The sequence below is a fragment of the Solea solea genome, chromosome 20 (genome assembly GCF_958295425.1).
Source record: "Solea solea chromosome 20, fSolSol10.1, whole genome shotgun sequence".
In the NCBI taxonomy this organism is placed as follows: Eukaryota; Metazoa; Chordata; class Actinopteri; order Pleuronectiformes; family Soleidae; genus Solea; species Solea solea.
The window spans coordinates 21,362,423-21,506,601 of NC_081153.1; the positions used below are offsets into that span (position 1 = coordinate 21,362,423).

The 144,179-nt window shown below is 40.1% G+C and overlaps 2 protein-coding genes and 1 long non-coding RNA gene across 4 annotated transcripts; all 3 read left to right on the forward strand.

The window, feature by feature from the left end:
• The first annotated feature begins 1,532 nt into the window (after positions 1-1,532).
• On the forward strand, positions 1,533-119,795 carry samd12 (sterile alpha motif domain containing 12). Of its 2 annotated transcripts, XM_058618946.1 has the most exons (6): positions 1,533-1,567; positions 11,110-11,313; positions 29,245-29,453; positions 40,681-40,810; positions 56,074-56,214; positions 118,282-119,795. In XM_058618946.1, the coding sequence occupies exons 2-6, from the start codon at positions 11,301-11,303 to the stop codon at positions 118,311-118,313; spliced, it is 525 nt and encodes a 174-aa protein (XP_058474929.1). In that variant the 5' UTR covers positions 1,533-1,567; positions 11,110-11,300; the 3' UTR covers positions 118,314-119,795. The 2 variants fall into 2 exon arrangements, with proteins under 2 accessions (XP_058474929.1, XP_058474928.1); XM_058618945.1 differs by lacking the exons at positions 1,533-1,567; positions 11,110-11,313 and adding an exon at positions 11,625-12,024.
• Positions 6,421-10,137, forward strand: abrab (actin binding Rho activating protein b). The gene is made up of 2 exons (XM_058618944.1): positions 6,421-7,357; positions 8,746-10,137. Exons 1-2 carry the CDS (start codon positions 6,597-6,599, stop codon positions 9,227-9,229), a joined length of 1,245 nt encoding a protein of 414 aa, XP_058474927.1. The 5' UTR covers positions 6,421-6,596; the 3' UTR covers positions 9,230-10,137.
• A 3,389-nt stretch (positions 119,796-123,184) lies between the features above and the next one.
• Positions 123,185-132,199, forward strand: LOC131447661 (uncharacterized). The gene is made up of 3 exons (XR_009234067.1): positions 123,185-123,488; positions 130,166-130,374; positions 131,092-132,199. It is a non-coding gene; the product is annotated as an uncharacterized LOC131447661 (long non-coding RNA).
• The last annotated feature ends 11,980 nt before the right edge of the window (positions 132,200-144,179 follow it).

The following is a 144,179-nucleotide window of genomic DNA, read 5'->3' on the forward strand; positions in this document are numbered from 1 at the left end:
AGTTACAGTTTAAACTAAAAGAAAGACTATTTGGAGCAGCTGAACTGAGGCAATATCCATGTTAAGTTAATGTATTTTGGAAATGGACAGATCTGATATTTGATTTCTCAAGATTATCAATGGCCAACTTTTATCTATTATCTTGGCTTTTGCAATGGCTGCCATTGATTATCAACTCCACAGATGTTTTGGTCAGTCTTGTTATTTGATATCCAACTATGGAAAGGAATACCCAAAGATGATTTAATTTGCAATTATAAAGCAATTTTAGTTTGCACAATGTCAATTTTGAGTATAACATCCTGTGTTCCAGCAAAATAAATGGAGTAGAATAAGAATGTAAACTCAAGTTGAGGTGAGGGACTCCCTCGTCTGCAAAAAGTCAGAAAGAGCTGGATATGATGGATGGTCTGAGGGAGTTGGAATGACATGAGTTGTACACAGAGGGTGTGAACCTAAGAACGGCTCGAGACCCCATTCAAATTGATGATAAAGTGATGGATTTTGGGTACATGGATTACTTCAACATATCATTTCAATTTCTTGAGTCTGACATGGATGTCTGGGACTATAAATCACTTTACGGCATACTAATAAGTGAAAGACAGTTTTGAAGTATGAAATGTTGGATTGACAAACAGTGGGAGAATGAAGTTCACAGCTCTCCTCTGGGCTTTTCATTTCAAAGCTCAACGTCCTTGGCATTAAAAAAGACGATGTTACAAGTGAGAAGTGTGCGGCCAATATTTGCTCCAGGGGCTTCTGTGGTCAGAACTAATGAAGTGTGATTGCTGACTGATGCGATGCAGGCCAAAAGCAACATCATTTATGAGATCTCTGGTAGCAAGACCATGTCTCAAAACAAACAACCAATGCGCTCGACTGTTCTCTCGTATCTCGAAATTACTGAGCCATCATCACCATTATTTATTCATTAAACTCATCTCGACTTGCTCTTTTTATCGTCGTGTGTAGTCATTTCACACGACCTTGGCTACAAACATAAAATGAAATCTTCCAGTCAAATATTTTCTTGCTTACACCTTAAAAGTTGTTGATATCCTTTGAGCTTAGCAAAATGGAGCTATTTACTCTAATGGCAATTGACCATGTGCACAGTTACTTCTTGGTTTTTGTGAGGACAATACGTTCAGATGGTTATAAAAAAGGGACACCCTTATATTTATGTTATTTCATATTTCATGTTATTAATATTTGTGTTATTTCATATTTCATGTTGTTAATATTTGTGTTATTTCATATTTCATGGTATTAATATTTTGTTGTTTCATATTTCATGTTATTAATATTTGTGTTATTTCATATTTCATGTTGTTAATATTTGTGTTACTTCATATTTCATGTTATTAATATTTTTGTTATTTCATGTTATTAATATGTTCTGTTATTTTATCTAAAAGAATCACTGCATGGGTGTAGTGGCGCCTTTACGCCACAAGAGGGAGTATCCCCTCAAATGAGCAACTGTCAAGGGTAAACACAGCCGTTGCGCACAGTGTGTAATCTGCTTCCGGCTGGACAGCAGCGTCACCATGCGTATTTTCAGGTAAGCGGAAGGGAAACTGGTGAAATAGACATATAAAAGAGTAACATCACAGAGTTATAGAGGTGGAGAGGACGTTGGCGGAATATTCCTGGTATTTTATACTATGTTTTGTTGTCATTTATCCCTGTAACTCTGAAGCTGACGCTAATGCTAAAGCTAAGCTAACTGTACACGACGATGAGTCACGTTAGCCGCCGGCCAAGTCACTATGAGAACTTATGGTGTGTTAGGTGTTTGTATGTTTACACCAAGCCGAGGCACACAGTGTATAACCTGTCCAGTAATGGAAGTAACACTCCGTCTTTATTGACGTGTGCACAATTCTACTAAAAACAAGTCTTTTCAAAATGACTAACTGCTGTTGAAGTTGTGTAATGTGTCCCCAGCAACAGCCGTAATTGTACTTGTAAAGCATTTATTAGCTAAATATTAATTTATTTATTTAATAGTAAATAAATTGGGTATGTGTTAACATGGTTTTAGCATGTTCATGTTAGCATTTAGCTAAGAGAACGAGTGCATCGCTTCACAGCGCTGCTAGCATGGCTGTGTAGCCTCTGAATGGTGTATAAAAGCCATTAGCGGTTATCAGTGACAGACGAGAAACATCTCCAACACTAAACAGTGCTGCTTCAAGCCTCCGCAACTGTAAACAGTTGCCACTTGGAAGAGTTCCCGTGTTATCTTCTGTCCTATTCTTGCCTCTTCTGCTTCCATCTTCTTCTTCATGTAAAACACTGAAAACCTTTCACATAAATCCAAAGCAGGGACCTGAGATCCTCCTCCAGCCTTAGATGACTTGTCTGGCTCCAGTGGTTCTCTCTATCATCCTGTCTTTCCCACTGCAGAGGGACCAGGTTTCCTTCTCAGCTTCCTGGCCTTCACTGACCCTTGTGTTGGGCTAGAGCTTTAATTTACTCCCCTTTCCATCTTTATTTATCTCGACCAAGTGGCAAAGCCAAGCAATTACAGATTCTTCAAAAGGAAGTATTAGTAGATTACACAGTGGTTTAGTTTTCCTGGGCCAGAACTGATCTACAGGCTTTGGCTTCAGTATCGAGGTCATTATCAGCAAAAAAAGGACAACCCATGTGCAGATTTATCAAAACTGAAGGGCAGTGAAGTAATTTCAGATGATATGTATGAGAATTACAGACGTTTTTTGGGAAAAGAATAAACGAGACAAAAACACTCTTGCTCAATTTTTACTAAAGTGATGACGTTTCAATCTTCATAGCTTCTGCTAAATGAGAACCATTGTGACTTTGGCGCAATGATGACAAAGTCACAAAAAAAACACTTAAACACAGGTCATTGTCAATGTAAAACCTTGTATAGGCTACATATTATTGTCAGCGTACATGAGAGAATCACTTCCTGTGCACAGATCTGTTAAAACAAACAGCAACGGCAGAAAACACTTTACTAACTGTGGATTCAGACCACCACTGAAAAAAAGGTCTTGCTTTCTGTCAGTTCTGTAGATTAAATCAAATTTGTCAGTGATCATCAAAACTGATGATTCTGATAACAACATGAATGAAATGAATAAAACTGCTCTTAATGCAGAAGAAAATCAATGTCTGATCTTCTAAAAGATACACACCTAAAAAAACAACTGTCAAACTAAAACATAATACTCATCAATGTGATGTTCAACACAGGGATGTATGAACAAGCCCTAATGGTTTTCAAAAGGGACACAAATCAGAGAGATTGTATTTACCTGCCGCTCACTCAACACCATCTCAAGAGACTTAAACACCTGTGAAAACAGCTGCTGTGCTTGTTGATGCCAATGTACTTACCATTGTAACAGCTTCAAACATCCTCATACAGGCAAAGAAATTCCTATAAAGATAAAAAGACGATCACGTGTCTGACTATATCAACTTAAGTCATGTTGGGGAAAATAAGAAGAGCATTAAACAGGAATTGCAGAACACGGAAGCACAATTTGATGCAAAGATATGAACCGTTCAGTAGCAGCACACATTATTGAACTTAACCATCCGGTTTTCTTATAGGTAGATAATCTGAAAACAGTTATTGAAACCTCATATGGATTTATTTGTTACAAAAACAAGCTTGATATTTACAACTGAACAGCGATGTGTGCAATAACCGAATCCAGTCATTTCTCATGGTATTAAATGACCATTGAACCAAAGACCATCTCTGAACACACAACAGATGGAGCATTGACGCAACATGGGACCTCACCAGGACATTTCTTTACAAAGAAAAATTAAATTAAGCATAATCTTTTCCTTTTGACCTGAAACAATATTTATAATAATCCAATAATGACAATAGTCTGAATAAGACACTGCCATGCAAAAAGCATTTTCTGATCACCTTAATCTGAGTGACAATCTACTGAGAACTAAACACGTCCAACCTGCTTTTACTGTATGTTTCTAATCGTGGACTCATAGCGACCTCTTCTGGTAGACTGGTTTATTGTAACTACACAGGATCAGGGCCTTCATGCTTTGAATGGCTTTTTATTTTTAAATGTTTTAATCTGAAAGCAAAGGGACATTTATTTATTCACATTTTCAGAAACGACACATCTGTGACTTTATAATGCAAAATATGGATGAATGATGTTTGTGTTTGGACAGATTTTGAGCCTCAGCTGCTGTGTTTTGGGTCCCAGAGAGATATGCTGTCACATAAAACTACAAGTCACCACAGAGGTGATGTTTGCTTATGTATGAGAAAAAGCAAATTCAGGGAATACTCCAGTTGGTGCTTAAGAGAAAGAAAACAGTGTTTGATTGTTGTCTTTGATGGGACAGATGGACTCTACCCCCTTGACGTCACTTTGTTTTTATCTTTCTGTTGTCTTCCTCCAAAGCCTCCATTCCCCGCTGTGTTTTGTGCTTATATTTTATTAGTTTAAATTTTTCACGGACGTTGTAACGTGACTGTGTAAATGTTAAAAAGCTGCGGTGCTGGAGCTGGACGACACTGTGAGAAAACAAAAAGCATCTGATGTTACGTAACGAGAAGGGACTGTGCAGAGGGGGAAAACATTTATTCAATCCTCCATTTGCAAATAAAAAGTTCATTTTATAAGGAATAAAACTCACCCTGACTTGAATCAGTACACTCAGATACAGCCTTATTATTGTCTGGTAGGAACAGCTTCTGGTGACCAATGTCAGCAAGCAGTAAATAATGTAATGTAAGGAAATTCTGAGGCATATAATGCATTTAATATTTATATCTACTGTGTTGGCTGGGGTTATCAATAATGTCAATAATCACTAAACCTAAGACTGTAATAAGCCAGTTTGTCCATGTGGGGGAGCACTAACCTTCCTCTCAGATGGGAATTTGACATGTGATGCTGCAGAAAGGATTTCAACCACTAGTTGACTTAGTTTGAGCTGATGAGTCACTTTCACTCCTCATGACGGGCTCCCGACAGCTGCCACCTCACGTCTGTGTGCAAGTGTTTTGAGCCAAGTTCTATTTATAGCACACACCCACCCACCACCTCCAACCCATGCAAACATGGATATCAAAAATCTACACACATAAAATTACATTCTGAACATTCATATAAAACACAGAAAAGCACTAATGTCCAAGCGGAATTCTGCAAAGCGTGAAGTTCGTAGATCTAAAGGCGGAATGCTACTTTTCACACTCCTTAGCAAAGCGTGATCTCACAACCATATGCACTGCAACACTAACCAATTCACAGGTAAGAGGAGATGTCCCTCGACTCCTCCAGGTTTCAGATTCTCTCCTGGTCAGAAGTTCATGGTTTCTTTTGTCACCTTGGATTAAGTGTCTCCTCGCTCCTCCCCTTCTATCTCAGCTGTGGCTCATGCAAGACTCATGTGTTTTTGAGATCACTGGCCAAATTTTAAAGGTGCACAAATTAGCAGATTCTGTTCAGATTCTATTTTTGGATTTGGATTTTAACATTTTCTTATATGTTATTTAGAAATATAAGACCTATAAGGATAATTAAGGTTATATTATCAAGACAATAACAGTTGCATGGAGACAGGTGCACACTCCCACGCCTGCTTCACCTTAAGCTTTAGTTGGAAACATACTGTTGTCGTGGATCGTCTGCTCATCCGTCTGCTGATCATTTTCCTCTACAGAGGCAGGAAAACACACTTGGCATCACAACAGTAATCTACCAAGGTGCAAACACACCTGGCTTTTAAAGGGAATAAAAGATGGCACTCACTGGGGTGGTTGTGATGTTGCTGTGCCAGATGGCACCTGACCTTTGCTGTTGAAGTGGATTTCAAAGTTTGGGACCAACAAAGTCCATCAATTTGTCTTCGAACTGTATTTTGTTCATTGCATGTGCACCAAATATGTTGACCCATCAGCCTGGCCAACTTTTTTTTTCACAAACATTAATATTTGCCCCAAATCAACTTTTTTATGAACTTCAATGATTGTTTCATGTCAGTAAACTGACTCTTTCAACATCCATCTAGCAACAAAGTCTCCTGACAAAGGCTGATTTTGGGAATGTACCAATTGAAATTGGAGCTATGTATTAGTTGTCCTAGTCATCCCCACGAGGAATGGAAACTATGTCAACACAAGATTATTTTTTATTGTCCCAGAGTAAAAGATTTTTTTTTAAATTATAAATGATCAAACTTTACTTGATATAAGTATATAGGACATTTTGATTATATATATATATATATATATATATATATATATATATATATATATATATATCAAACAGTCTTTGTTGGTATGTTGCACATATCAACTTTAGCACTACTGCCCTGTTCACCTCTAGTTACAAGCTCCACAGTCTGTGTCAGGGAAAGACGATCATGTCCTTGGCCTGGCATGACTCGCATACTTTCCATCGCGTTAGGGTTTGCCCTCCCCGTTTGAGAGTTGTTGTTGCAAGCCTGAGGTTAGACAGCAGCAGCAGCAGTGGAGTGGAGATGAATCTAAAGTAGCAAAATCTGACAGCTCATTTTGAAGCAATAATTGTGCCTGGATTGACACATTAACGCAGTTAAATATGTCTGACAAACAGAGCAGCCAAGCATCCCAGAGGAAAACAAACACCAGCAGGAACATCAAGAAGCTCCGGACAGTTACCATGGTGTGCAGCCTGACAAGCAGCTGGCAGCAGTGGGTGTCGGAGAATCAGGAAAAGCAGGCCAACGAGCCTAGTGGTTGGGCTCCAGCCTCACTGGGAGGACCAACAGAGGAACACAGAAAGACATGGGTCCCCAAGAAACCTCCTCCCACTCAAGTCCAACCAAAGACAGTGGTGCAAACTAACGTGGCTGCCTCTGGAGAAGCCGAAGAGACATCAGCTCCTCACAAGAAGATCCAGGAGGTTGCGACCCCCACTGAGCCACCGGTTGCTTCTCTTATCAAAACGAAGCAAGTGGTGAAAACGGTGACGAGTGGAGTTCAGGAGAAAGGCATGGGCGTCGGACTCCTGGCCGAGAAGATCAAGAAAGACACTCTGCCATCAAATGAGGAGATCGACAGGCTGCTGACTAAGAGGAGTTCGCCCACACGCCGCAGAAAGTGCTCCAACATGGTGTCATCGCTGACCAAGAGCTGGAGACAAGTGGAGACTGAGCATATGCTCGGAAAAGAGGGCACACGGCCAGGAAAGTCACACACCGGTGATTTGGATAAAGAGGACAGTGGACACATAGGGGACACTGAAACACACAATGACAACATTTTAAAAGAAGCGGGGCAAAAAGACAATGAAGGAGATGCTGAGTCAGCCGTGAGGATTAAACGACCTCCAGTCCCAACGTGAGTATGCGCGTGCATCAAATGAGTTGTTAAATGCGTTTTCTGCTGCCATCTGGTAAATTCTTAAAGGCCTATTATATGACTGCCCACTTCCTTCACATGATAATAAGAAACAGGACATTTAGATAAGACATCAGTCAGTGAAAAGAAAAAGTGAAAACCAATGTCAAAGGTAGCTTCATTTGACTGGATTGATTCATTTGATTACAAGAGTTGCTGCTGCAAGTTATGGTAATGTCATGATGCCATACATCATGAATGAATACATCCCACAGTGGAGTAATCCGTAATCCTAACCATAGCACTGTGCATGTGGCTTCTCTCCCTAATCCAAAAACATGCAGAGGTCAATTGGACACTCGAAACTAACCGTAGGTGTGAATGGTGAATTTGAATGGTAGTTGGTATTGGCCTGTCCAGGCTGTACCCCGCCTTTTCCCCACTTTGCTCACATTGGCTGCATCACAAGTATAGAAATGTTCAACTTTCCAAGAACGTCGTCCAGTCGAAATAAGTCATTCAAATATATCGACAGGTTCGAGTGAATTAAATCGTGTTTTGAGTTGAGCTCAAATACTACAGACGGAGCTCCCGGACAAGGTTGTTTTTCTTGTTCCAAACAAGTTGCACCCAACAGTGATGAACACATCACTTTAACAATGGTAGCAACACTTGCTGCGTTGTCAGCCCCTCCTCTGCTAACCTCCTATAGGCACCTCTAGCACCAAGCTTCAGACCATTGAGCACGATATAATGCAGTCTATTTACTGTAGCAGATGCTGTGATCATTGTTAAGATAGCGAACACTTGCGAAAAGCAATGCGCTCTTATACAGTATATTAAAAAAATTATAAATATGTGTCCAAAATATTATTGGTCATTATAGTGTTAAATTAAACATCACCAAAGGGAAGCATGGGTTAAAAGCACAGTAGAATCCCTTTCCTTGCCATCACATCGCATTTGCACATATGAATGTTATGGCTCTTACCTTCAAAATTCACATTTACTATTCATGTTGAGTTGCATAAACTTTAATCTGTAATTGTTGTTTTTACTACTGTTTTTTGTTACTCTTGATTGTTGTTGTTTTTAACTCCTTTTTGATTACTTCTGTAGCACAGGATTCTTTAGAATATAAAGTGCGTTTCAAATCAAATTTATTATTATTATTATTATTATTATTAATAATAATAATAATAATAATAATAATAACAATAATAACAATACATGTAACAAACCACGCTATTTATCATGTACAAAAGCCATGCCGGCTGCATTATACATGAAGCTTCCCATGTGTCATGTACAGTAGGTTCAAAACTGGCAATGAGTACATTGTAAACTGGATTTAGTTATGTTGTAATGCACTCCAACATCTTTTCCAGGTACAAAAAAGAAGCTGAGGACGCCAACAAGATCAATGCACTTGCCAAGAAATACAGCCCGGTGGGAAACCTTAAGAGCCGGTGGCAGAACTGGGCCTCAGAGCACACGGTTAACCAGAGATTAAACCCCTTCAGCGAAAACTTTGACTACGACTATTCAATGTCGCTTCGCCTTCAAAGGGGCGAGGAGGGCTACGGACGCCCCAAGGAGGGCACCAAAACAGCAGAGAGAGCCAAGCGTGCCGAGAAACACATCCACCGTGAGATAGCGGACATGTGCTACGTGATCAGGACTATGGCTGATCCGGACCCGGATGGAAAGACCCGCATCTCATTTGGAGAGCTGTTTGACAGATATGTGAGGATCTCTGACAAGGTGGTCGGGATTCTGATGAGAGCCAGGAAACATGGGAAGGTGGCGTTCGAAGGGGAGATGCTGTGGCAAGGGCAGGATGATGGCGTGATCATTACTCTGCTGGGGTGATATCAACAACTCGGGTCAAAGTTGAACTGGAAATCCTCTTACGGCTAATTTGTATCCTTGGTCATTATCACACAGGGCTGAGAGGAGGATTTAAAATATCATCTGGCCTTGGGTCTGTTCGGTGTACACATGCCGAACAATGTCACAGGGATACAGACATGACAGAGCCCGTGGATGAGCCCTTGTGGATTATTTAAAAAATAATAATAATTTTTGCTGCTATTTTTAGAGTTACTTGAAGACTGGATGTGTGAGTTTGAGTTGTCACACACATGAAGTTTGAATTCTCGTGCTGTGGAGGGATACATATCTGGTTTCCATTCAGTCTCTTTTGCATTTTGGCTTTTGTTTCATAGATAGTGAAGTCTGTTGATACACGAAGTACCAGCAGCTTTGCAGGATGCCGTGGTGCATTAATTTAAGCATGGACTGGGTTTCATTACCTGAATTCCTGCGGCTCAGCATTCATTACACTGTACCGAGCACAATGCAGGGGAACAGAGCACACCACAGCACTTTTAAATCTCCTGGCCTGTTAGACTGAGCCTGTTATAATTAATGTAAAGAATGACGATGACTTTATTTCACTGTCGACCTTGGATTTTAGAATAATTCATGGAGTTATTGAAACCCTAAATAATGTTGGGGGTTCATGTCAATTAGTGAACCAGTCCTCCACCAAGGCGTTTAACATTTTTTACCATGGGAAAGTATTTGACACACCAGTGAACATACTTTAAAGCGTCTTGAGCCGGGCTATAAGTCCCACTGTTTTCAGGTTCTATGATAATGAGCATATTTCTACAAGAAGTCAAACTATTCCTTTAACGTATACTTCAATGTTGAGCTTGTGTTTTTGTGTACATGTCAAAAGGACTGTACTGGAAATTAAAAACTATTTAAAACAAGATTTGGTCTTTAATCTGATTAACAAAGGTGACAGTATCATCTTCTGATGTGGGTTTTAAGGAGCAGCATGAACTGAGATCACAGAGTTGCTTGTCTGTGATTGCTATTTATTTATTTAGTTCATACTTGTCTACAGTTTTCCTTGCGTTGTCATTAATTATACACCTGTCATCCCTATAGGGTTCCACATTGTTGTGCTAAATAATATCATTGCTTGCAGATATGTGGGTGTGTTCTCCTGCCTTCCTCGACTTTAAATTGCACACTAGGCTTCACAAAAAGGGCTTTTGTTGCAGTGTCTTTTGGATTCTGTTCATTGTTTTGTATTTCACCACCACACAAGCGCTGAAACTCATGATTCACACTGTTTTCTTCAGTATGACAAACAAGAACACGTGTATATTGTTGCTGTAAAACCCCTCCGGCAGGCTTAACTATTCTTAGGAAGAAGAAAAAAAACAGTAAGAAAACAGACAACCGCACCTGTGTGACCTGACATGTGTTACCACACAAGAATGTACTGTAAAACTTTACTCACTTCCTCATACTGTCATAAACAATCATGTCTTCATCTAAGATATCAACAGTGACACTGTGGCACACTCTGGAATAGAAGGGCATAGATAGTATGTGTATGGTCCAGGGTTGCTGTGTGTAATAGGTAGAAGGGATTTATTGGCTACAATTGAATATATTACCAACATGTTTATTAAGTGTATAATCACTTTGTTTGGTTTAGCGTTGGATTCATATGTTTATCTCATTCCTGTGTGCAATGCCAATCCCCAACATCTTACAAAGACGAATAGGACACTAAATATAAAACATTTTAAGCTTACTGGCAGTTAACTATAGGTCATTTTTACAGCAGTCATTTTGACACGTTTTACCAAGAAAAGGTGTTACTGATAACACTAAACCACTTTCTTTCTTTGTTTTATTTATTTATTTCACTTATCCTCCCCTCTAAGCTCGGGGCGCTCTGTGCCTACATTTCCCAGAATCCACCGCGGCGCAGCAGTAGCAGCTGTGATCTCTGGCTTGCCCGCAGGAAAGTGATGATCTTAAACGCCGAACAACGTGCAGCGAGAACGCGTTGACTGTTTACATTTCGCCCGCGCTTCCTTTTTGCCAGTGATGCCAACATCTGTGGAGCAGCAACATGGCTGTTGAAGGTAAGACGCTTCTTCACGCGTTGACGCTTCACATGTGACTGGAAATGATATGATTGCATTGACTTGAGCTGCTGTGCTGGGTCGTGCTGAGCCGTGCTGAGCTGGGTCAGCCGTGAGAGCTTGTGACTGGGTGATGCTCTGTCACCACTGTCCTGATCGTCTTCTCTATGTTTCCCCATTGACACGAGAAAGAACTGCTTGTTCACAATGATCTCACACCATAAAGACTCGTGATAACGCGCAGCCTCTTTTTCTGTCTCCACACTGTAACTGTGTGTGTGTGCAGTCGTGTAACAGGTCTGCGTCCGCGGAGCGTTCGGTCCGCTTCTTTTGCATAAACCTTGTCCCGGCGCATAGGGAACTGTGTGTTCCCAGGAGGACGCAGCAGCAGCAGCAGGGCTGGCACCTTCGATCTGTCTGATTGCCTTTATTGTCTTTTGGAGAACGTTCACCTGCGGGCTGTGCCATGTTGTGATGCAACACAGTGACGCGTGCGTGTCCCTGTGCTGTGCTCATCTTTTTCTCCACCACCAAACATCTGTTTGGCAGAGGTTGGCTCATCTGGCTGCAGGTGATGTCACATGTGGACAGGTAAAGAGGTCACACGCTAAGCAATAGAGTGATTGAAGCTGAAGGGGACAGTCAGTGGGATGCTCGGCCAGTCTCCTCATCTAATTGGGGGCATCTTGTGGATCCAGAATCCAATGAGAGGTAATGCGTGTTTGGCTTTGTTTCGACTGTTAGAAAGAAATCAGAGTCATTTATTTTTAAATTCACATTGTATTTGGATCTCTGGACAGCAAAAAAGAAAAAAGGCTCACATTTGAAGTTGGTTTGAAATATTATTTGTACTTAATTGAAGTGTCTTGCATCTGACACATTGTTACATTTAATGTGTGTGTGTATGTCATGAAATGTCATATTTGTGTGTCCGTGATTGGACTAAATACTGATAAATTCATATAGCTAACTTTAATGAAAGGTTTCACACTAGTTGTGTTTACATGGACACAAGTAATCAGAATAAAAACATGTCACGTAAACATGTAAACCTGAAAACTCTGATCTGATACAGCCCATTCGGAAACAAATGTAATTGTGATGGAGAGTCCTGGTTTATGCCGATCGTTAATCAGACCCGTGTTCACATGTTGGATCCGATCATAATTTCCTGGTTTGGTGTGGCGTGTCTGATCCACGTCAACGTGACATATTTCCTTTTTACTGTTGCTATATTTTCATTCCAAAACAAAGAATAATGATCAGACAGTCACAGAAGAGTGAGGACAGTGAGAGGACGAGCAGACACGTGTAGTGTTTGTTAGAAATGGAAGCTATCCTGGGAAAATCACAAATGCAGTTGGGTTTTCGGTGTGATGTAAAAAAACATCAGATCTGTGCGACATCAGTTGTGTCTTTTGTTTCCAGAGCGGGATTGTCTAAATCTTTCCCACGTCTGTGTGTTAAAGCCGTGCTACAAACATCTGATGTGCCTGCTGTCTGAACATAGCCTAGATGTAGTGGGACTCCGTGTCTCCTTCTTTTCTAAGTCTTGATATGTGTTTTCTGTACAGGTGTGGTTGGTATGAACGAGCGAGCGAGTGGAACTCCTACATTCCTGTAGCCCCATAGATCAGGTTATTCATCTCCGACGGCCATTGCAGCTCATTTCATGCACAATAACGTCCACACAACACGCCGCACTGCTGTGTGACCTGAACCTGTCGCTCCTCGTTCCACACTGTGAGATTCATGAAAAAGTGTGGATTGAGTGTGGATTTTCACTTAGTCAGTCTAATATTTACATGCACTGATAAGATTAACCAGCATGAAGCTTCACATACAGAGTATCGTTGTTGTTGTTCTGCAACATGCTTCCCATATTTCCCCATGTCAAGTATCCAAAATAGATGTTTTGTGTGAAGCCTCAGATTCTGTTTTGGTGAAAGGTTTCACCTGGAAATCCCCTCCACAGATTTAAGTTGTTGATGTGTTAGGGGTTTGATTTTCTTTATCAGAACAACGGAACCTGGGGAGAAAACCAAGCACCCAAGGTCGGATCGGATTAAACGAGAGCAGCCAAAACATCCTGTTTAGTGTGACTGCAATGTAATACTTTGAAATCCTCTCTCTCCTTGAGGACAGTGGTGATAGTGTTCTGCTTTTTTGGAAGGAAATACGTTCAGTGAGTATTAACCCAAGTGTCTGTGAAGGTTCTCAGTCATTTAGGTCATAGTCATCTTCAAGAGTCGGCTGTAGGCGCCTGGACTTGCTTGAGTTATGTTTGAAGACATTTCACCTGTCATCCAGGAGGCTTCTTCAGCCTGAACTGAACCCTTGTGAGGTACAAAGTCTTCAATCTCAAGTCAAGCACACACACAGTTGCCTACAGCCAGATAGTCATGTAGCCTGGAGGTGCCTTTTTTATCTGATGGCTAAAGCTGCTGGTTGCTTTCCCAATTTTGACATCCAATCATATTTTGAACCCATACAATACACAACATTGCATCACCTAGTTTTTGCAAGCTCAGTCTTTGCCTCTTGTCACATTTGAGAGCTGTGTTAGCTGTTTGAACAAAAACATATCTACCATCTAATGTAATGTAATAATTTACTTAATTAAGCATTTGTTCCGTACTTTTAATACTTAACATAGACTATTGTGAAGCTTTGTTTCAGAAAAGCTTTAAAGGGCTTTTTCAATTAATTAAATTTTTTCTGGGTTTTTCAATTTAATTGTACATGTTATCCAAACTATTTTATTTGGCCATTCCAATAAGGATGGCGCAAACTGATCTCCCGTCCATGGAAGGGACAGAGTTTGCTGCAGTATCATGTCTTTTTTTATTTAAGATGTGATGTGTGAGAGATCCCAACTCTGCCCTGTCTCTGGTTTCTGTTCCACTGCTCCAGCAACCCCTCTAACACAGCAAATATAGGTCAGTGATTGAATAATTTATAACACATGAGCAGACAACTAGCTCATTGAGAATCTTAGAGATTGTCTCTCCTCTTTACTTTGGAAGACGCTTGCTTCTCAAATTCTTTGTCTCTCAGTAAGAAACTGCACAGATTTCTGGAGCTTTTCGAAGCTCTGCTCAGATGGTACTTAAAGCTGGCAAATGGTTTGATTTACACCGCAGAGCGAGGTTTAATCGTGGTAATAAATGGTGTGAAAATTTACAAGCACTGATTTTAGCTCAAATTCTACAAAATAAACCATTCAAAGAGAATGACTCCCCTGTTGATGCATCACTTTTGTGTTTATTGAATGCCTCCTGCATGCTGGGCTGGAAATGAAATGCTTGGCTGAGATGAATGATGTGTTGAGGTGCCAGAGATTGTGTGGCTCTTTCCTGACAAATTATTTGAGCTGCAGTCGTTAGAGCCTGCAGGATAGTTACACTGTGTGCATAGTGGACCTGTGTTTGTCAGGATGTGTGGTTTACATTGATTTCACAAGTACAAATACGTTACATCCATACTGCTTTTTTGAAAATGACTGATCTGCGACAAACAACCACTCAACCACCTATGGTTAATTTAGAGTGTCCAATTGACCTAATCCCCATATTGCATGTTTTTGGACTGTAGGAGGAAGAAAAACCCACACACACACGGGGAGGACATGCTAACACCATGCAGAAAGGCCCTTGTTCCAACGTGTGGCCCTTTTTATATAATGTACTAAACATTTTAAATAATAATGATGAAAAGGAAGTACAGGGATTTTTTTTATCAGACAGATGTGATGGAACCAAAACTGAAAGAAAGTCAGGGTTCCCATGGTCATAAAACATTTTGAAATTAGAAAAATTGTTTTCCAGGCCTGGAAAGGGTTAAGAATTAAGTGACTGTTTTGGAAATTTTGAATTAGGGATGGCCTGGATCTGATATTAAATATATCAGATATAAGATGATACATGTGTAACGTGATAGATGTAGTACACATCATGTTTGCTCAGTAACAGGATGCTAATCTGCAGAAATGCCAGGAACATGTGTCTTTGTGCCCTATAGTCACTATAGGAGCATTTGTTAAACTACTGTCGTTTTAGTCAGGCTTCCTTCTTCTTATGAACAATAGGTGATGAGTTGATGGTGTAGAAAGAAACCCCTCTGACCCATGGAAGTTTGGTGCAAATGTTTGGAAACAAAAGATTTCATTGGGAAGTGTAATAAAATATTGATTGTGCTGGCAAAAAAAAGTTCAATTCGATGTGGACTAGGAGAAGCATGGGTCCAAGCAAAGAGAAGAGATAGGTCATGGTTCCCTGGAGTCCACATGCTGCTGGTTGTATAATAGAGCCTGAACACCAATGATTGAAATCTCTGTGAAAATCCTTGAGGTCAAGGTAAAGGTGAGGAAAATCTTTTCTCCAAGACAGGGGTATGACATGCCATTAAAGTCCCTGGTGGACACAAACGAGTAATGCTATAGCCAGTGTCCCTCAACCACTTAGCAACCAGCAGGTCATATTATTCTCCATCTGAAAGCAGCCGAACATTTTAATGAAAGCTTATGTCATTTTTACGTTGCTGTAGGAAGGCTATAAAAAAAAGTCTGTGACCTCAAGGCAGCACGGAGCAAATATGGCTTCCTATAGGCACAAACAAACACGTGACAGGAGCACACATTTTATCTTTTAGATAAGAGCCTGTCCATCCACGTGGCTGTGGTCGTGCATTTCACTCCTCCCTTCTTGTGCGTCAAGCCTCCTTGATGTGTCGTGTCCGACTCTGCTCTGCTCTGCCTGTGCACTCATTCAGCAAACTGATTTCACAATCATCTACAATAGATTCAGCAGAATAAACAGTTCTCAAGTCGGTTAAGAGGGGACTACATCTGTGTCAAGTTAATCAGGAGGTGCCTCGGGGATGAAGGAGCATCTCCGCTGCCTTATTTAGCAGGATTAAGGTGACAGGAGACGTAGAGAAGTGTTGTGTAATCATTCCTTGGGTGGAACTTTGATAGATCATGAAATGTAGTGACTAAGTGCTACAAAGAAAGTCAAAAATTGATAAAAGCAGTAGTGGGCACAGACTTGTTCTCCAGCGGTGCCGACATTAATCGATGAGGCAATTTTCTCATCAACAGACTTGCAGAGACTCTCTTGCACGACTGATGCGTCGTAAACTGCAATCTGTCCGACAAACGTCGGGGGATTAATCATTACAATTTTATTGGAGCTATCGAGTGCTTTCAGCTGGCTCAGCTGCAGCAGCGGGTCTTGAATGACGGCGTGAGAGAAAAGCTAAACCAGCTGATACACCAGGCAGAACCTGTCATTTAAGCCTGTTTCACTGGCTTAAAGCAGACTGTGGGAGTGGGAGTGTGGGAAAGTGTAGGAGTTGACACCGAGACAATGAACCCTGTCAACATCTTTTTCAGCCACAAAATAATGACTGAAGACCGATGAGTCAAATCAGCTGGGAAATCTCTGGAAAATATCAATTGTTATTGTCGATGAGATACGACTCGTGACTCTTGAAATAATTCTATCTCATGTATTCTGACCCATAATTCGTTCCCCCTTGCACTGTGCCAACAACAAACTGCACATTTAATCATTTTAAATTTTAATGTTGGAGTATTCATAGCATACATCACTCAGTAGAGAAGGATGGAATAAAATCACTGATGATCGTCAAAGGAAACAGCCCAACTTCTGTCACCTGATCAGGATCAAGTGTGGCAATTTTTTTACAGAGGGTATTAGGTCAGGGGTTATCAGCGAGGATTCTGTGCCTCTCCACCAAAGCAAGGGGAGGTATATGTAGAGACTGAACTGTAGGATTATATCTCCAAGATGCCATCGATGCTGCGACTGACACTGTCATATTATAGTAGAAAATCTTACATGCGCCCTCTGCTGGATAATAATGGATACTAGCAGTTCGAACTTCTAAATAATGTCAACGTTTTGAATAAAAAGTGCAGCCATAGACTAAATTTAGTGGGAAACATTGCTCAATTATTTTGGGGCTGAAACAAAACTCTGTCATGATTGAAGCACTTCTATGACTTAGGTTCTCGACAGTTATTGCATGCAGCGGCCAGGTAGCTTACTCTTGAACCTGTATGGGATGTTACTGTACCAGCAGTTGTAAGGCTTTCAAGCCATTGGATTTCTTTTTTGTAGGAGACACCTAACTGCTAAGGAGACCAGGATAATATGTAAATGTGTGTGTAAAGGCAGTGAGGCTGCAAGAGTGTCGCTAACACCTCTGTCGCAAGTTAAATCTGACAGAGATGATCAGTTAAACAAAATGTTCTGTGAATTATAATGTGTCCAAAACAAACAGCAGCACATTTGCATTTGTTTCTGTCTGAAGTGATCTGTATTCAAGGTCACAGTGTTCCTAAAATGAATCTTTAACGACAACAATGCTGGTTAGTTGATTGTGTTACATCTGCACATAGCCAAGCTACGCTAAGTCACAGCTATTTGGCCGCTGACTGTAGTTCCACATGAAACATAAGTGCTGCATGGAACCTCTTGTCTAACTCTGCCTGAATATGAAGTACTGCCCATAGAAAAAGCTCAGTGACTTCATCATGCCACACCTGCTCTAAGTCAAGGTGCTGGAAGGTCACCTGCAGCCTCGGCTTTGCTTCATTCTGCCTCAATCAAATTGAATTCCACGACTTTTCCAGCCACTTTTGCACCCGTCACACTCAGCATTCACACGTACTCACACACATGATGAAAGTGTCTGTATTTGGTCTGAATATTGTATAGTGTGGTTATTTTATTTCATTTAAATTCACAGCAGCGTCGACCCTATACCTAGGACCATTAAAAAAAAAAAAGGCTCTGCAACATTAACCCTGCTGACATCCCTGGTCCTTGTCTGTTGTAACAAATGGGGCAGAAAAAAATCTCCAGGCCACAATATCTTTGTCGACCTTCGCGAGGTATGATCATCAGGCAAATGGAACCCAGGGGAAGAGATTCTATATTAATTGCTGCTTGTTCCAACAATTCATGCCTATTTTCACCAGTAGCAGTTTAAATGTCGACCTTTGTGCTTTTTCGTGAATACTCCTGTAACATCCTGGGCCCTGTTATGTGTAGTGTGCTGTAACTTGGCAGTGCCTCAGCTGCAGTCCCTGATGACCATGAAATTCGGATTGAAGCTGCAGATCTGAGAGGGTTTGTGTTTCACTGATGTTGCAGTGGGCACAGATGGAGGCAGTCAGTGTCAGGGGAAGATGGTCATCATGTCGATTCAGCATCTTTAAAAAGGTGGAATTGGACTGAGATTAGTTTGATTAAAAACATACGCTGTTTCACGGGTGTGCAGCCATGAAGCCGTTCAAGTGAAAAGTGTTGTAGCAGTTGTTCAACTTCACTAGGTTGAGTCAGGATTCAACGATCTGATTTAACGAGTAAGCGGAGGATGAGACACTTGCAGCCCCACTGCACACACACTGTCTGGAATCGATTGAAAGTGAAGACAGTAAAACTGTTGATTGCTATTTTCATAATGCAAGCATTCTGCGAGGGTGGAGGCGGAGTTAATTACAGCTGCGCTAATTTGAAGGAAAACAGTGTGACGAGGTGCAAACATTAAGGATGGGTTTGCTTTGTTTTTCTGGTGAAATGGTGATAAAATTCCCCCCAAATTTAAGACATTAAGTGTTAAAAGTAGAAGGCAGGTGCAGACATAGATGTCGTGTCTGTCTAATCCCTCAGTAAAACAAACACAGTGACATAGCAAGATTTGCTGTTTCATTGACCATTTCAATGTGTGATAGTGTATAATGCACCCTGGAAATATATATGTATATATATATATATGTATATATATATATATATATGTATATGTATATATATATATGTATATATGTATATGTATATATGTATATATATATGTATATGTATATATATATATATATGTATATGTATATATATATGTATATATGTATATGTATATATATATATGTATATGTATATATACATATGTTTATATAAAAAAAAGGTTATATAGCTATTTCCAAATGCAAATTCATCTGACAATGTCATGTCTGACTGAGGCTGCATTACATCACACTGTATGTCAGGGCATTCAGTGTGTGTGTGTGTGTGTGTGTGGAAAAAATGGGTGTGGTTTGATGAGATAAGATAAGTTAAAGAAGTAAAGGTTCAAGGAACAAATACAACTTGCTCAGTATAATAAAAATGAATTAGACATTGTTTGGGGACGGACTGAAACAACAGCATTACCAAATCACAAAGACGGGAAATGATTTGTTCTGTTTTGTATGATGTTGATGTTTAATATTTTGAATATTGTGATCATTACATGTGGTAATGCTTACATACACACTGTAATACATCTGATTACAGAAGCTTGTTGTGTGAACATAAGACAGGTCTGTAGTTTGTATTTGTTAAAGCTGTTTCAACCTTAGTGACGATACAGAGTAAAAACCCCAAACCTTTCCTCGTTTGCGACACATCCTGTTGTCGTAGCCTGGCTAACGAAAGAAATGCAGTCTGGGAAGAGTGTAGTCACCTGATATACATGCTTCGGTACACAATTGGACAGATCAACAACCAATCAGATCAATGATCCAGATGCTGTATGCAGATCGATGAATCACGTGTCAACAAACGTGCTTGTAGTTTTCCAGAAGTGATGGCGTCCATGAGACCTCTGTGAAGCAAGTCGAACCGGAAAGACTCTGCGATGGCCACCATGATGCATATCTTCTCTATCATCATCATCACGTTAAGCCCGCCTCTTTTAGAGATTCTGTAGTTGGCCACGTCTTGTCAGATGTGTCTCCAGAGCTAAACCTAATCGTTGGCAGACCAAGTAGAAGAATTTTGTCTCTCTTATCAAATATTAATAGACATTTCTGTGAACGTAGAGTCTATTTTCAGTCGTTCCTTTGAAGCATACTCAGATGCTTTACAGGGAGCTAAAGTGAACTGCAGTTATATTTATCTCCAGTGTGTTTGAAGTGGGTCATTTTCATCCTCTTCTTTCCAGCTTTGTCACACTGACTCATTTTTTTTTTCTTTCTTCCTTAGTCTCACTCTGTCTCTTTCTAAAACGTCTCCTTTTCACCCCTCTCAGCCTTTTCTCTCAGCTTTTCTCTCTCTTTTTTTTTTTTACCCTCCTTTTAGCTCTTTGCAGCTGAAAAATGTTCAAAGTTGAGCACATCTGCGTCAGCTTGACACAGACCCAACCAATCATAAATAATCGACCCCCAGGCTTGTGGAGGGCGTTCTGTGAAGTTTGAGCACAGTTAACTTTTGATAGGATGTCAGGGTGAATTAAGAGCCAAGCATAGAAGCTAGCTCACTGACCAGCTTGTTACATAGCTTCCCATGCAGTCAAATCCCAACACCTCACCGGCATATGAATATATGGGCTAATTTAATCAGTGTATGCCAAATAATCAATAAATGATCAATTATATTATATGCTCTCACTATGTTACAATATACTTACCTACTACTGTCTGATGAACTTTCTCTCATTCTACTGCAGAGAACACATGCACGTTGCAATAAAAGCATGTAAAAAAAAACCAAGATATTTAAGTAAATTAGTGTTGGAGTCTTAAACAACAGCTTCCCAGTGGGCAGCTAAGGGGAAATGTAAGGGAAACTTAACCTACAATGATCATGGTTTTATGTTTTATGTCATATTGTAAAAACATTAACGGTAACACTTTAGATTAGGGAACACATATTCACTTTTAACTAGGTGCTCACTAACATGCATAAATAGCACACTAGCCCTTTATTAGTCATTAGTAAGCATTAGTATCAACACCTTATTCTACATAAGCTTATTCTACCTCTATTACGACATTAATTAAGATTTTTCCTGATTAAAGTGTTAATACGTGCTTAATAATTACTGATAAAGTTCTGGTGTGCTACTTATATGCATGTTAGTTAGTGGTGAATATGTGTTACCACATTAACTCTTAACTGCATCAACATTGTGATTGAGGACAGTACTTGATGTGAAATTATCACTGCAGCAGAATTCAGTGTCTGTGGTTCCCATCACTCTGTCTTCTACACTCACTTTGAGTGTGTTTTTATAGCAGTGATCCACCTCTGGCCTCCTGAGGATCTTTGGTGATCCAGTAAAATGTTCTCCCATTTGTGTGTTCCCCACTGTTTCATCATCCTGGCTCACAACATCCATCCACCATCTTCTCTTTTTATGCCTGATAAAGGCAGGTACGTATATATATATATATGTATATATATATATATATATATATATATATTATACTGTTTATGCATGATGCAAACATACTTTAAAATATAACTATAGTACAACTTAAGATACTTTTGTGTTCATAATTTTGCAAAACAAAAAGGAATTGCTCTAAGAAGGTACTTGAAAGAGTGCATCCTTCCTATGCAAAGGTTGCTGTTGTTCTCTGTTGTGTTTGGGTGAGCAGAACACTCCTCTGTTTGTTGTACTATGTAATATTTGTCATTTTCTGCCCATTAAGAAACTTTGAACCATAACCAAGCAATTCCAAATTCTTATCCGTCCACATTTTTCATCAAAATCAAGTGATTCTAACTGTTTGTAATCAATCAACCCTTGTACTAATGAATGCACCTGAGCCTAAGACTAAGAGGAAGAATTCCTCCAGATGTCAGGTCTTGTTATCAGTGGGTGACTTTATTACCAGTCTGAGCTTATGCTTGTTTTCTCTTTATATTTTGGCACCAGGGAGGCCTAACCCCAGGAAGAGCAGCCAACGCTAATAAACAATAAACAACAAAATGCATCAGGCGGGAACATAACTCTTGTTGCAGTAACCTGCCAAGCGTTGCGTTCCAGAGGCTGTGGAGCAAAATTACACACATTAAATTGACAGAAAGTCGGCCAAAGCACAAATAATCTGCCCACAGCAGTTTGAAATCAGGCCGCTAATGAAGCGTGTAGAGCCAACAGATTCATTCATATTCTTTTTTTTTTCTAATCCTGTGACAACAACAGGGTTTTAGTCGGTTAATGTTGACTGAGGTCACCCAAGCCACTTAAATCTAATAACAGAATTACATGAGTTTTTACGCCGCACAAGAGGCTTTAAACGGCACGTCTAATAATGACTCACGGATCCATCAGGTAAACAGACAAAACCAATGCCCTACTTATTCACTATTTGAAACAGGAACACCTACATGTGTGGTATGAAGAGGAAAACCTCGACTTATGTAATCTTCTTCTCTCTTTCCTCTGGCAGTGGCAACACCCATTGTCTGACATTTAAAATTAAGAAAGAAACACTATAGTCCTAACACAAACAAACAAACAAGAATGGAAATAAACTTCCTCTCTGAGCAGCATGTTTGTTTCTGCAGCGACATCTAAACTCAAGGACCGCAGCCGTTTGCTGAGGTGCACCAATTCACTTTTCATCACTCCAGTGGCGCCGTTAATTGGCCAATAAAGTTGTAAATGTCAGTGTTATGTGTTAATAATAGGATCCACTTTTAAAGCTTACAAACGCCTGCATCTGCTCAGCAAATCCTTCTTCTTTCAATTTGTGACACATAAAGATTTGGCTTGTGTCAGCTCCTCTCAGTCATTACACTGCTGCAATACCTGAGTTTTATTTCCCATGTGATATTAATAAATATCTGCTTTGAGAAAGACTAATATGGAGTTTGAAGGTAGCTTGGAAGTGCATGAGAGCTGTATACATAAAAAGAAGATACACCAATTTTTTATAACAACATGTATATTTTCAGTACTTTACACTAAACTGTGAACATTTGTACTAGATACTATTTACACCTGGAAAAAGAGGTTTGAAAATCGCAGGAGGCTATATTTAATATTTGTTAAAGCCAAAATGTGAGTCAAAATATACATCCATCCAACCACTTCCTACTACTTTATCCTCCACAGCAGGAACAATAATGTGAAAATGACCTTTCCCTTTGATATCACGAAACATATAATCAAAATAATCCCAATTAGATATTTATGCAAAATCACTCAGCTCTACACCACATTTAACATTTTTTTTGGGGGAAAGAACTCATTCATACATGCACATCTCCTCTGTCTCGAATGTAAATTTATAATCTCTCTGAGCAGCAAGCTCTTTCTAGCGGCTCCTGGACTCGAGGCAATGTAGTCCTTTCATGGTCTCTGTCTGCTCTTCAGATATATTCTAATTAGTACTTGAGTTAGTGTATAAGCATCTGACTGCGTCTCCTAGATATGTCATAGAAAAAGTGCTGCAAATAGAGGTGGCTCACAGACATAATGTTTGGATATTATTACGAGACATATGTGGATACAGAGCTTCTCTGGACTCATCTACTATTAAATATCTGTATTACATGACCTTAAAATACACTTCTAGCCATTTCAGATAATACCTGGCTTATTTAATTAATGTTAAGTGAAGGATGTGAAGTGTTAGAAACAATAAAGTGGACTATAAATATTGTCAAATTATGCTTTAACACAAATAATTACGTGTTATTGATTCCTTTCATTTTTTAATTCAATTTATGAATTTATAATATTTAGTCTAGTGACATATAAAATATGATAATTTTTAATGCAACATCCTTTAAAACACTATATGATGATATCCAAAATCTAAGACTATGTCATGTATCATGTCACCATCTAGATATAATATCAATATATTGTCCAGTCCTACATCAAGAGTAGACAGGTTCTGTATAAATCGTCTTCTGTTGTCTCCTGGCCATACATCCCAGCAGACCTTCCCTTTCACTTTTGCTGCTTTCCCTCTGTCACACATCAGCCCTGACACTCTCGTTGACGCCAGGTATCCGTTTGGCTCCCTCTGCTCCGTGCTTCCTCACTCTACCACCCGTCTCATTGTCATTTACACACAGTGAAAAGTCCTATATAAATACAGACCATTTACTGGTTCGTGATTCACTGATCACATGTGAAACATAGTAACAGCTGCAGGCCTGACATGTCATTATGCTGAGATGCTGCCAGAACTCCTCTTCAGATTCCCTAAAGTGTCTGTTGGCACAGTTACTTTGATTCAGGAATAAATGCACCCACATCACATCCACATGCTCGCTGCGCTGCGCTTGTGACTATTAACAGATGGTGACTCACCTCTGCCTCTGATGCTAAAACGTCGTGGAAGATGTCGAACAGCCTCACAGATGTAGTGCAACATTTCTATGTATATATGCTCCTCAGTCATCATGCCTGACTTACCCTGCTCCGTGTCGACAGGCTTTGTTTCTGGGTCATGTAGTCGATTGTACTCACAAACAATTCACTCTATACCACTTTGAGAGAAGGAGATCACGCTGAGCCTGCGTGCACACACAGTGCAAACTTCACTTCTGATTATGGACCAATTAAAGGTTTCATTTTGTGTTCTCAGACTCTGGAGTTAATATCGAATAAAAGCTTTTTCCTATTTTGCTTTTATTTCAATGGAGATCCTCTTAGGGCTGGGTATCAATACAAATGTTTCGATACCTGTACTAATACAGGTGTCTTCACTTCGATACCGGTTCCTGTATGATGCGTTTTTTCAATACCAGTTTTACAATATCAGGTCTAAAAAAAGGTCAGAGGCTACTGTGAGGATAAGATAAACATAATAGTAGAGATGGGATTTATGGCTCTTTAAGGGAGCCGGATCTTGACCTTTCAAAGAGCCGTTTTGTATAAAGATCTAGTCTATACCTAAAGAAACCTTGAGAATAAAGAAGTGCTCAAGGTACAGCAGTCGTCAGGATGGCCACGTGGTCTAAGGCGACTCAAGTTAATAACCCCCATTCTGAGACATCAGGTCTCAGAGAGGAGGTGTGGGTTCAAATCCCACTTGTGTCAATGATTTTGTCCAAGCGAAAAGGAATTGGGCTTGTAACTGGTATGGGTCAAAGGCTGGGGTGCTCCTGAGCAAGGCACATAAGTGCTGCTCACTGCTCCTGCACCCACCTTTCGTATGTGTTCACTGCTCGTGTGTAATAAGAGGTTAAATGCGGAGATCCTTGGTATGTGTGCAAATAATTATAATAATTATAATGCAGACATACAGTACATAATGTGCCTGTCATGCTGTATTTTTCTTATATTGGATTGGCTGGTAATGGTTTCATGTTTAAAATCATGTAGAATAATGTTGTGTAATATTCATTTATTTGTCCTCATCTATCTGTGGAAGGATGGCACAGTTGTTTTACCCCCTCCATTCATGTTCTCCCTCCATTTTAACCGTCTCTCATTGGTAAAAAACCTCCCTCTTCCCTCGTCATGCTTGTGTGGCGAATGTCGGCGAGGATAGAGGGAAAAATGTAATGGTGCTATTTATAGCAACTGTTGCTGTTTAAAAAAAAAATAAAAATATTCCCCCCAACCCCAGCTCACTCTAAAGCCCCTCATCATATATCCCTCAATCCCTCTAATCTGCTTGTGCTGTTGTTCTCTGCTCTTAGCAAAATATGTATAAATATGTCATTTCTTCCTCAGAAAGTGTTGTGCATCAGTAATGAACAGTGTCATGGCGAGGAGGAGAGGGAAGGAGAGAGGGTGACCTGGGAGGAGAAGGGAGAGGGAATAAAGAGGCAGTCGGAGGGAGCAATGCTTCGTGCCACGCATCTCAAGTCGGCTTTGTTTGAAACAAGGAGCCCTCGTGTATGTTCTGTCTGGGGTTTGAACGGGGGCTTATCAGGACCTTGGTTTCTTATCGGGGGGATTAAGACAATAGGTCTGCAGCATGGCTGTCATTAGTCTACAATTAAACCTTGTTAGTCACTGTTCAGAGTCTCTCAGGGTTTGATGATTCCATTGATTCACAAGCTTTCCCTCTCTTCAAGAACAGAAAATAAAAAACAATCTGAATCTGTTTGTTGTTGCAAAAAAACTATTTGGGATGAACAGACGATTGTACACATATTCCCAAAGTGTCCCCTAGTGGGCCATGACAGTACTGCAGGTGGGCCATGAAATGTCATTCAATATTAATAAATATGTATTTAATTCTCAGTTTTGTAATTAAGTTTTAAATTGCTGTGAAATATGTTTGATGGATTTTAAGATATACTAATAAGAATTAATCCAAACCATTATGTTTTAACTTTCTTTGATCTGACCTAGTATAAACACATGTGGCTAGCACTGTTGCCTCACACCAAGAAGGTTGCTGGTTTGTGTCCCGGTCCGGTGCATGGGTTTTCTCCGGGTACTTCATGTTCAAATACATGCAAAGTTTAATTGAAAACTCTATAAGGGTGACTGAAGAGTTTGTGGCCCTGTGATGGACTGGCGACCCTCATGTTGAGGATATTGTTGCATGTTATATAGTATATGTAGTATGTAGTATAGACACTGTAGTAAGTGTAGTAAGTATTCCAGTATCAACCGCGAGTATTTAGGCCTAACATTTCAGTATTTGCACATATTTGCAATTTTAATTTGTAAATTGTTATTTATGTTGATGGATAACTACGCACTGTGAGAGTTCAGGAATAAAGTGAAGTGGACTGTACTGTGCTGAAGTTTTGTATTTCCGCGTTCACATAAAGGCAATTATTGATCCTAGTCACGTGTGTTGATCACAGTCATGATTTAAGCTTTGGTTGGACCTCAGAGGATTTTCAGATTTAAAAGTGGGCACTCTTAAGTTTGGGTAACGGCTGCCATAAAACCTTTACTCTATGATGGATGTTCTCAGCCACTGTTTTCCAACTTAAGATAAGAATCTCTGCATTTGCTTTAAACTGCCTTTAAAGTGGAGCCTGAAACATTTTCAGCACAAGAAGATGTATTTTCCGATGAGGATTTTTTTCTTTAACAAAAATGCATTTCTTCACACAATCAAACTGATTTCCCCCATTTCTGTGTGTGTGTGTGTGTGTGTGTGTGTGAGAGAGAGAGAGAGAGGACAGGATTCTCTGATATGGACCGACAGCACAGATGTTGCTCCTGTTGTTGTTGTTGTTGTCTTGTCTCATTTTGCTGTGAACTGCGTCAGTGTGCTTGTAATTGCTTGGTGATGGTATGGCCTGAAATCTGTCAGTAATTGGCAGCTATCCTGGGTGAGCTCGCTGTTTGGCCAAATTTATGACTGCTATTTTTTCAGAAGCCTTGCCAACGTCAATTTGTCCACAGGGGACATTCAAATATGTGTTTACTGTGGACATTTTTTATTTTTTTTGGATTTGCTGCCCACAAAAATCATCCAAGTGTTTTGTTAAACAGAGCGTTACACATTGGTTTTTATCTCTTTTGCATATTCAGGTTCAGATGTAAACATTTTAAACCAAAACAGCCCCCAGGTCTGATAACATTCCACACAAATTAGCCAACTGTCTTTTCTTTCTAAAAAAAGTGAGCAGATTGCGTGATGCACAATGACAAATGGCCTATTTCGGTGACACCTCGCTACTCACAGCTCACTGTGAAAAACAAGCCTAAAAATAATCCCTCAGTGGAGGAAACGTCTCTGTATTATATTAGTTTCTAACTACAAGTATAAGCTTTCTGCAGATTTCTGTAGGTGAAGTATAGAGACTTAACTTCTACTTCTACTACTTCTAATGTACTTTTTCAGATTATTCGATATTGGTTTCACAATATAAATCAAATCAAGATTTCTGTAAGGCTGGGCAAAATGGCTTATGGATAATATCTGGATGTTTTGCTTATATCCTGATACACAAGATACAGTATATGTGGATATACAGACAGGTTGTTTCTCAGGACTCATGAAATCCACTCTATAATCAAACATCTACTGTTTATGATCTGTATTAAATGCTTAAAATTACCTTTCATTTCAGATAATACCTGGCATTTCTTTTCTGCCTTTAGGATATTTACGTGTGTTAGAAAACAATGAAATTAAATTCTGCAGTTTATATAGTTGATCTAAATGATGATTATCAATGTAACAGACTTTAAAACCAGGAATATCATCACAGATACATTATCATAATATAAGGTGCAGCATGAATGGATGAAGTGCATTTAAACCTTTCACCATTATTTGCCAATTTAACTTTAACAGTGTTTTATGTGCTTTTCCATTTGTAAAAATGTTGCTTGAGTTTTCGTATTTGGAGTTTTTTTTATTTTTTAAACCAAGCAGGTTATGTTTTTACAGGGTTTGTAAAGGACGTTTTTTGAGTCTATTGACACTGGGAAACTGAAATTGTCCAAGATTCCAAACAAACCCACAAAATGCTGCATTTAATGTGATATACTGTCATATATGTGATACAGGCCTACACTTTATCCCAATTCTGCACATTAAATCAGATTTTGGACTAAATTATGTGTAGAAAACAAAACAACAACTCAGATGATTGCATGTAATGCTTCACTTTCAGTTTGTGTTTGAGCGTTAGGAGGAGACACTATTGTTCCAGTTAAATGCAGAGCAGAACATTGGCACAGATGGAGAGAGCGAATTACATAAGATAAAGTGAAAGCAGCAAAGTAAAGAGTTGTTCTTATGGTTTGTTTTTGGTTTTTTTTGTTGCTGGTGACATTTGAAGGAATTAGCAGAATTGGAAAAAGGAATTAAGTATTAAACTGTTCTCTGTATTACACACTCTATGGTGTTTGGTCTCACAGCGACACAGCCGCACAGCTATGAAAGCAACATATCATTCATGTAGCATTATTTGCTGCCATCTAGTGGTCTTTTACTAGTATAGCATACATTGTGAAGAACTTGATGCCTGAACATGATGGAAAAATTACTTTAACACCCAATGTCAGGAAAATAGAAGATGAAAATATTATAATTAACACAACATTACTCAATATCATACAGTGATATGCATTTTTACAGGAAATCATAATCTAATTAGTTTGAAAATAATATTTGACTAATTACCAATGTATTTAGTCATATTTTTCATGTTCTTTTCTCAGGTTATTTATGTTTGCCGACTTTCCTTTTCACAGCTGTTCACTGCAACCTAAGCCAGAATGGCCTCGACCACCAGATGTGCCCAAAGAACATGACGTCACAGCTGGATGAAGAGGAGGAGTCTGTGGACACTGGGGCTGTGCTGTTGGACGACAACAGCCCGAGCTACCGGGACATCAGTCCTCCGATGTACCAGCGCCGCTCCCCGCCGCAGCGCTCGGTCTCCGAGTCTGAGCTGACACGGGTAAGAGGCGAGATTGAAAGTGAAGTTCACCCATCCATCGCCTACTTCTTTATCCTCCACGTGAGGGTCACGGGGGTCACTGGTAACAATCCCAGCTGACATCACAGGGCCACATAGAGACACACATACACCCACTCTCACGGTTCATTTAGACCGATTTAAAGTTTTTGAATCACCAACATGGCTGAGTCCCATGGCATCCGGAGCTCTGTACTCAACAAAATAAACAAGATATATGTATGTATGTGTGTGTATATACATATATATATATATATATATTTTTTTTTTATATATATATATATATATATATATTTATATATATATATTTTTATATATATTTTTATATATATATACTAGTGGATTGAGAATGCATAATATCATTTTTTGTCTTTGAGTATCTGTGGAAATGAGCTGTCAGTCAAAGCAAGTGAAAGAACAGACCCAGTCCTCTGTGTAAACCCTGGATCCTGAGGCTTTTAAGTATCAGACAAGCAGGCAGGCCCGAGTTCAAATCAGTGCACAAGCACATCCACACATGCACTTAAAGACAGTGGAGATGCTCTTTTTCTTTCTGGATTTGGTTATACTATGTCTGACGCGACAAGAAAACAAGAGTATCTGTAACATGTGATCTGTGCTGTGTGGTTTACACAAGCATCATCGTGTAATTTCATATCTCAGCTTTACTCAGCTGGAAGCAGAAGTCCAGTCTGAATTGCATTAGAGACCTGGAAGGAAGCAGTGTATTAGCTGAAATCATTTAACTGCTGGAGCCAGACTCTGTGTTGTGCGTCTGCATTGCTCTTAAGAGTTTTTTTCTCTTTGAGAGAAATTCAATAGATCAAGGGTATGACGACTATGTAATTCTATCAAGTGGTAATCTACTCTATTATATAATCCATCTGTGGGCCGGGTAGCATTTATTTAATAATGCTATTAGTATCTGAGCCTAATTAAGTGCTGAATGAGAGGTTTGCTGCTTAAGAAGTATTAACGTTTAAAGGTCTTAAGCTTAGTTAAGGTGACATTATGTCTGAGAGAGAAGAAAGGTGCAAGAAAGTAAAATAAAGTGCTCAGAATTAATGGAATTTCAGGACCAAGGAGAGCGAAAAAACATGAAAACATGTATTCATAGTGTTTCACATGGCCCAGTGCACAGGGAACTTTGCCTATAATAGGGGTGGGTGGGGGGCTTGTCAGTTCAAATCCCCATTACCCCCCATTGATTGTGTTTATTGGACACTCTCAATTATCCCACATTCAGTGTCACTCCTAGTGCTGGTCCTAAGGCTGGATCACTGAGCAGGTGCTGTGGTGAAGCCTCGAGAGGGAGAAGCTGAAAGGGAAAAAGCAAGTTGATGGTTCAACATACAGTTAGATCAGTTTCACGTCTAATAGTCCGCTAGACTCAACTGGGGACTCGGTTCAATTGGGCCGGTCTGAGTTTACTTTCACACTTCAGTGAAATCAACCAAACCTAACTGTAAGCTTTATTAGAGAGGAAAGTTTTAAGTTTAAGTTTAAATGTAGGGAGAGAGTGTCTGCCTCCTGGACCCAAAGTATGCCTCCCATTCTACTCTTAGAGAGACCCTGGGAATCACGTCTTTGAGATATGATGGTGCTTTATATGTGAAGAGAAGGAGGATTTTCAGTTATATTCAGAGTAGTCACACAATTTAGAGGAGGAAAATATTTATGGATGGTTTTCCACTGAAATCAGCAGTATAGTAATGCAAAGATTGCCTCTGCTGTATTTCAGGAGAACAGCACATACAGGCCTAATAAATACAAACATTTCATGTGTGTATTTAATTTTTTTACAGCAATGTAAATTGGGCGGTAACATTAAGTGTGTCAGTGGAGGAGCAGGAAGGAATAACATAACATATTATCTTCCAGGCTGAAGAAAATTGTACCACGAGCCGAGTTTGACGTGTGTTTCTAAGGATTGATGACATCTCTGTTAACAAGATTTAGTTTTCACGGAATACGCATCGCCATGATGTCTTAATTAGCTCCTAATAATAAACTATAATAAGTTCAAGCCTCAGCGCCACCCTGTGGGAAGTAACTGCAGGCAGTTTCAGTTCATTACATCAGCAGTTAGTTGTTTGTTTTGTTTTTGTATAATATGGGATTAAAGCTGACTCCTGTGCCTGGATTTGTAATCAAACCAGGGTTTAGCCATAGATTAAAACATGGGGCATAAAACAGCCCTTTAGACTTCTAGTGGATGCCTCTCACCACCGCAGCAAATCAGCTAATCTCAGTCATAATCAATATGAAGTCCGAGGTGAATATACTTTGTTTGGTGTTAACACCCTGCGATGCTTTATAGACCCTGTCGAATGCCAAGGTTGAGGTCTTGTGTTCGTTCTTTGATTTGGTGCCTGGCTAAAATTGGCCGTGGCTGTAGATCCAATTTGAAACGGAGGCTCTACATGAAGGCTTATTAATATAAGCAGCATCGCCTGCCGTCCACAGCTCTCTGGACTTCTCTCTTTCCTGTATGTAACAGAGTGAGAGGACACTGCAGAGCTGTTAATTAGCTGCACACTGGTCTCAAACAGCCATTCACTCACTCCATATATGACACGAATGTCAGGGGACGCTTTTCTGCCCAGTCACAGTCACTGAAGTGGATGCAGTGATAAGTTGTGACACTAGAGGGCGGTGTATAACAGGAAATGTTACATTGGTGCAATGTAGGCGAATATAACAGTACTGTGCAAAAAATAAATTCAGATTTATATCTGTCAAATTCTGTAATCTTTGGCATTTTGTATGTCTTGTATATGTTAGCAAAATATTACAGTTACTTAAACAACACGTGGATGTGCATTTATATCAACCTGGCTTTATTACAGCAGCTATTTCACATGAACAAATACAGCTATTACATTATTTACATTAGTTCCACATAAAGGACATGACATGGAAAACAACCTATGTATGTATATAATATATATATATATATATATATATATATATATATACATATATATATATATATATTATAAATAATACAAACTAAACTCCTAAACAGGGTCCTGATGGAGTCAAAGTGAGATCACTCTGAATACTTGACATTCTTACCTAACACTAAATACATAATACATATTTCCTGCTTTTTCTGGCTCTTGATGAAGAGGTTAAGACGTAAAAACAACAAATGTCATTGTGGCCTCAGGCTTTTGCATGACGTCATAAACAAAATGTAGAAATCACCAAATTCTATCGATCCTCTCAATATCTCTGGTGCTTTTAATTGATCGAATAAAGCAGACACCAGCTTTACATGTGTAATTATGTGCCCATATGCAGCATAGCAACGACTTTCACACATATCTGTTTGTGAGAGTTAAATGTAACCTCGTTAAATAGCTTCTTTCTTGCTCTTGTTGTTGCCTAGAATCTATATGTCTTTCTCTCTCTAAGCAAATGTATGGGTGTAAGGGATGGATGAGTAGGTTCATACATATCTAGCAAAATAACAGTACATGAGCAATGTCCATGTTTATTATATTGTATATGTGCAACCAGTCTGAAATTCATAAAAGAATATATATTAAAAAATAATAATAACCCAGATGGGTCTCAGAACAAATTTGCTAAATTTTCCCAACCTTTGAGTTGAAATGTGCAAAATATTGGACATATATTAACAATTACATACACAAATGTATTGGAAATAGAGTTAATATCATAACCATGACAACAATATGTTAGTGAAGACAAGCAGCCACGACCTCCTGAAAATCGACTGCAACGACAAACACAGATTTTCACCTTTAGTTTTTTCTGGTATTTTTTTTTTATCTTGTTGTTTGTTGTTTGTTTTTTTGTTTTTTTTTAAATTGGACTTATTGATCATTTGAACCCGACCATTTTTCAAACAAGCACAATATAACAACTGACTGACAGGTGGTTGTTGTTGGCCTCATGTTTCCTTTTAGCCTGAAACATTAAGAATCTGCAGTCTTGGCTTTAGCCTTGGGGTTCACCTGTGAAGTCTGCGTTTGTTGTTCTAAAGGATGAACCGACGCGGGATATCAGTGGGAGAAATGCAGAGCTGTTTTGAAGCAGATAGAAAGAGGGAAAATCGATGGGAGCCTTCGCAAACAAACACAACACGAGCACAACCAATACGACTGACTGAAATATCCCGAAAAAGAACGGAGCAACAAAACATGCGTCAAACTGATCGGACTGAACTTTAACAACAGATATATAATGAAAAACCCCAAACAGCAATCACAGACATTACCACCAACAGGTGTCCGATATTTAATAAATAAGACGAGATGAATAAGTAAGGTATAAAAGAAAGTACAAAATAAATGACTAAGACTTTTTCAAAAGAGCAATTGCAGACCTTGAGACTTAAAACACTTAAACACGACAACGTTCACTGACAGAACAGACGCTGCTTCTCTTCCTGCACACAGCTGCACAGTTTTCCTGAAGTCGATTATAGTCCCGCGATATCTATAGGATCAGCAGTGATAGTAGTGGAATCACGACCAGAAGATCCAAGACCAAAAGATCCAAAACCAGAAGATCCAAGACCAGAAGATCCAAAACCAGAAGATCTAAGACCAGAAGATCCAAGACCAGATGATCCAAGACCAGAAGATCCTAGATCAGAAGATCCAAGACCAGAAGATCCAAGATCAGAAGATCCAAGACCAGGAGATCCAAAACCAGGAGATCCAAAACCAGGAGATCCAAAACCAGGAGATCCAAAACCAGAAGATCCAAGACCAAAGTGTGGGGAAAGGAATGATCTGGTGAAGATCTTAAAATGTAAATTACAGTGACGGTGATACAACGTCTTTTAGAACAGACTCACTAAATCTAGAGGGATGTTACTCTAGAATGATAACACAAGTCCACAAAAATTGGATCATGGAGCAAGAGAATAACCCAAGACACAACTTTATTTTGAAGGAAACAGGGAGACAGGAAGAAAATTAGAACTTCCCCCTGACTACAGAGTGGTTGCAAACCAGTTACAGTATTAGAATTGAGAATCTAAGGCTGGAGAGAAATGTTGTGTGAACATTTACCTAAATGAAGGAGAAAGACATTTTATCCATTTTAACCATTTATCTGGGTTTGGGAGTGGAAATGGTTACCTTTACTGAGCCTGGCAGGGATTTGAATTGGCAACCCCCCTGATTACAAGCCCAATGGCCTTTTTCTTGGCCATAGGCTGCCCTCCATGTATAAAAATGAGTCTGTCTGAAAAGGTTCCGTGTCCTGAGATGTAAACCCAGAGTCTTTACTGTTTTGCTTATTTGTCATCTTGTTTTTAAGATTACTTTCCTGAAGAATATAATAATAATATAATAATGTATTTATTTATGGCTGAATTTAGGAAATGACCAACATGTTAAAGTGGGTGAATTAATCGTTTTACTCTAATTTCCTCATCAACATAATTTCCAAAGTGTGTCATGATCACAGTTTCGACTTCATTGTCTCGTCTTATAAGAGAAGAATTGAGTCAACAGTGTGACCTTTAAACTTGTGCCTCCTATTTTTTATCCACTTCTGTGAATCATCAACCTCTAGTTTTTCCTTAAGCTCATGAAAAGGAATTTTTATTGAACAAAACAAACAAACAGTATTAGCTCTTATAGTTCAATCTGCACCAAAGCTACAGCTCTAATCAAAAGGAGATATTGAATTTTTGTTTTGCTCTTGTACACATTTACACAGTAAATAAGTCTTTTGTCTCGGGACACATTCGAGTTTACGATTCAGTTTTTGGTTAAAGACAATATATATTCTTTATTCTTCATTATTTTTGGCCAGTCTCCCCTGGAGTCTACGGCAAAACAAGCACATAGGAATAAAAGCAGTTCAGGTAAAATAAAAACATCACATTTGAAACAATGAAAGACAGAGACAGAGATAAATATCTATATAAATACAATCTATATGACATTATGAGGCATTTGTGGCCTGTTGAATTCTAAATCCAGTGAATTATTGACATCATTATTGTTTGCTAATTCAGCAACCTTGGGTTTCATGAAAGGTGCTTTATAAACCAAAGTTATTATTATTATTGTCATTATTGTTGTTAATTGCTGCTGCAGTTAACATTTTAATAGTGTAAAACCATTGGTTCCCACAATCTGACAAACCATCTTCAAACATATAACAAAAACCACAACCCGGGGGGGGGGGCGTAGTTATCTGCAGAAACTATTTGGACTTTTGTACAAAACCTCAGTGCCAGAATCTGGCTCATGGTTTTTCTCCTCTGCAGCTCTGTGTCCTGTCACACTGCCCCGTTATTACTTCTAGGTTAATTTAGCTGAATACATTCATCCTGGATCTTAGTGCGATGACTTGCTTCATTCTCTGGTCGACGTTAACTCATGGATGTTCATTTCTGTCTCTGGTTCATGTTACTGTCATGCGTTTGCTGCAAAGGTTTCATTCTTTGTCTTTCTTTTTTTTTTTGTCCTTGCACTGTTGCTAAGGTAACGTGAAGGTACTGTAGAGCTGTTCTGGGCGTTCAGATATCAATTAAAGCCAAGGACAACAGTGAACTTGGATTGTGTGGAAAAACATTGTTTGTGCATGTGTGTTTGAGCGCCTGCAGCAGTGCATTATGGGGACAAAAAGCAAATCCCCCATAATGTTAATTATTACATTTTAAGGTGAAGACATGGGTGAGGTTAGTGTAAGAGTCATTTTCTGTTTTTTGTTTTGCTATTTATTTATTTTGGTTGTCTTGCCAGCGCCTGCCACAAGAGGGAGTGTCACTAAGAGGGAGGTAGTAACAGGTCTCAGGTGTTGCTGGTTTGGAGAGACAGTTTTGTATCGTGGTTTTTGGTTTATTAGGGATGAAACAATTCCTCGATTCATTGATTAATTATCACTTATTAAACTTTTTTATTAAAATTTCTTTACTTCATAATAACATGAAAGCATTTAACTGAATCTTTTTGGTTTGTGGACAAAACAAGACATTTGACATGAAACGTCGTCATTTCCAGGTCTGAATAACACCAATCAACATTTTTCAACATTTTATGGACCAAACGATTGCTTGATTAATTGATTAATTATCACTTATTAAACTTTTTTATTAAAATTTCTTTACTTCATAATAACATGAAAGCATTTAACTGATTATTTTTGGTTTGTGGACAAAACAAGACATTTGACATGAAACGTCGTCATTTCCAGGTCTGAATAACACCAATCAACATTTTTCAACATTTTATGGACCAAACGATTGCTTGATTAATTGAAAATGAAAATAATCGTTGGTTGCAGCCCTCGGTCTCAGTAGAGAGAGGAATGTTATGTTTGGAGTTGGATAATAAACTCATGTGGATAATTAATCAAACCTTTGCTCATTTAAATGCTGTTTATGGTTCATGTGTAAAAACAAACAACCTGTAACTGTGACTGTTAACAAGGGTTAGAGGAAGTCTCCAGGAAATGAATCAATGTGATGTCCTCCACAGTCATGGAACACAGCACAGGCTCTGTGTGTGTGTGTGTGTGTGTCTGTTCCCAGATGTATACCACTTAGAAAAGAAGGAGGTTTCTTCTCTCACCCCTGTGCCTGTCACTCAAACCTCTAATTGGGCCCGAGTATCTTGAACACAGCTCTCGGAGCATGATTGGACTCCTGTTTTCTTCTCCCTGCTGTTTTCTCTCCACCCTTTGGCTCTGCTGGCTGGTCGGCGGCGAGGCAGCGGCTCACCTATTGGACCGGCCCCATGAAACACAGCTATGGGGCTAAATCAGTGCAGAATGTGTAAAACACAGATGTCCATTGACTCACAAATGGGTTCATGGAAAATGAGTCTTTTGTGTCAAACTCTGGAGCCGTAGCTTATTTTTCTGTTGCCTCCGTCAGTCTCGGCATGTTCCACCCCACCACACTCCTCTCTGTGTCTGCTCCCACTAAAACCTCTTTGGCTAAGATGAGCGGCCACTTGTTGGAAAATGTTAATGTATTGATATCAGTTATCAGCTCAAGCGCTCCCAATTTATCGGCATGTTGAATATCAGCAAAAGGTCCAGTATCGTGCGTTCCTAAAATTTCTAAATGGAAGCTTTCGCAACGACATTTTGTAGAGATTCAGCACTAAATGATGGTGTTTTCTCCTCCATGATTCGTGGTGCAGGGGATATACTGTGTATCTGATCTTGGACCACGTATTGAGTTCACACAAATCTGATTTGAAATGAGTTCAAATCTGATTTATTTATTATCAGATGTCCCTGAAAAAATCAAGTACACACAATCTACTGTGACCGAAATCACAATGTCATTATTGTACATAATGTAACGACTGATTTGCAACCATATCTGTAACACCTTATATCGTTTTGAATTGGTAAACTAATACAAATAAAACAAGAGATGTTTGGTAAATGATGCATGTTCTTAACCCAACACTTTCCAGACCAGCTGGTGGTGTCCTCTGGTTTTGGTCAGAAGAGACAATGAAGAAGACAAAAAACATGGAGATTTACTTCAGGTTACGCTGAGAGAATACAAGCACATACAAATGAGGGCAAACTCCTGGTGAGAATCAGTGGAACCTCAGGCCTGGGCTCATACAGCACGAGCAAAATGTCTCTCCACTGACACAGAATGCACAAAATGTGCTCTTCAGCATGCAATCCATTCTCTGCCCTCTCCCTTTTCACTCTTTCCCCATCCTGGCTTCGCTTTCGCTTGTGTCACCTCAGGCACAGAGTCAGGGTTAATTAGCATTGAGTAGAGCTGTGTTTAATGGCTAATGTGCTCTCTCCGTCTGATACCAGGCAGGTTCAGCATTTATCCACACACACTGCCAAGCCATCGCGTTCGGACCGGTGTCCTCGCCGATACCTGCCGTCCCGCTGGCTTTGGCTGTCTGTCACTTCGCCCGCACCTGCAGGGGATTTAGACCAGATGCTCCAAACAAGCATTCATATCTCCCTCCATTTCTCTTTCTCTCTAGGATTCTAGATATAGAGTGAGTGGGAGCAGTGGAGATACGCGGAGAAAAGAAGGAGGGTGTGAGGTAGTTCCTTATTATAAGAAACAGGTGAGAGAGAGAGAGTGATGGGAGAGATGAAAGGTACAATATGTGTGGAGAGGAAGTGAGAAAGACAACGTGATAGATTTGCCAGGGACAGAGTGAGATTGAATGTGGGGGAGAAATGAGGGATGGGGTAAGGAGTGGGAGTGATGAGGGAATGCTGCCGGAGCCTGTTATTCTGCCTTGGTTCAGGTGGAGAAGAGGAGAATCTTCCATTGCTATGCCACACCACGCTGCAGCCGCCGAAGAGCAGGCTGAAGTGGAGAGGAGTGGACGTGAAATTTTAATCATCTCTCGCTGTTTGTAATTTAACGAGACGCTCAATCAAAATCCCAAACACTAGTGGCACTTTGAGGAGTGATCTTTTGGCAGATACTTGTGCTGCCGATCCTGGAAATATTAACCGTGGAATGGCATGATGATGTAACCAGGCAAGGCAACTCAAACAACAACCTTCTCAGCTGACACACGCCTGCTATTATGTATTAAAGAGTAATGGGCGAGTGAAAAAGTGAGGAAAAGAAGGAAGGAAGTAAAAGGAGGTGAGGAAAACGCTGTCATGGATCTCCCAAACAACGAGCGAGGGAAAACACTAAAATACTAATATACTAAAAACAGGGGGCAAAATAAAGCAAAATTACATTACAAATGTGGTAATACCATCTTGTTTTCATTGGAATCTCAAGTAAGAGCTTAGTAATAACAATGGAAAAATGTTATTACAGGGATTTTACTTTGGAAATACCATGTTATTGCTGCAGTGTTACCTCCTCATGAGACACTATTACCATTTGAATAACAAACTGGAGACTGCATCAGAAATGAAATGGCATTATTACAATATTACCTTCCTATTACACAATGATTTCCCTAATATTATCTGCTATGTTGTTAACTGTACTGTTATGTAAAATGTTATACCTAGACGAGTACAGTTTCCAGGACATTTCACTCATCTCTATGGTAACGGCACTATCCTCCAGCAGACTCTTTTCATTACGTTGTATCATTCTGATCTGCCAGTTTGTTTATTTGTATCTATACTTCTTTTTGATAATGGGTGGATTAGAAAATGTCCTGGTCGTGGTCATTATGGACACGTTTGTATTCAGTCTCATTGCGTGACAAAATATTATGTCATGGTGACATAAGAAAATTGTACAGTTGTGTGACATGAGAGGAAAATGTGTGTTTAAAATACAGTTCATTATTCCCATCTCAGTTCCTGGGTCTGTTTCTCTTTGTGTTGTTTCTATCGCTCCCTGTTTGGACCAGGTTTACGTGGAACAGCTGACACTTTAGAGATTTCCATGACATTTTCTATATAGACATTGTTGGTGTCCAGAGGATGAACCGCTGTGACCTCAGTGATTTTCCTCTACCCTCATCGTACTGTTGACATTTGCAGCTTTGATGGAGATGTCTCAACAGTCGAATAGATTTCCATGAAATTTGTTTCCGCAGACTTTTGTTTTTGAGACTTTGTATCGAATAGGAAATCATTTGAAGGTAAAATGGACCCTGCTGATATATATACTGTGTTTATATATATATATATATTATCAAACACTATTCAAATAAAAGGCATTTTGTGATACATCAATGTTGGGAAGATGCTGATACACATGTTAAGCCCAAACTGGTCCAAGCAAGTTGTGCTAAATTTCAACTTCTATCCCTTAAGACACATTCTCTCCACATTCTTTTTAATATTCTCGTTTTGTTATGCAACATGTGAGGAGTTCCTCTTTTGCTACTTAACAAAATATATCGGGGGGTTAAATTTGACTTTTAATGTGATTGATTTTGACCAATCAATTGAAACGTAGACGCACTTAAGAGAGTAAGACCATTATTTATGATATAACTGAGATTCATACTTTATTGATCTCTGAGAGTAAATGTCCCACAAAATCAGTTGAATGCACGGCCTCATAAAGGTGTCAGCCGATTGCACTGTAGCCAATCACTGAGAAATATGACGACTGAAGTAATTGATTGGGTAGTTACTGCGGCTTCTAAATCAAAATGTGAACGTGGAAGACCGTCAATAAGATGAGCATATTTCACTTTTATAGTCGTGTTTCCAAACAGGAGAAGCAATGGTCAAAAAAAGAAAGACAGTTTCTTAATTGTGGTTTGGTTTGTCCGTTCAACAGCCAGGCTTTGTGAAGCTGACCAAGCCAGTGGCTCTGTGGACACAGCAGGACGTGTGCAAATGGCTGAAGAAACACTGTCCTAACCAGCACCAGATCTACAGCGACTCCTTCAAACAACACGACATCACAGGTACTGTTTTCACTTGATTGGTACCATCGCTAGTAATGGCATAATAATATAATAATAATAATAATAATAATAATAAGGGACCGCTGCATGTTGTGTAATGGTCCATATAAAATATAAAGCAAACATCTAATTAAAAGAGGTGTTTCTTGGGTGATGCGAGGGGGGGGATACGTGACTACGGTGACATGGAAGCTATAAAAATGGTAGTTTAATGCTTTACTTTTTTACTAACTAGGCAATAGGTTTGTTTAACACAAGATACTTATTGTCCCAGTGGGATGTTTGCCTCGGAGTTTCCAGTGTCTGCAGTATTAAAACAGCACATGCATTAAGATTAAGATTAAGATTTACTGTATTTAGAAGTAATGCACATCAGATTGATCATCTGTCAATAAAGTTAAAAGGGTTTGATGACGTCATCACATCAACACAGCGGAGGAACACAGGTGTACAACAATGAGCAACTTTTATTAAAGATCTCTGTAACATTAACAGTCAATATGTATCATAAAAAAAAAATAAGACATTTAAACAAAACAAAACATGTGCACAACAGAAAGTGATTAAGATCCCTCCCACCCGGCTCAAATCTGGCCAATCACTGCCACACTCGGAACCTCTAACCCCCAGCGTGGTGCGGTGACCGCGGCTTTGCCACCCTCCACGCACCGACCCGGTACCCAACCCTCGATTAAATCAGAGCGATTGCATTGTGAACACAAACTCACACACACACATACACACAGAGGAAAACAAAAACCTGCGACTTGTGCCACTGATGTCGGCACGTCAGCTTTTCTGTTAAAGCCCGACTGCATCCACGATGCACAGCAATACACACAAGTGGTTCTCTTTTTGGACTTAGAGTGAACAACACTGGCTGGGTCTGAGATTATCTTTTGCACTTTATTTAACAGACTCACATAATCTTCAAGACTTTGACTGAGCTGTAAATTCCTCAGATTATACACAAACTCTCCTGCGATGTTCCACTTCATGTCCTGCTCTCATTTCTAACACCCATGTGCACTCTGCACCCACTGCCACCTGCAGCCCTGACACCCGGCTCGCCCTTCTGTCCGTCCCCTCTTCCTCACTGTCGACACGTCCGTCACTCCTCTCATGAGACTCCTCAAGGTCACCGCGGTGCTTATGATGTTGCTTTCTGCATAACAAGAGCGACCATTAATTGCCATGCTCACTGTCTCTCAGTGCACCACTGATCATGTTAACACGTTCATTTGTTGCCGTCGAGGACCTCCTCGACTCAGTGACGGGCTGGCAGGCTACTGTCGCAGTGTGTGTGTGTGTGTGTGCTGTTTTTGGGGGACTTAGCATCCTCTGTTTAATGATCTGAAAAAAAAGAAAACATTTCTCTGCCCTGCAGTTCAAGTTGCACATATTTCTCATCAGCAGCATCGAGGGCCCGGAGATAATCCACAGTTCATTGCATGCCTGCTGAACCCCTTGCTCCTCTGTGAATCTATTTTCAAGTAGAGGCACTTTGGGATGTTTTTATTTTATTTTCACCCAGGGGAAAAAGCAAAGTGCTGCTTTCTGAATCACAACCTTTATTTCATTAATTCATTAATTGTTTATTCAACTGGCTCTGCATAATTTGCAGGGATAATTATACAGATTTTTAGCGCTCAGGTCGGGTTCTGTATGAACCGCCACGTTGGCAGCCTCAGATACAGCGAAAATAAATGGGACCGTGTTAGATTCAACCTTTTAAGAGTTCACTGCACACTTTATGGAGATTGACTGAAATATCGCGAGACAGGACTTCCCTTCCTCTCACTCCAGAGAGTCACTGAAAGTTTCCAAGAGCCTGGAGGGAAACTAATGCTTTTAACTCTGGAGTCAACCAGCCAGGGCTCTCAAGTTTGGAACCTAGCATGGAGTGAGATTGGGGGTCGTGTCTAAGACGGCGTCTGTTTTATTGGCGAGCTTCGCTTCGTGGAGCCACACATTTAAAAGATGACGGTCCTTCGTTTCATTTTCTCCGCTGACACTAACACTGTATTGTTTGACTTCCGTTCCACTTCCCTAACATGGCGTGATGCATCATTCCTATCGTTACAGTTAATTGGACAGCGAGTACTGCGTTCATGAACGTGGGAAAAAAAATGAACAATCCAATCCATGCAGAATCTATTTATAGAGAATATATACACACTTATAATGTACCAAAATATGACAGACAGACAGACAGACAGACAGACGACTTTATTAATCCCTTTGGGAGGTTCCCTCGGGGAAATTAAAAATATAGCAGTTTACTCAACTCCTTCTTTTTCATCACCGCTGATTAAAGGATGAAAGTAACGCTCATTATGATGACACTGTGTAGCTTTACCCACTCCAGATTTAAGAACTCTTTGTGCTGAATAATCCCAGAGACAACTAAAGTCAAGCAGCACCCACAGGCATCCGTCCACATGGAACTGATCTATTCTCTCTCTATCTGTATATCTACAATTTGTAATAAGATAAAAGAGAAATCATGTCCAGTGCAGTCATCCAGTCAGTCATGGTAGAAATTTCTCATGAGGTTCATATTTTATTAAGAAGAATAAATCTAACTTTAAGATTAAATCCCCAGTGTTCCCAGCAAGTCTAATGCAGTCACTTATAGTCTGTAAATAAATTATATTTCCTCTTATTAGTCTTTCAGTAATTAAAACATTACAACGCAGCTTCCTAATGGTGTGTTGACTCAATGACCTGTGTTTGTTATTGAGGTGTAATGATGTGAAGAGTGAAAGGGGTTAAGCAAATAAGCATGCACGTACAGTATGCTCACACACACACACACACGCTCCTGCCGGCACAATTAGGAGATAATGACATGCACAAAAACCTGCAAGTAATTCAGTTTGTCTTCACATCGAGCATTAATTAACAGAACCCAATTAAAAGAGGCCAAGCCACACCAATTTGGCTCACGAGGCAATTTGCATCCCAATCAATCTTTGAAATATTATGCAGATCCTTTTTTTTTCCCCTCATTCTCACAAACGCTATCAGAATAAACAAGGTGGGAGACAAGTGGAAATGTGTTGTGGAAAACAATGTTTTATACATAAACACACGCCGACTTCTGAATACACACACACACACACACACACACACACACACAGCATTTGAGAATATCTGTGTGTTCAGAGTGCACATACATATCCACTATATTTTTATTTATTTATAACAAGACATTTTCAAAGATTGATTTGAGAAGTCCTCTGTGTTCATGCTAACTGAACACGTATGTCATGTCCATGCTCATTTTTAGGTAATGTGGATGATAAAGAAATACATTTAAAACAAAACAATAATAGAACAAGATAAGAGAAAAATAGTCTCTCATTGTTGTGCTATTAATGCATTCATATCCATAATATCCACCCTATACTTACATTGTATAAATGTAATGGAGAATATATGTTAGCTGCACCACAAGCATTGTTTTGAAACCTCAACAGCGTCAGGACAGCGTGGACCGCAAGTGTTCTCTGAGCAGTTTATGCAGAATTAAACAGAAAACAAATGACATCTGGATATAACAAGGGCCACGCGGTTGGTGTAGTGGTTAGCACTCTTGCCTTTGAAGCAAGGGCCTTTCTGCATGGAGTTTGCACGTTCTCCCCGTGTGTGTGTGGGTTTTCTCCGGGTTCTCCGGCTTCCTCCTGGATGGTTGTTTGTCTCAGTGACTGGCGACCAGTCCAGGGTGTGACCCGGACTATCGCCCTATGTCGGCTGAGATTGGCACAGCACCCCCCCCCCGACCCTCCTGTGGAGGATAAAGCACGACTGGATAGATGGATATACTGTAACAAGACATTTGACAGCAACAACAAATTAATAATCAAGGGAAAAACAATACAAGCTGTCATATCTTTCCATGAGATACGCATGATTAAAAATGATAAATATAAAAGAAAATAATAACAAAAACAAAACCCTTCACTTATGCAGTATACAGTGGATTTTCTAGACTGTAGCCATTTCATTCAAAACATAATACCCAGCCCTCCTTTCCACTGCCAGTGGTGCTCAATCTCACTTGTCTTGGTAACACAGTCATCTCTCCATAAAGTAGCAAAATGGTCTCTATTCCAGACCCTAATTCAAACAGGCATTCAGGTCCTTCTTCCTCTGACATAAAACAGTGGCGAGGGAAAAGCATTTTACTGCATTTCAGGGTTAGTGCAACATTTTAACGTTGAATGACTCCAGTGCGCAGCAGCTGCCTCCCTGCTCACCTTCTGTAACCTCAGCCAAAGAAATCAATGTTTCCCATCCTCCCTCCAGCCTCTGCTGCCAACAAACCCTTTCCTCCTCTCAGTCTCTACCTCACACCCCCGACAGAGCCCGCGCCAAATTTGACTTCAGCACCCAGGTGTCATTAAAAATGCATTAAAGCATATTAAGGCATAATTAGATATTAGTCCCTAATCTGTCATCATTATTACGACTAAATGCCTTTATGTGAGAGTATGTATCTTAAATTAATCAGCAGAAAAGGTGGGATGACGTCGGTAATCCAGAGAAGAAAAGGGCGGGGAGTCACTATTAAGTTGTATTTCTAAGTCAAAGACCGTGACATCGCACTCTGGAAATCCAGAGCATCTCCAAAGGCGTAAAAAGTCTGAATCAGAAGCAGCTGGAGCTCTTGGCTGCAGAGACCCGTTCATACTTGGGGGCAGAGTTATGAAAGAATGAGGCACATTTGTAGAATGAGCGTTGAATCTGTTACTTTAATAGCTTTTAAATATTCCAATAAATCACTAGATAGCTTCGATTTGTGAATACAAATGTCCCACAGACGTGGACCACTGGAAATGAACGGAACACAACAGAGGAGAAAATGTCTTTATTTTGCCCCGAGAGGCAGTTTGATGTGCAGTCAGTGCTATTCACACATTAACAGACAGACAACAACAAGTATAGAAATAAGACGTCAAACAGGCAAAGGATAAAAAAATGAGACTTATCCAATCCAACTTTATTTATAAAGCACTTTAAATACGACACCTGAAACAAAATGCTGTAAATCAGAGATAAATAACATATAAAAAAGACCTAACAGACAAAAAATAAAATACTTTAGAGAGTATAAAAACACAAATAAACAATATAATACATACAATAAAACAATAATAAAATGACTCATGATAAAATTAAAAATGCATGCTGGTAAGACGCGACAACTTTATTTAAATAGCACCATTCATACACAGGGCAGTAGAGCTCTGGGCGTCGCCATCATGGCAGCCTATGATTTGGCAAAGTTAAGTGTCACCGGTGCCGGGTTCATTCCACACTTTTAACCCACAGATCGACTGATATATTGCAAAAGTTCGTGCCCCCTGCATGTTTTTCTTCTGAAGTCGGAAACAGCTGGAGAGGATGTGATTCCAGAGCTGCAGTATCCTGACGCTTCCTGATTAACTAAAGATAAAGATAGTGTTGTTGTCACAGGAAGGGTAAGTGTTGCATTAGCATAACATCGCGTCATATTGGTGTAACCTGCAGTGTAACAGTAAACTGTCTGTCAGTTAGTCCGTGATTTACCAAGAGATAACCACTAAACCTGTTGCTTGTGTTTGTTCCCATCGCCCAGTTGTCTTCTGCTCACTGTGAGCATGTTTCATAGCAGTGATTCTTCGTACCACTGTCTCTCTGGATCTATGGGGATCTGTAAAATACACTCCGGGTACACACCAGGTAGCCTGTCTCTCACTGTTTTGGCACAATTTCGATCCACATGAAACCAGTGGGCAAAGGGACGTCAGCTACCGGAGCTCTATTCAACGTGCTTTGCAGAGGCAGAAAATATGCTACCAAGGCATTGGAATATAAACATTACATTGATAACATTGGGAATTAAGAATAGAATTTAAACAATAACAGTGTGATATAGCTAAGCACAAATAAATAAATAAAAAAATCTAAATTAAATTGAATTAAAATTGAATGCAGAGACCAAAGCAATTTGGAGAACAGTCTACGTTACAGTCTACACTACAATTATCAGATGCCCCCTAAATGCTATGTTTGCCCGTCAGTTAGTGCAGTGCAGCTGTGTGATCCTCTTCACCTGGGCGGGTCTACATCTACCTGGGTGCTTGAACTGGGAGCTGAAAATGCAACTCCCATCATCCATCAGTTAGACAGTTTTCTTCTCATGCAGGAATATTCCGATAAATGAATAACCAGCCTCGTACCACCCCCTTGATGTATGGTGTCATAAGGCCGTGACACTGAATAATTAATATCCTGTGATATTAGCAGTGTAATGGAGGGTGGTCTGTCTCCAGAAGCTCACACTGTACTCAGGTCTTTGTGTGCTGGATCATGTCTGTGCTCACACTTGGTGGGTTTCTATATGTCCATTTTTTGGTTTTCACATAAAAACACCTGATAGAGGCAAATCATGTGGGTCCCATATAGTTTCAGTAACACGGGAAGCCATGGCCAAACCCACTTGGGACACCCTTATTACAGTTTATTTATGTAATAAGCTGCACAAAAGGGTGAAATGTGACAACTTTTGCTATTTTATTTTAAAGTCAGACTGGTACAATCACAAACAGGCCTAAGCAGCACTTGAGTGATGAGACAATGAAGTCGCAGGCACCAGACTGCTGTCATAAAAGTGCTGCTGTGTAATGGACGAAGGGTCATTGAGTAAACGAGACAAAGGGGCTAATATGGCTACATATCAACTCTCCAGTCACAAAATGCCTCCACTGGTGGCCATTGTTTTGTGTAATATCCAAAAGGGGAAATTTGAAAAGCTTGATGCTGATGGGCTGTTTGGGGGACAATTGGATCCGCAGGCAGAAGGAATTGTGGTTAATGATGCCATTGGCAAGGTGATTATACAGCAAAGTGTATTATAAAAATTAATTACTCCTCTTCCAATTGCTGTTTTGAAATTAAATCCTTGTGTTTTTTTTCCGTATGGAGAGAAATAAATCTTCAGAGCTGTGAATGACGTACAGTAGGGCAATTACAAAAAGTCATATTGTTTATTTATGAGCGTGCACATCCATAGCGATGCCAGATTCTTATTGAACTTCCTTTTTTCAGCAACTCATCTGCAGGAGTCATTGAGGCTCATGTCCTCTGTGAGCTTCTTCTAATGATGATAGCAAAAGAATTGGGACAAGGACAATCTCATCTCATCACCACTGTATGCACATGTGCTTACCCACTCTGTAATCTTATCACACTGTGTGGTGACTATGTCCCACAAGTATCATTCACCGGTGCCCCATATAAGAAAATCCAAGAGACGGCAGAGCCTCAGTAAGTCCTCAAAGACAGTTGTGTGTTTTGTTTTGTTTTTTTTGCTGTTTCAACATTTGTGTATCCTCCTAAACAGCATAACTCTATATCTTTCCAAATGAATTCAAAGCTCTTGCTGCATTGTTTATTCACTTTGTGTTTTAAATCAATGTCATGTGTTTGATGTGAAATTAAATCTTTATCTCATTAACTGTTGATGTGGAGGGTTCTAAACAAATGTGCTCAACAATCAAGTTTCATTATGGGAACTGCCCGATTGGACAATGGACCAAGATCTGCACTGGCAAATCAAATCAAGTGTATTTGTGTCCTCCAAATTCAAAGATCACAGTTGGACTTGTCGGATTTCACAATCAAAAAAGCATTTTTCCAGTCAGATAATGTGCTTATAGCAGCAGGACAACTGTATCTGAGTTAGCTTTGTCAACTACATAAAATGTTAGACATCATTCTTGTAGTCTGAGACACACAACCGTCTTTGTAGTGTATGATATTTATACAGTATATGTACACAATTGCACTTTTTGTGTTTTCCATTTTTTTCGTCACTCACAACTGACGACTACAACCTCCGCTCCTTAACTTCCAGTCAGTCGTCACTAAGGGGGAAACTCTCCTCCCCAGAGCAGCTACTAAAGAAGCACCAGGTACTATCACTAATGGAAATGCAAACAAACACAGTAGAGTCAAGTCAATCCTAGTAGTAATTATTTTATGAGTCAGCCCTGAGGGATTCAACATGGCCTGAACTGGAAGACATTACTAAATACTCTAGTATTAACTTCTGCAGACACTGACTGGAGAGCATATTTGCTCTACAGAAGGTTCTCAGAAGGGAAGTGACAGTACAGATGGGTTATTTCATCCACTTTTGACAGTACATTGCACAAATAACTATGTACCTCTGAACTCGGCTGTATTGCTTTGTGGAAATGGGGCTGTAATAATTGTGTGGCTTAACTGAGGGCAGCTACATATCTCAACAGTAAGTGGTTTCAGAAGTCTGCACAGGTTGCACAGGGTTAACAGCCCCACTGACCCGTCGTCAGGTTGTTAGCTGTGGTGAACAGACAGAGCTGCAGTGTAATGATCAGGAAACTGAAATAGATCAGTGGTAGTGGAACCAGCATGAGGCTACAGCTGCTGTGACAAGTGCTGGACTGTGCTGGCTTATTATTTGTGTGGGGAACTCTTCTGAGCTACAGCTTCATTACTTACTCTGAACCATGTTCACTGTAGGACCATAACTGTCCTCATCTCTTACAGTAGAGACTGGCATTAGCATTGGATCACAAGTGCTCAGTGGCTGCAGTGGCCTTTCAGTGTCAGAGCTACAAGCAAATCAGCCGTTGTTTTCTTTAAGGACTTCAAGCTGTGCGACACCACAGTGAACGCTCAGTGCTGCTGTTTGCAGTGTAGTGATAGTTAAATCCAATGCTGTTATCCCACTTCAATTCTTGAAGTGGATCCTATTGCACCTAACAGCATGAGGTACAGTGTATTTTCAGCCGTCAACACTCATCACTTATTATACTGTACTTGACAGGGTGTAGTGCAGGTTTGGAGTTCAGTTTGCCAGATGCAGCTCAGTGACATTTATCCCCAGAGGACACACATGTGGGCAGACAGCTGCACAGGAGGTCTGAGAAATATCTGCGACTCGTATAAAGACTGATTTAAAGCATTGGTGCCAAGAGTGTCAAGGCTTAAAAATACCATTTTAGTGGCTTGGAGGGAGAGGAGGGTTAGAGCTTGGGTGTGTAATTTGTTTTGAGACCGAAATCTTCACATTCTAATTTAGCTGTCACTTTTTAATTCAAATCTCAATACTGCCGCCCATTGGAGCCAGTATGGGATGAACATCTAGAAATATTAGTCTGCCTCAGCTCAGGCTTGGTCACGTCATTTGAAAGGGTCATTTCAATTTCTTTTTTGGGATGGAAGGATGGAAGGACGATACCGATCACTTTGGTCATTAGCAAGCCTTGTTACTGACGGGGGGGGACATACAAATACAAATGCACCAATACACAGACAAACCACACTTTTTCTTCCTTGTTTGCTGTTGACCTAAATAAATGTTAGAACCATGTGCTCTACTCATCAGCTGAATCTGACAGAAGCATGCAGCTTCATCTCTTCTTCAGAAACATAATGATCACGCCCCTTCATACCTGAATGAATATAGTTTTACCTTATCATCCTAACAGATCCTAGTTTGTCTTTCCTTCCTGTCCTCTCTCTCTCGCTCTCTCTCTCTCTCTCTCTCTGTCCTCATCTTGCATGTTGCAGGATCCAGATCCAGGTTTGAGGCTATTAATATTATCATTATTATTATTATTATTATTATTATCATTCATATCACAGCATCACCATTATTATTATCATTGTGCTATAATTAAAGTTGATATCAGTATCATTTTTATCAACTATCTCTGCTGCTGCTTATATAAATGACATCATAGTTGTATAAACATGTCATCACTGAACTGTCGTGTCTGAACTTATAACTTGATACTTTTGTTGATAATTGTTGTATATCTGCTCCTGGACTCATTCTTCTGATTCTTCTGTCTACCTCACGTGTTGTATGTATGTATATAGATAGATAGATAGATAGATAGATAGATAGATAGATAGATAGATAGATAACATAAAATAGAACAAACATAAATAATGTATGTTGGGTTCTGTTCAATATTCTCTCGGACGCGGATGGATTAAGACAGGAAAAATGTCAAGCAGAGAACACTATGTAATCAATTTGGCCTTAGATCCATTTTAAATGCCCTCTTAGGGAATCTGCATGTTTTTGAAGGCACTACATTTTTTGGAACAGTGACAGCCCTCCATCTCAAGAGCCATTACTGTTATATTTATTTTATTTGAATGACAGTAAATGATTTTCTGCCTGCCTGTGCTTTTGCACGATAGCTACAATGTAGCGTGCAAGATGTGGAAAACTTAGCAGATAAACGCAGCCAAATTTCCCACTTCCACAGAAAAGTATTTCCATTGTTTTGGGAATGTAGCTTTAACTAAAGAGCCATTGAGTCTCAGGTACAGTTTTACATGTAGCAGCATACTTTTGCCAAACCTGCAGACCTTATTCTATCCTCTGCCATATCAGGCTCTTGTTCCTTTCTGCCACACACAGCCATAATGAGAATGGTATTTTAGCAGCACCTGGAGAATAAAGTAGACCCCTGTAGGATCTGCATCTCTGCGTGCATACTTTTTCACATGAGGTGTGTGTATGTGTGTACAGATGCAGTTTAAGCCCTCATTCATCAAAGCTGTGGTTGACTGTGCCAGGCTTTAGCTGCAGATTAATCGGTTCCGGCCCAACACTGCTGCTCACCCACCGCTCATTAATCTACTTCCCATGGACAATGTGCCTCATTGTGTAAAACACGTGTGCCTATATTTGGTTTGTGTGTAATTCCACATTTAGAACAAGCCACAGGTAAATGCAGGAATCAAAGAGTAACAGGAAAAAGCAGGAGCAGCAGTGTGGATACAATAAACTCCCTACAGAGAGAGAGAGGAAGAAATGATTTACCTCATTTCAGGAGGGGCAGCAAAACAGAGGGGAAGCAGGGAAACGAGGTTAAAATAGAGAGGAAAGTAAACAGGTTTGTTGTAGACAGTATTTCCACTCATAAGTGCATAAAAACAACCAAATGAGCAAAAAGTACAATCCTCATGCTTCATCTGCTGTAAGAAAACTTCCTATTTTTTATGGGCCTCAAGGGCCGATCGCACAGACACACACGCATCACCAGAAAAAGAAAGAAATCCTCTTATGATCTGTGTTTTTGTAGCAGTTGGTAGAATAAAGTTAGAATATTATATATAGAGTCGCAAATAGATTGAGATCAAATCAATTTGATTGGAGTAGTTCCAAATAGCAGCATGCATTGTGCTCGTCAATATCACAGATCATGCAAAAGACAGAGGTCCTCTGGAACTGCAGGTGTTCCAGGTTATCGTCATTCGGTCCTAAATAGAGGATAAAAAAAATTATAGAGAGGGGGCAGAACTGTTGTGCGCTATTCCTGCAAACATAATTTTGGACACTACCATGGTTGCCGGGGTAACTCACATTCAGATTAAAGGAAGGTGAGTGTGGCGGAAGCCAGCTGACAAAATATGAAAATGTGACTATTTCCTGCTAAATGATTCGGATCATCCTTGAACATGAGTTTTCATGCATGCAACAAGAATAATCAAAGCGCTAATTACAAATGAGTCTGTCATGCAAGACAAGAAGTTTATGTGTAAAAAGAAATCGATAACATGTGGTAGATGTCGCTTTCAATCAATGTTTTGTGATCATTCTCTTGTGCGCCAACATTTTCAAAGTGTTGAAACATCTTCTTGTGATCAGCGCAATAGTCTGTGGGATTAATTCCTCTTCCATCACCTTCCAAAGCAGGAGAAACCAATGACTGATGTGGTTCGTAGAACAAATCAGTAGCAAATCAGATGCACGTGTTGTCTTCAGTTCGAGCTTTTCCTGTTTGTTTTCCTCTCTTTCTCGCAGCTCTCACTACAGCCTTAAAGAGCAGTGCACAGCTGGGGCTTGCATGTGCAGAGGAAATCGAACGTGATGCCCTCATTAAGCTCTCCTGCTGTAAAGCAATGAGGCTGCAACAGTGTCACTTTGTAAAAAATATTTTTTGGCTCAAGAGCTAATGATTTTCTGCCATTTTGCTGTATATCATAGTTCTGTAATGTAAAACTTACCACGTGGCCACTGGATATCACTTGTACCATTGGCTGAGCAAGTGTAAAGTCTGACCAGCACAATCTGGATTTAAACAAAATGAAAGCAGACTAACCAGACTGTGTGAAACCAGACTAAAGGAGGATAAACAAAAGGCTCCAGCGAAAACCTTTCACAAGCGATGACGAATATTCCACAAAACTGAGAAAACATGAGGCTAATTATAAACTCTGTTTCTAGTTTCGTTGCAAAGGATTTAGATTTTAGTTTCTTTCCTTGGTTTCCAGTGAAATGTGTTTCTATTTTTTATTAGGAAATGACAAAAGGAAATCCAATTTTCTTTTTTTAAGATGAATGCATTAAGATACAGAGCCCTGCAGGTGACAATAGAAGGAAATGAGTAAAGTGCCCGCGCTTATCTGGCTATTAAATCTGACGTAACACCCTTTCAAAATAAGATTTCTGGGTCCAAACGCTTCATTGAACATGTGAAGAATTACAATCACCTCTTTCTTTAGTGAGACGATCTGTAAAATGACAGATACATTATTTTTTTGTTTGTTTTTAATTGTCAGATCTGTTCAAACAACAGGGAACTACGGAGCCCTGGAGGTTAGGGTTCTACGTAAGTCTCACCTGCGTCTCTGTCACCTCCAGGCCTCCGTAAAGATGCAATTATATGATCACTTTAGAATCGTTGAAGAATCGCAATCGCGTTCATGTTTCCGTGTGGTAACCTCTCCCTCACTTACCTCCTTTACTTCCTCTTGACTACTTTCCTTCTCTGTCCTTTCCTCCGCCTCCTCCTCCCCTCATAGCCACGCTACACTCACTGCTCGGTGTATTCATTTTCCCAGATGAGACTCGGTGGCACTGTCATTGCCGGTGACTCAGACGTGCAGGGTAAGACAGTGAAAGCTTGGAATCCCTGCAGAAGCTGTGCGGCACGGCCGCGGCGAGCAGGAGGAGCGGCGTGTTGGCACCTGTCGTGGAGAACTGGCAGTTTGTTCAGAGTCATCGAGCTTCTCACATTCACGCTCACACATTTCAGATGACACCCCGGATTGTTCTTTTTTAAAAAGTTCAGTCGCAACTTTAATGATTTACAAGATTTGGATATTATATCTACTTCCTAACACTAGACAAGATATGGTCTTAGATTATGGATATCAGGTAACTGGGATGACTTTCCTGGTTTTAAATGCTGTTGCATTGATCATTTATTAAAGTAAATGCATGTGTGAAATACATGAAATAGTATAGTAACAAAAAAATACATGTAATCAAACAAAATGATATTTAAAAAGGCTTTTTTTATTTTAAGGCTAATTATTTGTGTATCAGCAGAATATGACCACATTTATAGTCTATTTCATTGTTTCTAACACATGTAAATATCCTTCATTTAACATTAAAAAGCTAAATTAACAGACCAGTTTTTTTTCCCTCTCTCTCTCTGGAGGTCGCCACAGCCGATGATCAATAACCTGTCTTTGGGTACATGATGAGTTCATAACAGCGTTCTTTATGAGCTCGTCAGTTTTCTTCTGTCAACTTGTTGACTCTGTCACTCCCCAACTTTCTGCCCTCTGCCCCTCCTTTGATTCATTATTCCTCTCTTTCCACCTCACTAATCTTTGTCTTCCCATCGTCCCATTTAATATGCTCCCCTCACTTCTGAGCTTTTATGGCTCTACTTAGCTCCCCCAGTGTTTATGCACAGTAATGGGTACTCTGAGCGCCATTTTGCTTTGAAGCATCTTAACTACGTTGGGCATTTTAATCCCCATCTGGCTGCAGCGTCGAGCAAAGAGCTGCTTTCGCGAAGGCGGGAGAAATCGGGCCTAACGCAGCCGAAGTTTAACCACTAACACTTAAGGGTACTTAGCTTTTCCAACCACTCCCTTTTGTGCTGTGGTTGCAAAGTGGTATTGTGGGACTCGGCGTGGCCTAATGGTCTAGAATAGATCCGTTCGAACAAGTCAAGAGACGTGCAGTTATCATGTTGTGCCTTTCTCTCTGTTGTTGCTTTCAAAATGAGCATTAAAGAAGAGTGAGAGCACCCAGTCATTGTATCGAAATTCAATTTCAATCTTGCATTAGTCGCGAATGGAATTTAATATGGTATCTGTTTATATAGATGATCTAGGGACGAGGATATGAGAAAAAATGCTATCTCAATATATCGAATAATAATTTATATATATATATATATATATATATATATAATAATATCTGGATATATTTAGTCTGTATCCCGATATACAGTATGTGGATATAAAGCCTGCACACAGCTGGTTGTTTCTCTGGACTCATTAAAAGTCTTCTTTTGAGATGTTTGTGCTTCTCAAAGAGTGACAATGCAAAATAAAATATCTGCGGTGTATGATCTGTATCACATGATCCTATATATATGTGTGTATATATATGTATATATATCTATATCTATATCTATATATATATACATATATATAGATATATATATAGATATATACATATGTATAAATCTATATATCTATATATAGATATATAGATATATAGATATAATGTTGATATATTGCCCAGCCCTAAACTAATATGATCTTAAACAATCTGAACTCAACTGTCAGCCAATCAGAGCCGGTCTTGTCACTGTCAGCCATCATGGCAAAGGAGTAAAGGAAGCTGTCGGGGGTCTAACCTAATGCCTGGTAATTACTCAGAATAATCATTCCTATCCGCTCACCATCCCACGTTACAAAGGCACTCAGAACAAGCGTTAATAATTCCACCATACCACCCTTTTTTATCAGCAGCCCAAATCCCTCTCGTAGAAAAGTGATTGAATGATTAAATTATGGATTTTTATACAAGGATTTGCAATTAAGGGGAAAAGCTGTGAGGGGATTTGCTCCAGGGAAACACAGCACTGATATTCACATGAAACGTGCTGCGTTTCAAAACGATATGCTTCTCAGTGGGTTTGCACCGAGCTTCAGGCTAATTGGGGGTCACATAAAAGACTTTATGTCCCAGTATCAAAAAGCAGCAGAATTTCACACGTGTTGCATGATTTATGAGTCTTTAATTGTTGGACCACATTTTGTTTTGCACCGTCAGCTCTTCTGCTGACATGAATCCTTTATCATGTGTGTCTATCCCCACTGACTTATTGCTGAATATGTTCCTTCACCTTAAATCTTGTTTATTTATTTCTTTATTTATTTTATCCACACTTTAGGGCGGGCTCTGATGAGATTGACGGACCGAAAGCTGGAGAGAATGGGCATCATGCAGGAAGCCCAGAGGCAGCACATCCTGCAGCAGGTCCTGCAGCTGCGTGTCCGAGAGGAAGTCAGGACCCTTCAGCTTCTCACACAAGGTAGAGACTCAACTCTCAACTCTCTGTGGCATTAACACTCGTCACTAGGATCCTGTGAATCACGTCCATGGCATTTATAGTTTGACAAATTTCCCCTGGATGAAACTTGAATCAAATAATGACAGAATCCATTCATGTGCCATAAGGACTCATAGCAATCACTAAAGCCCATAGGGTTAGTGCAAAATCAAAAATGATGGATATCATTTGGTTTAAATTATTTTATTACTTTCCAAAGTGTTAAAAATGACAAATTGTCCGTGTCTTTCCGTCGGATCGATCATGCAAAAGTTCCTTTGCATTATTAATACTGCTGCATTTTCATTTTCATCTCCTAAAAACTGCAATTCCACACTTCTAAACTGTATTTTCTGAACCAAAATGTCTCCAGGTGTGCATATCAACACTCACACACTCTTTCAAACACTTGTAACACTTAAAGGAGGAAATGGGTTTGACAATAACCATTTCCTGGCTTTGAATGTGGTTATGTTTAGATGCAACACACACCTGTCCTGAGTGGCAGACTCGGATGTCTCACTCTTGAAAAACATAATAACACTGATAGCACTTTTCCACTGTACACTTCCAACACACTCGGCTCTGCTTGGTTTGGTAACACCAAACCTTAATCTGTTAAATAGTAAGATTTTAGAAATGTCCTTGCTAAATTAAATTAATATATTAATTGAATATGCTACCTATAAAAGAACATTTGTAAATGTGTATAATTGCTTTAACATCAGCCTTTTATATGCTTTATACAAGGGTCATGCTTTACGGAGGCCTCCATTTTGTGCTGACACTAAATTTAAAATAAATGTAAAATATTTAAAGAAAATTTGTAAAAAACAAAAGTGTAAAAATAACTATATTCGGAATAAACAATTGTGAAAAGTTTTAACAGTTAAATAATAAACAACAGCAATGAATATAGGTGTGGGTTAGTGCCAAGTACAGATTAAGAATATGACTGACTGAACCAATCAGCTTTTAAGAAGCTTCATGTGTTCATTTTGTCCAAGTAAAAAAGGGATTTGCATATTGACTCATGTCGTGCTTGGCCTGTGTTTGACAAAGCTCAAGTGTGGTACAGGTTTCTTGCCGTATGAAGGATTGTCTGTGCCGGTTCTTGTAAAAGCAGAGTTGTCGGAGCAGTTTTTGAGAAGGTGTAGTTTCACGCTGTAGTTCCACGCACCAGGGAAAGAGAGCTGTGAGCAGAGGGGTACGACAGTCCCGCCACTAGGTGTCACTAATTCTCACACGTGGCCTTTAATGGCTCAAAAAACTCATGTAACCTTTGTTTAATACTCAACAATCCTACCACTAAATGTTTATGACACAAAAAGTTATGAGCTAAGTCGCTATTGGTGACGTGAGACAAATGAACGTAATCTGTGAGAAAATAAAAACATAAACACACACACTTCAGAGGACATTACATTGACTTACAGTACATTCATTTCCTGGAGACTTACTTCACCTTAATATGTAATCATTTACTTTATGGAGACTTGATTTTTGTCCCCATAAGGAAGACAAATCCCCACAATGTGACTGTGTAAACAGATTTAGGTCCCCACAATATGAGTAATACCTGGAAAACACACACACACACACGCACGCGCGCTTGTATCCGATACCATATATCTTGTGTAACAAAAAAGACCACTGTCATCCTTTATTACTTTTTCCCGTGCATGCTGGCACACTGCAATTTCTCACTAACACCGCACTCCTTTGTTTTCTCCACTATGTACTTCTCACTTTTACACAGTGTAACGTCTTGTTTCATAACAAAAATCCAGGCGCCTCTCTTCTCTATCCTCACCCCGGCTTTTCTCCTCACCCCGTAATTCCCAGCTTCCCTCGTCTCCTCCTCGGCAGTTTTAGCGGCTGCCCTCCTCCATCACTGCTGCCAGCAGCACTCTGCCTCACCACCACGCTTCTGCTACCGTCTGCTCACTCTCTCTCTCTCTCTCTCTCTCTCTCTAATAGCGCTCTGCCGCAGGGGCCGAGAAGCAAATTCTAGGGATCGTTGTCACACTCTTGAATTTCTTAGAAAACAGTTGGTGTGTCATAAAACAGCCTCTGTCTTCACTGTTGCTCCCAGAGCAAGAGAAAATAAAGAGTCAAAGAGAGAAAGTTTAGCTGGGAGACGATTCTTTCTTTGCTAAGCGCTACTTTTAGCCTCCTTTTTTCCCCTCGTCTCTCCCTCCACGTTTGAAGATATGGGAAATGACAGCACACCAGCGTCAGCAGCCACAGGCCGCTGGTCTCAGCAGGACGCAGCATGTTGGAGGAGCATATCTCAGCCTCAGGGTGGAAGGACAGAGGAACAGTGAAGCCCAAAATACACTTGATTGTACTGTAGAGTAAGAGTAGATCAAAAGTCATGCTTTTTCAAATCTTAATTTCACAAAAATTGGGTGCGAATCATCACAAAGTGTTGGTTGCATTCACCAGTTAAAGTTCCAATGTGGTTTATTAGCAGAAATCATCGCTCGGAGAAAAATAATAATAATATTACTAATAAAATAATTGTACTGTCATCCTTCTCAACATCACCTGGGTTTGATTGGTAAACTTTCATCTGGTCAAACATTTCTGTAAACAGGACATAAAACAAAAGGACACAGTGTTCAGAGAACTAAAGCTGTACAATAACACCAAACTGTAACAAATGAAAAGTTACTTTCTTACACGGACAGTGAACATAATTCCTTTATGTCATATACGCTGCAAAAAGAAGGATGTTAAAAACAAAAGAGTTGTGACATGAAGTGCAAAGACATGATGACAGTTTATCTGTTTCCTTTGTTCAACGCTCTGATCTAGTGTGTGACACGTCAGGAAATACAAAGGCAACAATGAACTAATCTTATAATACATTACTGCATAACTTCAGTCACTTAACTGTCTGTCCCATTTGGTGCTGTGACATGAAGACATTGTCTTTTTGACATTGTCTCTGCTCACTCACAGCTGTAAGAAACAATAGGAATATTATAATAAAACACCAGCTCTTAGCCGACACGCGTGAAGAAGTATCAAGAAATCTTACCTGAAAAAAACAGGAAAAAAACAATAAACAGACAGAAAACAGTTCAAAACTCTGCACCACTCACACATCCACCACCGCCACTCACTCTCACCGGAAAGGAAAGGGGAGGAGGAGAGAGGAGAGAGGACAGGAGGAGAGGAGAGGAGAGGGAGGTCTAATTATTTTTCTCCAATAGCCCTGCAAACCTTAAAGGTTAATCACTGTCCATGCAGCTAATTCTGTCTGTGTACGCTGCAGTAATTACAATACCTCGCTCACTCTCCCTGCCCTGCTCTCTCACCCTTTTCCTGTGCTCTCTCTCTATAGTGTATCTCCCTCTCTCTCTCTCCCTCCCTCTGGCTTTCTTCTTGAGCTGGCCCTCACTCGTGCTCTTCTGTCTAACATGGACCTATAGTACATGGTTCCTCTTAGTTTGACCACAGATCAGACACTAACCATAGCTTTATCGACCTATCATCTACTTCTTCTTCTTTTGGCAGATCATCTGCCTTCATCTTGTCCTCTCTCTCGTGTCCTCTTCTGTTACGCCGACTGTCCTCATGTCCTCCGTCACAACATCTATGAACAGATCTATCATGTTAATTTTTTTTGAACAAAGAAAAATACATTTAGTCTCACTGTCAAACAGTGATTTATGAATTTAGTGGTTATTTGAAAGTATTAAAATTATTCTACCTCTATTACCTAATTACCTACCTGCCCACCTGCATAACTTAGCTGGTTACCTTTTGTACTTAACTACCCACCAACATATCCTACCTTACCTATTAACTTACCTACCTACTTACTAACCAGCCTTTACTAACTTACCACCTGCCTAACTAATCTAACATTCTTATTTGCTTCTCAGACGTACCTGCCCACCTACTGTACCTTATCTATAACTTATCTTAAATACCTGTTTACATAACCCACCTTCCTACCTATCCACACTACCTACCTGGCTTACATAACTTGACCTACCTACCCATCTACCTTAACTACCTACCTACCTGTCTTATCTGCTAGCAGAGTTACAGTCTTTATGTGATTGCCTGTATCTGCGACAGAGTTGCTCGTCACACGGTGTATATTTAGCAGTAATATGTGTATCCATAGCAACAAACCAAAGATCTTCCTGTGCAGGAGACAAAATATGGAGGGCAGTGTGATGTCATATTAACCCTTCTGATGCCTCTAAGAGACAGATTGTAAGACAATGGAGACGAGGAGAACCTTGTATTTAAGAAGGTTGTTTTTCTCAATGATATTTAACCGCAGTTGTGCATAAAAAAATATATCTTTATGGAATATCTTTGAAATAAGTGCGATGTGGAGCTCAGACGGCAACAAAACACAACTTCTCTATTCAATTTCATGCTTATAACCATTTTGAGAATTTTCAATAACAGCCGCACGCCAGTAAATAAGCTATTACTGGGTTGTGAAATCATCACTCTTCTAAGAAACTTGAATTACACAGCTGACAGAGCTCTATGAAAGTGGTTTTATGACTGCACAGTACTAATCTGTGAATGTAGACACGCGCTCGCCATTTATGCTTCATTTACTGTAACAGAGACTCATTTAAAAGACAAGATGAAGACAACTGCTTACAGTGCTCGATATTATTCACTTTTCTTAGTTACCATGCCACTTTATCACAAGAAGGAAGAAAAACATATGATGATGACAAATGATTACAAGTTTAATTGTACTTCCAGGTTTGTTTGTTTTTTTGAAATTATAAGTTAAGTACAATAAAAAAAATACAGGCTGTAGTCACGTCTGAGCCTGAATCCAGGTTCCAGAGTGAACAATGTCAGTGACAGTGTTCAGTAAACAACTGTGGCCCTGGAGCAGTAAATAAAAGAGACTTTCCTGTCGTGCTTTTGTTGAACTCGGTTCCTTTTGCTCTGCGCAGCTTAATGAAGTCTTTGCTTCATGGAGGAAATGTCATCAGTCAGAGATCTTCACTGAACAGGATGTCCTCCTGCACTTTTGTTCCATGTTGGTTTTTTTAATGACGTGAATATCTTCAATGATTAGAGCTCACATTTTTGATTATTATGGGATAGTCCGCAGTCAAATCAACACTGTTTAGTGTGTTTGAAGAGAGAAAAGTGTTCACAGTGAGAATATCACTTTTATTCCCAAACTTCGACTCGTATTTCACTTTACTGTGAGTGAACTTTTGTGCAGCTGAATCTCAAAACCACACTGACACGGATACAGCAAGTGGAAATTGACCGTGACATCACCCACTGGTTTGGGAATTGCCACTTTGAAGCCTTGACTTTAATATTTTGGCCAGCGCCATGTTGGTTTTTAAAACCAAAAGTAACCATATTCGGTATTTGGATACATGGGTGTGACAGAGCGCTCCTCAAACTCTACCTGCAAGCATGCACCTGTTTGATGACACAAGCTTTATTGCTTTTTATTTCACTTTTATTTGTATAAATTGATGTCATGCTCAGTGAAGACCTGAAAGAAGCATTCAACACAATAACCTTCTGTCTTCTGAGCGCACACTTCATATTTCGGCTTATATGATCTGGGTCTGTGTGACTCTAGCATTCCACCCATTTTATATCATTTCCAGCAATTTCTCACTATGTCCTTGTATTGCACATGTTTGGGTACCAGCAGACTTCCAAGTTTCCATGGTTACCTTCTGGTTCATTGATTCTTTTGACCAAAACAAGAGTGTACCATCATCCATAGAATACAGGCATCGGGGACTTCTGCATTGAGCTATGTTAAATCACTGATGGTAAATCTAAGTAAAACTAAGAATTATATTTATGTTGAGTACTTGATTTATAACCAAACACAAAAATGACCGTTTGAAAATTGTTGGTGAACTATTTTAAAGGGCTTGGAGAATGAGACCTGTGCTACAAGCAAATTAAATATACTGAGCTTTATTTTATTTTATTTCATTGAACAGCTTTAAAGTAAAAAAACAACAACTAAATACTTAAGTTAATACCCATTGAAATCATCATGTTATAATCAAATGTGACTTGTTTTGCTTCACAAGACCAGAGCTACTCACCGACACATAAAATCATAAATTGGTTGGGAAGCAAGCTCGATATAAATTCACCAATGCTGAGGTCCAACTGTTGAAACTTTTATAAAATAACATCAGGGTCAAAACATGACCACAGTCTTAAACAAAGGAAATGCATGAGTGATTTGAAGGTCTTTAGCCTAAAGTCTTGATTGAATCTCTTCACTCTGATGACTTCAGGAGCTCAGGGTGACACTCTCCTTCCTTGGGGCTGTTGAGTGAATCAGATCTCATGTCGGGAGCTGAGCGCTCTCATTATCCTCGGTCCCTCTCCAGGATCCTGCCCATTCTGGAGGCACTTCCTCCTTAAGCCTCCCTTGAATCCGACTATCCACCCTGCCCTCTGAATCTGCCTCTCTTTGTCTCCCTCCCTTTTTTTCTTGCTGCAAGCAAAGGTCAAAGGAATTCTCTTTCATAATTTCCTGTCAGCGTGATTCCTCCCTCAGAGATTCCTTCTGGGGCTCAAGTCATAGTTAAGGTGAAGACAGTACAGTACTTCAGTCCGACGAAGTGTATATTGATTCATTTTTATAGATATAAAGGGTATATGGTGCAGATGAAGTATGCCATTGTTTCTAGGCGTGTAAATATTAAGGAATATGAATGTGTAACTGTCACAAGAATCAAACCAAACAATGCTGAACTGTAGATCAGTTAAAAATCTCAGTTCTCCTCATGATGAACTCATCTCTGACTGCAGAAACTCCATCCTTGGTCGACTCACCTAATAATCAAATCTCCGCAACAGTAATCAGTTCAATATTAAAGTCCATACACAGACCACTGTTGATCTAAATGCGCTTTGAACCGATCGCGTCTTTTAATGTTACGAATCAGTTGAAGCTGCTAATCTGTTACTTCCTCATCGCATTGATTCTAATTGGCTGTGACGAGTATCGTCATGTCACCTTCTGCAGTTGAAATAATGAACCATTTGACACACGTTACACAATGATAATAATGATGATGATATCATTTCTGGGATATTATGAGCATGGCTGTGCTTCTTTTGTCTTACTGTGCCAAAGTAAACACAATAACCACATGTTCTGAAATGACTCATGTTCCCAACCTGCACTGCATTATTTTCATTGTCATAAAATGGAACAAAAACAAAAGATCATCTAGTTGATCACTGATCAAGAGTACAAATAATAAATGCTCAATCATAGTTGAAGTAATGCTTGTTCTCTATTGTCATACATTTATGAGGACATAAGTGTGTCACATAAGGGAAACACAGTTTCCATTTTACAGACAAAAACTTGTTAACTTACAAAGACATTTACAGTTACTTAAAGCTTTTAATGTAATTGTTAATTGTCCCTTGAATAATATGTGAAATAATAACATTATTTAAAAATGTATATTAATAATATATCCTTATTGTAAAGTTCCCCAAAAGTAAAATATATCGTCTTCCTTGAATAGCCCATGTATCTAGTATTGTACACATATTGAATGGACCTCTGAGGCACAGATTCTAACCCCTAATAGTTTCATTTATGCTCTAATATCAAACGTAATGTGGACGCTTTGGATGACACTTCACATTAGGAACTAAATCAGTCTCATGCTCACAAAGGAAATGTCATTCAGGAGCAAATGGCTTTACCACTTAGCTGACAGACTGCGTTGACCTCGCTCATTAACGCCGCAGGGCTGTGAGGACCTGAAAGCCTCAAAGCAGACACACACACATCCACAGTATAGCTACACACGTCATACAGTAATAATGTTTTGAAATGCACAAGAGTAATTACATCCGGGGCTGTGAAAGCAAAAGCTCCTTTAGCTCATTTAGGATTGATTTGAAACTTGCCTCGTGATGAAGGTAGAGCAGGCAGCCCCTTAGCTGGTGTATTCAGTCAATTGAGTCCAGAAAAACCTCCATAAACCAAAAAACTTCCATTAAAAAAATACTATTTTATTATCTGGAGTTATATCCTTGACATGCAGTGAGGACTTCTTGCTCAGGGCCTCCAATTACAGACTTTTACTTCACTCCGAACGCCTCACACACTGGGCTGCAATTGAGCAGCTTCAAGGTTAGGAGACGAAGAAGAAGAGAAGCAAAAGGATGCATGGAAACAACGAATGCACCCTAACTCCAGCCCCAGAGGACACCAGAGGGGCTGGATACACAGTCGAGTATTATTTTAGCAAAAAAAGAATAATAATGTTTGTCTTAATAAGATACTACAGCTTACTTTATGCAACAAGCTGAAATGTGTTAAATACACAAGTAAAATTCACCTTCATGAATTGACGTGTGTGCAAATACAAGATATTCTAAGCTATAAATTCTTAAAGTCAGCTCAATCAAGTAAAGGAAGTTTCATGTTGAGTAAACATTTTTTTTTACATGAGAGAATGTTTTTGCTTGCGATGACAACATCAGTTTTGCCAGTTTTGTCTAGTTTTTGGCCTGTTTTTCCTTTTAAAGTGGAACTATGCAGGAGTTCTACCCCAATGTAACAGCTTCAGAGTCACTGTCTCCTCTCCCCCTTGTCTGTCAGTGCAAAATCAGCCGTGCAAGGTCAGGGCTGCCGGCCCGGAATCCTCCAATCCTCGTTCATGAGCGATGAGTTTTTACGACAGTGAGGATAAAGCGTTAGACAATGGATGAATGAATGTTTATGGTGGAATCATAAAAATATGTACTTCAAAACTGTAGGGGAAACTCCATCGAGGAAAAAGGCGTTAAAACTTGTAAAGTTCCACTTTAAGGCACGTTACAGTCGGAAAGTGACTCGATGTACAATCTAGTTTGAAGAATTCTAGCTGTACAATATCGTCATTTTTCTTAAAACAGGAATATTTTGTTTATTTTGAGTCTGATTTTGCAGCAGAAGGATAAAGAGAAGCAGTAGAAATCCATAAATGATGCAAGAATGAGAAGACGGGAAAAGGGAGAGGGAAAATGGAAATAAATAAAAGGATATGATAAAGAGCGGTGAACGTGCACAGGTGGGATTGCTGGAGGCAGAGCATCACCGCTTGAATCATGCATGACATTTTGCGTGTGCGTGCATGCGAGTGTGTGTGTCTCTGGCCTTTGACCCCCTGGCCGGGGAAAACATATTGCTTTGACGGGTTCAGTGACATAACATGCTCTTTTGTCAGAGTCTGCCGGGAGTGTCCTTGGCCACCAGATGTCCACAAGGGTTTGAAGCATTACTGTAGTTTATAATGGCTTCAAAGAGAAAACAGCAGAGAACTAGGCCGTCAATATTATATATATGTACAAACGGGATCTTGCACCACAAAAGGCCAAGTCTCGGCAGAGATTCATTGCAGACAGCCGTGTAAACTTAACGGAGTTCATGATGTCCACAGAAGTAAACTCTGTGAAATCACAAGCTGAACTCCAGTATAACAAACATGGCCCCGTTGGTCGATGAAATCCGAACACTCAGTGGTTTGCTCTTCTATGCCCGTTAAAACCAGAAGTGGTGGGTTGGGTTTCACCGCCCTGAGCCGCACTCATTAGTTTATAGTGAAATGAGAAGCCATTAAACAGTCGTTGTATTGGTCGCCCGGCTGCACGGCTGGTTCCACTCAGTCTGCTGCCGTCTCCTGCCTCTCTGACCACCTCCGGACATCCAGGAGCCCAGACAGCACGGACAGGGCCAGACTCCGGAGCACACGCCTTCAGCTTCCCAGCACTCGCTCATGAGCTTACCAACCTGGATCAATAGCCATAGGACACTTACTGTACTCTGAGACGAGCCATTACACCATAAAAATGCCCAAGCACTGGCTCCAGATTTACTGTATGTGGGTGTAATGGAGAAGAGAAAAATGGCACTCAAGAAGTTGTTTCACCAGCTGCCACTTTCTGTGCCAGGGCAACAATGATTTGTTGTAATGTGGTGGTACACCTCAGTTAATGCATTCATCATATTATAGCTTCATGTTTTTCTCTTCCTTGTTATTTTACTTGCGGAAACATATTAATAAGATATATTCATTGGGTTTCCACCTTTTTCCATGGAAGACCGCACAATTAAACTAAGAGAAACGTAAACGAAGACACAGAAAAACAATGACACAACAATTCTCTTGTTGGTTCAGTATTTTTCTTTAGCATATTTATGCTCATGAATATGACTTCAGCTAACTATTATTTTTGGTAGTTGACTAATCTGTTCATAATATTGTGTATTACTCATGATGACTTCAGTTTAGTTGAAATCATTAACACAAACAAAACAAAAAAATGTCTTTATTGGTTCAGAATTCATTTGGTGAAGGCGATAGGAGAAATAGACCTACTGCCCCCAGCACTTCCTGTAGGGCACTGCAGTGATTGAACTTGGTTTGCCAGAGGCAGTGATTTAAACAGACTGTGTTATGTTAACTACTCATTGCAAACCTTTTCATGAACATAAATTAAACACTTGAGGAGAAGCAGAGGCACAGTGGTGCTGTATGTTGGCTATAGGCTAATGCATTCATTAATTTACGGTATAGCACAAAAATAACACATATATAATGTAGAAAAGATGTATGATGTTCTAGTCAGCCCTGCTTTCCACTTTCAATGCATCAACATATCTATAATCAGTGTAGAGGAGCTTGTATTTTGTACAAAAAAAGGTTGTTTTCTGTTCAGGGTGATCAATGTGTATTTCACAAGGTTTTGTTGAGATAGACATGAAGGCCACTTTTTTACATGTTAAACGTTGTAATTACACTGAGCTACTGGTTACGTTTAGTCCTTGGCAGGTTGCTTTGTGTTTATGTAAACACTGACCACCAAAAAAGGACATTGATTGACTGACTAACCCCAGAATGCACATAGATTCATAAAGACCAGACGATAAAGGGAGTGTGAGGAAAAAAGGTGTTGAGCAGAAAAGGATGAGGGAGACCAAGGACACTTTGAGGGAAATGGGGTGCAACGAGTAGGTACATAAAAGGAAATGATGTATGTTACGCTGGTGTGGGATCACGGTTTGTGTTTGGAGGATTTATGACAGTGTGCTTTGCAACAGTGTAGCACCTTAACTGATCATCCATTATAAATTCCAACATCTTTCACTTTGGGGACAGACATGATTGATGGGGAGATATTAATGACTTTGGGTTGAAATTGTTATTATCACAAAACAAACGTGAGTTGGTGGATAGATATGAGATATGAGAGCAAAAACCGGCACTGAACATGTCTCGTATTCTCCATTAGCATTATGTGTCTTTTTAAATATTAATGCCTCACTTAGATTTGAATCATTGAGTCGAACATTATGTCATTGTTTGCTTTAAGACTGTACAGTACACCTCACTATTGGTTCTTATGAATTCTTAGTACCTTGTATTTTTGTGCAGTAAAATATCCCTCCCTTCTGGCACTTGCTGAAAAAGACCACCCCACATCAGTTGTAATTGCTACCATTAGTCATTTTATGCTTGATTGACTACCAAAATGTCAGCCTATCAATTGCCTTCCGGAGGAAATTTGTCTTTATTTTTATTCCCAAACTATGAAGAATCAAAGGGGATTGTGTTTGTGTTCCTGTACCAGGTGACAGATTTGGAAACATAAACATTAAAACAGAAAATAGAAGGTCCTACAAAGTTCTCCTCAGTGTCAGATTACTACAAAAGAGGTATAACATGATAGTGACGTCACACAATCAAGGTAACACCCTCTGGCAGGAAATGACTCGTGTATACTACACAGTAAAAATCATGGACTCAGACTAGATTTACCAAGAGCTAGTCTGTCTAGTCTAGTTTGCTAAATGTTGTGTCATAGCAGAATGATATAGTGAAATTGACTTAAATACCTTTTATGCCAATGTTTAATGCAACTTTTATTCCTGACTAAAAGAGACAACATTAGCTACGCCTCAGCTGGCTTCTTTACAAGACCACTTTCTTCTGGAAGCCAACTGGGTGTTGGCTTCCGTCGTTACTTACCGGTGTGGAGGTAAAAGCAACTGTGAAACATATTGTGTGAAATAACTGGGAATTTAGTCTTTTGTATCACAGTTTAGACGAGATTTAAGTATTGCTACAATGTAAAATGCCACTGAAGTGGAACATACTCTCTGTTGTGGCAAAACAAAAGTATAGCAAACCTGGTGCAACAATGCTCAGATGACAGTACAAAGCAATTATTATTTTAATAAGGCTTTTGTCTCACAGGGATTTATTTCTACATACATTCACTTAATTAAAAAACATTTCTCACATTCAGAATGTATAGCCAATATTATCAGATATGAGGGTGATAGGGCCACTTTAGAATAACATCTGTTTGTTATTTGTTACAGTGTTGATTCAAGATTCAAATTTGAAACTGAATTAATTGTAAGATAGCTTCACTTGTTATCCTACACACCACCACAGGACCTCAAGCTTCAGTGGCTTTTTAAATTTTATTTTAATTACTTAATAAATATTTAGAGGCAAGGGCAGCCAGAGGGATGAAATATAAACGAGGCATTTCCTGTAAATAGCTCATGATATAATTCTCTGCACATAGACGAGCTGTGTGTTTCTTTTCCTTCTTCTATGTTAATGATGCTTAATGCATGAGTGTGATGTGTAATATGTGAGTAAGTCTCTACATGGGTACAGGTAAGAGTAGACCTATAAGGATATGAGGGGTCTGTCAGTGTTCTTTCTTTCTTTCTTTCTTTCTTTCTTTCTTTCTTTCTCTCTTTCTTTCTTTCTTTCTTTCTTTCTTTCTTTCTTTCTCTACACATATAAAATATTAAAGATTTTTAGCAATTAAAACATTTTTAGAACTTTGTTACTAATGATTATTTTAAGTTGTGGGTCCACAAAAATGTAAGAGAATATAGAAAAAAATGTTTATTGTTGATGGAATGATGATGTTCTCAAATTGCTGTAACAAGCCGTTATTATTCAGTTTTAATGATTCCTTTGTTATATGGACCAAATAATCCAGAAAATACATAAATGTGCACATTATGCACATTTAAGAAGCTGAAAACTCAGAGAACTTGTTTTAATTATTTAATTTAAAAAAAGAACTCATTCAAATTGATTAATTGATTATCAAAATGTTTGGCAAAACACTGTGGAAAATAAAGATATATTTAAAGATAAAGAAATCAGGGGCAAAATGCTGACTCTGCATTTCCAACTAATGATAAAGATCTATATGGATAGCCTTAGTTAGACATAAGATGTTATGGCTTTTCTTTAACCGTTTTTTTTTTATTTTTTAAATGTGATGGGAGAGAGTTCCTAGTTTTTGATCATCGCTGGTTCCATATTTGGGATAAGGAAGAACAGGAGTGGTTTTACGAGTTTCTTTTATGGTTGCCATGTCTGCTCTGTGTGGTGTGCATGTTACATGAGAAGAGTTTGGGCCTGAACTTGGCTTCCATTAAAGATTAAGCTTGTTCACAGAGGGGAGTTATTAGAGGCAGGGGCCCCAGCTCCTCTGGAAGAAGTTTCACATCACGACCAGTTTGTTGCGTTGTCAGAAGATTAAAGGCACTTTGTTGAAAGATTCTTTTTTTTATTCCTTTTCCCACCAGCACCCTCACCACTCTTGGCATTCACATGCCAGCTATGAATGTCAAGCTGGTGTCCTTGCCTCTCCTTTCCTCACTTGACTTTCTTTCTTATCTACATGGATGTCAGTGTTTCATGTCTTTTGTTGTCTCTCCACTTTTCTCGTTCTCTTCCTGCCACTTTGCTGTCGCAGTATCAGAAGAGCAGCACTTTTCTTCAGCAGCCTTTTGAAGATCTGGGCTTTCTTCAAACTGCTTCTCATGTTTACTTCATTCCCTTCATCCTCTTCGTCGTGTGTCTGTCTCTGTATCCACATACCTCCCATGTTCTGCGTGACACTGGTCAGTGATCCTTTGCCCCTGCCAGGCACTGCACTTCAGGGACATTGCTGATATAATTATAGCTTTTGATTATCCTCCAGACTGAGCCCAGGATGGCCTGGCTGTGATGCAGCACCATTCTGCCAGCTGCTGCTGATGCTACTGCAGCAGCTAATGAGGAAAGCCTAGTGTTCCCCACTGTTGCCAGACTCCTTGATTTAATGACCAAATTCATACCTGCGGCCGAGTTCCTGTATGTTAGGAAACAAGAAATAATGAAGTTGACTCTACTACTGATGTACATATCCAGAGGTTCTTTGCAGACGAGCATGCACTTGCTAAATTGCAGTGTGCGTCCAGCACTGACTTGGTGCTCGGTGTGCAATCCCTTACATCACATGTGCAATTATCACACTACAGAACTCTCAACGTGATACTAAAGAGAATAATATACCAACATAGGAGACAGGAGACTTTTGGGTGAACCCAGCGATTTGGTTTCTCTCTGCAGACACGACACAAGGACGTTGTTTTTGGCTTCAGAAAAGAAAAATCTCCTGGAAAAAGGAACCATTCGCAGACCTTTGGCACGCTAGAGGCAGGTTAAATGACGGCAGAGACGCGACGTCTAGCAGCTGTCTTTTATTCCGCTGTTGCTTCTATTAGAAAGCCACCGCTCTTATAAAACTACAGCACGCCAGTTTATTGTTTTCCATCACTCTGCATATGTCATTTGAATCATTGATTGGTTGATCGCAACTCTTGAAGGTTGGAGGTGACTAACGTTCTGCAAACTATGGGAATGTTCTGCAGACTCACATGGTCTAACTACTAAACTAAACTAAAAGTTTAATTGAGCAGGAAAACAGGAATAAAAAAATAGAAAATAAGTGTGACAAAATGAATGGGACTGAACCATGTTACATTTCAATTGACTCCAAATCCGTAATCTGGATCTGATCCAGATGAAATATAATGTCTGCTCCTGCATTCACATACCAAATTCTGTTCTAACCTGATGGGCTGTGACAGAGATATTTCTTATGATTTTATTCAGGTTGATCTGTTAAAAACTGTAGACAGGAAGCTGCTAAAAGAAGAAAAATTTACAGGTACATTTTAAATCATGGTTTGGTTAATAATCCAGACTATATTCTGATGAAGAAGCATTTTGGACAAAATACTTCCTGGGAGTTCAAGCTCTGGTAGCTTTGTTGTGGACTGTTGCTGTGACACTCTGGTGTGTTTTCATGGACAGGCTTTTTTTCCACACTTTTTCTTGCTTTTTGTGCCTAAACCCAACCACATGAGTGAGTAATACGTAAAGTAATCTGTGTTTAGAAGCTGGAGTGGTGTGAAATGTACCATGGCAACAGTGAGAGGACATCAGTGTGACAGTTCTAGCTGCTTTCGAGCATTAACGATTCTCTCTAAGAGGGTTTGTTGTACATGAAATAACCTCTTTGTCATATCAGAGCAGATGTTAATACCCTTCTTCCGAAGCCCAATAAGGATGAGTTAAAAAAACACCATCTCTTAGTCAGATACACAGATCTACGGCCGTTAATCAAAGTGTTTTTCATGAGGCTGATTGACTTGGTGTCAAAGCAGTGGAGCATTAAGTTGTCAGTGCAGTGCATACAGAGAAAAACATGATTGTCCTATCAATGCACAATAGTATTGATATACAAAACAGTGCTCTTGACCCTTCTGTCTTGTGTTTGTTCCATTTCTATGAGTCTATATACACTGTCGGCTTTGTCTGAATCATCTGTGTTTACTTTGTATAAAATGGAGAGAATGTGTTTGGGCCAAAATCCTTTATTTAATCAGATGGGGTTGACTGCACCCCCAGTCCAAACCCTATGTGTGGTTTTCAGCGTCCCCATTGAAAACAGATGCATTCATCTCCGTGCTCTACGCCATCTGCCGCTGTGCTCGCCGCGTGTACGTACAGCCCTCTGCGTTGTGTGCTGAATATTCACAGTATTCCTGCACCTTTTAGCACAAGACATTTCCTCACTGTCCTCACCCAGGACAAGAGACCTCAACCAATCACAGGACAGTTCAGAAAGTTTCATGAACTTTCAGTTTAAACATAAACACAGCTATACAAAGAAAAGGAATTTGAATAAGGGATGCAGTATGAGAATGCAAGTGAATAATCCAAATACAGACCCGTTACAGAGACAGCTATCATATGTCCATACTTGTTACAACCTGCGAAGCATAGTTGTCATTTACAACTTAAAACACAGCACTGATTTCTGTGTGTGTGTGTGTGTGTGTGTGTGTGTGTGTGTGTGTGTGTGTGTGTGGACATCAGCTCACATCCTTTGTCCATCTGTCATGTACACAAGCAATTAAATCACACAATCACAGTGTGTATGCTGATGACGGGCGGGAACACAGCCAGTGTTTGTAACCGTGACAAATAAAAGCAAACCTCTGTGACCTCTGATATTCAGTTGGATGTACACACACACACACACACACGCACACACACACATACACACACACACGCACACACTCCCAGCTCCATTAACACACACAATTGCTCGGTGTCCTGACCACAATTATGCAGATGGGGAGAAAGTATGTGGCCAGTGAGCAACACTTTAATTTAAATTCCTCCTTTCACCCTCCGTGTTTTGCTAATAGTTCTATTTACAGTCATTTGTTCTGCCTCGGGCAGTGACTCATTACAAAGGCATTTGGATTTGAAACAATTGTACAACACACACACACGTGTGCACACAAACACCTTTTTGTTTCCTCCTTGCACATTATTACCACATGTGCGTCCCCTGCTGTGCCTCAGCACCTTCTTTTTCCACAGACTGTGGGAAATGGGAAAAATGATATTTTTACATTATTCATTATCAACGTAGGTCACAATATTCATCAAATCAGTATCGCTGTCTAGATACGATATGGCTTATGAATAATGTCGAGATGTACAGCTGCACACAGCTTGTTTCTCAGGACTCGTGAAAAGTTTTCTTTTGAGATGTTTGTGCTTTTCAAAGGACAGTGACAATACACTGTAAATACACTCAGCAGTATTACATGATCTTAACCTTTCATTTCAGACAATACCTGCTTGACTTCTTTGGCTTTTTAATGTCAAATAAAGGCTATTTACGTGTGTCAATATATATATATAATATTGAGTGTATTTCACAAATGTATTCAAGATAATAAATATGATGATTATCAACGTAGCAACCTTTAAAATCAGGAAAAGTCCAATATCCAAAATCCAACACCATATATTGTCTCATGTCATGATCTCGATATAATATCGATGTATCGCCCAGCCCTTGTGTGGAGTTATGGTATGTCAGTATTTTCAGTGCCACCACTATAAAGTAGAGGCAGACGGGCAGGTTTACTTTACTCTGCCAGCCTTTCACTGCCTTAGCACAGCAAAGTTATGATACAGTGCAAACTCGGACCACTTGACACCAAATCTACGCAGTGGAAATTTATTGGAGATATATTATTTTTCATTATCCGTCCATTTTCTACCGCTTTATTCTCCACGGGAGGGTCGCGGGGGCTTCTGTGCCAATCTCAGCTGACACCATTCACTCTCACTCTCAAATCTACGGTCAATTTAGAGTGTCCAATTTACCTAAGCCAGAGAACCCGGTTGTACACATTAAATCATCACTTGACATATCAGGCAAGGTTTTCTTTTTAATCTGTGTAATTTCGCCCGAGTCTGAAAACATCTGCATGAATTCCTCTTTTTCTTTTGACTTGAAAGTTTCATTCACTCATTACTGCAGTGACTTGGCAGTAGTTCACATTTGAATGCCTTTAACTCCAGCGCCGTCTGTTTGACTCCGACAGCCAACGGTGCAGATTGCTACTTAACCACTCCCCAGCGGAGACTATGGCTTCCCCTTTGAGGGTTTAACCGCTGTGTGATGGTTTATGGGACATTCTGGTATACGTATGTTCAATACTTGTGAGGGCGCCAGGGACAAGAACGACATCAGCATCGTGAAAGCACCCGTAATCACATTAAAGAACATCCAGAAGGATATTATGACTACACATTGCACAATAGCTTCCTGGTCATACAGCCATGATATTTCAGGAATGAGTGTTTCTCTGCTGGTTTCATTATATAAACATCTCCTGACAGCAGTTTGACCTGTTTATGTTTTATATTGAACACTATTGTGCAGTGACTGTTGAACACAAACTCATCCACTTTTACACCTTTACTCGATGTCCGAGAGTGAAAGGTCGCTCTGCAGCAACAATCCCTGACTCCTCTGTCACACTTGAACGGCATTAAACATGTCTGAACGAGGGTAGAACAAACACGTGTGAGCGAGTGAGTCACCGCACACATTTTTGATCCATGCACACTCATTCGGATCATGGACCCACAGGACTGTGCATTCACTTTCCACATACAGGAATCTTGGATCAGTGGCCTGGTTTTCTTCAGCGTTTTCTTCACGCTGTGAAGTGAAGGCTCTCAGAGGGAGTGTAATGATTTACATTTTGTCTAAATTTAGATTCAATTTAAACGTCCCTTGACTAAATAAATTACAGCAGCCTTTACTTCTGGAAGAAAATGTTGTTTTTTCTGTGTTTCTGAGTATATAGTTCTGTCATTTTCTGTCACGGTTTTATGCAGTACATGTGTTATTTTAAGACAGAGTGAGATCAATACTTAAATATTACAGAGAGAATTATTTGCTGAAAAGAGTAAGCACTTTGATTGGATACACACCCCTTTAAAAGAAACAGTTTAAATATCCGAGAAGAGTAAATGGTCTATGTTAATACAGCATTTTTCTAATCTTGACAACCACTTGAAATGCTTTACACTTCATTCCATTTACACCCATTCAGAACGCTCGCGCCTATACACTCATGTGTATGTAATTCTTTTTATCACACTCATTTACATCCAAACACTAGGTGCAAATTGGGTTCAGTGTTGAATGTGACCCAACCCTTACACTTCACAAAGTCATCTGTAGCAGGTAGAGAGTTGATGTGTTGATGTTATTAGGTAACAGCATTGGTTAATCTTTTTTAATCTTTATTACTTCTGCATTTGTTTGTCATGAGCTGAGATGAAATCCTTCTCTTTCCTTGCTGGACCTTTAAAGGACATATTAGACATAGCAGCTTTGCTAAATGAATGCAAATCTCACAGTGGCGATGGCTATAGTGTAAACACACAGCAACAAACCATGTGAAAACAGAATATAATCAATATAACTGATCGGTCATTAGATTATGAAAAGACACTCTATGATATAATGATATAACTAACAACGTTCCTCGTTCTGCTCCTCTGTCAAACTGAAACTCTAAACACGTCACAAACAGATTATTCATTAAAGTGCCTTGAGCGCGCAGGAACAGTGTGAGTGCCTGACCCAGAAAAACGTTGTTTATTCCATTTAGTGTACCAAATGACTGGAATTAGTCGGGATATTGATGGTTTTCCTAACCAAAACAAAGCAATTTGCAGTTTCAGGTACAAAAACTCTTTTTCTTATTACTCTCACAGGCATTTCTTTAATGGCATTGCTTGGAAAGTCGCCAATCCGGCAGACATGAAGCGAAATTAGCATTCATTTGAAATCATGTTTATGTCCTTCTGGTAATCTTGAATCCAATCTCTTTTAGATCTATTTAAGTGTGTTTATTATCACGTTTATTCCACCAAAATATGGTGTAGTAAACAGCTGTTTATTGCTGTCATGGTTGGCTGTGCACATATATAAAAACCTCAAAGAATGTTGGCCAAGGAAAAAATTAATTACACACCCCAAGCTACTCTTAAAGGATTAATGAACATTCTTTTTCTCTGAATAAGACTTTGAATTTACAGGTTCGGAGAACTATTGTATGTGTCTCTGTACTCATGTATTAGTAAATGGGAACGTCTATGTCAAAAGAATTGAGATCCATAGGAAGGAGATCGGAAGTCAGCTCAGTGTCCAAACAAGGGTTTTAATCTTGTACAAGAGGAGCATTCACAAAGCAACACACAGGATCAGTTACAACGTGAAGACTCCCAGTCTTGTAGGAATCGCAAGTTATTTATCTGTCTCAATGAGTCAGCTATCACCCTGCCATGAAGTGCAGACCCCCGCCTCTGCAGGGTTTGTTATCTCGCTGGCCCTTTTGTCTCTATTCACAAGTCACATCAAACAGTTCCTAAAACAATACAAATGGTCACTTGTCACAAGTCGCATCAAACATTTACATTAGCAATACAAAGTGTCAATGGTCTCAGGTCACATAGGTTGCATTGAACATTTGTCTTCATGTATTACATGAGGTACGTAATTCCCATAACATATCCCTCCTGTTTATGCTTAAGCATAATTATAACAAATGTTGTAGAGTGTGAGAGCGAAAACCCTATCGAGCAGTTCAAAACATTCCAATTAACCATTTTCTTTCTAGATAGGGAAACTCTCTCACGGTCCCGCTGCCCCGGCAACCACACGCAGGTACTCCATTTGACAAGGCATAAAAGATACGTTCAAAAACATCTTGATTATATTGTTATCCCAAAACGAATTCAATGGGGACCAATTCAGAACACTACAACTTCTAGATTTCCTGTAGTACCATCATAATCGGTAGAATAAACACATAAACAAAATTTTCTTAAACCATGTTGTTCTTATCTTCATCACACATTGTACCATATAGATCATCATTAGTCAAATCAGATGTAACATTTTCTGGTGCTGCATTCTTGTAGTCCTCGGTGGTCATCGGTGGTGGGGACTCTTTCATGCAGCATAGTTTTTTGTTGTTGTTTTTTTTTTTTTAAAGCGGTGTCCTGAGTCTCTGTAACAGTCCTCTCAAACAGGAATACAAAATCCACAAGTGATTAGAATATTAATCATCACAGCTACAGATAACGTATAGAACCTGCCCATTTTCCAAAGCCATCCAATCAGAGGTTCTTTGAAACCTGAATTTTTTTTTCTTACTCTACAGATAGGGTTGTTCTCTTTTGAAGTGTGTGATCCATTGTCTGTCTTTCAGCTATGTGTACTGCTGTAGGTGTCGACAGTAGTAGTTGATAGGGCCCTTCCCAGTGTGAAGCTGACCACTTCACCAACCCCCAATCTCCTGGATTAATTGGCCCTCCTGTGGGTGCTGGATCTGGTTTTATTGACTAGTCTGCCTTGAGCATTGTGCTTAGAATACATTAGGCACACATTTTTAGTAAATATGTTTATCTATTGTAGATACCATCCCTCCTGTTGAGACATGGGTAATCCCATGACTCAATATTGTTTTAATTTAAACAAATTATTTTGTTCTCAGATCAGTAATCGACACAGGTCGACTAAGTGGCTTTGTGACTATGGCTTTTGGTTTATACTCAAAAATACTTCAGTGTTTTCTAGTGTACATACTTCTTCTTCCTCCTCATCTTATGTGTTCTGGTATGTATGTGTGTGTGTGTGAGTGCATGACCTGGTTTATGGGCTAGTAGCGCTGATGAATCATCAACTCGTCTGGGTCCCCCTCCTCCTCCTCCTCCTCTTCCTCTTTCCCACCAGCCTCTGTGTGTCCTGCCCTTTAGAGCGGGACACCTTTGAGCCCAATGTCCAAATTTGCCACAGTTGTAGCAGCTCTCATCTCCAAATCTCCGTCCTCCCCGTCCTGCTCCTCTGCCTCTCCCCCTCCAGCCTCCATGGTTAACATTGTTGCATCCTGTCCATCCCCAGCTCTCGGGTTGGGCATTTCTATCATTGGATACATTTCTTCTCCTTCTACATTTAAAATCACTGACTTCTTTGGAGGAGAGAGTATTGGCATGTTAGGAGGGTTATAAGAATTATACCACTTACCAGATCGTGTTCTTGGATCTTCTATGGTTATTTCTGTCTGTGTTGGAGCGGAGAGGGTAGGAGTAGAGAGAGGAGGGTGAAGGGCTGGAGCGGAGTCCTGTGCAGGAGGCGGCGGTAGTTGAGGGTTGACGTACGGGGGAGGGTTGAGATGGGGACCCAGAGGCACATAATCATCATCCTCCTGTTTATCTCGGTTGGAGTACAAAACAGGATAAAGTTTATTACTTTTTTTTTTATCATTTTCTTTTTCCTCTTTCTCCTGTCTTTTCCTTTCTTCATCCTCTCTTTTATCAATTTATCTGCCTCTTCTTACTTCCCTTTGACTTTACCTCTATCTTTTCTACCAGTTTTTTTTTTACATTCTTCTACCTGTAATTTTCATCTAAATCCATATTTATTTTCCCATCTTTTTATATACTTTACATTATCTAGTGCCTTTTGGCCCATTCGTTTTGCATCACCTTCATATTGAACCTCGTCAGGTTCAACACAACATTTATAACAACTATTACCATTTCCCATTTTGATATAAAAATTACCTTCAATTTTATTCGTACTTTTATTTTAAGGTTCCTTTTTTTTAATATTATTATTATTATTATTATTATTATTATTTTATTTTATATATTTTAATCAAACCTCCAATCTATTATTTTGGTTCTTGCTCATTTCTAGTTTTTCCTATGAAATTTACTTTTGTATCTGAAACTCCCCTTCTCTCTGTCACTGTGTGTGAGTCTCCCCCCACCAACACAGCTGGTCTCATTCACCACAAGGAGTCAGCTCGTAGAACCAATTTAATCCTATTATATTATTAACTATAGCCTAAATTAAATAATTAAATGTCCTTCAACTCTATTTTATTCAATTTTATTTTATTATTATCATTATTACCATTATCATTATTATTTATTTATCTATTCTTGTTTTTAACAATGCATCCACTATCAGGAACAAATCCCAAATAAAATTTGGTATTTTGCTTTTCACTGAAAAAAGGACCATCTCTCCATCAGCAGCCCTTGTGGCTTCACAGCCTGCAATGACCTCTTGTCAAAACAGCTTTTCCCCACAAACACTCTGCCACCAGGCACATAAAACAACACAAAGCCATGGCGCACACATTAAAACATCACAAAACACAAAACAACACAAGACAACATTTAACACACAATATATATGTCGACTTTAAAAGAGTTTGTATCCTAAGTTTGCCAATTCTATGCTAAATGTTCACTAAGTAGAAGAATACCATGACTTACAGCTTCTTTCGTTACTGGCACCGCATATTCAACTAACTGTTGTTACTTATTAGCGGAAATTTGATCTATATATTTTACCGGTTTGTCTAAGAGAGTTCTGCTCCCCCAAGTCCCTGACTTGCTTTGGATCCCAGACCCCGACGCCTGTTGTTTTCTCAGCCCTGAGGGATTAGTTTAAACCTTGTCCTTCCAAAGACAGTAATCATTTTTAGGTCCCTGCCCTAAATCTAAGAGAGTCCTGCTCCCCCAAGTCCCTGACTTGCTTTTAAATCTAAGAGAGTTCTGCTCCCCCAAGTCCCTGACTTGCTTTTTATCTATTTTAAATGAGCTAGGATCGATCCGTTTCTGTACCGGTTTTTTCACTTCAGTAGAAGAATACCATGACTTACAGCTTCTTTCGTTACTGGCACCGCATATTCAAACTTACTGTTGCTACTTTTTATCTGCCGAATTGCTATGCTCAATTTTCACTTCAGTAGAAGAATACCATGACTTACAGTTTCTTTCGTTACTGGCACCGCATATTCAACTAACTGTTGTTACTTTTGAGCTGAATTTGTTTTTAAATTTAGAAATGGTTGTTTCTTACCCTTTTGAAGATTTGAGTCCCTGACTCAATGTTTGTCTGGCTGATCCGTCTCAACCTCCTTGGTTGGCCCCGTCACTGTCCCACTCTTCACAGAACCTGGCCTCCCTGACCAAAACAGAGCTTTAAGAGCCCTGTGGTGGAGGACTTCTAGGAGGATTTCTTTTTTTTTATACCTCCGCCTTGCAAGGTCTTCAGGTCCGTTGATGTGAAGAGAGCGACAGGTATTGGGGCCCCACGTTGGGCGCCAAGTTGTCAAAAGAATTGAGATCCATAGGAAGGAGATCGGAAGTCAGCTCAGTGTCCAAACAAGGGTTTTAATCTTGTACAAGAGGAGCATTCACAAAGCAACACACAGGATCAGTTACAACGTGAAGACTCCCAGTCTTGTAGGAATCGCAAGTTATTTATCTGTCTCAATGAGTCAGCTATCACCCTGCCATGAAGTGCAGACCCCCGCCTCTGCAGGGTTTGTTATCTCGCTGGCCCTTTTGTCTCTATTCACAAGTCACATCAAACAGTTCCTAAAACAATACAAATGGTCACTTGTCACAAGTCGCATCAAACATTTACATTAGCAATACAAAGTGTCAATGGTCTCAGGTCACATAGGTTGCATTGAACATTTGTCTTCATGTATTACATGAGGTACGTAATTCCCATAACAGTCTAAAGATTGAAATCCTCACATCGCCTCTGGTTAGTGTCTGCTGGTGAGTTTTATGTTCCTGACAGGCTGCATTTTTGTAAAACACGTTAAATTTAATGACATTCACCTTCAAAAAAAACGAGCTCTATAATCCAATATATTTTACGCCACCATGGCTATTCTTAGACACTTCTTCGGGGGGTTGACGGTAGCGCAGTGGTAGAGTGAGTCGTCTTTCAACTGGAAGGGTTGAAGGGTTTGACTCCTGGCTTCACTGATGTGTCCTTGGGCAAGACACTTAACCCCACGTTGCTCCTGACGCTACGCCCCCAGCGTGTGAATGGGTATGAAAGAAGATTTGAGTGATCCACAAGTCAGCTGTTTAAATACAGACACCATTTACTCGTCACACAGTCCCAGCGACAGTCACCTGCATCTTACGTGTGTTCTGACAGATGATGGGAAAGCAAAGGCTGGTGTAATTAAAATAAAAAGGTTTTGGACCAAGGAGCTGGTTATGATTCTCTCAGTCACAATACGGCAGGTTATTAAAAGGTGAGATTCATTCATCAGTGTTATTGTAATTCAAAATTAATATGTACACTGTCGCTACGACCGCTTATCTGCTGACAGTAGCTGCATCGGAAATAATCATTTCCCTGCTGTACATGCTTTTCAGACCCATTTCCATGAAGCAATATTCATTTCACTACGTTACACAATTACTGGCATTTCTAATGAAGAATAACCAAGAATAACCTTTTGCCCCCTTACACCTGGCATTGGAATGCCTTTTCTGTGATCTGATAGTGATCAGAGCGCATTTACACCTGGTATTCACATGTGTCTCTAGTGTCCACATCACGGCCATCCCCTCTTACGACACCTCCTCCTCTTCTTCTTCAAACATTTCCAGCAGCAGACTACAGCGGCATGTTCCTGTGCGCTGCCATATCAACGACAACAATAACAGTGTTAGCCACATGTGAAGTTGCAGTATTGTATGGACTCCTGTCAAAGCAAGGGAAGACGTCGTCTTCGACAAGTGGAAGGCCGACGAAAGCAGTTTTGTTGCCGCTTTAATGTTAGCTGAGCTCAGAGCCACCAATCTGATCACGGAACATGCTTTTTAATGCCAGGTGTAAAAGGGGGCTTATGTACCGTTGTACTTCAACACTTGTTGAGGTACCTAGAACAGTAATCTAAAACCTCTGCAGTACAATGATTGGTCTGTAGAAATCATCTTTGCTACATAAATATGACAAAAACACAAAAGCAGAGAGAATGGACTTGAGACCATTGGTGTTTCTTTTTGAATGAACAATGTCAGCACGCAGCAGCTTTCACTGAGCCACATTCTTATTCACTGGGTTTTTTGGCAGGCTACGTTGTGTCACACTAAACATAGCAGCTATCGCCGTCCAGCCTACACACCCTGAGTTTTATCTGTTCCAAACCATTGCTGTGCCAAGCTGAACTGCACTATACCACTTGGTGGGAAGACTGGACTGCTGGTATTTTCAGATACTGCACCTGGTAAGGCTCCAGAACAATTAAAGGAATATAGGTCAGGCAGTTCTGACACTTGATTACTCACCCAACGAACACGTTTGCAGCTTGAGCTTCCCTTAATCTATCTTTAGCTCCAAACGTGAGAACCAAACTTACCACCTTCTGGTGGTTGGCTGCCATAGAAGTCATAGAATCATTGAGTACTTTCAAATGGGGTCTGGTTTACCATATTTACATGAGTCCATTATGACTCCGCCTACATGTTTTATTCATGACATCATATGTCAAGAGAGTCGATGTTGAAAGGTAAATTCATTGTAATTTCAGTCGTATCATGTTCAGTAAGCAGAGATATTGTTCTTAAGATTTTGCTTTCTCTAATTTGTAACTGAAAATGAGCGCCTACATTAAATGAAGAATCGTATCAAATCAAACCAAATTGTTCAATAATAAAAAGTATCATTACTGGATTGAGTTGAAGCCCATGTATTGTAGATGTCGTCCTCTAAGGGCTCTTAGCTGATCTAGAGATACTTGAGCTAATCACGCTACATTTGTTGTTTGTTGTTTGATGCATCACCTAGCAAACCTTCTGCTCATCTTCTAAAGAGCACTGAAAATAGAACAAGACATTTAAGAAAATGATTTCAAGATACAAAACATTATAATATATGAAGTTTTATATAGAAATATAAAACTATAATTTCCATTCTACATTTGTTACTGGCAGGTCCGTTAACATGTGACAAATAAATTATTGTCATCCATCTTTAATCTACCTTAGAGCTTTATTAAATGTAATGTAAGGTATTTTTGAGCCCAAATAGATGCATAACATAGCCTATAAATGAGCGGTTGTTGCTAAAAGGAGAAGGATATACTTATACTGTAGTGACAGACCTACCAAATTCTAAAAATGTCAAATGACTTAATAATAATAATTATTGTCTCATTTCCCTTGTTTGTCATCGTTTTGATCACGTTTGAACACGTCATCTGAACTCATTTAAGACATTCAGTCATTTATTTGTTTTTTTCACATTATCGATTGTGAAAATCTTTCTCCATGTGACAAATGACAACATGAAAACATTTCTCACAAACACCAAGAAAGATGAGAGTCATCAGCTGTTATTATGTTCAGCTCTGGATGCTATCTGTCCTTGTTTACCGTCACCGGGGAATGCTGAGCAAATGTCACGCAGATGGTAACTTCATCACGACGGGCCGTATCCTGACAGGAGGTTGTCATTTATACACACACACACACACACACACACACACAGCCCTCAAACAACCATCATCCACAACCTTTGATAGAAGTAGCCCATCGTAAATCATGCCTATGTCAAGTCAAACCTTGGTCCATCAACAGGTGACCTTTTCAGATATCTGGCTGCTGTCAAAATCAAAGTGTGTGGAGGTGATGAAGTCACCATTGTTGGCTGCAGTCAGAATTAAATAGCAGCAACAATGGTGACTTCATCACCTCCATATACACATAGAACGCACTTTAAGCCAATCTGTCTGACTCTAACATCTTTGCACAACATTGACTGTTTTCCGCCCGTTCCATCTTTTTTTCCCTGTGCTGTCTTTGCTCCCGGTGTCACTCACTGTCTTCCTCCCACATTTGCTTTCCTAGCCAAGTGTAAATGAACAGACAGAGAGACGTAAGAAGAGAGGCAGAGAGGGAAGGAAGGGATGGCTGGCAAACAGACAGCTAGAAAATGAGATTGGGAGGTGTTGAAAGTGAAGACATCACTGTCACCGAACTTCGTGTTGAATATCTTTGTGTTTCTCTCTTTTGTTGTTTATAAACCCATGAACGGGCTACAGATCAGGTCTGTATTCACGCGTCTACAATGTGACAGTCGTATTGTTAGGGACTGTTCTGTCTCCAGAGGGGAAGAAAACAGCACGGTGACATTGTTACAGCTCCACAAAATCTCTAGAGGAGATCAGATGGATGGTCCTCATCCGATTTTCTACCAGCCGTCTACAGAAGTCTGGTTTACAAGAGCACAGTGTAAAGGATGGAGTTCACTCAGTTCTTAACTGTTTTTGTCAGTTTTAGACGTTTGCTGCTTTTAAAATCTATGACTAGGATCGTTCCTTAAAGAGTTAAACTGAACACCCTCTTCTGAAGCTAACTCCACGCTAAAGCCAAGAAGTCTGCAGAGATCTGAGGGAGCAGCAGCTCACACTGTGCCCCAAGCAGTGGAGAGATAAAGGCAAGCAAGTGATACCTCCAGTGTTTAGAAATAGGGGCGGAGTCTGGGACAATGTGGGACAATTGTTCCTGGAACGTTACTAGATAGTTTACACATGAAAAGTAACGGTTTAGGGGTTTAGTTATGCTTTAACGCAGCTGTCAGTGATGTGATTTGGGCTAACTTGCTGCAACGACTGTCTCTTTCTGGAGTTGTGTCTCTGATTGGATAAAGTATTGTGTGAAACTCAAAATATCTCTCCTAGATCAGAAGTTACTGCAGTCTCTAACAGACGTAAACACTGTGGTGTACGAATCCAGACCAGTTCTAAGTGTTGTAAGGCCTTATTTAGACTGCAGCACAAAGCCAGCTAAAAAACACATGAGATCCGTGATCCATGAGATTTTTCCAAAGCTGATTCAAACTACATCACACATTTGGATCTGACTTTTACAGATCTGTTTCAATCTGAATGTCTTGGACGCTCAGATAGGATTTCAAAGTTTCTTCTGCGTCACTCACAACACGACTCGACACAAAATCAACAACAACAACGATGTAGATCCACAGAGACGTAATATAATTGCACGATCGACACAGTGGAAGACAATAGTTTAAAAAAAAAATGGGATAAAAACATGGAAGACCACAGCAGATCGTGGGCGGAGAAGGAGATTGCTCCACTGCCATTGTTTTTTTCTGGTGCTTCCTTGCAACCAGAAGAAAGTTTTGAGCTGCAGCTCTTCATCACCAGACAGAAACAGGCACAGATTTAATGAGTTTAGACCACTTGTTTTCCAGGTCTTGGTCTGTAAATATAGAAATCCATGTGGAAGACTAGACAATGTCAATATGGCCACATGCAGATGGGATCTGATCACCTGCAATATAGAATGTGAACAGATGGTCATCGGATATGCTTACAAATCCGATTTGGGCTGCAGTCTAAACAAGGCCTGAGTCACCACATGACGACGCCCAGCTGATCACATCAGTGAATTCCCACAAGGTGATAAATCAGAGAAAAACTTTGTATGACATGTTGTGACAGCCAATAATTGTTTTTGGTCTGAATGAACTCTTTATGTCATCAAAGAAGGGGAAAATTCACTTATTTTCTTCATTAAAATAACAACTTTAGTTTGAGAGAAATGTACATCAAAAAGGTTGACTGTTGATTAACTGATTAACTCAGGCCTTTTTTATTTTGACTTCACGCGAGATATATTTGAATAGTTCTTGCACTGAATCATTAAGCGACTAATATTAACATAAATATTAAGACGTTGTGGACCTTTGCAGAAATAGATTTTCCTCTATCTGGACCTCATTGAACTTTAATTGAATTCCCCCTGAACTAGAGTTACTGTCAGACGCCTGAGACTGAGCGAACACTCAGGATCAGTGACAGCAGTCAGAATGTCACTGAAAAAAGAAAAATTATACAAACACAACCACAATTGTACAACGACAGAGGGTTGATCTGACCTGACCTGTGTAACATTCATCATGACCTTCTTCTGACTTTATCTTTGTATGAAAAATGTTTTGAATCTGATGTGAAAGAGACAGGTTGTGTTTGTTTTTTCTGACAGAAAGACAGCGATAGATAAAAGAGATGGAGACAGCCAGATGTGAGAGAGATGGAGAGAGAGAGAGACCTAGTGAGACTACTTACACTGCATCAGACTCAAGGGAAATCTAAACCAGACAATATCCAACCCGAGTCACTGGGCTCCTGCCACCTCAGCCCCACACAATTACAATACTATCTGACAAAGATATTGAGTGCAGATCCCTTGCTATTTCTGTACATGCGTGTACCCAGGGCACAAAAAAATGGAATTAACGCTGACTTATTGAAAAGAAAGGCCATGCAGTCAGACGCAGCAGCCAATCACAGTTGGAATGTGTTGACTCTCCAGAGTCCAGCAGAGACGACATCGAAGGCGACTCAAGCGCTCGTCTACTCGTCGGTGGTGGAGGTGTCCTTTTATAAAAGTGACCTTTCCTTCCAAACCAGTTCCAAAAGCCTCAATGATGGCATCATGCAGAGTAGAACCGAGTGTCCCCGGTCCTCTGGTTAACAAAAACCCACCACCACCCACATCTGAATTGTGAATGGATACAAATGACATTTATGGTCTGTGGACAGCAGAAACATAACCTCTGTTAACTGTTGAACGTGCTAATTATTCTTCTGATTCATTTTGTCTAGTCTAGATACATTTTTTTATGGACCCATTTTTTGGACACGACAACATTGCAACCCAATTGGCCATATCGCAAAATAGCCAATTTTCCTGCCCATTTTTACTGCTACTTTTTGTACTACATAATATTTTTTTATGTGTGTTTCATAAGCAATCCACTATCTCTTTGATAAAATAATCTCAACATTGATATAACAGGTGGTGAAATGATTGGATCACTGGCCGCAAATAAGACGGGAATGTGGGTGCAAAGTGCTTTTCCTCTTCCCCCGAGGAACAAGGAGTCACTTCACTAGAAAAACCTTCAAAAGAGAGTGTCTCTACGTCTGTCCTTTAAACCTACAGAAGATCATCCAGCACCAGAGGAGTGTCTAAGCGTTGGTAAAACTTTCAAGGCGACATCAGCAGCCACACGTAAAACCACAGCTAATTATGATTAAGTGTTGTTAGTGGTTTGAGTTGTTGTTGCAAGTAACACTTTATATAGATGGGTAATTAAAACTGTGTTACATAGCCTACTTTTATCAATTCATTATTTCAGTTAATTAAACAATTAACCCTCCACACTGAGCAACAGCACAACATAATAATAATAACAAATATCCTCATACTTTATATACACTCAGTGTAACATTACACTGATGTTGAACTTATCTCCCATTTCCATTTGCTATCAATCGTTTCATGTGTTCCCACAACATTGTTAAGAAAGCAAACTCTGTTCACAGGAGTGTGAAATCAACAAATAGCACAGGTGCCGCACAACAATAGGAAGTTGGACCCTTAGTTACCTCCGCATTCAGAAATAAGGTCGATGAAAGGCTTCATTGTTCAGCCGTAGTTCTGTCCTAAGCCATTCTGTGGGAATGAGTGGTTTAGATTCTGACTCTGTATGATTTCCTTTTACGTGATGTCATGTAACATTCAAGCTGTGAGTGTGAAAGAGGCACTGAAGTGAAAGATGTAAGAGTCCAACAACTGTGACATTGTCACAGTTCTCCGTGGTACTTTCCACTATTGTGTTTCCAACTTCTGACACGTCAGAACCCAGCGTGTCCATTCATGACATTGACTTTGACTGTGAAACCAAAACCCAAAGGGCAAACTAAATGGCAACCTGCATGGGAACGAGGTTTTGGAAATCTGCATACACTGGGTTTATTTTTAAATGGGGAAAGAAGGAAAAGATTGACAATGTCCCAAAATTAAAGAGAGAACATTGTATTTCCTTGTTAGTAGTCAACAGGGTTCCCATGGGTCCTTGAAATCCTTGAAATTGCAGAAAGTAGTGAAGTTGATATTTTGGTAAATGTCCTTGTTTGTTGCGACGCCACCTACTGTTTCATGCCCTGCATTGCTTGATGTTCGTAGACTAGGTCCGTGCAGAACACGTGTCGAGTCATAATCACATAATCACATAATAAGGCTCTTTCCTGACACAATAATCAAGGTGAAACACAGGCAGGTTGAGTGGATCATTTAGCATCCAGGTCAGTGGTTTGATGCCTTGGGAAAGACACTGAACCACAAGTTGCCCCCGATAACTGCAGGGAGTGAGTGAATGGTAGAAAAGTGTTGTGAGAATGTGAGAACGTTTAGGGTAAAGGGTGACACTGACCTACAGTATACTGTAAAGTGCTTTGAGTGCTATCTAAAAAAGCAGCACCAATTTAGTCACACACTGAACCCTACCTTGGGGGACTTTTTAAATTTTTAATTTTCACCCACTAATAATAATAAATTCCACAGAGAAAGACAACACGCCTTAGATGAATACATTGATCCCTTTTTTCGCTCACACTAAAAACTTGTTGGAGACGAGAGAGCTCTTCAGAAAACAGAAAATCCTATGAAAAGCTACCTCCAATAAACTGGTGACCTTTTTTTATATTCAGTTCACTTGTACTTTTAAACGGTGTTCTTCTTTGAAGAGCGATGGCATGCACTTTCTTCATGTTTATTCACCCTCTCAAAAGAGCATTTCAGCAAACAGAACGTTTGTTTTTTGTAGAAGATTCAGCTGAAAGACGACTGAAGAAGAAGAAGAAGAAGAAGAAGACTGAATTTGCAAACCAAGAGCTGTAGAGTTACTGTTTTATATTTAGCTAGCACTGTTACATGCAGCCAAAAGTATTTTCAGCTGTGGTGCCTCTTCTTTATCGATTGTATCATGGATGGATGAATAGTTTCTCTGTTATCGCATTGGTAGAAGCCAATGAGACATGAGCTTGACTTGGTTACATGGACACAATTTATCAGAAACATGTAAACATGTCAATCTGACAACTCTGATCCATTACAACAAGTTTCCTTCTGAACCAGAGGGCTGGTATATGCTGATCAGTGTTCATATAAACAGCTGATCAGATCATGACTTCCATCACGTGTCTGATCCATGTGACATAGTTTTCCATTTTGTTACTGCTGGAAAAGGATGAAGATTTCATTCCAAAAACAAAAGGCACAGATGTGGAAGAGGAGGAAAATGAGATGGATGGATTGTGTCCATGTAAATTCCACTCATACTGTATACATGTACACATACTGTAGCTCGATGTTTTCTTACTTGCTCCACAATGAAGATGTTCCTCTTGTGAATGGATTATACTTGAGTGGTACGAACACTTGTTTCTGACCAAAGGTTTTCTCTTGAACACAGAAAGAAGAAGGTTTGTGAGATAAATCAGGCTCATGAAGCACTGGGGAGAATACCTGCAGGATTTAAGCAGTGTAAGCATTATTAGTGGCAGGAAGTGAGAATAAAATGTTCCACATAGGGACTGCAGGCTTTCTGAAATATCATGCCATTCATCTTAGATGCTCCGTCTCTCATCGTATAGCCCAAAGTTATTGTAGAGGAGCTTATTTTAGGTCCTACCCTTCATTTTTGGGAGATGCAGAGAGATAGATTTTAGGACAAAATGCTGGCATAGGCAGAACATACAGTATATCTATATATATATATCATGTAGGCAAACTCTTTGTAGACTTCAGTTTCAGTTTTTTTTCTTCGAGGAACAAGGCAGCGCTTTGCTTTTGGCTAAAGAAGCCATCCTGTGTCACTTTGTTGAGAATAGAAGAATATCCTCATATATAGGGGACTATGATATAGATGAGGCCATGTCCTCTTACAGGTTGCACTCCCATCTTAAGCTGTGTCAGCACATTAAGGTCCCTGAATTTGAGGGAATTGGCCCTGGAAAGTCCTTGAAAAGTCCTTGAATTTGTTGTCAACCAAGGTGTGTGAACCCTATATTAACTACTCTTCTGTATCGCTATAGAGCGTATTTTTGGCAGAAAGTAGACGTAGCTTTTTGTTTGTTTGGGAGAAACCGGAGAAAACACACACACACACACACACACACACACACACACACACGGGGAGAACATGCAATCTCCATACAGAAAGGCCGTTGGTCCGACTGGGTCGTGAATCCAGGTCTTCTTGCTGCAAAGAGTGCTAACCACTACTGTGAAGACACCGTCTTTAAAAACATCTATAGTATTTTCTAAGTCATACTCTCTTACTGCACTATATAAGGGCCTCGGGCTGTGCCGCAAGCCTCAGGTCAAATCTGTCCCCACTTAATAAATTCATAATGTAAATCCACTGCATGATCAGAGGTGCAAATGTAAGACTAATATATGATTTAGGGGTTGGATGTTCTATAGACTCAGAATCAATAATTGACCAGTGTGAGTGCAGCAACATGCTTCATTCATGGTCCTGGTTTCAGTCTCTTCTAAAGTCCTTATTCCATCATTAGCATAATTATATAAAATTGTGTTGCCTGCTAATTTTTTAAATGAATGAATGAACCTAAGGCTGAATATATATGTGCAGATGAGGTGAACTGCTGTGCAGATGTGTGTAACTCACGTGGTTATTCTGCTTGTGACTAGTCCAGTGTGAAACCCACGATGGCAGTTGCTCAGATTGGCTGCATCATTTAAAGCATGGATTGATAATTAATTGATGAAAACATCTTTGTGTAAAGACTGTTTTGGTAGTTGGTTGAGAGGGAAACTACCAAAGAGTACACGTGAGCAGCAGAAGTACTATAGTACACAAAGTAACACTCAGTTACTGCGTTCATAACTTGACTTCTGTGACAGCAAAGATACGTTATCATCACAAGTGACTTAAAGTAAGAAACAAATGGATAAAAAATATATCTGTATCACTGTAACTGTACTCGGATTATTGAATATAGCACAAACAACAGGAGCTAAGCCAAAAGTGCTTTACAGTCAAGGTTAAAGGAAATAGTAACACAAATTAATATTATCTTTTTTTGGAAATATCAGTTGTATATAAGTCATTTAAAAGATGTACTGTATTTAATGTTTTATAATGAGCTATCTTTAGGAAAGACTTAAAAAGTACTAATACTAAATACTAAAGTATTTAATTCAGAATCAGACCAAATTACAAGCAAGATAAAAAAAAAATACATGAAAATCTCATGAGTTACATACAAAACTGTATCCATCTTTGTGTGTGTGTGTGTACAGAGTAATAAAATGATTATATTGCTTTAGCGTGGCCACTCACTACCCCACCCTCCTAACCACATCAGAGAAGTCAGGCAGTCGATGGAGGGGTTTGTACCTTCACTGAGAGCAGGGAGCTCAGTGTGTGTTTAAGTGAAAATCCTGTTAACCCCCATTACCCTCTGCACAACTGTACTGGAGGATTAGCAGAATATAAATAGCCCCTCTTGCTCCCCCTGTCCTCTGCACTACGACTCACTTCCGCAGCCTCTGCTGGAGTTGCTGACAAAGAGAAAGAGTGAAATATGATTTGGGGCAGAGCAGGTGTTTACTGCATGCTAAACACTGTCCCGCTACTCATTATGCAGACCTTAATGGAGGGTGGTCGAAGAAGAAGAAGCTCACTCACCAAATTGTTAGTCCAGCTTTCTACCATGTGACCTTGTGTTGCAGAGGCTCAGATCATAGTGTGAAACATGGGAAATGCCAGAGGGTTCGGAGGCAACTTAATAATTGATGATTCACTCGGTCTTTGTATTGCAGTTGGTGATATGAAATCAAAAGGTGTGTGTCCATGCGTGCATATGCATATGTGTGTCTGTGTGTGAGTGTGTGTGTGTGTGTGTGTGTGTGTGTGTGTGTGTGTACTCATTTTTCTGGTAAACGCTGACACGGGGAACAAAATCTGGTCGTACTGATGCACAGCCTCATCTCTGAGTTAGTCAGGACACTTTAACCCTGTGGAGCGCCCCCTACAGTTTCGAAGTACATATTGTTATGACACCACCGTAAACATCCATTGTCTAGCGCTTAATCCTCAACCATTTGGATTTATTGTGATTGGAGTATTAATAATTGATTGTCTTTTCCTCCTTAAACCTTTAACTGCATGATACATTTCTTGTAATAAAAACACCCAAAGTCATATTTCCATAACCACTCCATGTCAGTCAATCAAATTAACATTATCTACAGTAAATTGAATAGGACAGGACAGTGTTACATGACATGGAAAGTGCAATATTTAATTGTCCCTGCTAATAATAAAAGTAAATACAAACAGGCCAATGCACTGTTTTCACTGAGCTGGCGTTGTAAGAAAATAGAATAAAAAAATCCCTGGAGCAAAATGAAAAGAGCTTCTCACACAAATGTAACTCTTAAAATGAACATGTTACAAATGGAACTGAAAAATGTCTTTGGATTGCAGGTTAGACTGATAAACACAATCACAAACACATCTTGCAGTAAATTGGCAACTGCTGCTTTTAGCGATTTCTGTTCATCACACTTGTAATGAAATATCATGACTCAGAGGGAGGAAACAATTCTATCAATTATCTAGAAAAAACATCACAATATAGATTTTTTTCCCCACATTCTGACATAATAACTCGTGTGTGTGTGTGTGTGTTCTTGTATGTGTATTTTAGCGAGGACCATTCAGTCTTTAAAGTGGCTTTTTAGGGGTTGCAACCTGATTTTAACTGTTAGAACTAGGTTCAGGGTTAGGGTTAGGGATTTAGTTGTGATGTTAGGATTAGGGTAAGGGGCTTGGGGTGCATTATGTCTGTGACTGACCTCAGTATGAATGTGTAATAAGCACTTTAGTCTGTGTGTGTGTGTGTGTCAATGACTGTCTGTCTAAATATATTTCTATTGGAGACCGTGGCTTGTGTTTCAGTGCAGCTCCAGCTAAAGTCAACTGGTTTATAGGAGAAAGGGCGTAGCTGTACACACCTCATCAAAAACACACACAAACACACAAACAAAGCCTTAAACTCAACAATTTCCTTAGAAATGACTTTCTGCCTCATTAGGACCAGGTTTTGAACTCCATGAGGACTACTGGGTCTGATAACAAGGTCAGTGTTCATGCCAGGAATGGTCCTAAAGTACGCGCACACACACAAGAGAGACTAATGAAGTCGTTCATAAAATCAATACTAGGAGTTTAGGAATGTAAATAAACTGTACGGTTCTGCTGAAAATGACATTTGAAATAAAATGGCTTCCCCACATTGCACACGGCTGCGTCTTCACAATACAAATGTCTTCACTTTGCCATTGTTCTCATTGCCGCCTCATGGTTATTGATCATAGTGACAGCTCATCTTACATGCAGTGTGTCACTGCTGTGCAACACAAGCTCACAACCTCCCGGGGAATAAATGTACTGAGAGCTCATATGACTCTGACATGTCAGCAGCACTGGATCCATATTTCTCTGCTGAGGTCATAAACCAAATTTAAATGTTTACTGCTGTGCAGACAAAAGTGGATTAAGTCTCAGTGGGCTGTGTTTTTGACCCGGGGTTTAGAGGGTTTTTATTAAAAAGGGAGTTTTTAGGGTTTGTAGACGTGGTGATGTCATTTAAACACACATGTATGTGTCTGAATGTGTTCTGACCAGAGCTAGACTTTACACATGCACATATTTTCAGATAAGACTGAAGTGTCTGTCAGTGTCACTTAGAGATGCACTCATAGATATTTATCACCCAGCTCTTCAGTCCCCGTGGAATTAGACCGGTTTAGTTTTGTTCGTTTGTTTGCACGCACAACTTTGTTTTACTTCACTCTCACAGTGTGTTCACACCAAAGGCAAAGTCAATTCTTTGTGCACTAAGTTTATATACATACATAGTAGGTGGATAGACACAAGTTGATATTGATTTAATGTCTTTAGTGTAAAGTTTAAACTTTTTTACTCATGTAATGTGATGCAATATCAAGACTTTGTTTAACTTCCTTTAATGTTCATCAATTAACTTTTTACATGAAATTAAAAAAGAGAGTAAATAAAATGATGTGTAAACTGTCCCCAAATTTTGGAATGCCTTATAAGTTAAGTGCAAGAAATAATGGCACAGCCTTATATTCTATTTATATGGATGTTTGGAAAAGGATTTGAATAGCAGTAAGAGCCATGGTCGCCATGGTTTGTAATGACTTAATATTGGATACCGATAATTGTGAAAATGCCTAATATTGGCCCCCAATAATCAATATTGTATTCGTAAAAAGATACAAAACAAACGTTTCATCAGTGTTTGCATTTACAGCCGCAGCAAGTGTTTAGTTAGTGGACTTCATGTGTGTTTGAAGCTCAACACGCAGTGAACCCTGCATGACGCTCTCTAGCTCACATGTGCTGGAGTTTAGTATATTCAAATACATGATGAATAATACTATACCAACATTCTAATTGCATGTTTGCTAGAAATGCCCAACCCTACTTAGTTGCAGCTAAGCAGAAAAGATTTTCCTGCACATGATTGGCGTCTTGAACGTGTCACCTGAGTTTCAGGTTTGTCTAGTCTACTTTTCCACGCTAGCTGCACAGAGAAGTCACTTCCTTTAATTTCCTCTCTGTCCCCCGTGCTTAGCTGTCAGGTAACGCAAACTAAAGCCCATAACGTATACACTTCTTTAGACATGGTGGTGTTCGGTCAGTATACCAGAAGCAGGGCCCTAAAAGTATCCTCGGGAAAGTCAGCACTTTTTAATCTTGACATGTGACAAACGACACTAATTTCCTCTCTCTTCTTTTTCTACCGTGAGTGCAGCGGCATTTTGATGATGTAAACACCTTAGTTTATCTTGGCTGCCTTCAAATTGCCTGAAGTGGCTGTTTCTGTAATTGTGGGTTGGAGCAGAGAGCACAAGCGCGTGTGTGCGTGTGCGTGTGCGTGTGCGTGTGTGTGTGTGTGTGTGTGTGTGTGTGTGTGTGTGTGTGTGTTCCATAAAGAATGTCGACGTCTGCAGGAAAAAAGCCTCCCACAAATTTGTGTACATTATCTAACAAGTGCTTAGTTGACTGCACTGGTGCGGTGACAAATGTGCCTTGAACTGTCACATCAGGCTTGTGTCTCCATTACATTTACACCTTGATTAAGATCTAAAGGCTGTGACAATAATTACCTGCAAGCTTCTTCTCTTAAATACAGCGCAGACCCGAGGGAAGGATAGAGGAAGCCTCAGGGGGAAAGAGAGGCAGAGACAAGGGGAGAAAATAAGGTGACGATAACAGTAAGTGTGTGAGAAAAGATTTGGGGGAAATAGAGTGAAGGAAAATGGGAGTGAGTGAGAAGGGAATGGATGAGGAAAGTGATTTCAACGTGGGGCTACAAGGACAACAGTCGTCCTTAAGACATGTTTATTTCTTTATCTCTCTGAGCAGAGACACTTGTGGCAGGAAAAACACCAACAATGCTTCTGATGTTTGACTCCTGCAGAAGCAAATCTACTCTTCCAAGCTTAATATGCATCACGCATGTACATGAACATGACTCTTTGCAAGCAGTCCACACATTTTATGTACCACAGAAGAAAGTCTTTGTTGTTTAATGCTAAAAATAATTAAAAAAAAACAGCTATTTTGATAAGCAATTCATTGAGTCTTTTCTTCTTCAAATAAAAAATAAAAAGTTGCTCCTGTGTGGAGATGGAGGCAGATGATCTGCTGAAGATCTATTTTACAAACAGCTGTTAATATGACATTTTTACTCATGCTTTTACCAACTATAGCTATAACCAGTCATCTCAAACATGTAACGGTGGTGGCTGACGTCTCTGGCATGATGCCTTTGTTTATTGTAACATTTATGCCAGATTAAGGGTTTACAGATCCCTGAGTATTGTATCAGCTTATTTCGACACAGCACTTGACAATGTTATACTTGGCATAGGAAGCGTTACAACCCCAGACCTCCATGTTTATTGGTTTTCCACGTCCTCTTAAAACATAGAGTAAAAGTAAGAGCTTGACGTCGTCTTGAATCCATCTTTCTTCCTCATTAGTAGTAGTGCCTACAGCTCCTCTCCACCTTTCTAAAGCTTTGTTTTGGCCACTGCTTCTGCAACACGTCCTTGTATGATTAGTTCCTGTGATGGTAAACAATGCTTTTTTGTTTTGTGGACAAAATAACATCACAATGTCGTCACAAATGAACATTTTTCACAACTTTCTGACACTTTCTGAACCAAATGACTAAATCAAGAGAATAAACTTTTCATCCAAAATTAAAATAAGATGCACAGCAGCCTTAGTTTGCGTGAGAAGACGACCAGTGAGTAAGAACACACCGCGTACTGTATGTGCTGCTCCAACAAATGTCAGCCTGTCTCTTCCGAGGATTAACAATGGATCTCCACATCTCCATTTGCCTCCTGCCTTCTGTCTTCCTACACGATATATCTCCTCTTCTTTTGTTCCCGTTTCGTCAACCATTGTAGCTCCCGTCTTTTCACCTCCTGCAAATGAAGGCCTGCATTCAGCCATCAATCACAGGAGTTCAGTCACTTCAATAGAACAAGGAGATAAGGAGGCGAGGGTTGTACTGCTTATTTGTCAATCAACTTCCTCTCACTGACTAACAGGCTGAATCACAGTTAGCTTCCCAGCGATAGCGGATTGGTGTGTTATTCAGGTTGATTTATGTTCTGGTTATTTGGTTGTCAGGGAGAGTGAGGAGCGCGGTGGTTCACACGTTACCTGCTTGCCTCGCGATCACCGATCCATGAAGACAAACTCATTTTCTCCTCCACCGGTAATGAGGAATGAAATCCTTTTGTTTTAACAGCAGTGTGTTTAGTCGGCTCGTGTTTGTGCCGAGAGCAGGTCGAGTAGATGTTTTTCCTTGAGTGCCTCGTGGTCCCTCAGTGAGACGGATGATTCATTTAAAGAAGCATTCAAGCGTACGTCGTTAGCTCACTGCGTTTCATACACCACACACACACACACACACACACATGAATACGTATATAACACAAACAACATGCACACACAGGAAAAGCTGCATGAATGTATAAACACAAGCCTCATGTTAAAAAAAAAATTCATTTTAATTCATAATTTAAATCATATGGTATAATTAAAACATTGCATAATGTCCAGATTAGGTTTCCATATTTGTGCTTTTGGAATTAAATTATAATTACTCTCCTAAAATAATCTGTTTGATCCATTTTGTTTACTCATACTTTTAAGCCTGTTTGACTTTGTGACATTATTTAACTTTTTGGACACATTTATAAGGATGATTAGAATCACAAAACTTTTAATTTTCGTTATTTCAATCTAATGCCGCTTGAAAAAGGAAGTGCAAATCAAAGCAACATATTGAAATTCACTCTTTACCTTAAAATAACAGCTTCAAATGAATCCGTCTGTTTTTGGACTGTGGGAGGAAACCTACGCACATGGGGAGAACATGCAAACTCGAACTGGGATCTGAACTGGTGACCTTGCTGTGAGGTAACAATGCACCACCGTGTGAGCCATTTCATTGGATTGCTTTGGTGTCATGTCAGCTATAATGTCACACTCTCATCAGTCACATTTCCAGCTTCAGCAGCTGTTTCTGGTGAACCATGAGGCATTAAGATCCTAAACAGCCACATATTTCCAACAAATGTAAGACGGAGCTAAAAGGAGAGCGAAAACAAACTGTTGCCTCACAGCAAGAGGGTCACTGGTTCAAATCCCAGTCTGTGTGGAGTTTCCATGTTCTCCCCATGTGAGCATGGGTTTTCTCTGGTTACTCCACTTTTCCCCCACAGTCCAAAATGATGCGCGTTTCTGGTCTACTGTGATGATTAAGTTGATTTATTGTAGTGTCAGAAACTATCATACAGTGGATAATTGTGTGGACACTTAACCCCACAGTGCTGCTGACGGCTGTGCCGGCAGCATGTGGATGGGTTTGAAAGATGAGTGATAGAAAATGTGATTGAATGGTGAAACTGTTGTGTAAAGCAGCTTCGAGTTGTCATCAAGACACGGAAAGCATGATATAAATTTGCATTTCTGTCCATTTCTGTGTGGTTGTTACATGAGGATATGCTGTAGCCCTCTCTGCATTACTGCACTGGCTCCTGGATTTACCCTGGGTCATATATCGTGTGTAAATCATTCAGTGTTTACATTGACCAGTTTTAGTGCAACATGATCCAGAAACACAAACTCAAAATATAGTTTTTCTTCCTTGTCTTGACTTATTATTTCATGTTCTAGTTGTTCACTAATATGCATAAATACATGTATTCAAATATGTTAAGATATCTGGCCACACTTTCCTCTTCTAACTCCCTTCCTCAAATCCCTCGACTGGCACATTCACATTCAGAATAAGCTTCAGAATATTTCTCATGACTTATAAAACTCTCTATGCTCCAATCCAATAAATCAGAACTCATCCAACCATACTCCACCTGCAGGCAACTCAGGTCCTCCACTTTAGACCTCCTTACTTTTCCCTTCACCAACCTGCTGTAAAAACCAAAGGTGATGCTGTTTGAGCGCCATCACTTTGGAACAATCCCTCACCCCCCGACTGTCAGATAAGCAGTCGGTCCATATATTTTATTTTAAGTTCAAAAAACTTGTAAAAACACATTTTTACAGACTTGCATCTTTTTTATTTCTTCTCATTTGAGACTGATTGTAGTCTCCTCCCACTCGTAAGAGGCATGAGCAAACGGACATAGATCAAAAAGCCAGTGTACACAAATGGATAGACTTACAACAATGATCTAAAATGAATACTATACAATTGTGTTGTTGTTTGTTGATTTTTATGTAGCTGCTGTAAATGGTCTGTATTTATATAGCGCTTTCCTCGTCCTGATGACCACTCAAAGCAGCTGTACACTACAGTTTGGCCATTCACCCATTCACAGCCTTTCACTCACACTTTCATACAGTGAAAGTGTGAGTGAATGGGAGTTAAGGCTGCATTCACAGCAGCCCTTCTAAATCGAATCCTAGTTCGTTTATCTCAGAAAGTCTGGTTTGTTTGGGGAGGTGTGAATGCATCTTGTAGCCTGTATCCATGACATGTGAAAAGACAATAAAGGTGAATCTAATCTAATATAAGCTATATTTAGGGTTTATGGATCATATTGTGTTTAATTATTTTTATTTTTTTACTTTTGCCCCCCTCTTCTTTAAAAGTAAAGCAAAGGTAAAAGCTTGACATGAATCCATCTTTTTTTCCTCTTGTTGAATGACGATGAAAAGGGATATTTGAATAAAGCCTTACCTAGGTACTTACTTTCTCCCTGACTTACTTTACTCTTGGCATTTGGAACAAACATTAACTCAAATGCTACACTGAGCTTTGTACATTGTTCCATCTCTACTTTCCTTTCATTGTTATTCTCTTCCTCCTCATCCTCCTCCTCCTCTTTGGCAAACAGTGAGTATATGATTTGTGTCCATAGCAGCTGTTGTTCTGTATGAGTGCAAGGCCTCATACCTGACATTTGATGAGATTAATATTTACAGCCAGTATAGGAACTACAATCTGGGATCATGTTGCATCTTTTGCGATAAATTAAAGGTGGACGTTTGGCTGCTGGCTCAGGAATCAGCTTCAACTGTAATATGACAACATCTGATGTTTCCCGTGGCTTTAAAGGTGTTAAAGCCCTAATCCCTCCAAACGTCCTGTGGCTCTCGTCCTCTCTATCCCATTTGGCCTCGATGGATACCGGAGGTAGCGCTGCCATCCAGTAACATGGCAGATGCCTCTCACTGTGTTATTGCTCAGTGTCAAGTAGGCGGTGAAAACAGGTGACATGTTTATTTGCAGGATGTGCGCGAAGACTTTGACAATTAGTCATCATTTATGAAAATGTGCCATTTTTGCAAAGAGACGGTACTGCTTTAAAATAATAAAATAAATACAAATGATTGCCATGAACTGCAGTCAAGTATTTTGGCAAAAGCAGTCTATACTCCTGTAGACTGCAGAGGTCCTGGCTGATGAACAACAGATGAATATCTTATTCATTTCTCTGGTTCTTTGGAGCAATGGCTGCAGTAATGCCCAAGCTCTTAACTTCTGACTGACGTGTAGTGCACTCATGTTCTTGTCCGACATGCAGATATGATGTGGTGTAGTATTATTAGTATTATTATTATTATTATTATTATTATTATTATTTATTTTCATCTAAACGTAATTTACCAAGGGAAAAAATCCCAATGAGTTGAAGAATCTCAGGCAGTAGCAAACATTAAAGCAAGTTAAGTCAAGTCACTTTTATTTAGATATCAACATCACAAACACAGTTTGCAGATCTCACATGTACAAAAAAACGAGACATTTAAATCACAGAAATATAAAATGTAGCAGAAACAAAATCAACCCTTTGACTAGATAAACATCTCATGCGATCCACGTGTAGTGAGGCTAACTCAACAAGTCCGTCACTCAGTTTCATAATAAAGAGCTTATACAGTTATTATGCACCATGATACACATCTGTATCTCTCAACCTAGAGGAATCTTAACTGGACTACAGATGCAATTCTAATCTCAGTGAGACTAAAATAATGGTTGTGTGAACACTCTGAGAACAGTAAAGTTTGTATATATATATATATATATATATATATATATATATATATATGTATATATATTGATTTGGGTCACAATAGTTTGCCATCAGTACTGGATTTTATTTCCAGCCTTTTTTTACCAGGCAACAGTGATTAATGAGTGCAAGCCCAGGTGTAACACGTGCAGGGATGCACAGGTTTGGAATTGTACGTATGTGCTTTAAGGAAAGTGATCCAAAGTATGAACCTGTGTCTGTCTTATCTTGTTCCTCCACATCTCTGCATCGCTCAACATGTCTGACAGTGTGAAACCTGAGGGAAGCCGCTGGATGCTAAATTAGGACTCAGGAATAACCGCGCTGCTCTCGTGGTTGATTACACAAGGCACTCCTGATATCGAGGCTCTCCCAGTATCGCGCAATCCAAACAAATCATATCTCAGGTGTCAGATGTCGTAAAACAAACCTCCAAATGGATACGTTTCCACCAGTGACATTCACCGAGTGTCTGACAAACATCACCAGCAGTGAGACAGTTTTACTGTCAGCTTCACATTAAGCGCCCTCTGTGTTCCGAGTGTCTGACAAACATCACTGGAGCGTGCCAGCCAGCAGTGAGACAGTTTTACTGTCAGCTTCACATTAAGCGCCCTCTGTGTTCCCAGTGTCTGTTGACCCAGACGCATGATAAAACTTACAGGTAACGCCGCACACAGACACACACAAGTGAGCAGTGTTATCCTGTCTCACGCTGTTGTCACACGCAGTGTAATGTGTATGGATTTTGAACACACACATGCCCACACACACACACACACACACACACACACACACTCTCAGAGTACTGTAGGGCATGCTGGGACACGACACCTCGTAGTAGAAGCTGATTTGGCAGAATTGATGGCTGGTGAATGCATATACAGTAGAAGATTCTCCCCGGGTAATACTTTACAACATTCTCTCCCCGGATCTGGAGCACATATGATGATTAATATTCATCATATGGCTCCTACATTGCCTGCAGATGCCCCATCTGTATCTACTGGGACCTACACACCCTGACACCCACATTAAATCCATTTACACACAGTGGAGTTGATGGTATGCATACTCGACTGTGTGCTGAGGTTAAGGTATCTGGCTCAAGGGTGACGTGGTGCAGCCGTGGCAGGTACAGTGCCACTGGGAATCCAGGAACCTTGTCATGTATTCAGGCTCCCAGCTGGTAAATACACATTTAATGTGATCTATTCAGCACGGACAGTCACACACAGAATGCACAATCACGTCGGGTGATTTACTTTGAAGCAGCAACAATGTGAGGAACTGATGGAAAGCATTTTTGTGTCAGCAGCTGGAGACTGAAGCTCTGTGAGGTGTTAAGAGCTGGCAGCCTGTAGTTAAATGTGAAACATGTGAATAGTGAGTCAATGAATCATCCATCAAAAGGGGGAATTCTCACCAAGCAAACCTTAATGAAATGTGTTATTTAGCAGTGGGTTATTTAATAGTGATATAAGCTTCTATCATGAATGTCTGTGAAGGTTCTCACTCATCCAGGTCATGGTCGTCTTTACGTGCTAAAAACAAAGTTACAGTAGCTGGACTTGTGTTTTTTAAGCCTCTTACACAAAATGCTTTTTCAGTTCTGATTCAAGGTGTGATTCATCAGGGTCATTCTATCATTTTATCAGGCATGATTGCTGCTATGACGGGGAACTGGCAGTAACAGGGTCATTGTTCATCCTTGGAAAAGATTATTCATCTCAATAGATATTTACTGGATAAATAAAGGTTATATAAAAGTTACATCAAGGGACCTGTAAGACCAGGGACAACTACCTGTGCACTGCATAAGAAAGCCTACGACGCAATGCCACACACCTGGATACTGGAGGGCTTGAGGCGATTCAATGAAGAGCCTTCATCAAGAACTTAATGGGACTATGGAAAACAACTGTTGTGAGCAAGTTGAAATCAAAAGCGGAATATACCAAAGAGATGCTGCGTACTCCAAAGAGTGGCTGTGAATACTGATTCAGAGGCGGGACAACAATCAGGCATCTCCTCCACATGGATGACATGAAGCTGCCAAGTGTGAGCGAGACATTAACTCACTGATCCACCTCACCACGATCCAGGAAGACATTCGAATGTCATTCAGACTTGATAAATGACGCAGGATAAAAGAAGAAATAGAGGAAGTTTATTGGATGGAGTGGAACTACCTGAAGGCAACATTGTAGATGTGCGAGACAGCTACAGATTCCTGGAGGTTCCACAAGTCAAGTCAACAACAGCACAACAGCATAACAGCATAAAAGGTATACAAAATAAAATCAATAGAAAAATAAAAGTAAAATAGTGACATAATAGAATAGTCAAATGGTAGAAACTACACAGAAGTGTCTGGGTTGACTATTTCTGTCCTGAGGTGAAGGTCAAAGAGAAGAGGTGGGTCTTTAAAAGCGATTTAAAATGTTGAATGGTGGGGCAGAGTTAATCTCCATGGGTAACCCGTTCCAAAGTTTAAGGGCAGCTACAGAAAAGGCCCTGGGTTTTTAGTCGGGAGTTTGGTTCCTTTAAAATCAGCCTGTTATTAGATCTCAGAGCTCGGGATGGAGTGTGAAGAAAAATAAGTTCTGAGATGTAAGATGGTGCCAAACCATTAAGAGCTTTAAAAACCAACAATAACATTTTAAAATCAATCCTAAAACGAATAGGAAGCCGGTGGAGAGAGCGCAACACAGATGTGATGTGTGACAAGGAGATCTGCTATAACCAAACAAGGTCCTTAAGAGTCAGCTGAATGATCGGAACAAGATCCAAGCCACCAAATACCCCGACGGGAATCAGATACCCTGGTGGCACAATTGTCTGGCTAAGAGAAGAGATACTGACATCACTGACATCGAGTGTTTCACCCTAACAACCCAAAATACACTGGTTGCAGAACAGATGTGCTCTGATCTGCACGGCTCCGCTGGCTGGTCAAGAGCTACAGTCCAGTGATAATTCTCTATGGGTCCATTACTCTAGAAAAACCCTTTACTTTACAATCACATAGTGTTTGTAAAGTAAAGCCATTTTTCATTGGAAATGATTGATTTTGTTTTGTGTAGAGCCAGCGGTTTGTGTTGTGAAACAAAAGCTCAGAGTTCCCCATCAGCAACGGTCATGTCTTCAAAACATCACATCTGTCAAGCAGGGAAAACAATGCTCCTCCCTTTTTGCCTAGATACACGACTGCTGTTCCTTTAACACTTCTATCATTATCTGAGTTGCACTCTCCTCCCAAACAAATCAAATGCAACAGGTGTCCACACAGCTTCTGAACATTCTCTCGAGAACTCCTGTTCTCTGGGGGTTGTTGAGATGTAGTGTGGGGAATCTACTGAATGGCTCACACAGACGTCGTGGAGATAAGGTGGTTGGATGGAGGCGGAGTGGATTCAACAAAATGTACTTTTTGAAAAGAAAGTGTTGAAACTCACAGGCGTTATCTGAGGCAAGAGCTTTAACTCGAAACCCCAAAAGTATGGGATTTTACATCCAGTGACTTTTATCATTTTTGAATGACGGAATGAACTCATATCAGAGAAAATTCCATAAAAAATCTGCATGTTCCTGAATATGTTGCTTGCAGAGCAACTGTAGGTGGCATTGACAGCACTGCAGATTTAGTTCCTCAGCTTTCTTACAGTGTACGATGTGTGTGAGTTGCTTTCTACAGACATTATTATTTTCTCTTCATCCATGGCGTCCACTTTTATTGATTTGCAGCACGCTCTGCTTCTGGACAAGTGATTGTGATTTGATCTTGGTCAAAGTCGGTCTTTGTAAAATATTTTGCTGAGAACGAGATCCCAGACATCACGTTGTTCTGCATGGAATCTCATGTCAACAGTGGACAGACAGTGGACAGTGTCCACAACACCGCTAGTAATTAGGACTCCATTGTAACTAACAAGGGAGACATTTACCTAAATATCAACTTCACTTCTTTCAATGACCCTGAAGTCTATTTAGGTTGATTTTCAAAAGACTTCCGAGGGCTTTTAAAGTGTAATCAGTGCTTGAGGGAAATGTGGCAGGAGACGATGCAGCAGTTACAAGATGCTGGTAAAGATTTTATTATGTGTACTGTGGATGTGTGTGTTGTTGCACTAGGTTTTAAAATTGTAATATGCAATTAAATGCAATTTTACTGTGGAGATGGAGGTGGGTGTGGTTTGGGCAGCCAGCTGAGAGGGTAGAGCAGCAGGAGCAGCCAGGTGACATGATTAGCTCTGCAGGTGTGAGCTGAAGAATCAGCTTTCTTTGTTTCTGCATTAGTGGCTGGAGGAGCAGGAGGAGAGTGGCAGGGAGGCAGTGCATCTCTGCTGGGAAAAGCCCTCTGTAGCAGTGACTATGCTGCATATACAATAAATAATATGTAGTGGGTGAATGAAACTCCAGAAAACAACAACACATAAAAGAAAACGTGTTTTAGGGTGCTGGGAACAGACAGCAGAACACCACAATGTCATGATGTTCTAATTAGTCTAATAATTCAACTTTTCCTCTTCCAGCACTCTGCTTTACTGTCCTTTCTGTCGTTGATGCAGAATGAATTAAATCACCAGTCACTTTTCACATCATAATGAGAGTTCATTAAATTGTCCATATCAACCTCTAACTACTATTTTGAATGCACTGGCAGAAACATGTGCTTGCAGAATGTATTTGTGATTTCATTTACAGACAAACTGTGATCCTGAGACTGAGATTTTTCATGGTCGTTTATGTCAATGTGTTTCAATTCCACACAGATTTATGCATAGAATATAGACAATGTGTCCCTATAGAAGTGTTATAGCCTCTGAATGTCTTCAATCCATCTCTTACACTGGTTAGATTGAGACTGGGATGTATAGATGTAATAGTACCTTTGAAAATGGCGTCAACCAGATGGTGAAAGCAGTATTTTCATGTTGTCAGTGTGTGAAAGAGGATAATGATGCCATCAGTGGCAATGGTGCCTTCAGGGACAAAGAAGATGTCAGGAGTCAGATTAAATGGAAATTGCAAGGGTGGGAAAACACTAAGAAACTGTCTCAGCTTATAAAAACGAAATAACACACTCTATCATATTAAATAAAATGGTTCAACTACAAAAATCACTTTAGAAAGCCGTAGAGGGAGGCCTTTGTCTTGACAGTTCTTAACGCTCATGCCTATCGCAGGTCTCTTCCTACCTTCAACTAGAAGCTACTGTTGTGATATAATGATTATATAGATAGATAATATGCTGTTCATTGGCTTAAACTAACTCAATCCTAGATTTAAATCCTAACCCCCGTTAGAACCGAGTCCCATATCGTACAAAGTCTAGTGGAGACTATAGGTGTGAAAATAAATGAACATATAAATGAAATTTAGCAGCATTGGTATTAAAGAAAATAAATAATGATGATAATAATAATAATAATACAAATATGTCACTCCAGTGTCACTGGTCTGCTTTTAAATCTTCTCCTTCCTTTTTCTTGTTTTGACTTTTTACTTCTCTAAAGAATTTCCTCAGCCTTAAAAACAATCTTCTGAAGCCAAACAGCCTCCCTGACAGTGTGTGCAGCACTTTGATGAATAAAATAACTTATTTTGGCCTGTCAAGTCTCAACATTTCTGCACACAATAAAGTGAGTATGGGCCTGTAGATCAAGACAGAAATGCTGTATCTCAGGGCGTTTGAGAGAGTGTGTAGAGGTTTGTTTTTTTTACCCCTTCAAATCCACATCTTTTCTGATTTAAACAGAAACCTTTTACCATGTTAAACTAATGGCACTTTTCCATAATGCAGTTCTAGCTCTACTTGGCTTGACTGGACTGTGCTTGTTTTTGGTGCTTTTCCATTAGTGATAATAATAATGATCACTGATAGTAACCCGATACTAAAATGTGACAATGACTGCCGGCCACTGATTGGTCAGAGAGTGTCGTCGCTGGAAGAGTCGTGAGTGCAACGTCCGACACAAGAATCAAATGGAACAATGCCGAACTGTAGATCAGTTAAAAACACTTAAAAATCTTAGGAAAATTCTTATTTAGCTTTCTGATCTAGTGAGGGCCGTCCATATGTGATCAGCCACGGGTTAAACAGCAAAAACAAAACAAACTTTTCATCCCATAATTAATATTATAGCTGCTTGATGACTTTAGTTTCATCCAAAGTGTTAAAATTCCTCACAAGGTTGGAAAGAGCCACTCGGTGGTGGAGTGGCTACCAATGTTACATTACAGGAAAAATACCCCCGTTCACAACACAGTCCGGCTTTCCTCTCACAGTCATGCGGAGGTTATTTGAACCTAAATTGACCGTAGGTGTGAGAGTGAATGGTTGGTCTCTGTATGTCGGCCGTGCGATGGACACCTGTCCACGGTGTACGTCACCTTTCACCCTCACAGCTGGGATTGGCCCTCATGTGGAGGAGAAAGTGGTAGATAATGAATGAAATGACATAAATATACTGTATGTGGCACTTCACGAAGACAGAGAGTGTCTCTCTAAAGCACCGGTCTCTGACGTGGTGGTGAATGAGCCGCATGCAGTGGCACCATCTCACCACAAGAGCAGAAAGCAGACAGAGAAAAAAGCTCCCGTCCAGGCACGAACAAAGGTCAATCGGAGTTGTGGGTGTTTCTGAGGAGCGGCGCCACGCGAGGTCGTCATTATTCACCCACAGCTCCTGGCGTCGTGTCGTGAGACTTTAAGAGGATGAGAGAAAAACGCGAGTATGCTGAGTGGGATGCATTGCGATCGCTCTCCTGATGCGCACTTCCTCACGCGGCCCCACTTTTTAACATCACTGCCGTGGAGTCATCACATTTCTACAGAGACCGAGATTGGCTGTGCCACAAAGACTGATGATCCACTTGAACCTCAGCTATACTCAAGCACTTTTCCCCCTGATCTGAAATAGCAACCAAGCGTTTCTATGCACTCTTTGAAGGCATCTCATAAGTTATGTTTTAAGAGCTGTTGACTTTGAAGATGGCCCGTTCAGTCTTGATAGGCTGCTGTATCCGCCGAGCGACTTGAATGAGATAATTGTCTTTCAAGTACACTTGGAGAAACCTCAAAAAGAATTTCCCAAGGGCAAATTGGATAGAAGAATAGTAATTGACTTGCTTTCTTCACTTGAGCACGATATCACTGGCCTTGGAGGGTTGTCCTCGCATTAGGAGTGTCGCAGTTATGCTAATTTCAAAATGTTTTTAATTCATACATGATCTCCCATTGAAACATGAGTCTTCTTCAAGGAACACATACTTGTATTTCTACAGTGACCTAAGTATAATATAAAGGTGTATAGTGTCACACTTGCCTTTAGTATATATATGTAAGGCTTATTCTAAAGCTACAATAGCCAAATCATTCTTTATATTAAAGCCATTATGCATTTATACTAATACACTAATGCAAATATATGTAAATTCTGGCTATAAACCCTAAATGCTTGAAAATGAAAATGCTATTTTGATTGCAAAGGATTTAGATTTCTGTATTTGTTCCATTTTGTGTAAATGCTAATGGAAGTAAATATAATTGAGTATTTAATGATGGCTCTTTAAATAGTTTTTTTTAAAAGAAATAGTTTAATTTAAGAATCATAATCATTGCCTTTAGCTGTAAACATTAATGCTGTCTGACAACTGAAAACTCTATTAATGATGGTTTATGAGTAAACTGCTGAGGTTTGGTTTGATGACTTTGTCTTCACAGAGGGAGAATATTGATAAATAAGCAGATGAGTGTAATCATGACAGTATTTGTGACTGCAGACTATCACTGTAGGTCATACAAGAAAAGTGAGTTCCTATGTAATTCATTCCTATGTAAATGAGTGTAAACAAGAATAAGCTGTAGATAAATGTTAAATTATTAACCACACTTATAGTGCAGTGAGGTGTTGAGCCACACCCACTCTAATCCCATCACATAAGAAAGATAGAAACACATGAGTTACCTGACCACCAGCACAATAAATGATTACATTATTATAATCATTTTGAATGATCCTCACCATTTATTTGAAAAAAACACACTGCTTGAGTGCTAATTATATAAACATATATATATCATACATATCTGGTGCATTATGAGGAAACCTTCTTCCACTTTTAACTGATAGCATTGAGTCAAAGGGTATTACACATCTTTGTAATCAACATTTACAGCCACTTTCCAGTGGTAACATTTCCCATGATTATATTTGTGCTGCTAAACAGACACATTGTGCTTTATTTGTGATTTTCTGAAAGTGTGAGTTTCAGTGGGAATTTGAAGATCAAGACAAGGCACTGAGAAAAGGGAGAGAATATCACAGCTTGGATGAAAAGTGAGAACAGGGGAGGAAGAATCTCACAGAGACACATAATTCTATTCTCTGGGTTGACAATGCTGGATGCCGTGCTCCAGCTAAATAAATTATCACAGCAGCTATTTTTAAACTGAAGTGTAAATGCAGTAATCCTTGGAGCAGGAGCCGTGATGAGCCAACACAGAGGCCACATCAGAGAATACAACTCTGCCTTAATCTTCCTCTGCTGCCTGCCCAGCCCTTCTCTACACACACACACACACACACACACACAGATATCACTATCTCAGCACCTCTTCTTCTCGCTTTATCCGTTTCCCATTTCTCCCTCCGTCTCTTTCTTCTCACGCACGCCTTTCATATGATAAAAGCATCCTTTCTGTGTCGGAGTATTTTGCTTATCACAGAGCTCTCCACAGGGATTCCACTTTCTTTTGGGGAAAAACATCAAAAAACTAAAAAATAGCAATCCTTGAATAAGACAGGAGGCGGGAACATGCGTGAGTCACAGCGTCCTGACGTAAGATGATGATGATCAACAGCTGCACAGTCTGCATTGACCACAGACGACGAGGACAGGGGTCATTTAAATCTATTTCAATCAAATATTACATAATACATGCTATTACTTTCAAGATAATCATTTATTATTACTCTAAATATTTCGTACCAAAACAGAGCACCCTCTGCCGCTTTATGTGATAAATATCACATTAAATTAGTATTCTAAAACTATTGGGTAACACATATTCACCATTAATGAGTTGCTTATTAGCATGCAAATTAGTAACATATTGGCTCTTAATGAGTCATTATTAACACTTATTAATGCCTTATTCTGCATGGCCTTATTATACAATAACTAAGAGTTTTCCCCTTAATAACCTAATGGTAAGGAAGTTATTGTATATGAATAACGGACTTAGTGGGCTTTGCTTAGTATGAACTTTATAACATATTCTAAGTAACAAAGACTTCATTTAGAGTTATTTGGACACTATTAACACATATTATGTAAGAACAGACCATATTCATTAGGTGTTATTAAGGGAGAATAACTATTCTCCCTGATACTACCACCTTATAAAGTCCATACTAAGCAAAGCATCTTCAGATCATAATTCATATACGAAGGGAAAACTCTTGGTTAATGGCTTACTGGTTGTATAATAAGGCCATGCAGAATAAGGCATAAATAAGTACTTAATAATGACTAATTAAGCGCCAATATGTTACTAATAAGCAACTCATTAATGGTGAATATGTGTTCCCTAATCTCAAGTGTTACCCAGTATGGATAACTGTTTAAGCCAATTGCTAACAAATATAATTTACCATGAGCATGGTTGCTGGGCAGTTTTCATTATAACATGATATTGAATTGTGGGGTTTTTGTAGCCCGCACGCCACACGTTTGAGACCTCTGCTTTGGTGTGTGCCCTCCTGACGACGTTTAGCTCATGTGTCACTCGTCGTCCTCTGAGGACACGCCGTCCAAACTGTCCAACAATTCTGCAACCGGCCATCTAATGTCTCGTGTAAAAAGTTAAGGTCTGAATTTTTGACGTCGTCGTACCACGGCAACTCTGAGGACAGGCCCCTCCTCTGCTGCTGTTTAATAGCACATAATGGGGTGCCGTTAATCACGGGCACAGACGTGAGGTTTTACAAGGTTAATGACGGCATAGCCACACTCTCAGCTGCCTGTGTCCCAGTCCTCAGGTATTTATCAGTGTCAGCAGCAGGAACCTGGGAACTCTGAGAAGATGGTTCATAGTTCTCTCGCTCACCGTCTCTGGGTCAACATCCGTCATCCTCCGTCTTCATAAACTCACTTTTTCTTGCTTTTGCTCATCAGGTGTATCATGTGTCATACACACAAGAAAATGACAATAAACCACATTTTTAAAAGTGTAGCCTGTAGCAATAGGCGATATAGATACAATCTTTCATCTGATATATCTCTGATATCTGATACATATATATACTGCTTTAATTCTCTTAGCAATTCATTAGTTCAGGATATTGTCAATGAACTAATGATGTATTTGGATTGTTTCCTCTGCACAGAGCATATAAAGCTCTGCATATAAAGTTTGCTCAGTCGTCATTGAGCTGTTCCAAATGTGTTCACATAAGAACCATAAGTAAGAAACTCGACATGTATTTGCTGATGGAGGCTGCAAATGCTGCGAGATTGATAGAAATGGGAATGTAAACCAATGGTTTTTCTGTCAGATTATCTTTTCCAAGGTTGACCGTGAAGTTTAGCCGAGAATGAATAAACCCCACCAATATAATCCACATGATGTCTTGATTATTGCTTTGCAATATTACATTAAATGACCAAATGCAACTAGAGGCGTTTAGATTACAGGCTGTAATCTCATTTGCAATCGAAATAGGCAAGAAAACGCTCGTTCGCTGTTAACTGAGGTTAATGCAACTGCTAACTGAACTATTTGGGATTTACAGATCATATCACACTGTCGATATCTGATGCAATGATGATGATTTGACAAGAATTAGACTGATGATTTTATCCACACGGTATAATGGCATTGTGGGAGCCCTTTAATGTTTGTTTTTCTGGTTTGTTCATCGCTGGCTTCTTGTGTTTGGAGATTGTTTGGTCTGTTCGCTTTATGATAACTTATGTTTGTATTTCTTTAGTCGTCCTGGCTTTCTATTGTTTTCTATTGTAAGTATTGTTTTTAGTGGCTCTGTCTGTCTGTCTGTCTGTCTGTTTGTGTTTCCGCACTTGCCAATATGACCAACAGAGGCCGACAGAGGCTTGTTTTGTGTGATGGGGTGAAGTATTCCATCTGTGGTCGCCTTGCTCTGTCTCTTTCTGTGACTGTATAATAAATAAAGCTTTATAGCGTGCACGCCATATTATGCGTGCTCAACGTCTTCTTCTTCTCCAGTTTTTGTTGTAGCAGCAGTACAGTAGCGCCACATACAGGCCCGACATATGTACTACAGCATTGTACAAACACTTCTTTCCGTTTCCTTCCGTTTCCGTGTGGCTGTAGGGTCTCAGACGGATGCCGATCACAGAATCCTGGCTCAGTATCCGAGTACTGCACCGACTCATCCGTACACACATACACATGGACGCATGAAGACATCAGCGTACATGCACTGAAATAATTGAAGGCCTTGTTTTTACTGTTCCACTTTTTTTTTTTTTTCCCTCCTGTGCTTCGTCATCTTTAAGCCCTGAAGGCTCTGACAGCTCTGTGTCAGGCAGAGATACAGTATCCTGCATGATAGAGCAGCACAGTGAAGAAACAGCACCAGGCTCAGCTTGACAGTCCCCCACTGAGCAGCTGAGGCGTGTGCATGTGTGTGTGTGTGCGTGCAGTCAGTGCACGTGTTGGCAGGTGGCGCGGTACCAAGCAAATCCGACTTGACACAAGTTAGAATACCAAAACACGGGCACTTTGAGAGCAGCCATCCCTCTGTCTCTTGCTCTGCATAAAATAGAGTTATTTACTTAACCTCACTGGGTTATGCAGATGAGGAGCTCTACTTTAAAGCGATAGATGGAGAGGGAGGGGAGGGAGAGAGGGAGGGGAGGGGAGGGAAAAACTTCCCCATCACTTGTTTATGTTGTTGAAATCAGGGCAGGAAAAGAAGCAGGCAGAGTAACATGACCTATTTTGAACACTCGCAGTCTAAACACGATGTGAGCGTCACAGACACGGATACGTCTACATGCATGAACTTTCCCTCAAATAAATCATCCGAGGAGTCATGACCTCGCTGATTCAACTACTGCACCTTAGTGGTGGAAGTCCAGCAAACTTAACATAATCGATAACTAAATCAATGACAAGAGTTTATCTTGTGACCTTGTGTGATTATGGTCTGCTGGTCAGGTCGTGGCACTCAGACCGCAGCAGTGATTGTTGTACTCCAGTGTGAATGAAGCAAGAATGTGAGGATGATGATGATGATGATGATGATGATGTGTCAGGCGATCATTGACCCGTGACTCCCAGGTCGTAGCTCTTACAGGTTCTGCTTTTGTGTGTGAGCCCAGATGACTCTGCCAGCAGTCTGCTTTCGCTCTGCAGACAATGTCATTTTGGCCAAATTCAGAATCTTCCAAAAATGGGAACCAATCACAGACCTCTGGTGCGCAAGAGGCGGGCTTAACAACAGAGAAGCAACGTCTAGCAGCTTTTGTATACATCCAACACGGCGGCCACCAGAGAGATGGTTTCTTTTCTGTTGTTGCCCAGAGTTGGTAATTAATTGGCAAAACAAATCTGGATTTGCAGAATCCACTAGTACCAGAATTGAATCACATAGACACTAACAGTCAGTTGCAATTTGAGTTTCCATCTTTGAAATATTTGACTTCTGTGAAAATCACCTCGATCCATCTTTTTTTGAAGTGCTCACAAATCATGTCCACATGGAGGTCGTGACCTTTGATGAGCGTCCACATGTTTTGTTTTAATGGGTCATGAGCCAAGAAAACTTTGGAACCACTGCTCAAAGTCTGTGTTGGACGACTTCTTCCTCCGTTTTTACTGATGCAATAATAATCTGTGCTGTTTAGATGAAAACTGGGGTGAAATGGTTTCCCTGCCAATAATATCTCAACGTATTTTCTTTGATTCTTTTGCTTTTATTTCTTATCTGATCGGTTATTGCTTGGTTAGCTATTTGAACTCTGCTTTTTTTGTTTTTGGTGCCTTGTGATTTTAAACGCACCTCTGTGGTTTTCACACTTCAGTGCTTGAATCTTGAGTCGACAGTGACCTTTACAAACACGTTATCCTCCCTAATATCCATTGTTTCCTCTTTAAACTGGGGATGTGATTGAAGGACTCATTACCACTGCTTTCTGTTTCACACCCACTATATTACTGCGCTGCCCCTTTAACGTATAAAAGTGTTTTACGTCACTGACAAACCCATCACACATATGTAATAATAATATACTTATAGATTATTATCTTGATGCTGTCAAGGATGAGCATCTTTAGCAACATGTATGTATTTTATTTTATTTGAAAGGTCTCTGTTAAAAAAAAAAATTGGTACATTTGAAAAAACAAACAACAAACATTATAATCAGAAGTTAAAACAACGTTCATTTTTACAATTTTATGGAATAGAATAAAATAGAATAGAATGCTCAAATGCTAAAAAACATTTATGTATGAATGTAATCCCTATTGCTTTGTTTCTTTTCTTAAACGTGTCCATCCTTTTTATTATATGGATTTTTAATGATTCCATTTATTGACTTTAAGGGAAAAATATAAAATCTCACAGTTTCCGTCGGTGAAAAAGGGCCAACAACCTCAACACTGATCAAAGCAGGATGGACCGTTTCAGTTATGTCTCTTCCACATTCTCATTACGAGACATGGCGTCCAGCGTAATGATGGACACACACTCCGAGTGTGCTCTGATTAAACAAGCAAGACAGGACTGATTATAAAAGAATAGGCCGGAGCCTGGACCAGAGACACGAGAGACACGAGAGAGAGACACTTTGATGATGCAGACATTTTGACTGCTGGTGTGAGAAAAGCTGCTCATCTCATCAGTTAATAATAGCATATCACATTCATCATTTGTGCTGGTGGCACACGGAGGACGAGCCACTGCGGACCGCAGGAGCTGGATCTGTCTGTCTGTGTGTGTGTGTGTGTGTGTGTGTGTGTGTGTGTGTGAACACCTGAGTCTGAATCTGAGTGTGTGAATTAATAATAGATCAACTCTCCCTTTGTTTGCGACGTAAACTTGATGAATGGGCTTTGTAATTGGTTAGTTTAATAACTGGAGACAGAGCGAGTGCTCTTTGCCTCTCATTCTCACACACAGACATGCAATTACACACCGCAGAAACATGCCCAAGTTATATTCACACACACACACACACACACACACACACACACACACACACTGTCAAGGAGGCATTCACACACCGGCCCGTTTCATCGGTTGGGCAGATTATAGTAATTATGTTAAAGAAAGGATTTTCTGAGTGATTTGGTCTTTTCTGTCCTTGAAGACTGAAGCGACTGCGGCTGCAGGATGAGCAGGATGGTTTTTAAAAACAAAACAAATAGAACTGTTTAACCAGATTTAACAAAATATGTTCACATAAACATCATGAAAGCATGCATAGTTTTATGAGACCAATAATCCCTTTGATCATCATCAGAAACATCCTTTTCTATTTCACAAAGTATCCTGTATTTCAAATGTGTGTGTTTTATTTAATTGTGTGTGTAAGAGAGAGACAACACTCATTTTCTGACGTAAATTGTGTGTGTCCCTGAACTGCACCCCCCAGGCCTGCTCTCCATTCACTGCTGACTCCAAATAATGTGTGTATTTGTGCAAGTGTATACAAAATATGTGAGTATGTGAGAATCTGTGTAAACAACCCATGAAATGAATATTCAGAGTTCTCTGTGTTTGTATGACACTGCAAATAATGTAGCCTCTGGTGTCTGCTCATGGATGCTAACTAGCCTTGAAATGAACATGTCGCTCTGTGTGTGTGTGTGTGTGTGTGTGTGTGTGTGTGTGTGTGTGTGTGTACTTGTATTTACATCTTTGTGAGGTCCAAAAAACATACAAACCTATCTTTGTGGGGACATTTTGTCTGGGCCCCACGACTTTAAAGGTTTTTTTTTAAGGGACCTTAAACCTGGTTTTAGGGATAGATAGATAGATAGATAGATAGATAGATAGATAGATAGATAGATAGATAGATAGATAGATAGATAGATAGATAGATAGATAGATAGATAGATAGATAGATAGATAGATGGATGAGTGAACAATGATGAATATCTGCACAGTTCAAGTGTGTGTTTGAGTTGAGTTATAAAGCTGCAGAGGTGCAGAGGCCTTGTGTATGAAGTTATATAACAGAGTCCAGATGTTTGTATGTCAGTCAGCAGATGTGTTTTATTTCACTTGGCTGGAAAAGTTTGATGGACCGGTGTTTTACACTTGAGGAAAAGAAAAAGTTTGACTGCTGCTGCAGCTTTGAGACGTCAAAGCTGATGTCGATAACATTTGGTTTATAAAAGGTTTGATGTTTACATTTTGTAGAACACAGCAGGAGATTATCAGTTTCAGTTGAAATAGGGTCTCTGGATCGAGGATGTTGAATTTTCCAGATGTGTTGCTGCTGCTTTGTTCTCACTCAGACATTTATCTGGAAATGTAACAAGAATCTCGGAAGGGAAACGTGCACTCTCACCCCCTATATTGACTCTTCAGTGCACGTGTGAATGCAGAACAAGTGGAAATGCACACTCACTCAGGACTGAATGAATTGTGAGTAGAGCAAGTAAACAAGTCCAAGGTTCCTGTGGATTGTGACACGTTACACTTTCTTTTACCAACCAGTTTTTTTTTAAATTTGCATATATCACATTACTATTAATGTGTATTCTTATAGGACAATGTACTACTAATGCCAGGTTTTTATGACCACATTTGTACATATTTATTACTGCTTAATAAACAAAGTAGTGACTTGACTATTTTCCCTGATCATAAGTGAAATAGTGATTTGGAATGATTTGGAAAAAGTGAGTGAAAATAAAATTAAAATAAGGCGTTAGATAAAAAGCTGTTGTCGAGTTTGTGGATAAGTGATAGAGGTGCACAATATATTGCTTTGTAGTCATCATAACAATATGAGAATACCCAATAAATGGGAAAGTTTCTGCCAGCCTTACCAAAATAGTATAAGTGGACACAGAAAAACAACAAATGTAATTTAATCTACAATACAAGGTTCAGCTGAAACATTCATAAGGGACTAAGGGGGAGGAACTCCTTAGGATAAATTCAACCATTTGCAATACTTAGGCCTGCTGCATTGTTTCCTTCTAATTGAGGACTCTGAATGTTAGTACAGGAGACATTTGCACCATGGTGTTACCAAACCATCTGCAGAAAAAGGGCTGAGCCACCAAGGACAGTCATGCTGACATGGGTGCTACGTTAGGGGCTGATGCTCCAGCGTTATCAACCTCGCAATAGTGGGCAGCTGAATTCAAGAGCGGTAAGGAGAGCCTTGACCAAAGGTCCGGACATCCTGCTACAGCCACCACCCAAGACAACACTGATGGTGATGGATGACACACGTATACAGATAATGAGTACAGAACATTCTACACAACAAACCTGGCATGGCAGAGGTTTCAGCTCAGTGGGCGCCACAGCTTTTGACCCGTGTTCAAAAACACACCGGCTGATTGTTGATTGTGTCGTAGGAGAACTTGGCCTTATTTTGTTTTGAAGCAAAAGTTTTCTACAAAGTTTCCTAATCCAGGATGAGTGTTGGCCTTTTAGCCAGAGACAAAAAAAGCAGTGGAAATATCTGCTGTTGAGGACTTTTTTTGACAGCCTGAGCTTCTGTAACACAGAAGTATGAAGAAGTATGTAGAGCGCAGGGAAGACGATGCTGAGAAATAAACTCATTTGCATCAACCTATAAACTTCTCAGCCCACCTTCATACATTGGCTTATAGCTTGTATTGCTTTATATCTGAGGTGTGTACAGCTCATGTTATTGCTTTATGTTGCAGGCCTCATATGCAAGAAAGTGAAACAGTCGTTCCCTTTGAACAACAGTATCTTGTTATTTCCCTTCTGTCCTTTTTCAAATGGAAGTTAAAGAGCGACTAAAAGAAAGTCTATAAGCAGACTTTTACAGCGATACAACTTCCCTGCAGCCCCGACTTTTAAAATGCTAACATGAATTTCCAGCACTGTGCTGGCTCTCCGCCCCAAGCTTCAGCTCCCATGGGTGGAGCTGAAGAGAAGAGGAAGAATGTATGAAATCACAAATCTGTTTCCTTTCTACACACGCACACACACACGCACACACACGCACACACACACACACACACACACACACACACACGCACGCACACACACACACAGGCTGTTGTCAGAGTGGAGGCTGACATGTATCTTTGTGCCTTGTCATCACATGCTCCGGCTGAGCTCTAAATGTCACTTGTCTCTCTCCGCTTCATCTGCCTCACTCATCCTGCTCGTCTTCACTCTGCATTTTAAATGCCTCTGAGTGTGTGTGTGTGTGTGTGTGTGAGTGTGTGTGTGACACTGGCATGTGCTGGTGTGTGTGTGTGTGTGTGATGGACACTCTGTTGCTCTTCTTTTGTACGCCGCCTGCGAGCACAATGATGCCCACTGCATTGATTTTCTTGTGCCATTTTATAATTATGTCTCCCGTCTTTTTATTCACCCTCTCTCTCTTTTATCCTGTCTCTCTTATCTCCCTCCTCTCTCCCTCTGTTTTTTCTAATTCCATCCCCCTGATCCATTTTTATGCTTCAGTGTGCTCGTGCTTGTTATCTCGGCACTTTCTCCATTTTTTTTCTTCCTCTTGCTGTTTGATCTCAACTTCTTAATTTCCTCTCAGTTTGGTTTTGCACTCACTTCCCACTGTTCTTAGGATATTCGCCATTGTTTCCACTCGGTGCTCTGCTGTTTTCATCTAACTTTTGCCTCCTCTTTCCACTCCTTCTAACACACACAATCCTCTTTTTTTTGTTATTTGCTCATTAAAGTTTTCTTGTCTTCTCTTTTTCTTTTTACAGCCTCCCTGGAGTGCACTCCATCCTCACCGTAGTCTGACAGAGTGGGACAGCCGGTCACAGAAACCACGCAGATGCCACCTTCCACCCACAACACCAACGTCCACCTGGTACATGATTTCCCCGGACTTCTCCCTGGACTAAGCGCAGCTTTCCACCCGCACACCTTTGCTTTCTGCCTTCAAAGACTGATCTGGAAAATTACATGACGACTTTTCCTCCACAGCCACTCCTGAAAAAAAGGCTCCCACAAGTTCTGACTCGCTGTTTCCTCGCAGTCCCGACAACTCACAGATTCCTGGAGTCCGACCAATAGTTTCCATTACAAGACGTCCCATCTCCAGTCATTTTTGACCTTTGCAGCCAAACCTCCATCATACCTCTCACACTACAACTCTTCCACTCCTCTCCTACATCCCTTTACTCCCGTTCCTTCTAGAACAAAGCCAAAAAAAAACCAGACATTTACTGTGTACCCTCGATCCAGAATCAAAGGTTTTCTTAGCGACGGTGTCATGAGAGCATTTTAAAAACAAAGCGATGCCATTGCCATGAGGTTGGACGATACTTGGAACTCTCAAAGCAACTCCTACAGTAAAGAGTGACACCTGCAGTGTAACCCACAGTCTTGTGGTCTGTAAGTGGCATGTTAGCTCCATCTTTGTGGCACACGTGTAAACACTCCCACGTCTGGTTCTGCCACATCTTCAGATGTCTGCTACTCCTCTTCCTTCTTATACTTTCTCATAATCTCATCACAGAACCAGAGGAGGATGACACGACGATGAGTATCTTTCAGTGCTTTTTCTCTCTCGCTCTCCTGTAAAAGTTCCCTTTCCATATTGTGGATCACTGTCTTTAGTGTAGACTTTAGAGCCTGAGAGAACATTACACTGTAAAAAACACTTAGTAGGGGAGTAACCACTGAACCTGGCATTGCATTAGTAACAGTTAAGTTGTGAGAAGCAATCTGAGGCGGTGAAGCAGAACCCATGGAGGGTTAGTACGTGAGAATGGAAATTCCCTCAGTGTCCCTGAAATGTCTGTGCTTGTAGGTTAACGGATTTGGGAAACCAAAAGTGGAACGGCTGAAAAATGACGCAAGGTGCAGGAGGAGCAACAGCCTCTTCCCAGAGATGTCAATGATTTGAAATTCCTCAGCACTGATGAGGAGAGGAAAAAGAAGAAATGATATCACAGATAACAAAAGAGGAGCGTTTTTCATTTCCTCCCCTCTGTGTCTCTTTATTGCTTTCTCTGCCCTCCATGTTTCTGCTTGAAGACTATTTTGAGATATATTGAAAATTGTGTAGAGAGACGTGCCGTGCGCAGACGCTCGTCGTGAAAATGTTGTGTGTGTGTACGAAGATACACTGTGTCCTATTTATCTCCCGTGAGAGAGTCAGATCTCTGCTGTCAATGTGAATTAATGGCCACTCACTGTTTATGTAATAGGTATTTGAAATGCACTTCAAAGCACACGTGTCCGTCCTGAAACTAAACAGCTGTTCCTCAGATCATCGTCATCCTCTCTGTCACTGCGTCCACGAGTGTAAATACATTATAAAATCATGTAGCCTGTATATTGACCTCTAAATATCAGCTGCTGATTACAGCGTACTGGAGTGATATTTAATAAATTATAGCATGAGCTGTTGTCACGGAAACAACATCTTTTTTTTTCCCTGGATGAGAGTTGTCAATCAGAGGAGGATTAGATAGCAGCTGTGGTTGAGATATGAGAGAGAGAGATGTAATAATAATAATCATAATAATAATAATAAAAAAATCGGGGGTCACTATCAGAGCCAACGGAATTTAATGGGATTCCATTTGTGTGCCGGTGCTTCTGTGTCCAGCCAATCATTGTTTGGATAGCATCTGGAGACCAGTGCACCAAAGACCTGCGAGCTGATTGAATAGTATTGATCACTGTAGCGTCCGTCATCATGGATCACAAAAGCCCCAAGGATTGTGTGTGTTTGTGTGTGTGTGTGTGTGTGTGTGTGTGTGTGCGTGTGTGCGTGTGTGTGTGTGTATATGTGCCAGTCACGTCAAAATGGAGTTGTTCAGACACAAGTGGCTATTTCACAGTTGGGTGGAGATGTTGTGTCCATGTCTGTGAAGGCCACGGGAGGAAGAGGAAGGGTGATGAAGCTTCCATTAAGTTTGGAATTTCTCCACTTCTCAATCTACTGTCGGAAAAAACAATGTCAGTAGCTGAACTGGTTTCCAGTAGTAAAGAAAAAAAAAACCCAAAACAAAATATCAGTTTCAAGCCATTTTTATCGATGTAATACATTTTCTGTGAGTCAATGTAACTGCATATTGGAATTAAACAAATAGCTCAACATTACGGGGAATAAATCCAAAAGTGTTAGACGAGAGGCTGATAGAACTGTCATATCTGCTCCATAAAAATGGATTTACAGCCAGCTGCCTTTTATTAGCTTAGCATAAAGACTGCAAACAGCTGCTAGCCTGGCTCACACTCTGGGCAATAAAATCAAGCCGACATCACTGCTAAAGCTCACTAAACACTGCAACACATCGCTGCATGTTACAGTTCAAAGACACTGTTGACACACTGTGTTACACAGAGTTACATGATAATGCAGCAGAAACTCAGTAGCGAGGAGCTACGTGGCTACTTAGCCATGTGGAAACCTACCAGTTCCAGCACGATTATTCCAGACAACCATAGTACTGAAAAAGACAGGTTAACTTTATTTTGTTTTTATTTAGAGAGCTTTAGTAATGTAATGAAAGGTTAATCAAGCAGTCTGCTGTTGTTTCGTGGGTAGACATGTTTCAATCCTGTTCAATTCAATTCTGTCCCAAGAATTAAAGATTATAACATTTCAAAAAACTTAACTTTTTCAAGACAAAAGGTAATTTTAAGTCACTCTAATTTATACTTGCATATGGTCAGAAACAGTCAAACATGCACTTTATAAGATCCTCACATGCGTTCCCAAAATATTCTTGACAAAGGCCACATGAATGACTTATAATACAAAGATTTATCCCATATAAATCTTTGTATTATAAGTCAAATGTTATTCTGTGACTATATAATTAGTGATATATACAGTATATATATATATATACATATATATATATATATATATATATATATATATATATATATATAAAAATTTGTTATTTCTTTCTTTTTTAGTGATTTTTCTGAAATGATGGGACAAGCCCTGAAGTTGTTTGCAGACTCATCACTACATCGACTTTACAGCTGTGTTCAACACTATGGCTACCCCTGAATTTAAAGTACACCAATATGTTCAGACGTACAGTTTATGCAAGTAAACAAGTATAATTTAAATGTCCAAACTTACAGGACAAAATAAATAATACATAGAAGCCCTCTGCCGAATCATCTGTTCCAAGCCTTCTGAAGTTTGCAGTGATAGATTTCATCTCTGTCAGTTGTTGTTCAGTGGGATACAGGTCAGTACTAGTTGCGTCGTCACTTTTCAGACAGTCCATTGTTTCTTGTTTATCAGTCTTTTGCATTTTTGTATTTCACATTTAGAAAGTAATGACAGTGTATTCAATATTCTGAATATAGAAAATAGATTTATTCATTTTTGTTTGCCCGCATAAACTGTATATCTATTTTGAAAAATATACTTGAAATTCAGGGATGCCAGTCATTTTTAACCAGCTCTGTAGCGGCGTGTTTTACTTATCAACATCCCTGGCTGCAGGACTCTAATAACCCCCCCGAGTGTTACGAAATATTGATTCTTTATTGTTTCTCTCCAGTGTGTATGTTCCATAATTGCAGGGAGTGAAGGCAAGGAATGGATTTTCCTCCAGAGGCATGAGGGAAACTTTCCACGGTGTCTCCTGCTCAGATAACCAGATATAACCAGACTGAGATCTGGTGACTATGCCAAGGTGTCCGAGGACTTGCCTTGACTGGCTCAGCCCGTGGACTCGCAGTACCTGTTAAAAGGTTTGGCACGTACTCATAGACACAGACACACAATGCACTGTTACACAAGAGAATACCATGCAGGCTGAACCTCACACAACGTTGTTGCACAAGAACTTTGTCACATGCTGACAGGTGTGTGTGAGGTGCACACAAAACACACGTCCACACAGTGACAAGTACATGCACCACACACACACACACACATGGGTGCTCACACATACAGTATGTGCATAAAAACATGTAGCAACAGACGCCAAATAACTCAATGTAAACAGGAGACAAACATGACTATGTTTACAGCATGTTCTCATTGTTTTGCTCATTGTTTTTGTAGTGTACTCTAACTGTAAGGTGCCTAAAGATGGATATTAATGATGATATTTATCATAAGTACATTCATGAATATAATAAACATATTAAGCCACATATATATTGTGTTCTTACTTGTTTTTGTAGTATTCTGATGCATTGTTACAGTATGGTTTGGATTGGTAGAGCCCTGGTCAGACTGCTTAGCTCCACTTGATGGAAACAAGGCATATGTGTGAATCTGAATTCTGCCCATGAGCGCGTGCATATGCTGTCAGTTGTTTTTAAAGGGATACAGCTCAGTGCTAATCCACCCACAGCTTTGTGAAATGCCATTTTCAAGCTTCAAGTTTAGTATGTTTGGCTGGTGCCAGCAGCCACTACATGCTTCAAATCACAGTATTGTGGGTCTTAAAACCATAAACTGTTTTATTTAAATTAGGGTTGTTTGATCGTGTGAATGGCGGCGTCACATTCCACTGCTTTCGTTCTTTTTCGGCCAATCAGCTGCTGCTCACAGAGGAAACACATGGCTACTTAATATACAGCTGCTGCTGCTGCTCCTCACTGTCACTGTTACTGCTCCTGCTGCTCCTGCTGCTGATGATGATGATGAGAAGCTGTTTGTGTGTGTGTGTTTACACTGTTGAATGAAGATGGACAAGGAAACACATAAGATAGAAGAACTAAATCGTGCCTTTGACGCTTCCGGTCACGCTGACTCACGCTCTCGCGGACTTTATGCTAACGCGCTAGCATTTAAACTAGCGCACTTTCTCCAGAGTTTATACGCAAACGCGTGGATTATTTAGTCCCGAAGGAGAGTGTCAGGACCTGAGAGTAACTGGACACCTGGAGGCGAACAGAAACAGGGGTTCTGAGATGACGACATGACGCCAGCGATGAAAAAGAACCTTCTATCAACCTTCTGTCTTCTTATGGGGTGAGTTTTGTTTAACGTCGTTAATCTACGTTACGTTAGTGATTATTTAAAGTCACATACGGGGATTAAAAATGTTTTTTTTTCATGCTGGACGCTGTCTTTTAATAATCCACTGTGTGTTTCAGAACATTATGTGGCTACATTGTTATTAGCTAGCTCAGTATTGTATTAAAATGCAAATGTTACCACATTGAAACTTGTGTTTGATCAGGTGATCTATTATAAGCTGTAATAGGAGCACGTGAGCATCTGCTATTAATAGGAATAACAAAACAGGGCCGGTGCTAAGCTTTTGGGGGCTCTAATAATTGGTCAGAGGTATATGGAGTGGTGGCTTTGCTGATGTACTGGAATCATGTGTGAATGACACAGCTTTGTGATGCTAATGATTTAGCAACTCTCTGAGCACATCATCGTCATTCAGCTCATTCAGTAACAGACGAACCATCCACACCAACACACAGCCACTTAAATGTAGTTTATTTTATTTGATATTAGAAATGAGTATCCATCTTTGATCCTGAACTCTGATATCTTTGAAAGAGACAAATGTAACGATTAACGTATGCATAGCCAGGATATCTACAACTGAAAGTAGCCTCCTGACTAAAATGGACTATTTACTGCAACTGCACTGCAAACTGCTATTTCAAAAAGAAAAGAAACAACAACAACAACAACAAAAACAGATGATGTAAATATGACTACACTAGTTTAAGAACAAGCAATGATAACAGAATAAGCCACACCCTCCTTCCTCTATATTTGTCATGTTTCATTTCAAATATTAAGAGGTTTTTATGTCCAGTTTTTTCTTATGTATTGTTCTGTGTATCAGCATTGCTTACAAAATAGTATCTGTGCTCCAGTTTCTGTGATGAGAAGTAGCACATACAGAGAGGTGTGCTTTCACTGACAGCTAGGAGGGGGTTGGGCTATGTAAATGTGATGATTCTGTCTCTGTGCTCCCAGAAGGTATACATCTCTGAGGCTAAAATCCTCCCTGAAGCAGTTTGAGGAGTGCCTACATTCAAATGGCCACATCTTCAAATATTTTCCGATTTCCATGCTTAGAATCACACTTTTAGAATCTGTAAATAACTCAAAATGTCCCTCTGCCCACTTGTTGCTGGTTTTGCCATGGCTGGGCACAGATATATCATAAAATGTTAATTCATCTGTCAGTGATAGTGTTCCCGCCCCTTGCCCTGCTTTATCCGTCAGTCGCCAAGAACCGTGTCGTGTCAAATATAACTATAACTGTATAATGGGAAAGCACTATTACACACAAGCTGAGCTATTTTTTAAATGTTGTCTCCTCCTCCTGGTGAGAATACGCCACATTTGCCTAGCATTCACTTTTCAGTCCAAGTGTCAATGTTTCCAGTCTATTGCTATGACGTCAGCATCCATCAGCTCTCTGGACCCTGCAGGAGATGCTGTCCATCAGAGCTTCAGATGACTGAGTACAGTAAGATTATCCCTGAGTGAGGTCACACACAAACCTGAACACTCATGTTCACGTTCCCTTTTTCTCAGAAACAGCCAAAGCAGTCTGTACATGTTGCAGCATCTGATCCTTTCAAGATCCAGAAAAACTTGTTTTATTGCTCCTTCACACCCACAATCAGATTAAGAAGATTATCTTAGACTTTATGGACGTTGACAGAGAAACAACATAAATAATCATGCTTTGTTTTGTATTCATTGCTCATACTTATTCATAAATATTACCTTTTTTCAACCTTAAAATTAAAAATATTTCCAACACTTTTTAAGCATGACTTTCTAACATGCAATACTAATATTTTAAGGTTTTATATATAGTATAATACATTCTGTATAGTCAAACATGACTATGTTATGTATTTATATATTTAAAACCAAGAGACAAAAACAATACATACCATACCTGCAAATAACATCTCTAGGTAAATTCATGTTAAATACCATGTAGTTCGATGTGTTCCATGATGCCTTTGGTTTCAAAAGGCTGGAGATAAACAGCACACCAGTAATAAAGATGTGGTGGAGAAATCCGCCCGGTTTTAATGTGTATCGTGTGTATGAGCGATTGTCTTTGCTCGTTCTTTGATCCTATTCTCGAGTCATCTATTGATTCTTCTGTTGATGATTCCTGAGGGAGTTTTTTCCACAATGCTGATACAGGGCATCCTCCAAATTCCAGGGCATGTTTCACTCTATAGCCTCTTCCACGCTTATATTAGCAGATAAAGCGGAAATGTTTGAACCCAGGTGAACCCAGAGAAATTCAGTTTCCAGCAGTTATTCTGATGTCATATATGTGCCAGAAATAAAACAAGGGCAGAGGAAGAGGAAAACAGCATCACTGCAATGGAGCAGTTATTTAAAATTATTTATTATCTGTTGCGTCATTCAAACTCACGTGCAGTGAACAATTTTAAGGTGCAAATAAAATGGATAATACTCTGTATATGTGTGTGTATATATATATATGTATGTATGTATGTATGTATGTATATATATATATATATATATATATATATATATATATATATATGTGTGTATGTATATGTATATATGGAAGTCTTTCCTCAAGATTTTGAAATGTGAATGTGTTATACACTTTCACAAATATCCATATATGTCCAAATATCTGACCCACACAGGGAGAACATGCAGACTCCATGCAGAAAGGCCTTCCTACAAATAAATCTTTCTAAATGTTAGACACTCGACCTCTAATAGTTACTCAAAGGAAAAAGGACAATTGGCATAGTCTTCATTTTGAGAGATCAATTGTACCAAGGTATCACCGAGGAATAACCCCCGCAGAGAAACGGATGTGTGAATGAAGTGAATGTGATGCGTTACAAACGCTGCACACACTGTTGCACTTTTTAAACGGGGCTGCACCTCAGTGGCCATGGTGGGATGAGGGATGAAGAGAAAGAGTGATACGACAGAAAATCGCTCGCACTCAGTCCCCCTGCCTGCCTCTCCTGAGACCTGCAGCACACACACACACACACACACACACACACCTGTATGTGTCTGTGAATTGTCCCTCCTCCTTTTCTCTGTCTCTCTGCCCAGAATCTCTCCGTTACTCGTTCTGCATGTGCCATGTTGGTCCCTCTTTTGCAGCGATAACAGTTTCCACATTCTTGGAAGTCTTCACGCATGTGTTTGGCTCTTTCAATAAGGAACAACCAGTGGACACTAATCTGCTTGTGTTTGAGTATTAGTGACAAACACATTTACATTTCATTCATGTTTATTTACAGTGTTGTATTGCATGTATGTATTTCCAATGTTGTTAATTGACAGTATGATGCACAGTTGCACTACAGCCCTACAGCCCTGCACTAAAGAGTAAAGATGAGAAGTCTTCGACGTTGCCTCCTTGTCTTTCATTAGTTGCTTTAACCTATAACATCTGCATGATGTGAAATTATGATTCCTAATGTAAAAAAATGTCAACTTTCAATCTCAAAATCAAACCTACTCCCTTGGTGGCATATATAATTAATAAGTTACAGCAAACTGTTTACTATAAAATGACACAATAACCCACTGTAAACATATATTACATATTTCCTACGCTTTGCAGAAAAGTAAAAGAGCAACATTTTTCCCTCTTTATCTCGTATTGCTAACTCTCTTGTTTCATTCATTGCGTCATCTTTAAACTCTCTGCATTCCCCGTCTCCCTCCGTCACACGTTCATGTCAAAGTGGAGCAGGCGGCTGTATGAATTAAACATCTTAGACAGTGTCACACGCGGGGGCCTTTTGGAGTGTCAGGAGGAGCGCTGGTACTCAGACAGGGGGCTTTGGCCACACGCCATCACTGTTTGTCATTGTGTGTGCGTGCATGCGTGTGTGTTACTCGGTACTTGACACTGCATCAAGCTGAGCAGCGAAGGTGATCGCATCTGTTTTTCTTCATGAAAGAACAAACCCCTCTTAGGCACAAAGAAAGTTTCCCTGTCTCCTTCTTCTCCTTGTGTCTCCTGTGTCTTATCTCTCCTCTTCTTTTATCTTGTCTGATTTTTCAGAACATCTTCTTTTGAACCAGTGGTTTTTGTCACGCCCCCCCGGCCCCCCCCGTCCTCCTGTTTTATTTATTTGCTTTCATTTTTCGACTTTTTCCTTCTCTTTTTCATCTTATGTAAGGAAAGTTGCATCTTCTGCCTCGGCATTCAGTGAAGGTACAAACACAGAATTGGAAGTTGTTGTTCAGTCAAAGAGCTAAATCGATGTTTGTGTCATAGGGAGCGCTGCCATGGTTGTGGGTATGTGATGCCTGTGATTATGTAAAAAGAAGTGTGCAATCTAAAATCCCACACAGGGCGAGATTATGCCAGCCATCTTTGATTTAATGTAAACAAGTGAGGGCAGTATAATGTGCCCTAGCCTCAGGAGAGAAAGCGCTGCAGCATATTAAAATGTTACCAAAAGCTCTGTTTTTGTACAAAGTAAAGATCTTTCAGAAGGACGTTCTGGCTCGTTGCTCCATACATTTTTATTATCCTAACATGGAGGTGGAGGAGTTGGCAGTGGCATTTCAAGCTGGTTTCAGACATGCACTGAACTTGGAGAGTGTCCCAGCTCCAAAATATATTTACCAATTAATAACCGACTCAAATGAGATTGCAGCAGAAGAAAGTCTGGAGAATACATAGGGAGTTAATGGGTGAGGGACCTTTTCCTGCATGTGTGAGACACTTTCCACTTCCTACCCTGGATGCTGTTGTGAATGTGTCTCACTCAGACAATGTCTCACTGCATTTGTCATAATAAATGTCAAACTCTGGAGAATGCACAGACACAAATCTGTTGACGTCACCCAGAGTTAAAGTCTGAAAACTCAGATGTCTGCTGCAGCAGAACCATAGTTTGAGTCTTAATGTCTGACGATTCGTTGTGGATTTTTGATTTGTTCTGACAACAGAAGGAAAAGTCATTATCTTTTCCCAGCCTGAAGTGGATGCTTTTTGCACCATAATCACAGGTTACTCACTTAAGCCTGAAGCATGTTTGCAATTTAATCTGCACCACGTTTTTGAAACCAGGAGTTCACCTGTATTGGACTGTGCTAGCTGTGAATTACATGGCGTCAACTCATATTTATACAGCTTCTAATGACGTCAATCATGAAAGAAATAGATTTATTTTCCCATAGACTTTGAAATAGAACAGATTTAAAATGAGTTATTTTTGCAACTAGCCGAGTCTCCCCGTTTCTCCATAGCTCACAAACTCTGTTGCTTGTGTTTGTTCTTCTGCTCACTTTGAGCATGATTTATAGCTGTTTTGGCACCATGATAAAAACTGTATTGTACTGTACATCTATCGAGGTGAACGGTGTCGTTACCTGCCAGGGGGCGTTACCCTTGGTTGCATGGCATCCACTACTGGTGCTCTGTATAGTGGTATTTGTATATAAGGGGCAACTCACTCCATGATCCTGACTCGCCATATCAATCATGTCCTCACTGATGCAGTCATTTGTTTTTACATGTCCTGTTAGAGGTCTGATTATCATGACAGCGAACTCACCCACTGTTCCCACTGTAACTTCACTAAACTGTGCACACATGTACCAAGTGGGCAGCACAAGAGTCTCTTCACCAGCCAAGGAGGTTAAGCCTTTGCTAATGAACCTTTGCTGTGGGCTGACTGAGTGTAGTTTAAGCTGACATCCATCCACTCATGAACTCCCAGGCCCTTGCTCTCTACAGCCCAGCCAAATGCTCTCATCTCCAGACACTCGCTGCTCATTTGATCATTCTCACCAACTTTGCCATGACCGTGTGGAGATAATGTGCATTTGTGTAACGCTGATTTAATGTGGTCCTTGTTAACATTAACATCTTTAATCTATGTTAAATTATTGTTCATTCAAAGTCACATACAAGGATTAAAAGAGGTTTTTTCATGCGAGACGCTGTCTTTTAATATCCCACTGTGTGTTACGTGGCTTACATTGTTATTAGCTTGCTCAGTATTGTTGTTTTTAAAAATGCAAATGATACGCTCATCGAAATGATGATCGTTTTATAAGCTGTAACGGGAGCATGTGAGCGTTTGCTTTTAATATGAATAACTAACCAACGTGATGTGCTTGAATAATGTGTGAATGACACAGTATTGACTGTGATGCTAATGATTTAGCAACTAGCTGAGAGTTAGCACATCATCAGCTCTACACACAAACACAGAGCCACTTAAATGTCTTTTATTTGATATTATGTATCAACCTTTGATCCTTCTAACTCTTAAGTATATTATCTGTCTTGTTTTTCAGTTTTTTGAAATGTATATTCATATTTTATTTTATTTTTCTCTGCGAACCCTCTGGGGCCTCTTCTTAGAAACCTCGAGGTCCCTAGACCTGTTATTGATAACCGTTGTTCAAACTATACAATAGTGATGTGATGATACTGTCTCTTGGCTCCCACAAAAGCTTAGAAGTCACACTTTCACAATATGTAAATAACTCCAAATGCCCCTCTGCCCACTGGTTCCTGGTTTTTCCATGGCTGCGCACATTTATCTCTCACTGCTGTTCTTTTACAACAGTTACATGTAACCTCACACCCTTGTGTTTTTAGACTTCCTCCATTACGTTTAGATTTCAACATTTAGATGTATTAAAATGAATAAAGTCTCTCCCTTCTTGTTCTGCAGGAGAATGTTCTGTGGTCCGACAGGGCGACAGGGGTCACATCCTCTACAGAGACCCTCTGCCCGTTGACTTTTCCCAACACCTCAACACCTGCTCTATCTCTCTACATCAAGGGGAAGCCAAAGTTATTACCACTGTGTTTTGGTGTCAGACAGAGTCAATTACACCTCTGATTGAGAGAGAGCAAGAGAAAAGAGTGAGAACACACATGGTAAACCTTTACTCCCTGAGGCTGCACCCTTTGAGTTTTTTTTTAAAGCATATACATGTGTAGAGCGGGGTAAAAACAAACCCCTCCCTCCCCCAGCTCCCCCTACATTCAGCATTAATGGAACAGGCTGGAGCTCATACTGGTGAGCTAAAACCTGGGGGCCTCTGGCTGGCAGGCGCCACTGCGGATAAAGGGGTGGTGTGAGCTTGCTTGCTTGTTAGACACCCCAGCACCCGACGCTAATGATATCTGCCGGCATATTCCCCGTCCTTTTCACACGCTGCATCGCTCCCTCACTCCCAACTCTCACCTCTTTTTCACTTTCACTCTCCCTCAAGCCTCTCCTGCTTTCGCTCTCATTTCTTTCGTACACCACCATCTGCCTCCCACTCCCTCTCTCCCTCTCTGTATCTTCTCCCCTCTCTCTCCTTCTGTTTGGGTGAGACAGTGGAACCCGTCTGGTGGAGGGGAGAGAGAGAGGCTCTGTCACGCTTGCCTTCTAATGAGCAGTTGCTCTGCGTGCCACCAGCTCAAGCCAAAATGGCTGACACATTTCACACTGCTGGGCATTGATCTGTTGTGTGTGTGTGTGTGAGTGAATGGCTTGATGGCTTCACTGTGGAATCATATACCGTGTAGAAAGTAAAAAATAATAAAAAGGCACGATGTAACATGTTGCTTTTGGTAATAAATCTTTTTGTTTTCTTTGTCGTGCAGACCTGGAACCATAGACTGTAGGTGGACACGGTCATTGTCTTCCAGATGCAGAACAAGCTCAAGGTTTGCAGTTTGATCAGCAACTTAAAGGTTTTTGAATCTGCAAATTCACAGACGTCACCTGAAACCTATTGGACAATACTAGAATTGTCCATCTTATGATGTCCACATGTGATGGGTTTCGTTGTCTTTCTCCCTCTAAATGGAAACATCACTTTTTCAACATAGTCTCTGCTGCGGTCTTTCATCGGTGTTGCAGCACTTTGATGCTCTTGTTATAGAAGAGCTCATACTGATAGTCAAACAGATATTTCCACTGCATGCACTGCCTTTGTGTCTCTGGCTCAAAGTGGTGGACCCCTACACTCATCCTGGGTCAGGAAACGTTCAAGAAAACCAGCTGGATCTGCTTCAAAATGTGCCAAGTTCCTCTTTGACATGACCAGCCTGGTGTGCTTTTGATCAGGGGTCAAAAGCTGTGGCACCCACTCAGCGGAAACCTTCGACATGCCAAGTTTTAGAGTTCTCAACGGGGGGGGGCCAGCCTGACAAACCTGTTCAGCCTGAACCTGCGTCCGGTTCAGGCTTAAAGACCCGCGGGCTGAGTCGGGTCTTAATTTTCAGGCCTGTTGAGAACTCGGTCAAATGTCTGTTATCCATCACTGTGTGGTGGTTGACGTCTGGACCTTTGGTCAGCCTCAGGGCTACCCACTATTGCACAGTTGACAAAACTGTGCATCATCAACTTGGGCAACTTGAGCATCATCAAGGATGTACTCGGTGGCCAACCCCTTTTTTTCTGCAGATGTTTTGTCCCATTATGGGGCCAAATTTTGGCCATGTTCACAAAATGTCCTCAATTATCTATCAAAATGTAGGTTTATCGAGAAAGAAAACAATGCAATTAGTATCACGAAAGGTTGAATTTAGTGCAGGCCACGTTTCATTGCTATGGCATTACTCCTTCATCAGCCTTTGAACTCTTCACTCCGCCCTCGTACACACGTGTCATCATGTCCTGTTGAAGAAAACCTGAAACTAGTGACTGAGACCATGAACACCTCAGGAAAACGTTTAGTGACATTTTAAATCAAGTGAGAAGCAGAACCTTTCATTCAAACTGAGCTCTGGTTGCTCTTTTTGAAGGTCTCCTCACTTTACTCCACATATGAGCCAATTCATTCATTTAGAGGCTTTTCATTCACCCTCCATTTTCCTCTCCAGGACAGGGGATGTTTGATGTCAGGGTATTTCCACTGGTAAATGATTAACATCAGTGTCCTGAATCACTTCCTTACTAGAATTGTGATTCAGACCGAAGCAGATCATCAGTGGCAACATTTGTCTCACAGGTTGATGATTAATAGCAAGTGGACATCTATGGTCGGCAACTTCAACACAAATAAAAAAACCTGTGTGTACTTGAAAACGTTTTTCATCTTGTGCCTTGTAAACTTGTTTGAGTTCCCCTTCATTCTGTGTTGCACAACTGCATGTTATTCACCACAGATTAGATTTTCTTTCACAACATCTGTATGCCCCCTTTTTTTGACTGCAGCAGAATAAACAGAAACTCTCCTCCCACCTATGTTGTGTAACCTTGTTTGTGGGTTCTGGTTCAAAGAAACATTTTGCAATATGTCAACTATGTGTCAATTTTCCCGTCAACCATGGGACAGTTATTTGTTTGATTTGACAGATTTGTGTCCAACGGTGATGGCGGTGACTTTAAATTCCTGCCTATTAACTGATCAATCACAGCAGGAGACGCTCTCTGTATTGGCCAAGTTCACATTTGTGCACTGAAGACTTGATCTTTTGTCGTTTGGTGTGTGTGTGTGTCTTTTATGCATTTAAGTGGGTGAGAATGGTAGCGTGTCTGTCTCTTCATGTGTCCATACTTGAGATTTTGTGTAGGAAAACAGGTAATAGATGGGCATGATTTTGTGTGTCTATGTATACATGTGCATGCTTGTGTGAGCATGTTTGTGTGTCACAAGCACAAACTGCCATCAGTTTCCTTCTTGGACATATTGAGATTTCTCAGCACCATGCAGCACAATAACCCGTGATGACAAGTATCCCTTTTTCCCCCCTTAGAAGCAACAATGTGCAGCCTCCACAGCTGATTGGCCTGCGCGTGATTTGCATAACGCGTGGGCTTAACTGATGCTGAACAATAACCGCTTCAATATGAACGGGCAGTTTAAGATCTATGGCAACAAAACAGCAAATAAACAACAACTCAAGGAACAAAAGTCACACTCAGCTCTCATCCCAGCTCAATGTCGTGATTGTCTTGTTGGCCCAGATTCTCGCTCACACATTCATCTCCAAACTATCCTGTTAATCTCAGCCATTATGATCTTGCATTAGCATAATAAATTGTAGATAACTTTTACATCCTAACACCAATTACTAAACTGTGCCCATTTGTTTCTCAAACCACGTTGCTCAGGAAACTGAGAGGGATTGTGTAGCAGCAGTTTGATGTTGTTGACACTCCTGTCGCCATTGCAGCTCCAACATGCCAAGACTTGGGCATGTGCCCATGCTGAGTGTGACTGAGTGGGGGCACACATGTTAGAGAGGTCAAAGGAGGAGTATGTGGGTGTGAGATAGTCGGCGAAGTGTGTGTGTGTGTGTGTGTGTGTCTGCGAGTGCATGTCTTATTGATGGGTGGGGGAGTGGGGTTTACTGGGCCAGTGTGCCCCCATGGGTACCCGGTTTTGGCACAGATTCCCTGTACTGTCAGCTGGGACCTGGGTGCCTACCACAACACATGTCCCCAGTGGGGTGACACCAGGGACTGGACAAGGTTGTAGTTTCAGCAAGTTGAAAGTAGATGAACTGCATCTTTTTAAAGGCTCATTTCAGCCAAATTTACAAAAGGTTAGTTGCCATATTTAGAAAGTCCATGTAGCATTTATGATTGTTTACTAGTGGAATTTGAATAATCTACCCTGTATAATATGTTTGTTTAAGTGTATAATTGCCTTAGAAGAAGCCTTTAATATGTGCTTTAGGCAAGGCCCTTGTTCCAACCCGGGTCTTCTTGCTGCAAAGGCAAGAGTGCTAACCACTGCACCAACCGTGTGGCCCACTCTAGACCAGTGCAGTTAAAACACAGAGTTATACAGTTTCCCCTTGAGACCAAGTGGAAGTTTCTGTGTGGGCACAGACATAAAATGTAAAGTTCAGCTTGTCTTGGGGCAGTTGGAGCTCTTTGGTATGATAGTTACACTACATGCTCTTCTCTTTTATGATTATCATACATTTTATGTCCATTAAATTTATCAGCTAGTATTCCTAATTTTACACACCAGAGTGCAACGAGCTGTTGAATTCCTCCGTCAGTGGATGGTGGAATAAGTAGCACAGATAACAAAAGAAATTAATGGTCCCATTTGCTATGCTAAAAGGGCAATTTTACTGCTGTAATGAAGGGAAAGTATTCAGTATTGAAAATGTATAAAGAGGAGAAGCAGAGATTAACATTTGATGTGATAGCGTTGACATTTTTTGTTCATGTAACATTATTTTAATTTAAAAAAGTTTGCTGATTAAAATACTTGGGAAGGTGGAGTGTTTCAGTGTACTGGTTTCACAGGTGGATTCTCCAAGCTCCAGGGAGCCAGAAACGAGGACGGGGTTTTTGGAAAGCAGGAGGCTGAAGTCATGGAGGTCGGAGACAGCCGCGAGCCTCTGAGGGAGGCAGGGAGGGAGGGAGGGAGGTTAATGGGAGCAGATGAGAGAACCGCATCTACTGAGGTGGAACCTTGATTTTCTTTATGCTGACTGTTCGCTTCGCCTCCTTTGTCCGTAACGTCTGGCTGCAAGCATTTGTTTAAAATAGAAACGATGAAGTCAGGATACAGTTTTCCACTCTACTACTCAGTTTTAGTTAACATTTGTCATTTGTCATAATGTGTTGACTTTATTGATTGACTACCACTTTAACCTGAGCACATGAGGGAGTGTAGTTAAAAAATTGACATAATGTTGGAGGTAAGTTCTGTAACTAGTGATTAAGACAATTAACTCCTTAGGAAGATGTTAATCAAATGAGAAGAGCGCTCGTTTTTGTAAAGACGCAAATTCAAATGAAGATCTTTTTGCAACCATTAGAGTTGTCCATGGTGCCTATTCTGTATATTCTTAACTTCTTAACATCATAGAGACAAACAACCATTCACCCTCACATTCACACCTATGGTCAATTTAGAGTGTCCAATTAACCTCTGCTATGTTTGAACTGGGCTAAGAGAACCCAGAGCAAACCCATGTGCAGGTGAACTTGTGAACTTCTTACAGTGAGACTATATCCACTTTTTAAATACAGTCCAACATACTGTACATCATAAACCTTTTCTCTTCTAATGTAGTGAATGGAAGATTTTTACCTGTTATCACACTGATGCACATTATATTCAAAGGTCTTTTTTATATTTTTTCTTTAAAATTGATTGTTTTGATAAGTCATGACATTTGAGACCACAGCTTCTTGACCACTATTGCACGGTTTCTGGCTCTAAATGACATCACCAGGACAAGATGACAGTACTGGCAACACAGTAAGACAACATGAAGACGCACATACCATCCATCTTTATTTACAGCCAATGCTAAGGAATTTTAAGTCCAGTTAGTAACATTTAGGTGTTGTTTAGGTTGATGTTTACATAAGTGTATGATCGCTCCGAAATGAAAGCTGACATTCTGAGTGTTTTGAAGTGGACATGTACTACTCAAATGAAGACTCATGTTAACCCCAAGTGAGTAAAACACAGGAAAGAGCGTTAACCTCTCTGATATTGGGAGTCTCATATTGGGATGCAGAGTTATTCTTAAAAGAAAAAAGCTAACTCTTAACACACTCAGCCATCTGAGCATACAGTTACACTATTTAGCACCGTGCATAAATCCCATGTAGCTGGTGGATATATTATTCAGAGAAGAAGAAGAGAAAGGATAACAGGAAAATGAGGAGGAGTGACTGTGTCAGTAGATAGACCCAGACCTCTGATTTATCCATCCAGTGTGAGAGATATTACCACCATCACGTCTCTCAGCATAGAAAAATGTGCCTCACCAGGCAACCGCGCACGTTGTAGCACAATATGTGTTATCACTTTGTGTTATGACAGCTCAGACTCCCTCAATATTAAACTCCACTGAATGGGGAATGAAAACAGCTGGGGCACGAGGTTAGATCAACATTTCAGGCCTTCCCTCTTGATGATATATACCGACACACAATTGCATTCATGCATTCAAAATGGCATTCATTTTTCACACATTCACTTTCAGCATCCCCTCATGCCTTGTGACAACACTGGTGCAAACGCAGTCTTGCATATCAGCATCGCAGCATAGCATAGTGAAACAGTACTGACGCTTTTCCATTATACAGTTTCAGCACGACTCAGCTCTACTGCACTCAGCTCTACTCGGTATAAATATATATATATATATGTATAATATAGAAATAGAACACATTTTTATTACTGGCATAGCAAAATTATTAAAAAGTGCCATCCTAAATATCACAATATATCAATAATGTACTGTGTGATATTTAGCACAGCAAAACAACCTTTTTTACTTGAAGCCCCCCTTGCTTGTGTCCAGGACAATCCAGGCCCTCCTAACCCGAACCCCTGTCCATGCACACAACAAAGAATAAAGTAAAAATGTGTGTGCAAAAATAATAAAATAAACAGCAGTTGTAGGTTTTTGTTCCCTTTCTCACAGTGTATGTTTGTGGACAGAAGCCTTATATGCTCACTGTAACACTTTTAAAATAATGGCAGATTTGATATTTAAGGTGGACTGGCAACCTGTCCAGCCGCCTTTCCCTCCATGTCAGCTGGGATTGGCACCAGTGGCCCCTGTGACCCTTGTGTGGACGGATAAAGAACTGAAATCTTCTGCCTCTCTGGTCAAACACCAACTACTGTATTCAAATGTTGCCCATTGGCTTTCTTAATACAAGCTTTTGTCGTCCTAGATTTTGTTTAAATAAAACTCATAGCCTTTAAATAAGGTTTTTACATATGAGCTATTAGCTGCTGTGTTTCTACAGCAGCACCAAATGGACAAACAAGAACCTTTAATGTTGTGAAGCAGAAGCTTACTCTGCAAACAAGAAAGAACAACATCCTTTCTTGTTATGTGAAGGACACCGAGGTTCCTGGACGTGTCCGAGAAAGTAGGAGATCAGCCGATGAGTCGTCTGTTCGTCTCATCATTCGTTGTCTCTTCCAGCTTCTTTCAGACTTGCTGACATTTTCTTGAAATCATCCACAGAAAAGAGCAATTTTACTGAAACATGTGAGAAGTGAGCATGTCCGCGACAATCCCCTGCTCTTCTGAACAAGTCTGATCCAGACAATCTCCCACTGAATTATTCACATGTGAAATGGCCAACTGCAGAAAATGTACAGACCTAATTTTCTGAACGTGCTCCAGAGTTCATGAGTGAATTTAGCGCCGCATGAAGACGTACGGGCGGGCAAACAGTAAGAACATGATGCATTATTTATGAAGCTGTCTCTTTAAAGCTCTCACCTTTGAGCTTTAACACACAGGGACGGGTGAGGAGGTCCCTCCTTAATGCCGGCCTCGTGTAGACAGTGTCTTTCATTACCGCTCATGCTTTTTCTTATCAAACTACCCGGGACAGCAGCACTTTGTTAGGACTCACTTTGATTAATTGCACATGTAAAGAACAGCTCTATTTACTGCATGTAGGTCAGGTTGTACCTGCTTAACCATTAGGTGGTGAAACCTTGATGTGCTCAAAATATGTAGAAGTTTACTTTTAGTTTATTTACTGTGAAGCACAGCGGGTTGACGTTGCAGCTGGTGCATCACCAGGTCCAAAAATATTTACTTGCTCCAGAAATGCTTCTTTTTTTTTTTTTTCCTCTTAACTGGAAAGATGTGGACACACTTGCCCAATCAGTGTTTAGTCTTTTTTAACCTTGAAAGCAGCAAGTCTGTGCTGTTTAGTTTGACAGTGTCACATGGGTCGTCCATCACTATGGTGGAGACTGAAATAACTCAACAGCTATTGAATGAGATGTGTGTTCCCTGGAGGATGAAGTCCACTGATATTATCTCTTTCTTTTCCTGTGAGCCCCGCTGCGATGTGGAATCCTGCTATAGCTTCTGGACATACTGTCAGGAAATTTCGATGATTCTGTGAAATATCTCAACATCCATAAAAAGCAATTGGAACTGATCTTGGCACAGTAATGAATGAACTTTAGAGCAGGCTTTCACAATCCTGGTCCTGGGGACCCACTGCAGTACATGTTTTAGACGCTTCCATGCTCCAGCAACACCTGATTCAATGAAACGGGTCATTATCAGGTGTTTGCAGTGCTCGCTGATGAGCTGACCATTTGAATCAGGTACGTTGGAGCATGGAAACATCCAGAACATGCAGGGAAATGGGTCCCTGGGACCAGGACTCAGTAAGCCTGGTTTAGAGGATGAATCTTAGGTCACATTCACAACACATAGCCTGTTCAAGGTTGGGAGTGTTACACCTTAAATTCTGCCTTGCTGTTCTGTGTAACAGGTATGGATCCAGAATGACAGTCACCTGTTTGTACTTGTTTTACATTCACTGCCCACTTTTTGCGAAAGTGTAGTCCCCTCCCATTTTCAAGGGGTGTGACCAATGCAGATCGATTAAAACGCCTCTTTACGATATTGGATGGACCAACAACTGGTGATGTATGCAGAGCTTGTTGTAATGTTCTATCTGCTAATGGCATCAAAGTTGCAGTTGAGTGAATGTTTTAGTGGAAGCAAGAAGATGGCTCTGCTGAGGGCCTGGTTTTCATGCAGTGTTATCCATGTCATGGTGAGTTTATTCGAGAGATATCTGCCAAACTAATAGTGGGCCACACGGTTGGCGTAGTGGTTAGCACTCATGGCACACACCCGTGTTTGTTGCATGTTTCTAAAAAACTGTTCTCATGCCTATAAATGACATACCATGTCTTTATTAGGGTGACACAGGTTGTGAGGTGTAAAGAGTCTCTATAAAAACCTGGTTGTTAAAAAAAAAAAAGTCTATTATCTGCTATTTAAAAGTTACTGAGTCTGTAAAAATAATGGCACGATGACGACTACACAAACCTGCTCTTCTGTGCAGGTTATTTAACTGTGGTGAAAAAATTATTACAATAAATGCTTATAATACAGGAAATTGGTCCGGTGACTGGATCATTTAAGCTTGGTTTATGGTTCATTTTCCCCAGTTTTGCCTTCACAAGCTTTTTCTTTGTTTTGCTGTGCATGTCACGGAGCGTCATTTAAAGTAAATGGCTGTTTAAAGTGCAACAAACTCTCAGTAAGACGCTCTGCATTTTATTAGCTTCACCGTCAGTCAGTTGTAATATGTTTTTGTTTGTTTTTCCTCATTTAGCATGAGCGCCGTCTCAAATTCATTTCCCCCCGTGGAATCCTCCCAGCCGCCTCAGGCGCACTCACACACACACACACTGTGAACTTTCAAACAATGACAGCGTTCTCCCTCTGTGTGTCTTCCAAACATCTATTCATTTCTCCGCAGTGGTCCTGCACGCACTCATGAAAGGGCAGGATTTTATGACTTTTCATGAAAACTCTGATTTCTCCCCCCTCACCTGCAGATCCTTCACTTCAAACACACACTTTTTTCTTCCAATTTACTGTCAGTGGAGATGAAAAGGATTTTGCTCCAAATGTCACGCCTTGAAATTCCCCCACACTTTGTGTAATAACCCTCATAACCTTCATTTGAATCTGCTTGTTGAGTTGATGAGATTTGGGGTTAAAGCTGTGTCTCCTTCACTTTAACTTCCATTCTGACAATTTGTCGCGGGCCTAATCAGAATCTGGAATCCTCGAAATGTGAGTTCTCAGAGACGCTGGTTGATGGAATGTATTACAGCGGCACTTGCCAAGCTGTTCAGGCAAGCTTGAACTCAGGGGAAGAGCGAAGCAAGGACGGGGGAGGGAGGAGGAGGAGGGGGGGAGGCGGGGGAGGGGGGTCCACAAGAGGAGACAGAAAAATGGATGCATTTCTGGAGACTTGTACAGACAAATGTGCTGAGTTACAGGTCGGCTGTTTAAGGTGCGTGTGAGGAGGAGGAGGAGGAGGAGGGACGTGGATGCACAGAGACTCTTTCTAAGAACATTCTTGATACATTCCCTCATAATTTGCCTGTTTACCCAGCTCAGTTCAGCTCTCCTCAAACTGTTCCACGCATATCTCTCAACGCCGCTCATGCCTCTTGTCTGACACGCCGATAAACAGAATTGATATCCACACAGTCTTCTCTCTTCACTCCACTTGATGAAAACCAAACCCAGCCCCAAACAACTCTAAATCTATCCCAACATCTTGTTTCTCATAAACATGTTTCTTCTCTTCATAGCAACGATACTTTTCCAAGAAGCACTTTGCATGACTTGGGCCGAGTTCCGTTTCTTCATTCTCAACCCCGCTCTCACCCCGAGAACACCGGTCACTGCCTCTGTGTCATTATAAACCATTATAATTAGACTAAATTATTATATAAACTAAACATAATCCCAGAAAAATGATTATGTAATTGTGTGTTATGAAGGGAGTGGAAAGGGAACTCTCTTGTAACCTGAGGGTTTCCGGTTCAAATCCATACAGGTCAAGGGCTGGGGTAAGGTTAAGGTTAAGTAAAGAGAGTTATTAAACATTGAGGAGGTATGTACTTAACATGTGTCATCATTTTACAATGATAATTGTTTTGTTTTGTCTTAAGCACTGGACCTTTAAAACAAAGAATGATAAATGACATTATACATGTTCCTGAGGTTAGATTTCAGCCTCTGTCTGTTGTTTCTCACGAGGGGGAAACGGCACCCGTGCTCGTGATAGGACCAGGAATCACAAGTTCATTAATACAGTTACAGTCATGTGACGACTCACTCATTCAAACCTCTTCATGGTTACAGTGGTCAGAGCTGTTTGAGTGTGTGTATTTTTATTTTCATAACTGAACGCGTCTCCCTTCTACTGCCTGCTTTATTGCTCTTGCTCTCAGATGCATCATTTATTGTCACCTCTTAATTGAATAAACTATGTCCTTTTTTATGTAATGACTCGGCGGGCTCCTGAGCAACACTCATTTTGTGTTAATGTTACGATGTAAAAATACTGTTACCATTCAAACTAATGCGTCCTCTGGGAATGCATTACAACATCTGTTACATTAGGATTTATAAATGGACGATGTTGGTGCATATTTAACATGTACACACACCGACCACTTTATTAGGTACACAGGTAAACAAAATGGGAAGTGGCCCCGTGTGTGGTCCTCTGTGTGTGACAATGTGTTTGGAGTTGATTTTCTTCAAACCCATGTGGCTTTTGAGTTACTGTTCCTTTTCCTTTTTATTCTCCTCTGGCACCAACAAGGCGTTTTCTTCCCAGATAGCTGCTGCGCTCTGGATATTTTTTTATATCTTTCGCTGTAAAACCTAGAGATGGTTGAGAATGCATGAGAATCCCAGCACATGAGCAGTTTCTGAAGTAGACCACCAGCCATGCCACATGCCACCAGTCAAAGAATGTTTCCTCATTCTGATGCTCACTTCAAACCTAAATAAAGGCAGTTATTTGCTTCCATGTGATTGGCTGGTTACATATTTGCATTAAGGAGCAGTTGAACAGACGTACCTAATAAAGTGGAGGATATATCAATTTACACACCATGTATACAACTTATATTTACTCTCCCAATAGTGTTTTCTGATTGCTTTTTCACAGAGTGAGATCATTTTATATATTTATTCATTCATTCATTCATTCATTTATTTATTTTTTTTTTATTTTTTTTTTAACCAGTAAAAAAAATCCCATTCAGATTAAGAAACTCTGTCTCAAGGGAAACCTGGCCAAGACTGGTAGCAGTTACCGATAATACATCAGGCTGCAAGAAATAAAATACAACAGCAGCCAGAGAATAAATACATACATTTTAGGGCGTCTGCCTCCAACAATCACAAAACTTATTCAACATATTCAACTGCATTTAACCGGAATTGAAATGCCACATTTAATATTAGGATTGACTGGAGTAAAGTTGGCTTAAATGTAACGTTGTTAAATCATGGCATAATGCAGCTCTGCCTAACAAACACACCTCATACATGGAATAAATACAGTAGATAATAAATATGATCAATCACTATCTACTAATAAATAAATATACAGCTTGATGTGTTTGAGGGACTAAAAAGTATGGATTTTGTTTCTTTGTTGTCAGACAAGTCAGACAACCTGACTCATGCATTTCCAGACCAGATGTTCACACCAGACTAGTGGGAGTTTGTCCAACTTCACTTCTGCATCATCTCTCTCTCTCTCTCTGTCTCTCTCTCTCTCTCTCTCTCCCTCCTCTTTCATCCTTCTTTATTATCTGCTGTGTTTTCCCTCTGTGACCCTTCTCCCCCCCACTCGTGTGATCTGTCACTTTGATAAAAGGCAACTCCAAAAGTTCAGTTTTTGGATGTGTCCCAATTTCACAGAGGTTTATGGTGGACCATGATTTACAGTGGGACACACACACACACACACACACACACACACACACACACACACCACCTCCACCGCTTCCTTTTTCTTCTCTGCCACAGAGAGGAGAAGAAACAGCTGGAGGTTTGGAAATTGGTGATGTTTCGTCTTCACATTCACAGGAAATTGCCGTCAAAGGTTTTATTTGTATGTCTGTGTTTCTCTGGGCTCTGATCAAACTCTGACTTAACTCTGAGGCTTAAACATACAGAGCGAAGAAGCATCAGCAGCTTATGATCCACATCAACAACATTGGAATAAAACCACAGTCAGGGGGCATTTAGTCCTGAATGTTCTGGGACTGTAATTTGATTCTTGATGACCAACAACTGATGTTTGCCCAATTTTATGCTGCCTCAGGTGCCACAAGTGTAAACTTCCCCAAATACATAGATAATGCAAGTAGTCCCCAGGTTTGAAGAGTGAAGCCAATTTGGAAGAGCCTGAAAAGAGTATTAGGCATACAGTAGTAGGCATCGAATCCACAACCTTCGAGTCGAAAGACAACACTTGCTGTACCGCTGAGCTACCGTCGTCCCCACAATACACTTGCAATTAATGTCATCAGTTCTTTCTGCCTCTCGACGCTCTACAGCTCCCTCATTAACCCATATTTAGTCAAAAGAACAAGTTCATTATTGGCCTTAGTTGTAGACTGGGACAGCGTAGGTCGCATCCAGTCCACAAATCCACACTCCAGAGGATCCAGTCCTTTTAATGTCGTGAATGTGTTGTGAACAGCTCCATAGTTTAAAGTCAGACTGATGTGGGTATCAGCAGATACTGCAGATACTGCAGTTTGTGATATCGGTATCATCAGATACTGCAGTTTGTGATATCGGTATCAGCAGATACTGCAGTTTGTGATATCGGTATCATCAGATACTGCAGTTTGTGATATCGGTATTATCAGATACTGGAGTTTGTGATATCGGTATTATCAGATACTGCAGTTTGTGATATCGGTATCAGCAGATACTGGAGTTTGTGATATTGGTATCATCCGATACTACAGTTTGTGATATCGGTATCAGCAGATACTGGAGTTTGTGATATCGGTATTATCAGATACTGGAGTTTGTGATATCGGTATTATCAGATACTGCAGTTTGTGATATCGGTATCATCAGATACTGCAGTTTGTGATATCGGTATCATCAGATACTGCAGTTTGTGATATCGGTATCAGCAGATACTGCAGTTTGTGATATCGGTATCATCAGATACTGCAGTTTGTGATATCGGTATCATCAGATACTGCAGTTTGTGATATCGTGCGGTCCCAAATCGTGACAGTTGCTCAGCAAAGATTTGTCAGTCAACACACCGTGTTTATATCATTATATTTGTGTTCACACTCATGGACTTAAAGAAAAGTGTCAATGCTTGTTTCAGTTGCTGCTTTGATCAGAGAGAGAATCTTCTCACCTAAGTGTACAGAAGCATCATTTGTTTCTTCAGTTACAGCGGC

Bases quoted from the DNA above. Each gene is read 5' to 3' on its own strand.
- samd12 (XM_058618945.1), top strand. From the start codon at position 11,964: ATGCTCGGCCAGTCTCCTCATCTAATTGGGGGCATCTTGTGGATCCAG. The intron at 12,025-29,244 runs GTAATGCGTGTT...TCCTTTTCACAG, and splicing joins GATCCAGAATCCAATGAGAG to CTGTTCACTGCAACCTAAGC. The intron at 29,454-40,680 runs GTAAGAGGCGAG...TCCGTTCAACAG, and splicing joins CCGAGTCTGAGCTGACACGG to CCAGGCTTTGTGAAGCTGAC.
- abrab (XM_058618944.1), top strand. From the start codon at position 6,597: ATGTCTGACAAACAGAGCAGCCAAGCATCCCAGAGGAAAACAAACACC. The intron at 7,358-8,745 runs GTGAGTATGCGC...CATCTTTTCCAG, and splicing joins AAACGACCTCCAGTCCCAAC to GTACAAAAAAGAAGCTGAGG.